This window comes from Haliotis rufescens, unplaced genomic scaffold (assembly GCF_023055435.1).
Source record: "Haliotis rufescens isolate VD_foot unplaced genomic scaffold, xgHalRufe1.0.p SCAF_18, whole genome shotgun sequence".
Taxonomy (NCBI): Eukaryota; Metazoa; Mollusca; class Gastropoda; order Lepetellida; family Haliotidae; genus Haliotis; species Haliotis rufescens.
In genome coordinates, this window is record NW_025963868.1 from 962,747 (window position 1) to 1,106,925 (window position 144,179).

The window sequence follows — 144,179 nt, forward strand, 5'->3', positions numbered from 1 at the left end:
ATTTCTGTAAAAAAAACATGGGGGGGGGGGAAGCTGGCTATGGCAAGTGGTATTAATACCTTCACAGAAAACAACCAGGTTCAATTTTGTCAAAACATTAGACTTTTCAACTTTGTACACTTCTATCCCATATGTCAAACAGACCCTTGAAGATTCCGGGGTAGAATAGGTCTTCAGCAACCCTAGCTTGCTGTAAAAGGTGACTGCTTGTCGTAAAAGGCGACTAACGGGATCGGGTGGTCAGGCTCGCTGACTTGGTTGATGCATGTCATCGATCCCAATTGCGTGGATCGATGCTCATGATATCAATCACTGGATTGTCTGGTCCAGACTCGATTATTTACAGACCGCCGTCATATAGCTGGAACATTGCTGAGTGCGGCGTTAAACAACAAACCAACCAAAATATGACAAACTTATGGAAACACTCTTTTCCTTGACCCATGGGGCTTTTGTTGCAAAACGTGGTGACCGTAGATATAGTTACATAACTATCTTCATGGGTAAAAATTGTCATGTGAAGTTCACTGCGAAAACAATTTGTGAAATGCTGAACTTCCTCATTGATAACATCTATGTAAAACTTTGGGGTAAGACATTTTGGCAAGAAGTAGGCATCGCAATGGGCACCAATTGTACACTCATTCTTGCAGATCTGTTTCTTTATGCATATGAATCGGGATTTCTGTTTGAATTGGGAAAGTCGAAACAAGGTAATTTGGCCAAGAAGTTTAGCTTAAGCTTCAGGTATATCGATGATCTGATATCGTTCAATAACAGTTCCCGGCCACTGATTTACCCACCTGAACTACAAATAAAGGAGACAAGTGAGACTGCGTCATCCGTTATGTATTTAGATCTATGCATAAAGATTCAGTGTGATGAAACACTTGCCGCAGACTATATGGCAGACTTGAGAGATGACCTCAATTTTCCAATTATGTTGAGCAATATTCCCCCATTCTGTCTACATTTCACAATTTCTGCGGTACAATCGAGCAAGTTTTTTCTCCCAAGATTTCAAAGAGCGTCCTACGGATCTTGCTCAGAAGCTTTATTATCAAGGTTAAAACATTCAGGGCCCGAGTAAAGCTTTCAAACAGTTTAATGGTGGACATGTGGACGACATTTCAAAATTTTACTCATCAATGACAATAATGAGGTCCCATATAAATCCCTATTGTTACTTGTACCATATGTCCCCGTGTTTTTTTCCGGTGAATAATTGACTTGCCTTTGCATGAGTTTGTGATGAGTGCCACCGATGGCGCACCTTTTATACACCCAGTATCGTAACTTTTTTATAGAGATTCAAAAACATATGCTCTTGATATAGTCGTGCAATCGACTATGCTGTTGGCAGAGACTGGTTATAAATATGGATAGGGGCTGGTCATTGGTGATAGGTTATTTTATTGGCAATGTGACCCGATGTTTAGAAAAATAATCTGTGTAAACAATAATATTTAAGGCCAGACTGGTTGACGGATTGTGACAATGGGTATGATTTATCATATGTCTTTATCAGCTTTCTTTACCATTTTCTTGCAGAGAAATTGCCAGTTTGGTTTAGATATCTGACCACGTGGATACATCCGCAACAAAGAGTTGATATAATTGAGAAAGATGTTGCCTACTGTTGCGCTGGAAACGGCACACAACCCAAGGGAATAATTTGTGATGTACGTCAAAATGGCCATAGTTCGATCGGATCCAAGATTCTCACTGATGATGTTTCTTAGTTTGTTTACAAATTCTACAAATGCTCGTGGTATTATATTCCGATTGTCGTATAAACCTTTTTTCTTTTCCATTGTAGAGAAGGAGGAGGATGGCATATGCAGGTATGATTGCGATCACTTTTCAGTTTATTTCCTCTCTTTAATATCATACATGTAGCGATTTTTGTCATATCCAAATAGTTTATAATGTGTGCAAACACGTTTAGGCAATTGTAGTAACGATGGGTCATCCATAATATTTGGTGCCCAGTAGCCTCTCAATAACACTCGTAGATCTTCCTCCGTGAGAGTGCCTTGTAAAAGCAGAATAAGAAACCAAACCTAGGCACCAGCATTTCGACTGAGACTTAAACATGGAGTCTCATAGTTAAGTGACAATTAGAGTGGGTTTACCGGCAACACAAAGTTGGAATAAAAGCTGTTAAACGAAGATCACTCTTTGTGCTTGTTGGAGGAACTACGGTAATAGGTCCAAGGCCCTCGCGTACTGACATTGTACCTCTCGCTCATCCCAGACTGTCAGCACCAAAGAACGAGGGAATTACCGTAGTTCAGGTGAAGAGGTACACCAATTGTCACCTTTAATTAACAACAATTACCGGCGATTAACGTCGTTAAAATTACCTTGGATATATGTTGCTGCTTGCACGCAGTTCCAGAGATGCGTAGTGCGATTCTGAAAAGGAATAGGGTGTAGTAGTAGAATGGGAGCCAATTATCATTAATTGATATCCGCAAACATCAAAGATGCCATGTGATAAATGTTTTCAAAATATGATATTATCCTTCACAACGTTTAAGTCAAGAAGATGTTGTTTTTTTTCTGTCACAGCTTTTGTTGGAAATATACGAAATTACCTTTACATCAAACCTTAGCAAAACAGTCCGCAGATTGAATGTTTACTCTCACCAGCAGTGTACTGAGCACGTCTCCGCCTCTCTGTCATCTCGTCCCTGTGTGGTAACAACAGTAGAACTGTGTTGTGGTATTTATAGCATTAAGACTTCGCCTCCAACTTGCTCCCATCCTGTGTTGTGGAGCATGTTATCTTGAGGTAACTATTCTGTTTTTACAAGGTCACTCTCATGGAGGAAGATCTACGAGTGTTATTGAGAGGCTACTGGGCACCAAATATTACGAATGACCCATCGTTACTACGATTTCATAAAGGTGTTTGCACACATTATAAAGTCTTAGGATATGACAAAAATCGCTACATGTAAGATATTAAAGAGAGGAAATAAATTGAAAAGCGATCGCAATCATACCTGCTTATGCCATCCTCCTCCTTCTCTACAATGGAAAAGAAAAAAGATTTATACGACAATCGGGATATAATACCACGAGCATTTGTAGAATTTGTAAACAAACTAAGAAACATCATCAGTGAGAATCTGGGATTCGTCACCCGATCAGAGGTTAAAAGCTTAAGAACCGCATCTGTGTATAACAAATACTGGCACGATCCGTAACCACAGTTGTTTGAAAATGGATGACTGGAGTGGCCTTTATTTTTTGGTGCTCACTGTGAACATGCCATGAATAAATTTGATTCTGGTTCCAAGGTAATATTCACTAATTTAACAAAATGTCTAAAAGCCCTGATTCCATGTGCCCTGAGTCTCCTGGCCACTGTCTGTCCACTAACCCTGTGACCTAAGGAATTTGTCGCCGATGACGTCACTGTCAGGAAGCGATTTCGGAGGTTCAATGTACGCAAGTACCGGTCATCATGGGGCTCGGTCACCCTGGGTCTGCCTGTTCTTGGCCTGTCAGCGGTCCGCCCTGTCTGTCTGTAACGTTGCATCAAGTTGGTAACGGCAACACGGGAGCAACCGAAGGTTCGTGCAATATGGGCGTGGGTGGCTCCCATCTGTACCATACCCAAGGCTCGTTCACGTTGTTCGACTGTGAGTCGTGACATTTCTTTTGTGTTTTTTTTATCACTGTGGATGTCTGACTTGCCGTTGCAATCGTTTTATACCCTTACCCGCACGTGCATTTGCAGTTGTCCGTGGTGCACGTGTTTTTTTCACTTTTTCGCGTGTTATCTCGCAAACATGTAACAGACGATTAACATTTTCTGCATACACTATTGTTGTATTTAGGTTATGTGGTTCATATAGACTTCATCGAAAAACAATTTATACTTTGTCTGAAATTTATATTTTCAGTTTGTAAAGTTTCTTTTGGACGTCAGTTTATGTACATGTACGTATTGTCATCTCTTGTTTGTAATGGTGTGTTAGTTGACACAATCTCGGTGCTTCTCTCACTTCCTGTGACCCCTGGAAAGACTTGTTTCTGATCAAAAGCGAAAAAGATAATTTAGTTTATATTTTTTTCTGTTGATATATAGATATAATTCAGAGAGGAAGTATTTGGAGTTTGCTAGTTTTCAAACAAATATATCATTTTTTAATAGTTTGTACCGTTCTTGAAAATCGCCTTGACACGCTCGAGTTTATTTTTTTGATAAATGATAATATGCCAAATGTATGGAAACTCTTCAATTTTACATTGACACAACATGTCAAGGGGTTGTTGAAACAAAATTCATCAAAATTAAGTGGTAGGTTTAACGGCTAGACTCGAAATTGGTTGTAAATGCACATAATACATGTATGTATGTATACCTGAAATACAGGAAACAATTGCAATATCTGTTTACTGTCAGTATACGATTCACTTCATAGTTTTGTTTAATGGTATCACCAGAAATGTTTGTTTAATATAAAACCTAGATGTTGTTTTAATATAAAATAATATAAAACGAGGGAAGTCCGGAATCAATTATACCAAGTTTAACAAACCTCCAATGGTGACCAGAACATCTCCAAATCCAAGTCCTGATTCCATTGCCCCGGTTGTACTTTCCATCTTGTTGATGGCTGTACACTTATACCGCCCGGTGGTGGCAGGTCCAACAGCTGTCAGTGTCAGGGTGGGTTGTGCCCCTTGCTGCACACTATGCCCTCGTGAGTTTGTCCAGATGTAAGACGTCGGGGGCAGCGTTGGAGTCGATGCTGCATGTGATGTACATACTCTCGAGGGCAGGACCTAGTGGGTTTATCTTAATACCAAAAATCAACAGATGAAATAAAATCAAACATCAACTGACACAACCTGTTCGTATAATGCAATCTATCGCAGAGCAAAGGTATGTAAGTACTTTGCAACAAAATGCTATCTGATTTGTGTAAATATTTTTTTTCAGAAATGAAGATTCCCTTGATTCGTGTCAACCAGAACAAATCAAACTTTACAGATTCCATAACCGCAATCTAGTGATTAACCAGTGTAATCGAATAATAAAAAGCTTTCCTCAACTTACAATGTTTTGAGTTTGTATTTGTCGATAGTATTCTCTCTTTCGAATGAAAATGTCAAGTTTAGTTTCCCATAAAACATTATTTCACGATGAGGTTATTGCACATCCTTGTGGAACTTCTGCTGTATTATTTGTTAATGTTGTTGATGTTGAATTCTCGACAAAAGATTAGTTTCACTTCAAAAGTGCCTATATATATTTAAATGTGAGGTCAAATCCACCAAGATTTCAAACAGCCCAGCTACTTTAGCAGCATCAAACAAACATTAAATTACGTTATCTCTAGCTTATTATATGAATACGAGTTGTTGATATATTGAACAATATGCTCAGGCATTAAGAACAATGACGAGACATGTTTTGCTGACTTACAGAGGACGTCACTGTTCAGCAGCTCCAGGCCCCAGGCTTCCCTGACTACCCCTCTTGACGAAACCATTCTGTTGGTGATGTTCACAAGGAATTCGCCACTGTCAAAACGACTGATGTTTCTGTAGTTCCGGTATGCCTCGGTTTGATTCCAGGTCAGCCTCGTTCCAGGTCTTACGCCATTTTGTTAAGTCCGGGAGAGGGTTTGGCAGGTTAAACAATGCTATGTTCACGGATGAATATTCTAGAATCTTGACGTCAGATGTCATGAACACAACAATGAGCTAAAGTAGTAGAGGAAGTTCGTAATGCGTAATGAGACTCAGTTGTTATGTTTGTCATTCTGTGCTTGGTACTGATGTATATTCTTATAACAAGTGGAACCGCCTCCGTGGTCTAGTGGTAGAGCGTCCGCCCGGAAAGCAGAAGGTCATGATGACATGTGACGTCCTGTAATTAGAATGCTGTAATTTATGCTTACCTGGTAGAAAGGACAGACAGCACAATCGGTGTAGTCTTCAACAACTTTAAAGCACTACTTACCTGCTCGGAGTGAAATATATATTCAGAAATACCCTCAGATGTACCACACGAATACAACAGGTCACGTGACGTCTACGTTCACCGTAACCCGGAAGATCCTATTCAATGTGTTTTACTGCTGACCTAGGTTGCAAAGAGACTATTCAAGTCTCGATGTTATTTGGGTTTTGTTATAGAGGTGTACGGCAACTAGGACAGTCATTTAAATCTAAATGTAATTGATTTTTTAATACCATCTCAACACATTGGAATACACAAGACACACACAAACCAGTCTTTTAAGTCAAACATTGGCTGCTTCTGCTCCAGTCTCGATTATCCGACGAGAACAGTTTCAAGCGAAATACCAGTTAATACAAATCTTAAACAAACTTGGGTCACGGGTGCCCCAGTCGTCTAAGGCGCCGAAATTCGTTGTGCAGAATTGCGTCCCTTGAGTACGCCAGAGACCTGTGAGTTCGAATACCGGTTCGCCCCGATTATGTTTCTAGGTTTGTCAGCACCATACCCGTGCTCGTGGGTTACACCAAAGTGGTAAACGTCTGAGACCTTCATCACTTGGGGCTTTCCTCCCACATTAAGCTGACACGCCGTGATATAATGTGGCCTTTGGAGCAATGAACACGTCTCACACCTAATTGAGCCATTCAAAGTTCCCAGGGATATGAGCATTCAGTAGGTTAACGTATTAAACTTTTTGCTTAATCTTACCATGACCAATATGTTATCATTTTGCTTGAAGGGCGATCTGGTAGCCTAGTGGTTAAAGCGTTCGCTCGTCACGCCGAAGACCCGGGTTCGATTCCCGACATGGGTACAATGTGTCTGTGGGTTCGAATTACGATTCACCTCGATCATGTTTCTAGTTTTGTCAGCACCATAATCGTGGTCGTTGGTTTCAACGAAGTGGTAAACGTCTTAGACCTGCATCACTTGGGGCTTTCCGACTCCGTGGTCTAGTGGTAGGGTGTCCGCTGGGAGAGCAGACGGTCTGGGTTTCGATCCCTAGCCGTGTCATACCTAAATACGTTTAAAGATGAAACTTGTTGTTGTCCCGCCTTGCGCTCGGCATTAAAAGAAGGAAAACAAGGAATATATACTGTGTCTGAGTGGCACATTCATGTTAAACTGCGGCATGGTATCTCAGGAGGCTAGCACTATAAATTCGGCATTAGTCCGGACTAGTACAAGCAGCCAAACACACACGTGCATCCACGTCGCTGCATAAGTGCAATGATCTTGAACGTAACGTTAAACTCAATGCTACCACTTCACCTTGCTCACAATATCAATCGTGAAGATCCGGGGTAGAATAGGTCTTCAGCAACCCATACTTGCCGTAAACGGCGACTACGCTTGTCGTAAAAGGCGACTACCGGGATCGGGTGGTCAGGCTCGCTGACTTGGTTGATACATGTCATCGGTACCAACTGCGTGGATCGATGCTCATGTTGTCAATCTCTGGATTGTCTGGTCCAGACTCGATTATTTACAGACCGCCGTCATATAGCTGGAATATTGCTGAGTGCGGATTTAAACAATAAACCAAACCAAACCAAAACCACAATACCAATCACTGGATTGTCTGGCCCAGGATTAGCAGGACGTTGTCCAATATCTGAGTGATGAAGCGATAGACAACAAACACTACGAGATTATGAAAGGGGATGAAATAAGTGCAACTAGTTTGTGAGTGAGTATGGTTTAATGCCGATTTTAGCAATATTCGAGCAATATCACGGCGGGGAACACCAGAAATGGGCTTCACACATTGTACCCATGTCGGGAATCGAACCCGGGTCTTCGGCGTGAGGAGGGAACGCTTTAACCACTAGGCTACCGACAGCCAAATATTGGAAACAAGTTGTGAACAGAACGCACATTGATATGTATGTTCCTGGTGATAAAAACGTAAGAGACTTTACCTTTTGTCAATGGTGGGTTTTTTTCGAAGATGGTGACCCTTGAAGATCCGGGGTAGAATTGATCTACAGCAACCCATGCTTGCCGTAAAAGGCGACTATGATATGCTTGTCGTAAAAGGCGACTATGATATGCTTGTCGTAAAAGGCGACTAACGGGATCGGGTGGTCAGGCTCGCTGACTTGGTTGATGCATGTCATCGATCCCAATTGCGTGGATCGATGCTCATGATATTTATCACTGGATTGTCTGGCCCAGACTCGATTATTTACAGACCGCCATCATCTAGCTGGAATATTGCTGAGTGCGGCGTTAAACAACAAACCAACCAACCAACTATAAAAGTACGCGTACTTAACCAAATAAGATGTCAAAGTAAGTTGCAGATCAATATAGAAACGTCAATATATATCTTTGTGCTGACACATCGTTATGTCTTCTTACAGTAATACAGAATCATACGCAATACCAAACTCAGTCAAACACTAATCTCCTCGATGCCTGCAAGAATGGAGACATGTGCCGAGTCAAATACATACTATCTGGGGGTCAAGCGGATATTAACACAAGAGGGCAGGACGGAATGACACCATTGATGCTTGCAGCACAAAATGCTCACAGACAGGTGTTTGACTTTCTCGTGGGACAAGGATCGAGTATGTCAATCTTGAATAGTGTTCGGATGAGCATCCTTCATGTGGCATGTGAAGGGGGAAATATTCCAATAGTCAAGTATGTCCTGGAACAGAACGTGACAGACATCAACAGTAGAAGTCGGGACGGGTCGACTGCAGTGATGTTAACAGCGTTAAGGGGACATGGAGACGTATTTAAATTGCTAGTGAGTAAAGTAGCTGATCTAACACTAGTGGATGATATGGGATCTACTGTTCTTGAAAATGCCATTCGGGGAGGAAATGCTGAGATAGTAAGGTCTGTATTCAATCAGACCAGGATGGAGATAAACAGGAAATACAGCGGACAGACACCTGTAATGCATGCAGCATATTACGGGAAACTGGACGTGTTTAATTTCTTAGTGCAAAAAGGCGCTGATCTGTCTTTAATGCATGATGGAATTGTAATTCATGACACAATCCTTCACAAGGCATGTGAGGGAGGAAATACTGACATAGTGGAATATGTTCTCGAACAGAACCTTGTTGCAATAAACACCGAAGGAGAGGATTTATTAACCCCAGTAATGGTAGCAGCAATGAACGGTCATAGAGATACGTTTGAGTTACTTGTGAAGAAAGGAGCTAATCTGTCCCCAGAGGATACAGGAGGCGAGTTTATCCTTCACTGGGCCTGTTATGGAGGAAATGCGGATAAAGTCAGGTATGTCCTCCAGCACAATGTTAAAGACATCAACAGCATAGGATGGAATGGACAGACGGCAGCAATGACGTCAGCAGACAAAGGATACAGAGTAATATTTGACTTACTTATCAGAAAAGGAGCAGATATAACTGTGGATGTGGATGACGACGACGACGACAACGACATCCTTCATTTGGCATGTAAAGGTGGAAATGTTAATATAGTGAAGTATGTCCTCAAACAAAACAACATAGACATCAACACCAAAGGAAACTATGCATTTACACCAGCAATGATGGCAGCAGATGGAGGACATAGAGAAATACTTGACTTACTTATGAGGAAAGGGGCTGATCTGACACTGGAGGCAGCTTCTCGTTGCAACGTCCTTCACATTGCCTGCAAAGGACGATTTACGCAAATAGTGGAGTATGTAATCTCAAAAGATATTGTGGACATTCAGTCAAGATTTTCAGGGCATGTCAGCTGTGATGCTGGCAGCAGAAAGGGGACTTGGAGAGGTGTTTGACTTGCTGGTTAGTAAATCTGCTGATCTAAGAAGCGTAAATGCAAACCAAGAGAACATTCTTCATCTGGCCTGTCGTGGATTTAACATGGACATAGTGAAGTATATTGTTACACAGAATATTGTGGATGACATCAACACGAGAACAAAAAATGAGGAGACTCCACTCATGATTGCAGCAATAAGTCAAAATAAAGAAGCATTTGATTTACTTCTGCAGAAAGGAGCGAGTCTGGCACTTGTGGATAAATATGACAACACCATTCTTCATTCTGCCTCGTTTGGTGGAAAGTTGGAGATAGCGGAGTTTATTCTCGCACAGAATATAGTAGACATTAACAGAAGAGGAGACGGCGGAATGAGCGCAGTCATGATGGCGGCTTTTTTTGGAAATAGAGAAGTGTTTGACATACTTGAGAAAAAAGGAGCAAATCTGTCATTTGTCGATAGAAACGGCCACGATATTCTTTATTTGGCATGTGAAAGTGGAAACATAAATATTGTGAAATACGTCCTTTCACACGTCAATTTAAATACTGCCACCAAGAAAACGACAACTTCAGAAGCTGAAGGAGTGGTGTTTAAGTTTTTCTATTTCGATGCTTTTGGAGTCGAGTACAATCTGGAATCTTCTAGAATGCTAATGACTATTCCAGCATGGTATTAAACTGGACCAAAGTGTCACATATCTCACTTCACATTACATCAAGATCATTTTTCACCCTTTAAATCCAGTCTTGGTCTATTTTGGAACCTCAACCACTGTTGCCTGCAAGGTGAATATTATTAGTATCACTGACATTTTTGCTATAACCCCTTCTGTTTTATTATATACAGCCATAGAATTGTGTACTGACTACCATTGTAATTATGTTGGAGTAAGTTGTATTAATTTGTTAAACAAGTTCATTATATAATACAATTGCTAATGTAGACCACGTGCTGGCTGTTTGTTGGTTTCACACTGAATTCTCTTGCCTGCAGTTTGGGTTTGGTTTGTTTGTTGTTTAACGTCGCACTCAGCAATATTCCAGCTATATGACAATAATCGAGTCTTGACCAGACAATCCAGTCATTGATACCATGAGCATCGACCCACGCAATTACGACAAGCATAATCGCCTTTTACAGGTCTTCAGCAACCCATTCTTGCCGTAAAAGGCGACTATGCTTGTCGTAAAAGGCGACTAACTGGATCGGGTGGTCAGGCTTGCTGACTTGGTTGATGCATGTCATCGATCCCAATTGCGTGGATCGATGCTGATGATATTAATCACTGGATTATCTGGTCCAGACTCGATTATTAACAGACCGCCGTCATATAGCTGGATTATTGCTGAGTTCGGCGTTAAACAACAAACCAACCAACTTCATGTTTAAGCAGACCGATGTTTAAGCAGACCGGTGTATTACACGTTTATGTGTACCTCCATATCATAATTTTGTTACATAATAGCTACGAAGGCATTTCCGATTATAAAAGACAACTAGTAATATATGATCGCACATACTTTTGGACAATAAAGGTTATTGCATAATAATGAGTTTGTTGCAAACAGAATTTGAGTAGTAGACAGTTACTACTGAATTAAAATTAACAAAAATACTCTTATTAACCTGTGTGATACATGATGCTATCCAGAGGCTTTCGTTGCATGTACTTTTCTTGTGGCCCTGTCTCCCACAGCAGGGCTTCTTGTTCCTCGGTAATGCTTTCTGCCACTTTTCTACGTGAAACAGCAAGTCCCGCGGCTGATCGTACCTTTATTTCTCGACCGATCAAGATCCGGGTTAGAATTGATCTTCAATAAGAGTCGACTAACGGTATCGGGTAGTCAGGCTTGGTGACTTGGTTCAAGCATGTCATCGTATCCCAATTGCATGGATCGATGCTCATGATGTCTATCACTGGATTGTCTTGTCCAGTCTCGATTATTTACAGACCGCCGTCACATAGCAGGGTGCAGAGTGTTGCGTTGAACAATACACAAACAAATAAGATAAAACATCTCTGCAAAAATCAGAGTCCATTGTACGATTCCGACTATGGTCATAAGCACGTGCCAATGAATCACTATTAAATAGTGATGATACCAGGTGTTCGCGAAAAGGTAAGCGTATCCTTCCTGTTATATAGAAGTGCGATTCGTAACTGTATTACATTGTTCTGTTTAGATTCAGTAGAAGTTCATTGCGTTGTGTTTGGACAATGATTACTTGTCAGGAATGTAGTACTACTTTATTGAAGCAATGGTGAGGAAGTTATTATTTTCAGATACTCGTATTATCGAAAAACTTCCGTTATAGCATAGATGGATGTAAAGGGTTCTTATGGGAATGTTATGTGATGTTCAAGTGAGACAGGACTGGTCTAGCCTTGGAAAGTTTTGTTTGTTGGTTTGTTGTTAAATGCAGTACTCAGCAATATTCCAGCTATATTGCAGCGGTCTGTGAATAATCGAGTATGGAACAGACAATCCAGTTAGCATCGATCCACGCAATTGGGATACGATGACATGCATCAAACCAAGTAATAAGGCTGACCACCTGATCCTGTTAGTCGCCAAGCAAAGTCGCCTTTTACGGTAAGCATTGGCTGCTGAAGACCTATTCTAACCCGGATCTTCACGGGTACAATTGTCCATGTGCAACAATGACATGACCAATGATGGTCGTGCTATTAGACAAAACAGAAGATACCAAAATAGGGACGTAATCATTGGAACTTATTTGGATGACTCATGTTTGAAATCTCCACTAGATTTACAATCAATGGAGGATCATCCGCTGGCGGTAAGCTGTGGTTTGATCCGCTGTGGAAACTACATCCACTTAACCTATGTTTATCAATGAAAACATTCAACCAACGAACCTGAGTTTGTTCCTCAATGGCATCATGAATAAAATCAACATTATACGATGCAACATGCGCATAGATGCCTTCGTTTCACACTCACGTAGCTCAATGCTCGTGATGTCAATCAATGGATTGTTTGTTTGTTTGTTTGTTTGTTTGTTGTTTAACGCCGCACTCAGTAATATTCCAGCTACTTGACGGCAGTCTGTAAATTAATCGAGTCTGGACCAGAGAATCTAGTTATTGACATCATGAGCATCGATCCACGCAATTGGGATCTATGACATGTATCAACCAAGTCAGCGAGCCTGACCACACGATCCGGTTGGTCGCCTTTTATGGAGTAAGTAAGTGAATGTGTGTGCGTTACCTCACGGGTATTTCATAAGAATGAGTGTGTAGGAGTTTTTTATCTGTTTGTTGTTTAACGCCGCACTCGCGCAATACTCCAGCCATATGACGGCGGTCTGTACATAATCGAGCCTGGACAAGACAATCCAGTGACTGACATCATGAACATACATACATTTATTTTATCCAAATAATCAGTGTCTTATCAATGTTTACTTTTATCCCAGAGAAAGTGCAAAAAACAATAAGTACTCGCAGTACTGCATGTTGACAGCGTTCAGTTCCATATAATACACAATTGACCCGTGAAGATCCGGGGAAGAATAGGTCTTCAGCAACTCATGCTTGCCATAAAAGGCGACTATGCTTGTCGTAAAAGGCGACTAACGGGATCGGGTGGTCAGGCTCGCTGACTTGGTTGATGCAGATCATCGATTGCGTGGATCGATGCTCATGATATCAATCACTGGATTGTCTGGTCCGGACTCGATTATTTTACAGAGCGCCTTCATATAGCTGTAATATTGCTGAGTGCGGCGTAAAACCACAAGCCAAACATCTAATACACATCAATGTATCGTATGCAAACTGTTGTATGAGGAATTCAACATTACTCAAATTTATACCTTTTATATCTACATTATTTCATATAATTATTCCTAGTATTAATAAAAGATTCCATTCATTGAAATAGCGACCATCCCTATTTGAGTAACCGAGGATTTATCTGAAAACATGACGCCTCGCGTAACTGACCATCAACTTTTCTTGATCCAAACAAGTGCATCCATATACTGTTTAAAATCTTCCAACAAAATCAGCTGCCTCAAAATCATGGTCCAAATACTTCGACAAGCACCACCTTCAAAACACAGTTACTTTTCCCTAACAAATTCAACATGAACATCTACTGCCTAATTGTTTGCCGATATGCCTCAGTGACTAACTGATAAGCCTTCTGAAGAACCTTTTTCACCTCATCATTATTTGAACTCACCCCAACTGACAGTTTGGACTTGGATCTGGGACCGCCTCCGTGGTCTAGTGGTAGAGCGTCCGCCCGGAGAGCGGAAGGTCCGGGGTTCGATCCCCGGCCGCGTCATACCTAAAGACGTTAAAAGATGGTACTTGTTGTTACCCTGTCTGGTGCTCGGCATTAAAGGGCTAAAACAAGGACTGGTCGGCTCGGAATCAGTATACTGTGTCTGAGTGGGATATTCATGTTAATCTGCGGCATGGTATATCAGTGAGCTAGCACTATAAATCGGCATCAGTCCGGACTAGTACAAGCAGCCACACACACACACACACACACGTACATGCACGTCGCTATATAAGTGCAATAATCTTGGACGCGACGTTAAACCCAATTTCACCTCACCTCACTTGGATCTTGAATAATGTTGGAAATTGGCATGATTTTGGTGTTTGGGCTAGGTTTCCCACTTGGCAAGTAGATAAGGCACAGGTCAGGCCTCGAATCATCCTCGTGTCACTCCAGAAGCCATGCCATCCCGAAACTTCTCGAAAGATCAAGACTGTGAAATTTTTCAACAACCTGGTAACTTTTAATTCCACTTTCTCGTTGCCGCCGAATGTACTCTTACCAGCGCTTCAATCAATCTATCCATCTCGCGACAGATTGACGTCAGCTTATAATTTGTCTTGACATTGAATTTAAGAAATAACGTTTGATCTACCCACATGTGTTGTGTAATAAAGTATTGTTTTGTCCTGAACAGTTACAGTTAAAGCACGAGGAAGCTTGAATCCGAGTGCCTTGACGTTTTTATAGTTCAGGGCAAAACTATATTTATTGCACTCAACACTGGAGTAGAGCAAGCGTTACTACTTTACTTATCATATCAGCCCCTTATGACATAACTCAAATAGTGTACGTTATCACAGGATATAGTACAATAGGCTTCCTTTATCTTTTCTTAAAGCGTTTTAGAATAATTGATAACCATGCGTGTTTGTCCCTGACCTTGAAAACGTAATTCTGTTGCTCTCATGGGGATGAAGAGACGCCCATGTACTCCAAGATCGCAAATCCATTACGAACAAGGAAACATCGTTGTCACTATCACCCGCCATGGGGCACATTAGATAGTTTGTGTTCACACAGAAGTGAATATGAACTATAAAACGAGTCCTATGAAGCCTTAAGTAGACAGGCACTTGGACCGCTTTATGCATCAGAAGGAAAATGCTTTATTGTGAAATTGAAACACACAAATGGCGCCTCCTCTGAAATAATAACTCGGTTTGATCACTTGGTATCTCTTAGATAGGCTTCGGTAATTGCACGGGGTATGCACCAAGTACATTAACATGGATCAAGGGTCATAACTCTGGAGACAAAACATGTTAATCATGTACAATGTCATTCATATAACTTCAGTACTGTCGGAGAACACTTGCCCCCATTGCACGGGGTATGCACCAAGTACATTAACATGGATCAAGGGTCATAACTCTGGAGACAAAACATTTTAATCATGTAAACTTTCATTCATATATATCTTCAGTACTATAAAAATGAATTTACGATACAATTTGTCAAACTCATTCGAGATCATGACCAGTGACGGTGTGTACAATTTCATTTCTCTGACTTTAATAGTGTTTGAGAAAAGTTGACCCACTTCAATAAACCACAGGACAGATGATAACAGGAAAGATGTAAAAAACATGAATACTTGATCATAGAGGAAAGAACATAAATATAAACAAAAACGAAATGCCAACACACAATATTAACACAATAATAAATAACTGATTCTCATTGGTCAAAATAAGATATCATTCGATGCTTCAAAAATAATCTTGCGCATGAATACATTAATCTATCAATGACCTATGAAATGAAGCATACTACAATGGCTGGGGATTACTGTTGTGTACGTCAATATCAGAGCAACAGCTTATCAAACATGAGGACATTTAGTAACGGTTATTTTCTTGCGTTGACGTAGTTCATGCCCATTCATATCCGTTGTTGACTCGTTGTTATGTGTTGAAGGGTTGTCACTCAAAACCTTGCGAAATCTCATTCAGTACTGAATGCAGAGGAACAGTGAGCAAGCAATTCCAACAATATATTTCTCCTGTTTACGTGGAATACGGCCACCTCTGCCTCATTGAAACACCACAGGCTTTCAAATATCGGGTGACGTTCTATTTATTTTAGTTCTTTTATTAACGGACATACCGTATTCGACGTGATAAGCGCCCAGGGCGCTCTCAAAATTTGAAATAGGGAGCTATTATTAGAATATTATTTTGGTGGAAAAAAACAGAACTGAAAGATCGTAAATTTCGTGGTTTAGGCTGACAGCCTGAAATGTTTATATACGACAGATATATTTTTCCAGAATTTAAAGGCCCATAATTAAGGCATATGACACACGAATACGTATTTCACACGAATAAATAAGTCTAGTGTACATTGATCAATCGGAAGGGGTGCTAATTGGGATTGTTCACTTGCCAATATATTTCCAAATATACCCGTGGGCGCTTATTACGTCGAATACGGTACATAACACGTATATAGACGAATACCCTGACTCACATACCCTTAAACTGGTGTCTCTACAAGACCATCTCCTGCATATTTACCTATTCCCGAACCAGCTTTGAAATGGGATTATTCTCAAGTGTTGGACAATGTGTGCTTATTTTACTGAATATCGTTTTCACGGTATGTATTAACAAAACTCATATATGTAACTTTGAATACTTTGGAATTCATATACAATTCTGTAATGATGTTATATCCCGTTGAATTAACGTATTCGTCAAATGAAATTAGCTTGATTCGATGTTTTTTTAAGATCATAATAATTATATCTCTTATCTTGGAAACTTTACTGGAACTAACATTGTTTTGTCATATGTTTCCCATGTAGGAATTATTTATCAGATATGAGTGAGTGAGTGTTGAGTGTCGTTTTGAAGAGTATATACAAATGTAAGTGACGTCCACCTAATCTGAGTTCGAGCGTTCACTAGTCTCTCCTTATGCCAGGGTTCGATTCCTCCCATGATTACAGTGTGTGAGACGAAGTCCTGTTGTCAATCCTGTGATATTGCTGGAATATATCAGCAGCGCAAGACTTAATCACTCACTGATCAATGGGTCGTGTATTCTTGACAGGTTAGTGACAACTAACCACCATTCGTTATTTTCCCCGAGTAACCCTCCATAACACCACCCCAGTATCAAGAAGTCTACGAAAGGAAGATAATTGTTTCACCGCATCGGCAATTCTCATCCAAATGGCGATGAGAACACGCTTTCAATTTTGTTTGTTTGTTTGTTTGCTGTCGTCATTAATAACAACATGACTGATAGGATTGGTTTTTGTTTTGTTTGTTTTTTAACGCCGTACACAGCAATATTCCAGCTATATGACGGCGGTCTGTAAATAATCAAGTCAGCGAGTCTGACCACCCGATTCCGCCTTATACGGCAAGTACACATACCGGTCGCCTAATGAAAGTAATACAGTACGCTGATATTACATATTTGAAATATGAGAAACATTTTGAGAAAGTTTATCGTCATATTTAATGAGTGCCTGGCTGTAACTGTAAATAAAATACTGGCTATAAACTACCCGGATCCCAAAACAGGTGGTGATCTATACTCTGATTCAGATCGGACAAACTTACCACTATTGGAGTAACATAAACTCAATGGCATTTAACCCTCTGAAAGAGGTATGAAGTATCGCCGAAAGCTGAAGGAATTTCTATTGAATGTTTTATGCGACAGTATAGCTAGATTCATGGGACCGTGACGAAAATAATTTTACTGGAACGACAGGGGTGTCAACAAATAACAACGACAGTCCACCACTGAGTTATTCAGCAATGTTGAAGCGTGACGGTATACCCTTACTAATGGACTATACGTGGGACATAGTGAATGCCACACTAACGCGTAAACATAGCGGTATTCATATTCGTGTATCACAAAAGAAATTGAACACATTCAAGAGTCTACGGTCTAGCCACGGACGCTTTGTTCACTATGTGTTGTATCCTAACAGTTAGGCCCGTGAAGATCCGGGGTAGAATAGGTCTTCAGTAACCCATGCTTGCCATAAAAGGCTACTATGCTTGTCGTAAGAGGCGCCTAACGGGATCGGGTGGTCAGGCTTGCTGACTTGGTTGATGCATGTCATCGATCCCAATTGCGTGGATCGATGCTCATGATGTCAATCACTGGATTGTCTGGTCCAGACTCGATTAATTACAGACCGCCGTCATATAGCCGAAATATTGCTCAGTGCGACTTTAAACAACAAACAAAACTAAAACAATCCTTTCAGTCGTGTTGTTATTAATGACGACATGACACAGGTAGCGCATGAAGGTGAACTTTTACTTGAGCGTAAGTGAGTGATTTTCGTTTAACGGCGCTTTGAACAGTATTTGTCTCATATCACGGTGTGTCATTCTATAACGAGGAGACGGCCAGAAATGTGATGAAGTTTGGTTTAGCTCCGCTTTTAACAATATCCCAGTTATATCACTGTCTGTCATATCACGGTGTGTCATTTTATATTGAGAAGACAGCCAGAAATGTGATGAAGTTTGGTTTATCTCCGCTTTTAACAATATCCCAGTTATAGCACTGTCTGTCAGCTTATTGTGGGAGGAAAGCCCGATTTGATGCAGATTTTATGCGCTTACACCTTCAATGAAACCCTTTAGCACGGGTATGGTGCTGACAAACCCAGAAACGTAATGGGGCGAACCGGGATTCGAATCAACGATCACAGGTTCCTGGCGTAGCCAGGGGCGTATCTCTGCACAGCAAATAGTGACGCCTTAAGACTACTGGGTCCCAAGTAGTAGTAGTAGTAGTAGTAGTAGTAGTAGTAGTAGTAGTAGTAGTAGTAGTAGTAATAATAGTAGTAGTAATAATATAACGCAGTGTTGCCTGTCATGGTTCTGAGATATTTAATTTAAGGACAATTGATACATATGTTACGAAACTGTACTATTTTAATGTGGTCGTTGCTGTTACAGATTGTTGCCTTGGCTTTGCTGGTTTTGGGGGCGATCCTCAAGTTTCAACCAGGGTTACTGTTGACCTACGCGTTGCCAGCTGTATCGGGTATAACCGCGTTCAATATCCCTTCAACCGTCTCCTCTGTACCAGTCGTCAGTAACATCGGTCTGGCTCTACTCGTCCTCGGCGTCGTGCTGTTTGTGATCTCCTTCTTCGGCTGCTATGGCGGATGCTGCAGCAACAGACTTTTCCTCATCATTGTAAGAGTGTTATGTTCATTATAAATGTCTCAGGAACCAACAATTGATAGTCCGGGGGTCAGGGTGGGGGGTGTCTTAGGATTTTATCGAAACAAAGTACTTGTCTCAGATAATTATTGATATGTATGCGTCTGAATTTTGCTACACACAATACAGTGTTTTAAGGTGTGTGTTTTCTTCTAACATTTAGGATAATAACTTTAACTTTAAAAAATAAATCTGCTTTTGCATCTAGCGCCAATCTAGCGCCCAAACATCTATATACAATGGACGGTCGTATACTAAATAGATATATGTTTGCTAATGTTTTGTTATATGATTTAATATGTCTTCAACAACCCATGCTTGCGGTAAAAGGCGGCTATGCTTGTCGTGGGAGGCAACTAACGGGATCGGGTGGTCAGGCTCGCTTACTTGGTTGATGCATGTCATAGTATCCGAATATTGATGAGTTCGGCGTTAAACAACAAACAAACAAACAATATATGATTTCAAGGTTATAAGAAAATTATATGTACTGTCACTTAAAAGCAGTACACAATACCGAAAAATGAGAAAATACTTCATAGGGTTTTTCATAATTTATACACCATTAGTGCAGACAATACAGTTTGGAAAATACGAACATTCTACTCTCGGTGATTTTAAATAGCAAAACACCAAATATACCGTCAAAACATTTCGATCATAACCAAATACTATGATGAAAGTATTGCTGGATAAGACAGCCTGTCCTTACTCAGAATACATTGCCTATGTCAGAGCAATTTTAAGATGCTGTTATTATCGATGTACTATACAGGTTAGAAGACACAATAATTAATGTCTTAACGTAAAACACGAAGCAGCTTTTGATTTTAACTTTTCATTATCCAAACACATAAAACCGAACTGTAAAATTCCAGTCCTTTAAAAATGAAACTCAACAAAAAATGATTTTTACCGTGATGTACATGATTTTAGCGCAGGTTTGCAAATCCATATACACAAAGAAAATATTAATGTTATTTGACTTATGTGCGAGTTTCATTTGCATGTTGTGTTTCTCTTTTGTTTGACAGTTCTGTATCCTAATGGGCATCTTGTGCATCGCTGTGGCCACAGTGGTAGGACTCCTCTTTGTCAGAGATTCGCCCGTAAGTACAATAGTACTGTACCCATTGTGGCAAGACAGGACTGTGTCATATAGGATTGTACCCATAGTGGCAAGATAGGACTGTGTAATATAGGATTGTACCCATAGTGGCAAGAAAGGACTGTGATATATAGGACTGTACCCATAGTGGCTAGATAGGACTGTGTAATATAGGATTGTACCCATAGTGGCAAGATAGGACTGTGTAATATAGGATTGTACCCATAGTGTCAAGATAGGACTGTGATATATAGGACTGTACCCATAGTGGCAAGATAGGACTGTGTAATATAGGATTGTACCCATAGTGGCAAGAGAGGACTGTGTAATATATGATTGTACCCATATCGGTAAGATAGGACTGTGTAATATAGGATTGTACCCATATCGGTAAGATAGGACTGTTTGTAATAAAGGACTGTACCCATTGTGGCAACACCCGTCTGTTAGTAAAATAGGGATTGCACAGTTGCAGGACCTGTCTGTTAGTAAAAAAAGGAATGTTCCTACAGCGGCAAGATTCGTCTGTTAGAATAGAACATAGCAACATAGAAGTGCACACATAGCAGAAAGGCAGCTCGTAAGTGCTATTTGAGTATACCAATTTGCCCGTAAGTGATATCGGAATTACCCGGCCGTAAGTTATTTCAAAATATACGCATAGTGACAGGATTCGATGGAAAGTGATATGGGAATAAACCCACAGTGACAGCTCACGCCCGTAAGTGATATCGGAATATTCCTATAGTGACAGCACTCGCCCGTAAGTGATATCGGAATATTTTCTTAGTGACAGCACTCGCCCGTAAGTGATATCGGAATATTCCCATAGTGACAGCACTCGCCCGTAAGTGATTTCAGAATATACCCCTAAAGACAGCACTCGCCCGTAAGTGATTTCAGAATAAACCCATAGTGACAGCACTCGCCCGTAAGTGATTTCAGAATAAACCCAGGGTGACAGCACTCGCCCGTAAGTGACATCGGCATATTCCCATAGTGAAAGCACTCGCCCGTACGTGATTTAAGAATATACCCATGGTGACAGCACTCGCCCGTAAGTGATATCGGAATATACCCATAGTGACAACACTCAGCAGTAACTGATTTCAGAATATACCCATAGTGACAGCACTCGCCCGTAAGTGATATCGGAATATTCCAATAGTGACAGCACTCGCCCGTAAGTGATATCGGAATATTCCCATAGTGACAGCACTCGCCCGTAAGTGATTTCAGAATATACCCATAGTGACAGCACTCGCCCGTAAGTAATTTCAGAATATACCCATGGTAACAGCACTCGCCCGTAAGTGATTTCAGAATATACCCAGGGTGACAGCACTCGCCCGTAAGTGACATCGGAATATTCCCATAGTGAAAGCACTCGCCCGTAAGGGATTTAAGAATATACCCATGGTGACAGCACTCGCCCGTAAGTGATATCGGAATATACCCGTAGTGACAACACTCAGCAGTAACTGATTTCAGAATATACCCATAGTGACATCACTCGCCCGTAAGTGATATCGGAATATTCCCATTGTGAAAGCACTCGCCCGTAACTGATATCGGAATATTCCCATAGTGACAGCACTCGCCCGTAAGTGATATCGGAATATTCCCATAGTGACAGCACTCGCCCGTAAGGGATATCGGAATATTCCCATAGTGACAGCACTCGCCCGTAAGTCATTTTGGAATATACCCATGGTGACAGCACTGGCACGTAAGTGATATTGGAATATTCCCATAGTGACAGCACTCACCCGTAAGTGATTTCAGAATAAACCCATAGTGACGACACTCCTCGTAATTGATATCGGAATATACCCAGAGTGATAGCACTCGCCCGTAAGTGATTTCAGAATATACCCATAGTGACAACACTCGCCCGTAAGTGATTTCAGAATATACCCATAGTGACAGCACTCGCCCGTAAGTGATATCGGAATATTCCCATAGTGACAGCACTCGCCCGTAAGTGATATCGCAATATTTTCATAGTGACAGCATTCGCCCGTAAGGCATTTCGGAATAAACCCATAGTGACAGCACTCGCCTTTAAGTGATTTCAGAATATACCCATGGTAACAGCACTCGCCTGTAAGTGATTTCAGAACATACCCATATTGACAAGACTCGCCTGTAAGTGACATCGGAATATTCCCATAGTGAAAGCACTCGCCCGTAAAGGATTTAAGAATATACCCATGGTGACAGCACTCGCCCGTAAGTGATATCGGAATAAACCCGTAGTGACAACACTCAGCAGTAACTGATTTCAGAATATACCCATAGTGACATCACTCGCCCGTAAGTGATATCGGAATATTCCCATTGTGAAAGCACTCGCCCGTAACTGATATCGGAATATTCCCATAGTGACAGCACTCGCCCGTAAGTGATATCGGAATATTCCCATAGTGACAGCACTCGCTCGTAAGGGATATCGGAATATTCCCATAGTGACAGCACTCGCCCGTAAGTCATTTTGGAATATACCCATGGTGACAGCACTGGCACGTAAGTGATATTGGAATATTCCCATAGTGACAGCACTCACCCGTAAGTGATTTCAGAATAAACCCATAGTGACGACACTCCTCGTAATTGATATCGGAATATACCCAGAGTGATAGCACTCGCCCGTAAGTGATTTCAGAATATACCCATAGTGACAGCACTCGCCCGTAAGTGATTTCAGAATATACCCATAGTGACAGCACTCGCCCGTAAGTGATATCGGAATATTCCCATAGTGACAGCACTCGCCCGTAAGTGATATCGCAATATTTTCATAGTGACAGCACTCGCCCGTAAGTGATATCGCAATATTTTCATAGTGACAGCATTCGCCCGTAAGGCATTTCGGAATAAACCCATAGTGACAGCACTCGCCTGTAAGTGATTTCAGAATATACCCATGGTAACAGCACTCGCCTGTAAGTGATTTCAGAACATACCCATATTGACAAGACTCGCCTGTAAGTGATATCGGAATATTCCCATAGTGACAGCACTCGCCCGTAAGTGATATCGGAATATTCCCATCGTTACAGCACTCGCCCGTAAGTCATTTCGGAATATACCCATAGTGACAGGACTCGCCCGTAAGTGATTTCAGAATATACCCATAGTGACAGCACTCGCTCGTTAATGATATTGGAATATAGCATTGCGACAGGACTTTCTTGTAAGTAACATATTAAGGAACCCATAGAATAATGACTCATCCGTAAACAATATAGGAGTGTAGCAATTGTTGGGCGAATATAGTTATTAAAACATTTCTGTTAGGTCATTGTATTGTTTAAACGCTGCATTTTTTATCAGGGTTGTACAGTTGTTTGTCAATTATACATTATCTTCAACCAACAGTTCAATTAATTTACATTTTTTTTATATATTATGTCAAGTGAATGATTTCAAGTTTTGTCGGGTAATATCTGCCGCAAGCGGGGTTGAGACCCACATCGTTTGATTTGGGGACGTCTAATTGTGGGTCGCAGTTTCGGCGACACATGACGACGGAAAGGTGTGAAAATAACTATTCAATATTTTCAAATATTGGCATAATCCTTAAAAAAAACCCTCCAAAAACATAAACCTTTGACGTGAGTGAGTGAGTGAGTGAGTGAGTGATGTGGGGAATCGAACCCGGGCCTTCGGCGTCACGAGCGAACGCTTTAACCACTAGGCTATATATATATATCCTTGTTCATGAATCAGGGGCGTGGCGGTCGAGTAGCCTAGTGGTTTCCCGACATGGGTACAATGTGTGAAGCCCATTTCTGGTGTTCCCCGTCGTGATATTGCTGGAATATTGCTAAAAGCGGCATAAAAACCATACTCACTCACTCACTCATGAATCAGGGCTCTATATTTCCTATAATTCCCGTCAGCATGTATATACGACATGCAAGCGATTGGTAAAATACCAGTTTAGGACTCCTCGAAACCTAAAAGAAACGTGTACACTTGGTGTGCGTGCAACAGCGCCAGAGAACGAATCCCTCGTACATCAAGCAAGGCGACTCGCCCAATTTAAATGCAGTCAACAAAGATTTCTGGTCTTTTTTTAAATATTTTCCACATGAGAATGTTTTATCAAAGTGTAAAAGTAGGCATAGATATTCTAGGTTGGGCAGTATCCTCGTAACTCTCCATTCCTTAAAATTAATCGGCCTCGGCCCCATTATTTTTAAGGAATGGAGAGTTAATCGGTCATTCCCCTCTACGTCATATAGGAATAACGGCAGGACTCCACTGTACAGTACATGTAAGGTACATGGCCCGTGGAAATACGGGATAGAAGGGGTCTTCGGCAACCCATGCTTGCCGTAAAAGGCGACTATGATTGTCGTAAGAGGCGACTAACGGTATCGGGTGGTCAGGCTCGCTGACTTGGTTGATGCATGTCATCATATCCCAATTTAGATCGATGCTCATGATGTCAATCACTGGATTGTCTGGTCGAGACTCGATAATTTACAGACCGCCGTCATATAGCTGGAATACTGCTGAGCGTGGCGTTAAACATCAATCAAACAAACAAATGTAATGTACATAGGAATGTACTCATAGAAAAAAAGATTGGGATAAAAGTGAACGAGTTTTATGGAACGCCGTTTGGGCAATATTCCAGTGGATATTACGGTCTTAGTGAGTGAGTGAGTTGGGTTTTACGCCGCTTTTAACAGTATTCCAGTTTTATCACGGCGTGCCAGCTTAATGTGGGAGGAAAGCCCGAAGTGATGCAGGTCTCAGACGTTTACCACTTCGGTGAAACCCACGAGCACAGGTATGGTGCTGACAAACCTAGAAACATAATCGGGGCGAACCGGAATTCGAACCCACAATCATAGGTTTCTGGCGTGCCCAAGGGACGCAACTCTGCACAGCGAATCGCGGCGCCTTGGACGACTGGGCCACCCGTGCTCCCATTTCGGTCTTAGATGTTTATCACTTTTATGAAACCCAGGAGCAAGGGTATGGTTTTGATGAACTTAGAAACATAATCAGAGCTAATCTGGAATTCGAGCCCATGATCCTAGATTTCCACCACGCCTAACTCGGCAATGCGGACATCAGAGAAAATTCTGTGGACAGATACAAGGTCCATAGAAAAACCCTCCGACGCCCATCACTGTACAGCTGTAATACTGAATGTACAAAAGAGAGCTAAATTGTCAATGCTGTTGTCAGTTGTAAATTCTGTTCACTAGACTATCATATGCAACGCAAAAGGTTTTAGGAACGATCATACATTTTCTGGTACGCCCCAAGGACGACACATACATAACGAATCGAGGCGCCTCGGGAGACTAGATCATCCGTGCCCGCTGTCTGGAAGTAATATAGGAATGTACCCATAGCAAATAAAATAGGAATGTACCCATAGCAAGTAATAAAGGAATGTACCCATAGCAAGTAATATAGGAATGTACCAATATCAAGTAATATAGGAATGTACCCATAGCAAGTAATATAGGAATGTGGCCATAGCAAGTAATATAGGAATGTATCCATAGCAAGTAATATAGGAATGTACCCATAGCAAGTAATATAGGAATGTGGCCATAGCAAGTAATATAGGAATGTACCCATTGCAAGTAATATAGGAATGTACCCATAGTAAGTCATATAGGAATGTACCCATAGCAATTAATATAGGAATGTGCCCATAGCAAGTAATAGAAGAATGTACCCACAGCAAGTAATATAGGAATGTACCCATAGCAAGTAATATAGGAATGTACCCATAGCAAGTAATACAGGAATGTATCCATAGCTAGTAAAATAGGAATGTATCCATGGCAAGTAAAATAGGAATGTACCCAAAGCAAGTAATATAGGAATGTACCCACAGCAAGTTATATAGGAATGTACCCATAGCAAGTAAAATAGGAATGTACCCATGGCAAGTAAAATAGGAATGTACCCATAGCAAGTAATATAGGAATGTACCCAGAGCAAGTAATATAGGAATGTACCAATTGCAAGTAATATAGGAATGTACCCATAGTAAGTCATATAGGAATGTACCCATAGCAATTAATATAGGAATGTGCCCATAGCAAGTAATAGAAGAATGTACCCACAGCAAGTAATATAGGAATGTACCCATAGCAAGTAATATAGATATGTACCCATAGCAAGTAATATAGGAATGTATCCATAGCTAGTAAAACAGGAATGTACCCATGGCAAGTAAAATAGGAATGTACCCATGGCAAGTAAAATAGGAATGTACCCACAGCAAGTTATATAGGAATGTACCCATAGCAAGTAAAATAGGAATGTACCCATGGCAAGTAAAATAGGAATGTACCCATAGCAAGTAATATAGGAATGTACCCATAGCAAGTAATATAGGAATGTGCCCATAGCAAGTAATATAGGAATGTACCCATAGCAAGTAATATGCGAATGCACCCATAGCAAGTAATATAGGAATGTACCCATAGCAAGTAATATAGGAATGTACCCACAGCAAGTAATATAGGAATATACCCACAGCAAGTAATATAGAAATGTACCCATAGCAAGTAAAATGGGAATGTACCCATAGCAAGTAATACAGGAATGTACCCATAGCAAGTAAAATAGGAATGTACCCATAGCAAGTAATATAGGAAAGTACCCATAGCAATTAATATATGAATGTACCCATAGCAAGTAAAATAGGAATGTACACATAGCAAGTAATATAGGAAAGTACCCATAGCAATTAATATATGAATGTACCCATAGCAAGTAATATAGGAATGTACCCATAGCAAGTAATATAGGAATGTACCCATAGCAGGGAAAATAGGAATGTACCCACAGCAAGTAATTTAGGAATGTACCCATAGCAAGTAATGTAGGAATGTACCCATAGCAGGTAAAATAGGAATGTACCCATACAAGGTTAAATAGGAATGTACCCACAGCAAGTAATATAGGAATGTACCCATAGCAAGTAATGTAGGAATGTACCCATAGCAGGGAAAATAGGAATGTACCCATACGCGGTAAAATAGGAATGTACCCACAGCAAGTAATATAGGAATGTACCCATAGCAGGTAAAATAGGAATGTACCCATAGCAGGTAAAATAGGAATGTATCCATAGCAGGGAAAATAGGAATGTACCCATAGCAGTTAAAATAGAAATGTACCCACAGCAAGTAAAATAGGAATGTACCCATAGCAGGTAAAATAGGAATGAACCCATAGCAGGGAAAATAGGAATGTACCCATAGCAGGGAAAATAGGAATGTACCCACAGCAGGGAAAATAGGAATGTACCCATAGCAGGGAAAATAGGGATGTACCCACAGCAAGTAATATAGGAATGTACCCATAGCAGGGAAAATAGGAATGTACCCATAGCAGGGAAAATAGGATTGTACCCATAGCAGGGAAAATAGGAATGTACCCATAGCAGGGAAAATAGGATTGTACCCATAGCAGGTAAAATAGGAATGTACCCATAGCAGGTAAAATAGGAATGTACCCATAGCAGGTAAAATAGGAATGTACCCACAGCAAGTAATATAGGAATGTACCCATAGCAGGTAAAATAGGAATGTACCCATAGCAGGGAAAATAGGAATGTACCCATAGCAGGGAAAATAGGAATGTACCCATAGCAGTTAAAATAGAAATGTACCCACAGCAAGTAAAATAGGAATGTACCCATAGCAAGTAAAATAGGAATGTACCCATAGCAGGGAAAATAGGAATGAACCCATAGTAGGGAAAATAGGAATGTACCCATAGCAGGGAAAATAGGAATGTACCCATAGCAGGTAAAATAGGGATGTACCCACAGCAAGTAATATAGGAATGTACCCATAGCAGGGAAAATAGGAATGTACCCATAGCAGGGAAAATAGGAATGTACCCATAGCAAGTAAAATAGGGACGGTCTTCATTCAAGCCTTTACATGAATCAGAGGTATTAACTTTTCAACCATATTGAATGTGCTGTGTGTGGCTACATGTCTGTCTAATATTGTCAACCATTCTAATGTTGTAGCTCAACACCAAAGGCAAGGAAACCTTTAAGACTCAAATCCGAAACGAGTACAAAGGACCACTCAGTGACGATACCTTTTCAGTCATGCTGGACTTGGCATCCTACTCCGTGAGTATAACAACATCACTGTGTACTGCAAGGTGCATCCTTGTCGTCAGCCGTTTCCTCATCCACTGTTAATGACACTGTTCTGGCTATTCTGATATTTCGGAGCAGAAGGAAGGAATGATCTCGTTGCCAGAGCATAAGCAGACACATATTCTCACCCGTGAGGGGACGGGGGTGACCCAGTCGTTTGAGGCGCCGCGATTCGCTGTGCAGAGTCGCATCCCTTAGGCACGCCAGAATCCTGTGATTGTGGGTTCGAATCCCGGTTCGCCCCGATTATGTTTCTAGGTTTGTCAGCACCATACCCGTGCTCTTGGGTTTCACCAAAGTGGTAAACGTCTTCGGGCTTTCCTCCCAAATTAAGCTGACACGCCGTGATATAACTGCAATACTGTTAAAAGTGGCGTAAAACCCAACTCACTCACACACTCACTATCACCCTAGAGGAGTCCGAGTCAGTGTATAGGTCCACGGCAACCCAGGCTTGTCGTAAAAGGCAACTAACGGGATCGGGTGGTCTGGCTCGCTGACTTGGTTGATGCATGTCATCGTATCCCAATCGCGTTGATCGATGCTTATGATGTCAATCACTGGATTGTCTGGTCCAGTCTCGATTACAGACCGCCGTCATACTCGTATATTGCTGAGTACGGCGTTAAACAACAAACAAACAAATAATCCTATGAGACGACTACATTGATCATGATCAGTGGTCAGAGTCGGTGATTGCTTATCATGATATCATCCAATGGCGTGGAAGAATGCAGATTATGTCAGTCATTGGATTGTCTGTTCCATACTTGACTATTGACAGACACCCGTGATACAGCTGGAATATTGAGAGTAAGGCGTTAAAATAGAACAAAGAAACATGAATAAAGCAATAAATGAGTCGTTGTCTCCTACAGTTTTACTGCTCGGAATAGCTGCAAAAAGAAAGGATTATGTTAAATTAGAGCCAACATCAACTAACAGACTCTTTTATGTTGGAACATTCACGTCCAGTGTGAAACGATGAATGAAAACCTTTTGAAGTAGCTTTAGCTGTTTCACCTTCACATTTCAAGGCAAATTCAAAGCTTCAATGGGCTTCACACGTAGTACCCATGTCGGCAATCGAACCCGGGTCTTCTAACCACGAGGCTACCCGACCGCCCCCTTACTTACAAGAAGCAGAAGCTCATCACCTCACACTTATTTCAAAATTAACATAGCATTTTTCGTTTCTAACAAAATGAGTAAATGTGCTTTTTTATTCTGGTCCATCACCTGGCTTTTCTGGTCCATTGCCTGGTTTGTTTGCGTGTCGCCGTGACATGGCAGGTGTACAGCTTTGCGGCGCCAGGGAACACATAGCATACCTTTTATGCAAATTGTGTACGTTTATAAGTGACGGGTGCGACCGGTAGATAAGGACATGCTGACCCATTTCACGAACACCTGGTGTCATTTATATAATTTTCCAGTGATCCATTCACATATTTGTCCCCGCTAAGTTGCCTTTTACTCCTGATGAAATATATTACAGCGGATAATCGAGACTGGTTATAATCCTGCTTTGATGTCTTATATTTACATAGGTATCTGATCTTGCCTTCCACTGAATGGCCTTTAGTTGAAGATGTGAATAAAGACCAATATTGAATGAAAATAATATTAATGTGTCCTGTTCTTGTTTTATCAGCTCCAATGCTGTGCTTCAACTGGGCCAACTGACTTTGATACAAGTGCCTCCTGGACAACCTACAACCACAATGGTATTACAGAAACGATAGAAGCTTCGCCTGCCTGCTGTAAGAAGGATGTTTTGGCTGGGGACACAACCCTCGAGTGTGCGAAGAAACAAGGAGGAGTTTTCGATCCGACCAAGACTAATACTCAGGTATCTGTTAAGAGTTGGACAAAGTGGTAACTTTGTTGTAATAGTGAGTGAGTGAGTTGGGTTTAACGCCGCTTTTAACAATATTCCAGTTATATCGCGGCGTGTCAGCTTAATGTGGGAGGAAAGTCCGAAGTGATGCAGGTCTCAGACGTTTACCACTCCGGTGAAACCCACGAGCACGGGTATGAAGCTGACAAACCTAGAAACATAATCGGCGCAAAACCGGGATTCGAACCCAGTCATAGGTTTCCGGCGTACCCAAGGGACGCAACTCTGCACAGCGAATCGCGGCGCCTTAGACGACTGTGCCTCCTTGTTTGAATATCTCACTAATGGTGTTAGCCGGGCTGTGTTAAGGGTATTTAACTTTCCGAAAATCAGAATTTCTGGAATATATCACAAGTTTGACACAAATATTTATTCTCGCTCCACATCGTTATATAGGTACGAGTTCAGGTGAATAATAAATAAAACATTTCAAAGGGAAGACAAATGACAGTTATGTGATACATATGTAATCAAAAACGAAACCCACTTTCGTTTCATTTGTCAATTGGGCATACATACCGAGGTCATACGTTACCTATGTCCCTATGAACAATTGTGTCTGTGTGTGTCTGTGTGTGTATTAGCTTCAAAGGTGAAGCGGCCGTCAAATCGGCTATTTCAATCAGAAAGGGTTTATTGAGATTTAACCACCTCTGATTGACCAATCAGAATCGAGTAATTTCCTAAATCATGTGGAATAATCTACATACTCTCATCTTATTCATGTTATGTAAATACGAAACTCAAAACCTCTTACGATAAGGTACCTGACTTTAGTGATATATGCAATACCCGATAAGCCGTTCAAGCAAATTTTGACACGTTGATGATGCACCAATACGTTTAACATTCCAGGGCTGCTATGATAGGATCCATGACCTTGTCGAGGAGAACAAGGTGTATGTCATTCTCGGCGCTGGCCTGTTGCTTCTTCTCATGGTGAGTGATAACTCCACAATGTGGTCAGCTAAAGTTATGACTACAAAACAAAGTCGTGAAATGTTGATAAAATTATTCTATTATGCATCTGGGGCGGTCGGGTAGCCTAGTGGTTAAAGCGTTCGCTCGTCACGCCGAAGACCCGGGTTCGATTCCCGACATGGGTACAATGTGTGAAGCCCATTTCTGGTGTCCCCCGCCGTGATATTGCTGGAATATTGCTTAAAGCGGCGTAAAACCAAACTCACTGACTATTATGCATCTAGAATTTGTTCTGCTACAAAGAAGTTGTTTTCAAAATAGACTACACCGTCCGTTTGCTACTGCTGATAGAAGGGGCGGTCGGGAGCCTAGTGGTTAAAGCGTTCGCTCGTCACGCTGAAGATCCGGGTTCGATCCCCGACATGGGTACAATGTGTGAAGCCCATTTCTGGTGTCCCCCGCCGTGTTATTGCTGGAATATTGCTAAAAGTGGCATAAAACCATACTCACTCACTACTGTCGCTAGAGTGAGTGAGTGAGTACGGTTTTACGCCGCTTTTAGCAATATTCCAGCAATATCACGGCGGACTGTCGCTAGAGATTTGCTTCAATAGCTGACACTGTGATTATAAACCAAGGTACATTTCTGAAAGAGCTAGATGGGTTGACTATGGAGGTGAGTTGAAATGGGGTTTAACGTCGCGTCCAAGATTATTGCACTTATATAGCGACGTGCATGCACGTGTATGTGTGTGTGGCTGCTTGTACTAGTCCGGACTGATGCCGATTTATAGTGCTAGCACACTGAGATACCATGCCGCAGTTTAACATGAATACCCCGCTCAGACACAGTATACTGACTCCGAGCCGACCAGTCCTTGTTTTAGCCCCTTAATGTCGAGCGCCAGACAGGGTAACAAAGAGTACCATCTTTTAACGTCGTTTGGTATGACGCGGCCGGGGATCGAACCCCAGACCTTCCGCTCTCCGGGCGGACGCTCTACCACTAGACCACGGTGCGGGCTGGGTTGACCATGGAACTATGTAGATATTGTTAGTGTTGCCGTTTGACTGATGGGCTCGTGGTCGGGCATCACCATTTGCGTGATCGCTTGTTTAATATTAAAACGATAACTATTCTATACTCTATCGAAAATCCAAATGATGTGTTGTACCAATCTCAAATGTGTTGTCTTCCGTTTCAGGTACTGGAAATTGTATTTGCAATCATTCTCATCAGAAAGGAAACAAAGGATTCTATCGTGTAGAATAACAAGCTTTGATTCCGTTTTTAGTGTGTCACTGCACAGATTTCCCCGTGTCTTTTGAATGGTTCACTATGCTATACATTCAAGTCTTAAGTATGAATATACTTAGGAGTGCAGACATCAGTTATCAGTTAATGTATTTATAGTAATTCTCATTGACCTTCTGAATGTTTGCCTCAATACTGATTGGTTAGTTCACGCCTTATGTCTTATTTTCTCTGATCGCGAAGGGACCCTTGGCAAATTGACGTCATATCAATTCATTGACGCAAACAATTGAAGATGACGTTATCCATTTTTCGCGATATCCCATAATGTTTTATGCGACGTCGTTCCAACAACATGGTGACTGAGCTATCTCCCCTTGTGGACGGATAACCCGTTTTTTTCTACATTTTCCCAGAAATAATAATAATAATAACGTAACAAAGCACTTCATCGAAGATCATTTGTTCTTGACTGAATATTATGTCTATACATCTTAACTGACGCACCCGAATATTCATACAAAATTACATATTTCAATCTAACAAAGATTTTTGCGTTTTGTAAAATGACAATGCAGAGGAATCTAAAGATGAGTGCCATTCTTTGGAGGAACAAGTATACAATCTCTCTTTAAATTGGTTTTAATATAATTCGGCATCTCCAACATTTTGAGAGATCCATACTATACCATAGCCATATCTAAATAACAGACCGCGTACATGTGTTGCCCAATTTGGACGTTTTCTATCGATAATAATGATAAATAACATTGATATGGATACCTATCTACATTCATGTGCAATAATCTTATCGAGTATTTGATACATTTAACTCTATAAACATTATAAAGAGGAACTCGACCACACTCTCCATATGCAACAGCATTAGGTTATCTATAACCAATATGTAGCATAAATTTACAAATTTTTCTATGAACAATCTCTATACATTCAACTCTACTATATCCCCAAATGTCTGCAGCATAAGATAAAATTGGTACAATTTTTTTATCAAACAAATAAAAAGATTCCTTCAGAGACAATTCAAAACGCCGAATAAAAGATTTTAAAGGCCACAAGGCCTTATTAGCTTGTTTAGGCAAAATTTTACATGCTGTCGCTCATACAAGTTTAGGCGTTATCATAATACCTACATATTTATACATTTATACAGTTTCCATTTGCATACCATTATGATACCATTTTTCAGATTTAGATAATCTTTCACCCATCTTAAATACAATTATTTTACTTTTTTCAACATTTATTCCCTTACCCCATTTCTGGGAGTTGGACTGTAGCGCATCCAGACGCCTCTGCAATGTTATAACACTATCGGCAATTAATAAAAGATCATCTGCAAACAGTAACGCTATTATGTTTAAAATACATTCTGACACAACAATACCATTCATAAACTTATTTTCTAAACTAACAACTAATTCATTGATAAATATAGAAAACAAAACTGGGTAAAGTGTGTAGCCTTGTCTATCACCACATATACTTTCAACATATGGACTTAATTTGGGACAATGATTAAATGTAACGGTTGCGTTAACGTTTTTGTACATAATTTTCAAAACATTAAAAAATTTGCCATGTATCCCATTTTTTTCATCAATTGAGCAACAATGTAAACGACCGTGTATCAACATGGTATCAATAAAACAGTCATTTGAAAAAACTGGCATCACTGTGTTTCTTCCTTAACTTAACACATAAACCATGTTATTCAACGTCTGAACAATTAGGAGATAAACCTACAGTGTTTTGAAAATCGAGGTCGTCCCACTGAGATTCAATACCTCTTATCTTAATTGGGAATCGAGCACTACTTCAAGACTTCACAAGTTGGACAATGTCCGTCTGCAGTCGGAAGCGCACGTAAAATCTCCAATATAAGTAAGTAAGTGGACAATGTTATCACAACCGTACTTTCCTCAACAAATAATAGCCAGTGCCACCTTGTTACTATTAAGTATTTCTATGACATGCAAAGTTGCTCGTACAAAGGACTGCGTGCTACATATTTCATGAGTAGAGGCAAAAGGCTGCGAGGATAGTAAGATTTCACTCATTATTTGTTTGATGACATGTATTACTCATACATGATTTCATTATCTCTGGCCCCATGAAGATTCCGGGGTAGGATAGGTCTTCAGCAACCCACACTTGCCGTAAATGGCGACTACGCTTGTCGTAAAAGGCGACTAACGTCATCGGGTGGTCAAGCTCGCTGACTTGGTTGATACATGTAATCGATCCCAATAGCGTGGATCGATGCTCATGATGTCAGTCACTGGATTGTCTGGGCCAGACTCGATTATGCACAGACCGCTGTCATGTAGCTGGAATATTGCTGAGTGCGGCGTTAAACAATAAACCAACCAACCAGATCATTATCTCTGAATATTGTTCATATTTAAGTAAGTTCAAGTACTGTCATTTGACTTCAATTTTTGTCATATTTAATGCGACTTAACAACTATACCAGTGATGAAAATGATGCTCACAGTTATAGTGAGACCACAGACCACGTGGGATAAGTGTCAAGGAGATGTGCTCCAATGATCAGGGTTGTCATAAAACAAATTATAAAGAAAGCGTCGTAATAGGTTCACAGTTTTATTAAATAACTACTTATTGTACTAAATTGTTTGATAGGCATTACATAGAAGTTGACGGATGCAAAGGCAGACACAATTTTATGGATAACAACCTCCATGATTTTACTAAAAGACAAGTAACAGAAGCAGTCAACATTCGCCGCCACAAGCCATCAATCAACAGAGATCAAGTCTATTTCATCCCATCCGCCTACTATGAACTCATCAAGCAATAATCACTTATCCTGTTCAATTGGCTTCAGGTCCCATTGGCTTCCACCTATGTGTTCTCTGTCCACCGTGTTGTGACAGTATTATCCGTCTGTTGTCATCACTAACTCATGTATTCTCACTCATGTATGCAGTTGTTGTTACTGTTAATCCTTCACCTACTATATATGTTCTGTACAATGTCCCTCTTTCAGTCTTGCTTGACAACGGTATAAGGATATATACTGAAACGTCGCTTTCTACAGTATTAACGACGTTGTCATCCATAAAATTGTGTCTGCCTTACTAATTGTACTGATTGTTGACAGTTAACAATAAATCCAGTCTGCGCTCACTCAGATCACACATTGATTCTATCAGCGCAAATTTACAACCACGTTTTAGTCAAACAAATGTAATACAGCTATAAAACGAATGTGACTAAAACAACACCCTGCAATGCGGACCCAGTTGGTCGACTGCCAATTAAGTTGGCCGCGACCAGTTAACACCTGAAGCAATTAACTCCACACTCAAGTGAGTGAATAACGTCGGCGCGGTAAATGAAGGGGAAATAAACACCGAGAGCTCATACTTTAAATGAGTCACTTGGTCTACAAAAATAGACGATTACGTCTGTAAATCAACTAGTCTTAATCGACCAAAGCTTCTGCCACTTTGACTGAAGTAAACACTAAAGTTCCCAAATAGTTAATTTTGATCACGGAACAGTTGCATGGTTATCCACGGATTGCTGGAAAAACAGATTATTGGAAACACTAGTTACTAAGAGCTTCGTCAGTCACGGGAAGGTTGGTTATCCACGGATTGCTAGAAAAAAAACCCCAGATTATTGGAAACACTAGTTACCAAAAGCCTAGTCAGTCACGGGTAGGTTGGTTATCCACGGATTGCTAGAAAAACATATTATTGGAAACACTATTTACTAAGAGTTTAGTCAGTCACGGGAAGGTTGGTTATCCACGGATTGCTAGAAAGAAAAACAGATTATTGGAAACACTAGTTACTAAGAGCCTAGTCAGTCACGGGAAGGTTGGTTATCCACGGATTGCTAGAAAAACATATTATTGGAAACACTAGTTACTAAGAGCTTAGTCAATCACTTGAAGGTTGGTCATCCATGGATTGCTAGAAAAAAACATATTATTGGAAACACTAGTTACAAAGAGCCTAGTCAATCACTGGAAGGTTGGTTATCCACGGATTGCCAGAAAAACATATTATTGGAAACACTAGTTACAAAGAGCCTATTCAGTCACGGGAAGGTTTGTTATCCACGTACTGCTAAAAAAAACCCAGATTATTGGAAACACTATTTACTAAGAGCCTATAGTCAGTCACGGGAAAGTTGGTTACCCACGGATTGCTAGAAAAAAACAGATTCCTGGAAACAAAAGTTACTAAGTGACTAGTCAATCACGGGAAGGTTGGTTATCCATGGATTGCTAGAAAAACATATTATTGGAAACACTAGTTACTAAGAGCTTAGTCAATCACGGGAAGGTTGGTTATCCACGGACTGCTAGAAAAACATGTTATTGGAAACACTAGTTACAAAAAGCTTAGTCAATCACTGGAAGGTTGGTTATCAACGGATTGCTAGAAAAACATATTATTGGAAACACTAGTTACTAAGAGCTTAGTCAGTCACGGGAAGGTTGGTTATCCACGGATTACTGAAAAAAACCAGATAATTGGAAACACTAGTTACCAAGTGACAAGTCAAGCACGGATTGCTAGAAAAGCTGAGTATTACAAACCCCAGTAACAACGTTTAGTTCAGTACAGTCAGGATATAGACCGCCACAGCCCCGAACCCACTTACTGACGAAACCTAAGTTTCGACCGTGGCCACTCCAGTAGCATGACAATCGTGAATGATCGATTTAACGAAGCTTGGCGGATGAAGAAACAAATCTGGAGAGATTTTACATATATTGCGAGCAGGTATATTTCTAAACACGGGGAAAACACGAACAGCAAACAAACTACTCCATCTTAAGCGAAATGATGTATTTCGATCATTTTGTTACCGTCTTCACCATGCTTCTGGTTTTGACACAGAGTTCCATCCATGGTACGACCCGGAATATATAGAGGGCGTTATTGAAAATGATCAATACAAAATTCTTTAGAATAGGCCCGTTTACAGACTCTGACGCATCAGGGCCAAAAAACCCGATCTTGACTTTTTTGATAAATCAAAAGAACTCATTTATATCATTGAATTTTCTGTCCCTCTTGACACTAATATGATTGACAAGTTTCAGAAAAAACATTGCTATTAAGCGGACATCGCTTTCGAAATGTCACGCTTGCATCCCAAGTACCAAGTTGTCCAATTCTACATTGTTCTCGGTGCCTTAGATTTGGTACCTCTGTTGACTGACATTCGGAGAGTACCCGGGTTTGCTACCAGGAATACAGCCCTTCTGACAATCTGGGTAATGCAGAAGGCTGCAGTGTTGGGGAGTCTTCACATTCTCCGAAAAGTTCTGGGTGGGTTTGACTGGGCAACGTCTCCTGGGAGAAGTCCCATTCCTTGTCTGGGTTGTGTGTCGAGGGGACAAGTGCCCCGAGCTGATGATGATCCTAACCAGCCGGACCGTGCCAGGATCATCCAAACCAAATATCGTCAAAGCAACACATACTGTGTACATGTCCTTTCATATTCTTTGTTTGCTTTTTGTTGTTTAATGCCGCAATATGACGGCGGTCTGTACATAATCGAATCTTGACCAGACAATGCAGTGATTGGTATCATGAGCATCGATCCACGCAATTGGGCTACGCTGACATGCATCAACCAAGTCACCGAGCCTTATTACCCGATCCCTTTACTCGCTTCTTAGTACAAGCATAGTCGCCATTAATGGCAAGCATGGGTTGCTGAAACCACAGGAACTCGATGATAGCGTGTATAACATAATATATTTGTAGACAAAAATCACACCCCTCTATATGCATAGAGACAAGGAGTGACAACCTCCATCTTGGTTCTAATTCAAGATTTCGCACTCGGTTCAAATCACAGCTCCATATTGCATGAAATATGAATGTCACTTATTTCAACCTATTGGCACCTGCTAAACAAACCATAGGCAATACAATCATCTTCATCTGTGGTCACCTTACCTCGTATTTATTTTAAAACAACCATCAAATGTCAGCTCTGTGCTGCAAAAGAATTGAAACAAATCTTAGGTAGATACAGCCCGTTTTAGCAAGGATGGAAGCTGTTTCAAAATTTCAAAAACTTTCCATATGCTTCTGTAACATACTATTACCGTTCGCGGTATACGGACCGGACGTTTCCAAACTAGCATCTGAATACAGTAACGTCCTGACGGCTGATCACTGCCCAAATACATTGTAACGGGCGTCTGCCGTGGAACTTGTTATCGTGAAACAGCCTCCAACCTTGCTAAAACGGGCTGTACCTAACCTCAACATGATATGACCTGCGAATTGAACTCATAAATAAGCGCAAATGCACTTTTCACTGAATTTACCGTCAGCTTGGCTTCAGTAAGTATCTCGAAGAAGGCACGGATCCTCTACATGTGTTCGTCCTACTCCATGGTTAGGCTTCGACACGCCCAAGATGAGACACTGAAAGGGGGCTGGAGCTATATGGGGCCCAAATGGCATCACTTTATATCAGTGAAGTCTATCTAGAGTCCCAAACGCTGCCGATGAGGTCATCGATTCTTGGGGCTGGAAAACAGTCAGTTTTGGAAACAGTGTTTAAACATTTCATGTCAGTACACCATCTGTAACTACCATCAGTCTTTAGCCTAAGAATACAAGGCGAACTCCATTCACTATGATTTGGTTCGATAATGTCATTGTCCAGCATGTATTGAATCTCCTTCTTCAGAGCTTCAAGCAGGATTGGATTCATCCGATAAGGATGTTGTTTCACAGGCACAGTGTCACCTAAATCTACACCATGACTCACTGAATCTGTACAGCCAGATACATCCGTGAACAAGTGAACAAACTCTTGAATTAACTCTGACACTTGAGCCTTTAGCGCAGATGACAAATGACGTAACTTAGCATCCAAGTAAGCTTATACTTCAGAACTGTTTTGCTTAGGTCTATCAGTCAGCAATGCCATCCTACTTGACAAAGTCACAATTCTCATAATCTGATGCAATATGCACAGGTGAAACAGTGACAACACACTGGGGAGGTACATTGTTATTTCTTTCATGATACTTTCTAATCATATTGACATGACAAAGCTGTGTCTTTCTACGACGGCCTGGTGTTTGTACAACATAGTAAGTCTCACTGTCAACATACGGACCGTAGTACCTGGCACGCAATGGTTGACCAGGGATTGGCAAAATCACCAAGGCTTTATCGGCAGGATTGAAATTTCTTTCTGGAGACTTTTTGTCATAATGTACTTTTATTTTATCCTCGGATTCAATCAAGTTATCACGAGCAACTTCACAACCTTTTGAGAGCCTAGCCCGAAATGATGAGAAATACTCAAACAAACTCCTTTCAGACCTGTCATTAATCCAATGCTTCTTCAAGTGCTTTAAAGCTTTACGAACAGTATGGCTAATAACAAGGTCAAAAGGATTAAAACATAGGGACTGCTTAACTGACTCCCTCACAGCAAACTGTATCAAATGAATGCCTTCATCCCAATCCTTCTGTATCTCAAAACAATAAGTCCTTATCATATTCTTAAGAGTCTGATGAAATCTCTCTAAAGCTCCTTATGATTGAGGATGATGTGCACTAGACTTAACCTGCATAGCACTGTTAGAAAACACTTGACATGATATTAGAGCCCTAGATCTGATTGAATTAAACCAACCATAGCAGACAGCTTTACCAAAGCCTTGGTTATAACTTGAGCTGTAATATTTCGTAAAGGAATAGCCTCTGGAAATCTAGTGGAAGCACACATGATAGTATGCATGCACTGATGTCCTGACCAACACATTCCTGTCGAGAGGTTCTTCAAAAGCACTAATGGGCATCAAAGGTTCGGCTGGGATTTTCTGATTAGGTGTGTCAACCATTTGACACACATTGCATGTTTTGCAAAATTCAGCCATATTATACCGCAAATTAGGCCAAAAGTCAATGGAACAAACTTTTGTCACAAATTTTGTTCACACCCAAATGATATACCAAAGGAGTTTCAAAACATGTTTTCGATATGAATTTGTAAGAACAAATTTATAGAGTACCTTTCATTCATTATCACCAAGTACATCTGGCGGCCTTAATTTCCTCATCAAAACTCTATCCTTAAAATAATAGCAAACTGGAACCTTGTCAGCTTCTTCTAAAGAGAGTGTCCTGTTGGTAAGACCTTGAGTCTGCCCCCTGTAACTTAACTTACTGCTTTCTAACCAGACCTGGTTCCTGGACAACCAAACAGTCAGAATCTTTGGTACTCTCCCTCGAAAGTTTAGACAGTTTAAGAGAATGATTCATAAAAATGCCAGCCATATCATAACTGGAATCATCCTCAGAAGACCTTTGATTTGCCACAGCACGAGTAACAACACTCGAAGGAAAAATACCTGGAATTTTTTTTTCAAGATTTTCAGTACTTTCCAAAGTGCTGGACTCAAGACAAACAACAGGATCAGCCAAATATCTTCCCCCTGTCAGATCATTCCTAACGAGCAAGTCTACAGCTTTAACAGGTAGCGTTTCTACAACCCCCACCTTGACCAACCCAGACACTAAATCAGCCTTCAAATTCCCAGGATTGAGAGATGCACTGGAACAACCACATAAACCCTCTGATGAAACCTCAGTGTTCGCTGATGACTCCTCAGAAAATGGTAAAATACCATCCAAAATCAGGGTTTGAAGAGCACCAAGATCCCTCAAACGTAATGGGCTTAACATTGAAACTGTCACCTTCAGCTGACACAAACCTTTACAAACAAACGGTATGTACTCCTCTCTCACAACAACAGATTTTGATGACTGGTCTGCAACAACTAACTGTTCATTAGCAGAACCACAAAAAGGCTGTGACATGACATTCGCAAAAGCATTCGGGGAAGAATGATATGTTCTGACATGCGGCAATAGCTACCAGTAGTTCCTGGAGAAAGTCAATTCAAGGAGTATATTTGGAATGAACTGTAATAGAACTTGTTTATTTTGTCAATAAACCCAGAACCAGACTTGTTAGAACTAAAAAACATTCATAACGTGTTGAGGTACGGTGAAAGGGATCATTCTGAAAACCAATTCGCTTCAGCTTAATTTCTTCATCAGCTTCAATTTCTAATTGCTTCATCCGATATTGCCTCTCTCCTTTTTGTCTCAGTTTCATTTCTCAATCTATCTGCTTCAGTTCTTATTTTTTTCCGATTCCATAGCCAATTCTTCGCTTCAGAGCCAAAATATCAGTTATTTTCTTTTAGCAGCTGCCTTATGACCCCCCCCCCCCCCACCCCCACCCCCCACCCACCCACCCTTCGGAAAAAGAAAGTTAGAACACAGTGAGAACTTTCGTTGCTAATAAACTGATAAAAGAACAAAAACTGATAAGTACAGTACATAATAATAAACATTATGCATGATAATTAAGAGAAATGCTAAAAAAATAATGCTAATCGTGTTTGTAGTCAGAACTGATCACATTCAACCAACTCGAGACAATGCATCCGCAATAACATTGTCTTTGCCTATGATATGCTTGATATCTGAATCAAATTCTTGCAAAGACAGGCTCCAGTTCTTCCACATGTCTACCATGGAATATTGTGGCAGCTTAACTAAGGCATTGCATTTTTCACACTGATCAAACAAATTTCACAACAAGCACTATCGTTTAACATATTTTGGTATGACGCGGCTAGGGGTTTGAACAACCAACCATCCACTCACCTGACAGACGCATATACATGTGCACGGGACCACGGGGACGGTCCTATTTTATATTAGGAGAGACAGATCTAGAGTATCCCTAATAGTGCGTTACGTTCAATAACGGCTGTGAACATAGCTGTTCAGTTTGCAATATGGAATGGAATCAAGGGTTGTTGTGTTTTAGTTGCCATATCCTTTCTTTTATTGCCGTGCACTAGTTATGTAGATAATAAATACATGTTATTCATTAATCAAAAGCGAATACATTGAAATGAAGCAGTTGCATGGAATATGAACATTTAAATGAATTTGACAATCACTTTTTATAAGAGTGAGTGAGTGAGTTGGGTTTAACACTGCTTTTAACATTATACCAGTTATATCACGACGTGTCAGCTTAATGTGGGAGGAAAGCCCGAAGTGATGCAGTTCTCAGACGTTTACCACTTCGGTGAAACCCACGAGCATTGGTATGGTGCTGACAAACCGAGACACGTAATCAGGGCGAACAGGGATTCGAACCCATAATCATATGTTTCTGGCGTGCCCAAGGCTCGCAACTCTGCACAATGAATCGCGGCGCCACCCGTACCCCCCTTTATATAAGACCTTGACCTTCACACAACGTATTCAATAGATTGAAGATCTATTCAAAGATGTCATCTAGTTTCGGATGATCGTGGCGTCTATGTCATTTCACTTCGCTCTGCAGTTTGTTTCTTTGTTTGATGTTTAACGTCGCACCCTACATTATTCAAGCTACATGATGGCGGTCTGTAAATTTTCCACCCCACCCAACAAACAAAGATTTAATATCCTTATATGAATCAAGCCTTTACTACATGTACTTATATTGGACGAGCGTTTCAGAATTAACTGACTGGACTTCGTGGAAGAGCAGGGACTGTTACCGTGACTGTTCCACCAAACAATGGGTTGTCAAAGACAGAAGAACAAGGACTTGTCTCCAAGACAGCTGCACTGGCGATACAAGACAGGAACGAACCCGGGTCTGCCCAACCAAGTGTTGTGACTGCCTGCTCGGATTATAGGTAAAGTTAGGAACATAACAGTTTTTTGTTCAAGAGCTTGAGAGCATATCATCATGAAACAAACACGGGAACACATGACACACAAACAGGGCGTTGTTGCCTACAACAAAACTCCCTGAAAACGCAACCAAGGCCTCGAAAAATGCAATCAAGATAAAAAAAATCCCGAGGAAGAGTGACATGTCACTCTTTGAAATCGTAGTAGAAAGGACATATTCAATTGCACCTCAAAGGCGAAATTACACCAATGGCTGGCCCTGCGCATGCTCGCCACAAAAGAAAAGCTGGCCTCTGGAGATTTGAAATCAACACTCTGGTAATGGTCTTCTGTATACATGGTTTTGAATACTGTATTGTCATTCTGAATCTTTATGCATACATTGTAGATCTAGAATGCACAAAACACATAATTTGTAAAAGAAACAACGTATTTTCTATCTTAAAGGTTGTTTTTTTCTAAATGTCCGTATAAAACTCCAGTGAAAGCATGCCTTTTATCTCCAACCGGGTTATACCTCTGAAAGATTGTCCTTACGTAAACTTCCGGAATGTCACGTCAGTTCAAAGAATTAACTTTGATATGTTTTGCGTTTATGGATGTATAAACGTGAAAGTCAGTATGCATACAGTTGACATTCGGCTTGCGGATTTACGCAAAGTGTGTTTGCCGGTTTATAGCTAAACAACAGCAAAAAAAGTCAATTCCTATAATCAAATACGTCAACAAAAATAACTTCACAGACTGCATATTTACACCCAAACTGTAAGCAGCAATCACTATTGGCATTCAGTGATCATGTAGCTGTTGTTGTTTTTCTAAATTATCAGACATTGGTATGTGCAGAAGCATCGTAACAAATTCTACGTTGCTGAGAGGAATGGACAAGAGGTGTTGGTGTAACCATATGAGATCAATCTTGCTTTTGTGGTACTAGTCGATCTCTGAATTTTTGGACGATTCTTTCGTATCTTGCGAAAAATATTCATTTCCTTTCATGTCTTGCAGGTTTGGTCAGACAGAATATAAAGAATAATATTCTGTTAACGGATTGAAGATATGGTTGTACATTCATCATTGACTAGAGAGGGATCGACAAAGCTAAAAATGCTTCCGTGCAAATGCTGATATTTGCAAATTAATTTCTGGGGGAAAATCAAAATGTTATCTGCAGCAGCTTATATACAGTATTCTTTAAATACGTTTCTATCTTGGAGGGCCAACGTCTATTTGCATTCTGTTTCTGTTCTGCAACCTGCTTTCTGAATTTACAAGGAATTAATAAAATATCATACGTCTCCTGACCTTCTTGGATTTTAAATTGTGGACACGTATACTAATAATACTTATTCTGTCGTGAATTTAAAGCATGTTTGGCGGATCATTGGGTATTCCATTTTATACCTCAAAATGAAGCCTTTTCACACACAACCGCCTCCATGGTCCAGTGGTACAGCGTCTGCACCTAAAGCGAAAGTCGTGGGTTCCATCCCCGGCTGCGTCATACATAAAAAGTGGTACTTGATGCTACCCTGTCTGGGGCTAAAACATGGACCGGTCGACTTGGAGTCAGTATACTCAGTGGGATAGCACTACAAACTCGGCATTATTCCGCACAAGAACGAGCTGCCACATTCACATACAGGTGCAATAATCTTGAACGAGATGGTAAATCCCATTTCACCTCACCTCACCCAATGGATACATTCATAGCCTACATGATACATACACCAATGACTACCGATCTACAGCACAACTATATACGAACATTGTCTGATGGTTTTGGCGAGGATTTTGATGTCCAGGATACTGTTGTACAAAACAACACTATCGTTCCGACTGTCGTAGATCTATTTTAAGGTATGGGCTACGATCACCTTAGCGCTAAGATCGCTTTGTAGAACGGCACCCTGGTTCTTAAACCTGACATCATTAAAGTGTCCGCAAACTGGGAACAAAATATCAGTAAGTGAGTAAATATTGCTGGAAGCAGCTATTCGCGGCTACACTGTCAAAGATCTGATATATTTACAGGCCAATGAGTTATCCATGAGGTAATATTTTTAAACGGCTAGAAAAATCTTTAAAACAAAATTCTAAGGACCAATTTGTTGCATACAGGCTAAACTGAGATTGTCCGGGTTTTTTACACGGCACCATATTCGCTACTTTAGGCAATACAAAATTAATTAATAGACTTTCATCCACAGCCGCCTGACTACAAAACATCCCAGCTTACATTATTCTACTGCCTCCAAGTATCTTGAAATAGAAAAATCGCTAATATGTGTGTTCCTACTTTCTTTAGTTCTTGAAACACTCAACACACTTAACACGCATGATGCACGTGAATCGCCCCTACGACAGCAATTGTACACACATGCCTTAAATAGATCGATAAGAAAGAAAATCAAATGTTCATAATAATATGCCTCTCGTCTCCTATGTCTTTTTTAAAAAGTCAATCAAACTCTTAATACCAATTTATTGGGGCCTCCACATGTTAGGCATGTTTATATTGCTAATGTACCCCAATCCAAGCCTCCGGGACCGCCATGGCTATGAATAAGTGAGTGAGTTTGGCTTAACACCGCTTTGAACAGTATTTATATTTCACTTTTAGTGGTGGACATAATGGCGAGAAACTAATTCATTGGCTCTATTGAAAGTATCATTTTATTTCAATAAAAGCGTGAAAGAGAAGTAGCTAACAACACTACTAATTGTTATGTGTTCATCCATGCGATTTCAAACCTATGGACGGCTATAGTCAGTTAACACACTTGTCTCGGGAAGAAGAAGAAGAAGGTCAGCCAACAGGTGACTTGTTCGATTCTGTAAGCGGGTGGACTCTAATTCCGCTCGCTTTTGATGGCTTGTTCTCCAACTCAAGACATAAATTGTCGATCGGTAAGTAAGGGACATTAAACAATGTGTTGTCTATCGATCTACGGTCAGATGTGTGTTTGACGATGGTGTTGGTCGCAGATTATTTGAATTCATTTTGCACGCCTTCTTTCCAAAAAGCTGTATCAGTGCTTTCTTGGCACATGTAACTGTGTGCACCAATTTATCGAAACGTTCGAAGTACCTTTTTTAAATGTTATAGTGAGTGAGTGAGTGAGTATGTCAAAGTTTTGTTTGGTTTGAAAGTAGCGATTGCTGATATATATCAACTTGATGTGGAAGGAAAGTTCATCGTGATGCACGTTTCAGACGTTTATCCGTCGTGTAGCTGGAATATTGCTCAGCGAGGCGTTAAACAACAAACAAACAAACAAATAAATTTCGATGTTTACCAATTTTGCTAAAACACACAATCACGACATTATGATTCGGAAACTAGTTTGTAATTCTTAGTTCTGTATCACCCGTCAGATACAATCGAATGACAAATACTAGATGAAGATACTCTATTTTGAGATTATGCCATGACGACAAGAATGCTTTCAAACGGTTGTCTTTTGGAATGTACACTTACACATGGTACATAGGTAAGCGAAAATGGGTCACAGATCTTGATAGGTGTAACAAATATTACTCAGGTTCCAGATTAATTACTTATATTCCTGACCATTTCAAATTAATGGTTCAGAATACATACTGTTATAAAACATGTAAAATATCCCTCAAAACATGATTTCATTAAATCGCAACCTGTTACATATTGTGCAAAATAAACGTAGGCAAGTAAGGCAGATCAATCGCATTTAGATGACTAATACATATGTATAAATCAGTTGTCTATCGATTTGGCACCAGTTGTGTGTTTGAAAATTAACGTGCCGGTTTCATACGTAATTGTAATTGAAAGCGTCAACATGCTTAATATAATTTAACACAAGAAATTCTCTGCATGAATGTCCAATGATAGTGAGAACATTAAAGTGTCCGCAAGCTGGAAACAAAATATCAGTAAGTGAGTAATTATTATTTGAAGGAGCATCAGCAGTATTGCAGCTATTCCCGGCGACACTGTCAGTTAAAGATCTGAAATATTCACAGGCCAGTGAGTTTCTCCATGAGGCAATATTTTTACACCGCTAGAAAATTCTTTAAAACAAAACTCTCAAAGACCAATTTGATACATAGGGGCTAAACTGAGATTGTACTGTTTTTTTACACGGCACCATATTCGCTACTTTAGGCAATACAAAATTAATTAATAGATTTTCATCCACTCCCGCCTGACTACAAAACATCCCACCTTACATTATTCTACTGCCTCCAAGTTACATGAAATAGAAAAATCGCTAATATGTGTGTTCCTACTTTCTTTATTTCCTGAAACACTCCACACACGGAACACGCATGATACACGTGAATCGCCCCCTACGACAGCAATTGTACACACATGCCTTAAATAGTTCGATAAGAAAGAAAATCAAATGATCAAAATAAAATGCCTCTCGTCTCCCATGTCTTTTTAAAAAGTCAATCAAGCTCTAAATACCAACCTGACGGCAGGTGGATCTTAAAGATGGTGTTGTTCGCAGATTATTTGAATTCATTTTGCACCCCTTCGTTCCAAAATGCTGTATGAGTGCTTTCTTGGCGCATGTAACTTAGTGCACCAATTCATCGAAACGTTCGAAGTTCTTTTTTTAGATATTATAGTGAGAGAGTTCGTCATAGTTTTGTTTGGTTTGAAAAATATTTATCAACTTGATGTGGAAGGAAAGTTCATCGTGATGCACTTTTCAGACGTTTATCCGTCATGTAACTGGAATATTGCACAAAGGTACATAGGTAAGAGCAAATGGGTCACAGATCTTGATAGGGGTAACAAATATTACTCAGGTTGAAGATTTATTACTTAGATTCCTTATCATTTCAAATTAATTGTTCAGAATACATACTGTCAAATGTGCAGCCTCCGGGACCGCCATGGCTCTGAATAAGTGAATGAGTTTGGCTTCAAACCGCTTTGAACAGTATTTATATTTCAGTTTTTGTGGTGGACATAACGGCGAGGTATGTTACTCCTCGTGAGGTTGCTGTGGGCACACAGGCGAGGCATGTTACACCTCGTGGGGTTCTGCTGAACGCACACACTAAGTATGTTATTGCCCGTGGTGTTGTTGCAGACAAACACTCGAAGTATACTCTCTCAAAAAAGAAACGCATAACGAAAATGGTAATTTGATGCAGCAATGTATTGGTACAGGGTGGGTTTTTCAAAAATATTTGTTTTGTTTATGATTTCTCTGGTGTTTGTGTCTTCAAACGTCATATCCAAACGCATCCCGCATGAAAAACCCGTATGTTAAAGCATGATTTTCGATAGACGCATTTAATGTCACAGAACACGTACTGCACGTGCAATGCGCGGGAAACTCGGGGATCACGTCGTATCGTGGATGGGTTTAAAAGATCGATCTCCGTCTTTTTTCATTCACTTTATTTTGAAGTTTGTGAAGACTGCAAAATGCCAAGGCTGAGCCGCGCCAATCGCCACATCGCCATAGGTCTCCTGGAAGCAGAACAATCTGAACTTACAGTTGCCCGTCGAATGAATGTTCATCAAAGCACGATTTCTCATCTCTGGGAGAGATATCGGCAGCAGAACTCGGTGGAAGATGGACCTAGAAGTGGACGTCCTATAGTCACCACTGCGGCGCAAGATAGGTACATCCGGGTACATCACCTGCGTCAGCGAACAGCTACAGCGACCACTACCGCTAGGCAAATACCCGGATTGAGAAAGATAATTTGGTGAATTGGCGTCGAATCTGGTGCAGCGATGAATCGAGATTTCAGTTGGAACGTCGCGATGGAAGAATGCTGGTGTACAGACGACGTCATGAACGTTTTGCCGACGCCTGTGTCCCCCAGGTGGACAGATTCGGCAGGGGCAGCGTGATGATGTGGGGACCCATATCTACACTGGAAGAAGTGAGTTGGTGTTGTTGGTTTGTGCTGGACACAGAGGTGAGGTATGTTATTCCTCGTTATATTGTGGTGTACACATAAGCGACGTATGTTACTTCTAGTGTCTTTCTGAAGGACAAAAAGGCGAGGTATATAAAACTCTAACTTGGGTTGCAGTGAACACACAGGCGAGGTATGTTTCTCTACCTGGGGTTGCGATGAACACACTGGCGAGATATGTTACTCTACCTGGTGTTGTGGTAAACAAACAGGCGAGTAATGTTACTATAACTTGGGTTTTAGTGAACACACAGGCGAGGTAGGTTTCTTTACCTGGGGTTGTGGTGAACACACAGGGAGGTATGTTACTCTACTTTGTTTGTGGTGAACAAACTGGCGAGGTATATTACTCTACCTGTGGTTGTGGTGACCACACAGGCGAGGTATGTTACTTTACCTGGGGTTGTGGTGAAAACACAGAGAAGTATGTTACGCTACCTGGTCTTATGGTAAAAAACACTGGCGATGTAAGTAGCTATACCTGAGGTTGTGGTGAACGAACAGGCGAGGTAGGTAAGTCTACCTGCTGTTGTGGTGAACACACAGGGAGGTATGTTGTTCTTCCTGGGGTTGTGGTGAACAGATTGGCGAGGTATGTTACTCAACCTGGGGTCTTGCTGAACAGACAGGTAGGGTATGTTACACTACCTTGGGTTTTAGTGAACACACAGGCGAGGTATGTTACTCTACCTGGGGTTGTGGTCTACACACAGGCGAGGTATGTTACTCTACCTGGGGTTTTAGTGAACACACAGGCGAGGTATGTAAGTGTAACTGACTGGGGTTGTGGTGAACACACTGGCGAGGTATGTTACTCTACCTGGGGTTGTGATGAACACACAGGCGAGGTATGTTAATCTTCCTGGGGTTGTGGTGAACACACTGGCGAGGTATGTTAATCGTCCTTGGGCTGTGGTGAACACACTGTTGAGGTATGTTACTCTACCTGGTTTGTGAAGACACTGGCCAGGTATGTAACTCTTTTTGGGGTTGTGTTGAACACACAGGCGACGTATGTTACTTTTCCTCGGGCTTTGGTGAACACACAGGCTAGGTATGTTACTCTTCCTGGTTTATGGTGAACATACAGGCGAGGTATGTTACTCTACCTGGGGTTTTAGTGAACACACAGGCGAGGTATGTAAGTGTAACTGACTGGGGTTGTGGTGAACACACAGGCGAGGTATGTTAATCTTCCTGGGGTTGTGGTGAACACACAGGCGATGTATGTTACTCTACCTGGAGCTGTGGTGAACATACAGGCGAGATATGTTTCTCTACCTGGGGTTGTGGAGAACACACTGGCGAGGTATGTTAATCTTCCTGGGGTTTCGGTGAACACACAGGCGAGGTATTTTAATCTTCCTGGGGTTGTGGTGAACACACAGGCGAGGTATGATACTCAACCTCGGGCTTTGGTGAACACACTGCTGAGGTTTCTTAATCTACCTGGGGTTGTGGTGAACACACATACGAGGTATGTTACTCAACCTCGGGCTTTGGTGAACACACTGCCGAGGTTTCTTAATCTACCTGGGGCTGTGGTGAACACACATACGAGGTATGTTACTCTACCTGGGGTTGTGGTGAACACACTGTCAAGGTATGTTACTCTAACTTGGGTTGTGGTGAACACACAGGCGAGGTATGTTACTCTACCTGGTTTGTGGAGACACTGGCCAGGTACGTAACTCTATTTGGGGTTGTGTTGAACACACAGGCGACGTATGTTACTTTTCCTCGGGCTTTGGTGAACACACAGCCTAGGTATGTTACTCTACCTGGTTTAGGGTGAACACACTGGCGAGGTATGTTACTCTAACTGGGGTTGTGGTGAACACACAGGCAAGGTATGTTACTCTACCTGTGGTTGTGGTGAACACACAGGGGAGGTATGTTACTCTACCTGGGGTTGTTGTGAACACACTGGCGAGGTATGTTACTCTACATGGGGTTGTGGTGAAGACACAGGCGAGGTATGTTACTCTACCTGGGATTGTTGTGAACACACAGGCGAGGTATGTTACTCAACCTGGGGTTGTGGTGAACACACTGGCGAGGTATTCTGCTTCTTGTTTTGATATGTTTAAGTGAATACACAGACGAGATATTTAATCACCGTTGCGTTGTCGGTGTCACCCTGGTCTTTGATTGATTGAGTTTAAAAATGTTACATCGCATCTGCAATATTGCAGCCATATCGCGTTGAGAACAAGTAAGTTATTATCATTAGACCCCTGTTGACGAAGGAAAGTAAAACAGTGAGGTTAATATCACAGTTTATATATAAATGAAACCTAAGCAATATTGAAACAAAGAATATTTCAGTAAATTAATTCATATATATTAAAACCAGGCTAAAGACCACTAGCAACCAAAGCTAGACCACCTAACTGGGAATCACAGGGACTTACAGTGCTTTTGCTTCCTGCATGATTCCCGGCAGGATTTATGCCATCACTTTTGTCACCAGTGGTTGTATGTTATGATGTCCAATGTTAAAAAAAATAGTAGCACAATCAATACATTAAAATACAAATTGACATTATACACTTAAATATAGATGGACTAATATGCCACTGTCAGGGGGACAATAATTTTACACTACTTTAACCCCCTTCAATAATCAATACCATCACACAAAATTTAAAACAATGCAAAATTTAAAATTCATCAAATATTTATATTTCTATTAAAAAATTATCGAGAATTATACGAGCATTGACATTGGTAAAAAGATCCTTTGAAGACTTGAATGATAATATGTATCCCTTGTGAGAGAAAAGTATACGGTCTGTAAATTATCGAGTCTGGACAAGAAAATCCAGTAAATGACATCATGAGCATCGACTTACGCAATTGGGATACAATGATCATGAAGTAATAATCATATGACGCTCTTTGCAGAAAGAGCATGCCCAGTTGTACCTAACACGTTGTGAAGTTTAGACACCAAAGGCTGGATCTGCTGTCATATTGCTTGACATAAAAGGAAGATTAATTGACAATTTGAAAATTGAGGTCACCACCATTACCTTGTGGAGAATAGTTTCTCAATCTGAATCTTCAGACTAAGATCTAAATATGAAACACATAAAGCGGTTTGACTGGTCTGATATTTGTTATATATGATGTGAGTAATCAGGTGGGTATTCATTGGAAGGCAATTGGCTATTTGACCATTATTTAACTATATCAGATCATCGACATACCTGAGACTTGAAACTAGTTACATGTAGGTACAGGATGTCTGGTTTGAGTGAGACACATCTTGGGTGATGGAATGGGGGACTTGAATGGAAGATACCTGTGCCTAATGTTATATAGCAGTGCAATTTATTGTTACACATTTGCTGTATCCATATTACATTGTTTCTGTTGCGATTCCTTAGGTCATTGTATTGTATTTGGACAATGACTAGTCGTATGGAATGTAGTACTATTTAATGTAAGCAGTGGTGAGGTAGTTATTATATTTATATGCTAATGTGAAGTGTAAACTTCCAGAACAGTTTGGGAAGATGTTGAGCGTTAGAGAATATTCTAGAAGGTGTTTGCGGTATTGAAGTGGACATCATCTGACATTACTTCAAGACCAGCATTTGTGTGGAGATCACTTATCACCCTGGATTCTCAGGCTTGACCTGGCTCGGGATCTCGACAACTTGCACTGTTGGGTGAATATATCAATATCACTGATCTTTTACTGTCAACACTGTTTTTGTATTTGACACTGACCACTGCTGTCAACTTTATATAGTGGCATTAAATATTGTACTGTCTATTTCTATTTTGTACTACCAATTTGGTAAAACAATTGTTCATTATATACCATTTGTTGGTTGTTTGTTGGTTTCACACTAAATTCTTTTACCTACAGATTTCTGGGTTAACATGCTTATGTAACGAGGTCAACTTAATGTATTAATATCTAATGTTAGCAGTGTTTGTGGAAATTACTATTTTTAGATCATTTTTGAATCAAAAGTAATCTGGAATCTTACACTACATTACAACAGCTATATACTAATCTAGCATGGTATGAAACTTTCCAGAATGTTACTTGACTCAATACGTGGGTATCTCACATGACATCAAGATCAGTGATTGTGTCAAGATCCTGTTTTCACCCTGGATATCCAGCCAAAGACCATTTTTGGTAGCTTGACTATTGGTGCTAATCGGTGAATATCATTATTACTTTTACATTATTACTCCCCACCAAAAAGTGGAGCGGGGGATAAAGGAGCGGAGTTCGTAGGTTCTTCTGTCAGTCCCATTCTCAAAGGGGACAAATGTTCTCCAGAGCTGTTTAAGTCTGAGAAATGAATTGTTATACACTCATGTTAATGGTGAGGATCTCAACTGAGTTCGAAACTTGGTGTCTTAAATTCATATTTGACAGAGTTCTGGCCCTTTTTCCGTGCTTTTCAACTTCGTGCATACTGCATAAAATGGGGACAAGTCTTTTTTAAACGACTGAAGGTGCATGAATGAAAGTTTGATCCATGTTATTTTACTTCGTTCAAAGTGTCTGCAATATGGATAAGTGTTCTAAGAAACTACTGAAGTTAGCTTATCTAAGAAAAAGGTTATCAAGAAGTATTTCTACCAGAGTATGGGCCATTTGTGTGTTAATTTCACATTTGATAATTTTGTTTCTGAGGTCATAAAGCGGCCCAAGTGCCTATCTCTTAATAAGTCTTTCTAGGACTCTTTTTGTATTGTCTATATTCACTTCGAAATGAAGAAACAAAATTCTAATGAGACCCCACGGCAAAGGAAAGTGATAACGCTATTTTCTTGTTGCTATGACCATTGCTTTCTGCCATTGAAATCAAACTGCCACTGTATTTGTACTGCCACTCTTTTAAGTACTGTCAATGAAATTACTTTGTAATAATTTGTATTGTTTTGTAAACCTTTTAATTTTATAATACACTTGTTCATTGTATACGTATCTTTGTTATTTGTTGTTTTCATATTGAATGTTTTGGCGCATACATGGCTTGATTTTCTTAATGTTTCAATTTGGAAGTCGGGAGGTAACACAATAATGGTCACCACATTCTGTACGTTACATGATGATAATATTTCTTGAATATCAAGGGAAAGATATATGTCATTCAGTAAATAATTATCAACATTCTGTTAGTACTTATCATTTGACTGATGTGTTATGTGACACTTCATTGCTATTTACAAGGCGAGAGATAAATAATTTAAAGGTTTAGTCTATATTGAATCATTACATGTCGTAAACAGTGTCGTCCTGCACGACTTGAAACGTGATATAGACAACACGTGGGACGTCACATGGTGATATATTATATTGGCTATATCCATCGACAGATTGGTGGTACATGTATATGTCATAGGAAGCGTCTGGACATTTGTGTCCGGAGTGGTGCATCCTGTGCTTCTCTAAGATTTCTTCAGGATGAAGTGTCTCGGTGACAGTGGGGTCATGCTTCTGATATTAGCAGCTTATTCTGTTATAACATTGTCAACGTGCTTGAAGGTTCAATGCCTCTTTTTTGTAAGGGACACAACGATTCTAAATTATGTCACTATTGGGAACATTGGCTTTAAGTTGTGCCAAGTCAGATGTATTGAACAAGGTGGCTGTTTGAGTTTTGAATACGATTTGGAACTTTTAACCTGCCACCTACTGAGTGCTGAATCAAAGAATGTTGAGAAGAATGCAAGACACATATTTCGTCTGAGGAATCAAACCGAAGTACGTTTAACACATGTTGTAATGATTTACCTGTTGAGACCCATAATAATCTGCATCATACAAAATTCTGAAAAAATCAATTACATGAATGTTTATGACAGAAACAGAATTTATCGGGAAAGCTACGTTTTGGCCATTTGTTGTTTCAACAAAAAACAACATTGTGATGAATGTTCACGATCTGTCACAAGTATTTTTAGATATGTCTCCTTTGATACTTAAATGCAATAAAATATTTATAAACAATTCACAAAACACATTTAGTGAATACCTGCATATCATATACAGAGGTTAATGCATATATGAACAATTCCTACAGTTATTATATGGAAACATATCCCTAAATGAACAAAACGCTTACTCTTTTTTTGTGCTTAATGTTTGCGCCAACCTTAAAACAAACCAGCTTAGTCCTCCATATCTTCTATTCAGTCAGGATATATATATATATATATATATATATATATATATATATATATATATATATATACTGAACAACAACAGTTCCTGTGACATTCAATAAGATTTAATGCAAAGTTAATTTTTTTACCAAATCTGAAACAATTTCGGTTTGCAACAGATAAAAAGACCACTCTAAGTGTTCACATGGTTTAATTTGCCATACTGACTTAAGAAAATACGTGATTTCATAAAAAAAATCAACATGCAGAAATGTCAATTTAAAAATCAATAGCATGTGTGTCCACATCTGGTTGCGATGCATGGAACACATCCTCATCTCGGGGAATTGACCAGGCGTCGCAAAAGTCCTGTGGGAAACCTGTCCATATCTGCTGGAGCATGTTTCGAAGTTCCTGGAGTGGAACACGTGGTTGACGTCAAAGGCGCCGATCCATCTCATCCCACATGTGCTCGATTGGTGAGAGATGAGGGGAGCGAGCCGGCCACGGGATGACATTCACGTTGTTTTGTTAAAGAGATTTCCTGAACAAGTCGAGCAATATAATGCCGGGCGTTGTCATGTTGAAAGATGAGCTCGTCGCGGTAGGGCTGTCCAGTGAGATTTCCCTCCACCACTATCAAACGGGTCCTCTGTCTTGCTGTAATCCCATCCCATACCATAACACTGCCACCCCCGAACCGATCTTCTTCCATGACACAATGATTGACGTAACGTTCACCTCGACGTCGGTACACTCGAATCCCTCAATCGCTATGGCTGAGGTGAAAACGAAACTCGTCAGTGAATAGAATTTGTCCCTACTGCATGGCCGTCCAGCGTAGTCGCTGTCTGCACCACTGTAGACGTGCTTGACGGTGGTTTCCTGTCAAAATGGGACGTCTGACGGGTCTTCTGGCGACAATCCCTGCACACCTGAGGTGTCAACGTACGGTTTGTGAAGATATTCGTCGAAGGCCAAGGATGCTTGTTGCAGTCACTGTTGTTGGCTGAAATCGATTTCGTAGGTTTTTTGTTCGAATCAAGTTGTCATATCGATTATTGGTTACGCGTGGCCTGCCACTCCGAGGATGGTCTTTGACTGCATTCGTCTGTATTGAAAACCAAACCTTACTTGTTGGGAAAATACACTAAAATATTGGTGTCTCAGGAACTTTTGTTGTTGAGTATATATTATATATTTTGTATAATTCCCTGATTATTCATATATACTTTTGTAGAATGATACCCACTGTCTGTTTACGCTGGTGTACCAAAAATTAACGATAAAAGTTTTCTGTTTTTGTTTGTTTGTTGTTTAACGCCACACAGCAATATTTCAGCGATATTGCGACGGTCTGTAAATAAACCACTGAATGTTCTGGTCCAGACTCGATTATTTACAGACTGTCGTCACATAGCTGAAATATGGCTGAGTGCGGCGTTAAACAACAAACAAACAAACAAACAGTGATTGAGATCATGAGCATCGATCTACTGAATTGGGATACAATGACATGTATGAACCAAGTCAGCGAGCTTGACCACCTGATCCCGTTAGTCGCCTCTTACGACAAGTATAGTCGCCTGTTACGGCAATCATGGGTTGCTGAAGACCTATTCTCTACCTGGGTCTAAAGATAAATGTGTATGTACACAAACATAGATGCATATAAAGGTATACATCCAAACATACACATGAGCATCATCCGCATAATGTATGCAGACATGTAAGAACTAACACAACAATATATTGACTGACACTCAAAAAGGAACTGTAACCACAATAAATATACAGATGTTTGTTTGGGGCAACTTTTTCCATACTATCCATTAACAGCCATGAATGCCATGCCCACGGTAACTATACAGATATGTTGGTATATCAACAAAAGCCCGTTGCATATAGAACATGATCATATAGTTTTTCTTACTTCTGACCAAAGGTTCCGACAAGCCCTTGTGTAGCCAAGTCTTGCAGTGTCACGACCCGATGTTTGAAGGCTCGATCTGGAAAATCGGTTTGTGTTACAGGTAACTGCATTATTATGTTTGAGACAAATGTTCCTCAAAATTAAGAATGCATTAACTTCTCTCATACATGCCACAACAATTTCTACATTTAATGTTAAATTTCCAGAAAGAAAACTATCATCCACAGAAACAGTACACTCGCTGCTATTATCTGCTCAAACAGATAAAAAGCAAATAGTGATAAAATTTATATGAATGGATCACTGAAAATCAGTGATGACGCCTGGTGTTTGCCAAAAAGGGAAATGCGGTACCAACCACCACTCACAATTTTCGGATAAAAGTTATTGTTTGTTGGTTTCCTTTACACCGCATCCATCAATACTCCTGTCATAAAAGGCGGCCTGTAAACAATCGGTTCTGTACACGACAATCCAGTGATCAGTGTCATGAGAAATTATCCATGTCGTCAGGGTACGAATCCACACTGTCAACCAAACTGTATTTAAAGACTACAATCAAACTCTGGTAATTTATGTAAAAATATTTGTATACAATTTGCAATATATTCAGGTGGAAAGCAGTTCTCTCCTGAAAGATACATACCAGATAAACCATGTGACCAGGAGGGCAGGTCAATGGACAACCAACTTCACGATGCATGCTGGGAGGGGAACCTGAACATGGTGTGACAAATCTTGTCTGAGGGGCAGCATGATATCAACAGCAGAGACAGACGGGCGAGGACACCAGTCATGGCAGCTGCATCCGCAGGACATGGGGGCGTGGTAAACCTCCTCATAAATGAAGGAGGCAATGTATCCCTTGTTGATGATCACGGTTACAACATTCTACATATAGCCTCTTGTATGGGACATGTGACGATGGTAATTAATATAAAGTATATCTTATCACAGAAAATCTTTGAAATCAACAGTAGAACGAAGTGCAACAGGACAACTGTGATGATGGCAGCAAACAAGGGTTATAGGGATGTGTTTGCCGTTCTTGTAAGTGAAGGAGCTAATGTGTCATTGACAGATCGACAAGGTAACAACATCCTACATTACACCTGTGTTTGGGGACATGTGGAGATGGTAAAATGTGTCCTCTCGCTAAACTAGGTAGGCATCAACAGTAGAGGACAATATGGATGGACATCAGTGATGGTGGCAGCAATACTGGGAAACAGAGAAATGTTTGACTTTCTTATAAGTAAAGGGTGTAATGTGTTACGGACGACACTTGGAGGTACCAACATCCTTCATGCGGCGTGTATTGGGGGACATTTGGAGATGGTTAAATACGTTGTCTCTCAGGAATTTGTAGATATCAACAGCGGAAAACGGTATTGGAAGACACCACTGATGTTGTCAGCAATGATGGGACACAGAGATGTGTTTGATTTCGTTCTTAGCAGAGGGGGTAATATGTCAATGGTGACAAAAGAAGGCAAGAACATCCTTCACTTGGTCTGTCAGAAGGGAAATCTAGACATGGTGAAGTTTATTCTTTTCAAAGAACCTTCTGGACATTAACGCCAGGACTAACAAAGGTGATACAGCAACGTTGATAGCAAGACAAAAAAAGAACATTGAACTGTATAATTTTCTCGCATCGCATGGAGGCAAATAGGTTACTTTTCTACGACATCTACGTTTAGTATGACGTCAGGATATGTGTTTGAAATGTGTTCTTGTTTTGGCTGAAAATATGTGCCGGTTAAAACTTTTCTGTGCGTCTATATTGCCTAATTGTAAACATTTCAATCGTCTTTATGTGTAATAGTACCTGGTAGAAACACGTTCCTTTTAAATGCGTTTCGTACATCGATAACAACAACCGCAAACTAGTCAAGTCAAAGAGATACAATGAATTCACCTGTCCACATATTTCAAATTCAGTGTAGGTATATCATTACAGTCAGATAAATACTAAGTCTTATTTTCAGCTGACTTTGGATCGGTTTTCCATATCTTACCAAGAGATAAATGTTTTATGTGTGTTGTCAATGACGAACCAGTCCCTGTTATATATAGCCACATTCTTCATCATTCACCGATTTGACACAAATCATATATTCATCATAACCTGTTTCATGCCAAGTTCGACATAAACCATAAAAGTGGGTGTTGATTTCCTCAGACCAGTTACTCTTCTTTTAATTTCAGGTACATTTTCTCTATTATTTCTAAATTTTCAAAACCCCATATTTCGGAATAGTAGAGAAGTAGTGGTACTACCGTAACATCAAAAGCCTTCAATAGAGAATCTTATGGTCGGTAAGCGTTTCGTGCACTAGGCAGTACGTTGATTCTGGTGCGTCTGCTGTTGGTGATTTCTGTGAAGATTTATACCAAAGTCTACTACTCAGATCATCAGATGATTGGTGCTGTACTTCTCAGTACACCTTATGGTGACCCCTGCTCTCATTGATCTCTAAGTAAAGAAAGAACTTCCTTACTTCTCTGATTATTCTTTAAGTAATAACACAACCCATTACAAATACAACAGTGTAACTGATCTTAAACCTACTCAACTGTATAAACACTGTCTCCTGTCCGGTATATATTCTTGTCAACCATACTATGTACTTCACTTGCTTGATAACGGTGTTAGAACCTACACCAAAACGTCGCTCCTAATTGTAATAAAGAAGTTGTTCGTCCATATGTCTCATCTTTACTCATTACAAATACAGTTACGTATTCTATCATAAACTCTAGATGGCAAAATATTACCAGTAATAACGTTTTTTAGTGCTGCGGTTAGGCCATTTACAAAAAGGTCCAGTGAACATAGTTCGCAGGAGCTAATGATTTGCACACAACCGGACATGTCATATTTGCGGGGGATATGAGTATTTCATGCTTGTTTAAATTGTCTTTATATTCACTTATATTCTCATCCATACATTCTTGGTTCTCTGGTTTTTTTTTGTTTTTAATTTTTAAGACACATTTTTGCTCTATTATATTGCTTTTGAAATCGTCTGCATTCTATTCCGAACAAAGGTTTATCTTTTTGCCTGTTTTTAACACTGGTGTCACGGTAGTTTTGGGGTCGGTCCTGTTTCTCTTTTTTTATGTCCAGGTATGAGTATTCGAGGCTTTTGGAAAATGTCCACATTTCTTCTGAAAGAGTGGACCTGTGTAGATCTGGGGTACAAATAGGTCTTTAGCAACCAAAGTTTGCCGTACAAGGCGACTATGCTTGTCGTAAGAGGTGACTGACGTGATCGGATTGTCAGGTTCGCTGACTTAGTTGATGCATGTCATCGTATCCTAATTAGGTGAATCAATGATTATGATGTCAATCACTGGATTGGCTGGTCGATACTCGATTATTTACAAAACGCCTTTATATAGCGGTAACATTGCAACAAACAAACACATCTTAATAAGAGACTAGAATCGTATCTGCAAATGGATGCGTTAATTGAAGAATAATCCGCCAGCTTTAGAAAGGGTCTTCCAGAAATTCTTCAGCATGCAGTTCATTTATATATTTAATATTTGACTTCCTTGTTCATTATTGAACTTGCTACTTATTTTAACAGTTCATTTCAAGACGGAGTATTTATATCGGAGGAAATGCTTAACATGACTAGCTGCTTTTAGCGAGAGATCTGGTTTTGGTGGCTGATAATGTTGTTTGTTTATTTGTTGTTTAACGCCGCACTCAGCAATTTTCTGGAAAAGAAATTGTATGGATCGATGTTTGTGATGTCAATCACTGGATTGTCTGGTCCTGACTCGATTATTTACAGACCGTCGTCATATAGCTGGAATATTGCTGAGTGCGACGTTAAACAACAAACAAACAAACAGTGATTGAGATCATGATCATCGATCCTCAAAATTGGGATACGGAAATTGTATGAACCAAGTCAGCGGGCCTGACCACCCGATCCCGTTAGTCGCCTCTTACAAAAAGCATGGGTTGCTGAAGGCCAACTCTTACCCGGTATCTTCATGGGGTAGCTGATAATGTTGCCAAGTTACAACGAAGATTAAATAAACTTCAAGACTATTCTATGATGTGAGGTGTGGATATCAATTTAGAGAAAGTAAAGTCGTCGTGTTTAGAAAGGGCGGAACACTGTAAGCACTTCAAAGTAAACAGCCTGACCAGGTACTGGCTTCGTCTCTTGAGAATGTCACTTCAGAAGCATCCTCATCAATGCCAAAAATGTTAGAAAGTATAAATTGATGGAAAACACAAAAATCGGGTTACATGCGTGAGTAAGATACTATTCCCACATGGTTTTGGGTATGTATGGATTGCACAATGTTACGTGTCAATTCCCAAATTGAAACAATAAGTTAATTCAGAAATATGTTAGTAAAAGAACCCAGTGTGAACAACCAGCAAGTGGTATACAATCAACAAGGGTATTACAAAAATTAACTAGGTACACATCAATACAATCTACTGCACAGCAATGACAGTGGCAGTACACAATATTGTGGGAGTACAATATATATTCAATGGCAATATAATATGATGGCAGTGGTCAGTATCAAATACAAAAATAAAGTGGTGATAGGATAAGTCAGTGACAAAAAGATATATTCACTCAGCGTCGACAACAGCCAAGCTTCCGGTAGGGGCTAGGCAGTAAATCAGGGATGATGACCGATGTTCTCGAGAAACCTGGTACCTAAGCGAAGAAAAACGTAAGACACGAAATGTGTGAGAGATAAGTAAACACGTTCTTGTTCCACTATAAATATACAACCAAACCAGCCACTGGACAGTTCAAGACAGTACTAATTGTATACGTTTCCTTGATATGTGTTGTTTTCTTATTGAATGTTTTGGCGCATACATTTCTAGATTTTCTTATTGTTTCAATTTGGAAGTCGAGAGGTAACACAATTATGGTCACCACATTCTTCACGTTACCTGATGATAATCATTCTCGAATATCATTGGAAAGATATATGTCATTCAGTAAATAATTATTATAATTCTGTTGAATACTTATTTGTTCTTATCATTTGATTGATGTTTTATTGACATTTCATTGCTATTTTCAAGACGAGAGATAAATATTTTATAGGTTTAGTCTATACTGAATCATTACATGTCGTATACAGTGTCGTTCTACACGACTTGAAACGTGTCAAGACAACACGGGGGACGTCACATGGTGATATATTATATTGGCTATATCCATCGTCAGGTTGGTGGTATATGTCAGAGGAAGCGTCTGGACATTTGTGTCCGGAGTGGTACATCCTGTGCTTCTCTAAGATTTCTTCAGGATGAAGTGTCTCGGTGACAGTGGGAACATGCTTCTGATAGTAGCAGCTTATTCTGTTATAACATTGTCAACGTGCAGGAGGAGTCCATGCACCCTTTTCGTAAGAGACACATCAATTCAAAACTGTGTCACGATCGAGAACATTGGCTTTAAGTTGTGCCAGGTCAGATGTATTGAACAAGGTGGCTGTTTGAGTTTTGAATACTACTTGGAACTTCTAACCTGCCACCTACTGAGTGCTGAATCAAAGAATGTTGAGAAGAATGCAGGACACATATTTCGTCTGAGGAATCAAACCGAAGTACGTTTAACACATGTTGTAATGATTTACCTGTTGAGACCCATAATAATCTGCATCATACAAAATTCTGAAAAAATCAATTACATGAATGTTTATGACAGAAACAGAATTTATCGGGAAAGCTACGTTTTAGCCATTTGTTGTTTCAACAAAAACAACATTGTGATGAATTTTCACGATCTGTCACAATTAATGCATATATGAACAATTCCTTCAGTTATTCTTTGGAAACATATCCCTAAATGAACAATACGCTTACTCCTTTTTTGTGCTTAATGTTTGCGCCAACCTTAAAATAAACCAGCTTAGTCCTCCATATCTTCTATTCAGTCAGGATATAGTATATATATATATATATATATATATATATATATATATATATATATATATATATACTGAACAACAATAGTTCCTGTGACATTCAATAAGATTTAATGCAAAGTTAATTTTTTTACCAAATCTGAAACAATTTCGGTTTGCAACAGATAAAAGACTACTCTAAGTGTTCAAATGGTTTAATTTGCCGTACTGACTTCAGAAAATACGTGATTTCATAAAAAAACATCAACATGCCAAAATGTCAATTTACAAATCAATAGCATGTGTGTCCACATCTGGTTGCGATGCATGGAACACATCCTCATCTCGGGGAATTGACCAGGCGTCGCAAAAGTCCTGTGGGATACCTTTCCATATCTGCTGGAGCATGTTTCGAAGTTCCTGGAGTGGAACACGTGGTTGACGTCAAAGGCGCCGATCCATCTCATCCCAGATGTGCTCGATTGGTGAGAGATGAGGGGAGCGAGCCGGCCACGGGATGACATTCACGTTGTTTTGTTGAAGAGATTTCCTGAACAAGTCGAGCAATATAATGCCGGGCGTTGTCATGTTGAAAGATGATCTCGTCGCGGTAGCGCTGTCCAATGAGATTTCCCTCCACCACTATCAAACGGGTCCTCTGTCTTGCTGTAATCCCATCCCATACCTTACACTGCCGCCCCCGAACCGATCTTCCTCCATGACACAATGATTGACGTAACGTTCACCTCGACGTCGGTACACTCGAATCCCTCAATCGCTATGGCTGAGGTGAAAACGAAACTCGTCAGTGAATAGAACTTGTCCCTACTGCATGGCCGTCCAGCGTAGACGCTGTCTGCGAACACTGTAGACGTGCTTGACGGTGGTTTCCTGTCAAAATGGGACGTCTGACGGGTCTTCTGGCGACAATCCCTGCACACCTGAGGTGTCAACGTATGGTTTGTGAAGATATTCGTCGAAGGCCAGGGATGCTTGTTGCAGTCACTGTTGTTGGCTGAAATCGATTTCGTAGGTTTTTTGTTCGAATCAAGTTGTCATATCGATTATTGGTTACGTTGGGCCTGCCACTCCGAGGATGGTCTTTGACTGCATTCGTCTGTATTGAAAACCAAACCTTACTTGTTGGAAATATACACTAAAATATTGGTGTCACAGGAACATTTGTTGTTGAATATATATTGTATATTTTGTATAATTCCCTGATTATTCATATATACTTTTGTAGAATGATACCCACTGTCTACGCTGGTGTACCAAATATTAACGATAAAAGTTTTCTGTTTTTGTTTGTTTGTTGTTTAACGCCACACAGCAATATTTCAGTAATATTGCGACGGTCTGTAAATAAACCACTGGATGTTCTGGTCCAGACTCGATTATTTACAGACTGTCGTCATATAACTGAAATATGTCTGAGTGCGGCGTTAAACAACAAACAAACAAATATACAGTGATTGAGATCATGAGCATCGATCTACTCAATTTGGATACGATGACATGTATGAACCAAGTCAGCAAGTTTGACCACCTGATCCCGTTAGTCGCCTCTTACGACAAGTATAGTCGCCTGTTACGGCAATCATGGGTTGCTGAAGACCTATTCTCTACCTGGGTCTAAAGATAAATGTGTATGTACACAAACATAGATGCATATAAAGGTATACATCCAAACATACACATGAGCATCATCCGCATTATGTATGCAGACATGTAAGAACTAACACAACAATATATAGACTGACACTCAAAAAGGAACTGTAACCACAATCAATATACAGATGTTTGTTTGGGGCAACTATTTCCATACTATCCATTAACAGACATGAATGCCATGCCCACGGTAACTATACAGACATGTTTGTATATCAACAAAAACCCGTTGCATATAGAACACACACATCATGATCATATAGTTTTTCTTACTTCTGACCAAAGGTTCCGACAAGCCCTTGTGTAGCCAAGTCTTGCAGTGTCACGACCCGATGTTTGAAGGCTCGATCTGGAAAATCGGTTTGTGTTACAGGTAACTGCATCATTATGTTTAAGACAAATGTTCCTCAAAATTAAGAATGTATTAAACATGAAATCTCTTATACATGCCACAACAATTTCTACATTTAATGTTAAATTTCCAGAAAGAAAACTATCATCCACAGAAACAGTACACTCGCTGCTATTCTGTGCTCAAACAGATAAAAAGCAAATAGTGATAAAATTTATATGAATGGATCACTGAAAATCAGTAATGACACCTGGTGTTTGCCAATAGGGCATTGCGGTACCAACTGCCACTCACAATTTTCAGATAAAAGGTATTGTTTGTTGGTTGCCTTTATACCGCATCCATCAATACTTCTGTAAACAATCGGTTCTGTTCACGACAATCCAGTGATCAGTATCATGAGAAATTGTCCATGTCGTCGGGGTACGAATCCACACTGTCAACCAAGTCATCTCATCACCAACCACACAAACAAAATGAATTGAAAGACTACAATCAAACTCTGGTAATTTATTTAAAATATTTGTATACAATTTGCAATATATTCATTTAGGTGGAAAGCAGTTCTCTCCTGAAAGATACATACCAGATAAACCATGTGACCACAATGGCAGGTCAATGGACAACCAAGTTCACGATGCATGCTGGGAGGGGAACCTGAACATGGTGAAACGTATCTTGTCTGAGGGGCAGCTGGATGTCAACAGCAGGGACAGACGGGCAAGGACACCAGTGATGGCGGCAGCATGCGCAGGACATGGGGGCGTGGTAAACCTTCTCATAAATAAAGGAAGTAATGTGTCACTTGTTGATGATCACGGTAACAACATTCTACATATAGCCTCTTGTATGGGACATGTGGCAATGGTAAAATATATCTTATCACAGAATATTGTTGACATCAACAGTAGAACGAAGTGCAAAAGGACACCTGTGATGATGGCAGCAAACAAGGGTTATAGAGATGTGTTTGCCGTTCTTGTAAGTGAAGGAGCTAATGTGTCATTGACAGATCGACAAGGTAACAACATCCTACATTACACCTGTGCTGGGGGTCATGTTGAGATGGTAAAATATGTCCTCTCGCTGAACAAGGTAGACATCAACAGTAGAGGACATCACAGATGGACATCAGTGATGGTGGCAGCAAGACTGGGAAACAGAGAAATGTTTGACTTACTTATAAGTAAAGGGTGTGATGTGTCAAATGGCTATGGATGTACCAACATCCTTCATGCGGCTTGTATTGGGGGACATTTGGAGATAGTTAAATATGTTATCTCTCTTGACCTTGTGGACATCAACAGCAGAAAAGGGTTTGGGAAGACACCACTGATGGTGTCAGCCCTGAGGGGAGACAAAGATGTGTTTGATTTCGTTCTGAGCAAAGGGGGTAATATGTCAATGGTGACAAAACGAGGCATGAACATCCTTCACTTGGTCTGTCAGAAGGGAAATCTAGACATGGTGAAATTCATTCTTTCAAAGGACCTTCTGGAAATTAACGTCAGGACCAACGAAGGCGTCACAGCCACGTTGATAGCAAAACGAAAAAAGAACATTGAACTGTATGACTTTCTCGTATCGAATGGAGGCCAATAGGTTTTATTCTTTTCTAGGACATCTACGTTTAGTATGACGTCAGGATATGTGAATATATGTACCAGACTAGTCCTTGTTTCCGGAGCAGATCTTGAAAACGGTATGATATTTCTTCACCAAACGTGGCACATGGATAGGTCTAGTGATGAACTGGTGCTGATTGATAGTTTGAGATTTATAAAGAAAAATCGAGTTTCAAGGGCAACGACTTTGACTTAGACTGAAAATGGCAGTAGTCCTCTTTTCTGGAGCAGATCTTGAAAACCGTATGATATTCCGTCACCAAACGTGGCATATATATAGGTCTAATGATGAACTGGTGCCGTTTGATAGTTTGGGATTTATAAAGAAAAATCGAGTTTCCATGGCAACCACTTTGACTTAGCCTGAAAATGGCTGTAGTCCTCGTTTCCGGAGCTGATCTTGAAAACCGTACGATATTTCTTCACCACCCTTGCATATAATATCATCTCACAGTATTGAATACATTTCCTTTCTTGTTGGCAAGTTCTGCATTGCTTGTGTGTATGTTCCTCCAAATGTGTCATAGACACGGTTGACGTATTCTCTTACTAACTTCATGCAGAAACTTCAGGATATCCCAAAGCAACATGAATGTGAACATGTCATGTTACTGGGGATTTCAACTGTCATCTGAGTAAAAAACTGAAACTTGAAGATTTCTTTAATGTGCTCAATGACTCAACTCATTCACTCTCCAACTCACTGTCTTGCAGCTAGACTGGACTTGTTGTTTACTGATAATGCCAATGCTGTAGCATTCCAGACTCCAGTCTACTACCCAGATCATCAGATGATTGGTGCTGTACTTCTCAGTACACCTCATGGTGACTCCTGCTCTCATTTAAGTAATAACACAACTCATTACAAATACAACAGTGTAACTGATCTTAAACCTACTTAACTGTATGAACTCTGCCTCCTATCCTGTATATATTCTTGTCAACTATACTCTGTACTTCACTTGCTTGATAACAGTGTTAGAACCTACACTGAAATGTCGCTCCTAACTGTAATAAAGAAATTGTTCGTCCATATGTCTCATCCTTACTCATTACAAATACAGTTTCATATTCTATCACAAACTGCAGACGGCAAAACATTACCACTTATAACGTTTTATTAGGCCATTTACAAAAAGGTCCAGTGAACATTTCACAGGAGCTAATGCATTGCACACAACTGGACATGTCATATTGACGGGGGATATTTCATGCTTGTTTAAATTGTCTTTATATTCACGTATATACTCATACATTCCTGTAAGACTTTGATTCTTGGTGCTCTGGTATATTTTCTATTTTTTATGACACATTTTTGCTTTATTATATTTCTTTCAAAATCGCCTGCATTCTATTCCGAACAAAGGTTTATCTTTTTTTGCGTTTTTAACACTGGTTTCTCGGAATTTTCATTGGTTGTAATATTTACGTTTCTAAGAGGAATATATAATGCTGAATAGTAGGCCCTTGACTGGATTACTTAATAAGAATATAGTGAGTGAGTGAGTGAAGATTTATAGTCACGTCGGCAATATTTCAGCCATATCGCGACTAAATGAAGTTGTACATTAATAATATATAAATATAGACATTAAAATCTTTCGACAAAGGAGAGTAAAAACACAAGATTATCACAGATGTAGATTTAAAACTAGCATATCATCATAAAATTTGAAAATTCATAACAGTACACAATACTTATGGGCTAAAGATCACCAATAACCAAAGGTAGGTCACCATACTAGGTACCATGGGGACTTACGATACTTCTGCTACCTACATAGTAACCCAGCAGGATTTACACCATCGCTCTGGCTACTGGTGATTGTCACTAAGTTTAAGCCAAATCATTAAAAAAAAAAAAGAATTCTACGATTAAAAACATGGAAAATGAAAAATACTTTGAATGAAATGGGACAATTATTTTACGTTTCTTCAACCCCCTTTGAAGGTACAGCCACCAACAATCTATGTTATTAATTCATTCTACCAAATTAAAATCATGCACTTTTTACAATACATATCAAAATGTATCAATCAATTCTATTTCTTTTAAAACCCCAAGAAATAGACGAGAACTTACAGTAAAAAGATCCTTTATGGATGAAACTTTCAAATAATTATCCCCTGTGATGAAAAAATAGCTACAGTCAAGCAAGACATGCTTGACTGTGATTCTTTCATTACAAGGGACACAAAATAGAGGATCTTCACCTTTCAACCAATACTCATGTGTATAACGCGAATGGCAAATACGACATCGTCGCATAATGACCTCTTAAAATCTGGACTGACAACCCAAGTAAGTGTAACCGATATTTGCTTTTATTGCATGTAATTTATGTACCCACTGGAGTGTCCCACTTTTGCATTAGGTCTTTGATATAACATCTAATTACTGGCTTATAGTCACTGTATGGTATAAACAGTGGTGTCACAGATTTGTTCAGTGCTGCTTTTGCTGCAGCATCAGCCATAGCGTTACGCGTGATTCCAAAATGACTTGGTAACCAACAGAAAACGATGTCGTATTGGCCAGTAGCAAGCTCATCATATGGTTCATAAATATCTAGAATTAATAGATGACTTGAAGAGCTCGATGTTCATACCTGTAAACAAGATAGAGAATCTGAGAAGATTCCTGCTAGATTGATTTTGAATATTTTCCAAAGCCGTTAATATGGCTTTGGCTTCAGCTGTGAAAATGGAGCTATGGTCTGGTAATCGGGATGATACGGTTTTTGATCCAATGACAGCAGCACTGGAGACTGTGCTACGATCCTTTGATCCATCTGTAAAAATGGAACGGTGGGATTCATATTAAGTTCTAACTTCTATATATTCTTGTTGGTATATTAATTGATTCGTGTCTGATTTTTTAAATTGTGTCAGAATTAAGTCTACCTCCCGTCTGATAAGTTGCCAGGGGGGAGAAGACAGAAGCCTGAAAGGCGAAATGTTATCTAAATCAATATTTGCAGCTGTAATATGGGGTTTAATCCGAATGCCTAGTGGTGGGACCAGCTTAGGCTTACTATGAAAAAAGTTATTCGTAAGGGGGTTGAAATATACAGTTATATGCAGGGTTTAACGGGATAGAATGTAATTTTGTAATGTAAACAGAGTTACAGACAAAATAGTGCCTTGTGGGACATCCTGATCCTAATAATAATGGTCACACAGGGTGGAACCCACATGAACCTGAAATTGTCGGTCTGTTAAAAATTTTGATATGGATTGAGGCAAACGGCCTCTTAACCCCAAATCATGTAGGTCTTTTAAGATTGATACTGCATGCTGATTATTGACAAATGCATTTTTGACAAAGGATACAAACGTACCAGATAATCAATGGTACTTCTATTTTGACAGAAACCACATTGAATGTTACTTATGAGATTGTTAGTTTCCAAGTACCACACCCGTCGATTATTTACCATTCGTTCCATGGTTTTGCACACACCGGTTGTTAGTGATATTGGTAAATAATTAGATGCATCACTATGGTCCCTACCAGGTTTAGGTATGGGGACAACTATTGCATTACGCCACTAAGGAGGAAAATTCCCTGATGTCAAAACGTGATCAAATATATCAAGAAGTGTCTCTAAACATGAATCAGGCAAATGCTTCAGGAGTTGATAGTGAATGTTTTCCATGTTAACAGCTCATGTTGCATTATCGTGCACTTGACCTAAGGCAGTATTTAGCTCGTGGAGCGAAAATACTTCATTGTAATCATTTCCATTTAGAGAAGTAAAATCAACCTCTTCTTTGTGAGTGTTTTGCCAGCGTCTCGCCCAATTTATTAGCAATGTCCACTTTATCTGTTAATAAATGGTCACCTGCCTTGAGATGTGGACAGTCGATTTTGAGCCTTTGCCTTTAATTCTTGCAATCATGTTCCAAACCTTGGATATTGGCTTGCGAGAATTAATTTTTGAGACATAATTCCTCCCAAGACTAATGCTTATTCTGTTGGAATGTACGGCGTGCCTTGGCATTTGTGATTTTAACACAATTCAAATTATGTACAGTTGGATGTCGGCGGACATATTTCTCTGCTTTTTTCCTGCACATCCTCGCCTGTTTGCACTCATTGTCAAACTATAGTTTTCGTATGTGTGGTTAGCAGAGGACTTTGGAATGGTTATGTCGGCAATTTCCACCTTGATGTGGGTGATCAGATGGATTATTTGATGTTAGGATTGAAGGGAAATGATCGCTTCCACACAACTCATTGCGAAACGACCACGTAAATTCGTTTAAGAGATTGAAATCTGTAAGTGGCAAATCTAAAGTAGAATAGGTACCAGAAGCAGCATGTAAATATGTACTTGCTCCATCAGTGAAAATGCACAAGTTGCTATCGGAAATAAAATCTTCAAGGACATTACCTTTAGGATTAACGGCAACACTTCCCCATAAAGATCTGATTGCTCAAGCGCAGAAGAAGGGGAAATATATAGAGAGCTCAGAGTAAACGTTATGTGCAAAGTCAGTCTTACTGCAACAGCTTGAAGATTGGTTTGAAGCGCCAAACCAATCACCACGGGGAGGTTGCTCTTCACGAGTGCCTAATAAGAATATAAGTAAATGTATTACATATATGTTCCATAATGTAATTCCTCTGTAATTATTTGGGTAGGTCCTGTTTCTCTGTTTTTATGTCCAGGTATAAGTATTCGAGTTGACCAGGGTTTGGGAAAATGTCCACATTTCTTCGAAAAGAAAGGACCTGTATATATCTGGGGTAGAATAGGTCTTCATCAACCCATGCTTGCCGTAAAAGGCGACTATGCTTGTCGTAAAAGGCGACTAACAGGATCGGGGGGTCAGACTCGCTGACTTGGTTGACACATGTCATCAGTCCCAATACCGTGGATCGATGTTCATGATATTAATCACTGGATTGTCTGGTCCAGACTCGATTATTTACAGACCGCCGTTATATAGCTGGAATCTTGCTGAGTGCGGCGTTAAACAACAAACCAACCACTTAGGTGAATCAATGATTATGATGTCAATCACTGGATTGTCTGGTCGAGACTCGTTTATTTACACAAAAAAACTTATATAGCGGTGACATTGAAACAAACAAACAAACACATCTTAATAAGAGACTAGAACTTTGTCTGCAAATAGATGCGTTATTGAAGAATATTACGCCAGATTTAGAAAGGGTCTTCCAGAAGTTCTTCAGCATGCAGTTAATGTATATATTTAATATTTGAACTCGCTATATATTTAAACAGTTCATTTTAAGACGGCGTATTTGTATCCGAATGAATAGTTAACATGACCAGCTACTTTTAGTGGATGATCTGGTTTTGGTGGCTGATAATGTTGTTTAACGCCGCACTCAGCAATTCTCTGGAAAAGAAATTGTGTGGATCGATGCTCATGTTGTCCGTCACTGGATTATCTGGTCCAGACTCGATTATTTACAGACCGTCGAGTGCGGCGTTAAACAACAAACAAACAGTGATTGAGATCATGAGCATCGATCTACAAAATTCGAATACGATGACATGTATTAACCAAGTCAGCGAGCCTGACCACCCGATCCCGTTAGTCGCCTCTTACAACAAGCATGGGTTCCTGAAGACCAATTCTTACCCGGAATCTTCACGGGGTAGCTGATAATGTTGTCAAGTTACAACGAAGATTAAATAAACTTCATGACTATTCTATGATGTGAGGTCTGGATATCAATTGAGAACAAAGTAAAGTCGCCGTGTTTAGAAAGGGCGGAACACTGTTAGCACTTCAAAGTAAACAGCCTCACCAGGTACTGGCTTCGTCTCTTGAGAATGTCACTTCAGAAGCACCCTCATCGATGCAAAAAATGTTAGAAAGTATAAATTGATGGAAAACACCAAAATCGGGCTACATGCGTGAGTAAGATATGTTAATCCAGAAATATGTAAGTAAAAGAACCCAGTGTGAACAACCAGCAAGTGGTATAAAATCAACAAGGGTATTACAAAAATTAACTAGGTACACATCAATACAAATTACTGCACAGCAATGACAGTGGCAGTACACAATATTGTGGGAGTACAATATATATTCAATGGCAATATAATATGATGGCAGTGGTCAGTATCAAATACAAAAATAAAGTGGTGATAGGATAAGTCAGTGACAAAAAGATATATTCACTCAGCGTCGACAACAGCCAAGCTTCCGGTAGGGGCTAGGCAGGGAATCAGGGATGATGACCGATGTTCTCGAGAAACCTGGTACCTAAGCGAAGAAAAACGTAAGAGACGAAATATGTGAGAGATACGTAAACACGTTCTTGTTCCACTATAAATATACAACCAAACCAGCCACTGGAAAGTTCCAGACAGTACTAATTGTATACGTTTCCTTGATATGTGTTGTTTTCTTACTGAATGTTTTGGCGCATACATTTTTAGATTTTCTTATTGTTTCAATTTGGAAGTCGAGAGGTAACACAATTATGGTCACCACATTCATCATGTTACCTGATGATAATCATTCTCGAATATCATTGGAAAGATATATGTCATTCAGTAAATAATTATTATAATTCTGTTGAATACTTATTTGTTCTTATCATTTGATTGATGTTTTATTGACATTCCATTGCTATTTTCAAGACGAGAGATAAATATGTTATAGGTTTAGTCTATACTGAATCATTACATGTCGTATACAGTGTCGTTCTACACGACTTGAAACGTGATATAGACAACACGGGGGACGTCACATGGTGATATATTATATTGGCTATATCCATCGTCAGGTTGGTGGTATATGTCAGAGGAAGCGTCTGGACATTTGTGTCCGGAGTGGTACATCCTGTGCTTCTCTAAGATTTCTTAAGGATGAAGTGTCTCGGTGACAGTGGGAACATGCTTCTGATGGTAGCAGCTTATTCTGTTATAACATTGTCAACGTGCAGGAGGAGTCCATGCACCCTTTTCGTAAGAGACACATCAATTCAAAACTGTGTCACGATCGAGAACATTGGCTTTAAGTTGTGCCAAGTCAGATGTATTGAACAAGGTGGCTGTTTGAGTTTTGAATACGATTTGGAACTTCTAACCTGCCACCTACTGAGTGCTGAATCAAAGAATGTTGAGAAGAATGCAGGACACATATTTCGTCTGAGGAATCAAACCGAAGTACGTTTAACACATGTTGTAATGATTTACCTGTTGAGACCCATAATAATCTGCATCATACAAAATTCTGAAAAAATCAATTACATGAATGTTTATGACAGAAACAGAATTTATCGGGAAAGCTACGTTTTGGCCATTTGTTGTTTCAACAAAAACAACATTGTGATGAATTTTCACGATCTGTCACAATGCATATATGAACAATTCCTTCAGTTATTCTTTGGAAACATATCCCTAAATGAACAATATGCTTACTCCTTTTTTGTGCTTAATGTTTGTGCCAACCTTAAAATAAACCAGCTTAGTCCTCCATATCTTCTATTCAGTCAGGATATAGTATATATATATATATATATATATATATATATATATATATATATACTGAACAATAACAGTTCCTGTGAAATTCAATAAGATTTAATGCAAAGTTAATTTTTTTACCAAATCTGAAACAATTTCGGTTTGCAACAGATAAAAGTGTTCAAATGGTTTAATTTGCCGTACTGATTTCAGAAAATACGTGATTTCATAAAAAAACATCAACATGCCAAAATGTCAATTTACAAATCAATAGCATGTGTGTCCACATCTGGTTGCGTTGCATGGAACACATCCTCATCTCGGGGAATTGACCAGGCGTCGCAAAAGTCCTGTGGGATACCTGTCCATATCTGCTTGAGCATGTTTCGAAGTTCCTGGAGTGGAACACGTGGTTGACGTCAAAGGCGCCGATCCATCTCATCCCACATGTGCTCGATTGGTGAGAGATGAGGGGAGCGAGCCGGCCACGGGATGACATTCACGTTGTTTTGTTGAAGAGATTTCCTGAACAAGTCGAGCAATATAAGGCCGGGCGTTGTCATGTTGAAAGATGAGCTCGTCGCGGTAGCGCTGTCCAATGAGATTTCCCTCCACCACTATCAAACGGGTCCTCTGTCTTGCTGTAATCCCATCCCATACCATAACACTGCCGCCCCCGAACCGATCTTCTTCCATGACACAATGATTGACGTAACGTTCACCTCGACGTCGGTACACTCGAATCCCTCAATCGCTATGGCTGAGGGGAAAACGAAACTCGTCAGTGAATAGAACTTGTCCCTACTGCATGGCCGTCCAGCGTAGACGCTGTCTGCGAACACTGTAGACGTGCTTGACGGTGGTTTTCTGTCAAAATGGGACGTCTTGCGGGTCTTCTGGCGACAATCCCTGCACACCTGAGGTGTCAACGTATGGTTTGTGAAGATATTCGTCGAAGGCCAGGGATGCTTGTTGCAGTCACTGTTGCTGGCTGAAATCGATTTCGTAGGTTTTTTGTTCGAATCAAGTTGTCATATCGATTATTGGTTACGCATGGCCTGCCACTCCGAGGATGGTCTTTGACTGCATTCGTCTGTATTGAAAACCAAACCTTACTTGTTGGAAATATACACTAAAATATTGGTGTCACAGGAACATTTGTTGTTGAGTACATATTGTATATTTTGTATAATTCCCTGATTATTCATATATACTTTTGTAGAATGATACCCACTGTCTGTTTACGCTGGTGTACCAAATATTAACGATAAAAGTTTTCTGTTTTTGTTTGTTTGTTGTTTAACGCCACACAGCAATATTTCAGTAATATTGCGACGGTCTGTAAATAAACCACTGGATGTTCTGGTCCAGACTCGATTATTTACAGACAGTCGTCACATAGCTGAAATATGTCTGAGTGCGGCGTTAAACAACAAACAAACAAATATACAGTGATTGAGATCATGAGCATCGATCTACTCAATTGGGATACAATGACATGTATGAACCAAGTCAGCGAGCTTGACCACCTGATCCCGTTAGTCGCCTCTTACGACAAGTATAGTCGCCTGTTACGGCAATCATGGGTTGCTGAAGACCTATTCTCTACCCGGGTCTAACGATAAATGTGTATGTACACAAACATAGATGCATATAAAGGTATACATCCAAACATACACATGAGCATCATCCGCATAATGTATGCAGACATGTAAGAACTAACACAACAATATATAGACTGAAACTCAAAAAGGAACTGTAACCACAATCAATATACAGATGTTTGTTTGGGGCAACTATTTCCATACTATCCATTAACAGACATGAATGCCATGCCCACGGTAACTATACAGACATGTTTGTATATCAACAAAAACCCGTAGCATATAGAACACACACATCATGATCATATAGTTTTTCTTACTTCTGACCAAAGGTTCCGACAAGCCCTTGTGTAGCCAAGTCTTGCAGTGTCACGACCCGATGTTTGAAGGCTCGATCTGGAAAATCGGTTTGTGTTACAGGTAACTGCATCATTATGTTTGAGACAAATGTTCCTCAAAATTAAGAATGTATTAAACATGAAATCTCTTATACATGCCCCAACTTATTTCTACATTTAATGTTAAATTTCCAGAAAGAAAACTATCATCCACAGAAACAGTACACTCGCTGCTATTCTGTGCTCAAACAGATAAAAAGCAAATAGTGATAAAATTTATATGAATGGATCACTGAAAATCAGTAATGACACCTGGTGTTTGCCAATAGGGCATTGCGGTACCAACTGCCACTCACAATTTTCAGATAAAAGGTATTGTTTGTTGGTTGCCTAATACCGCATCCATCAATACTTCTGTAAACAATCGGTTCTGTTCACGACAATCCAGTGATCAGTATCATGAGAAATTGTCCATGTCGTCGGGGTACGAATCCACACTGTCAACCAAGTCATCTTATCACCAACCACACAAACAAAATGAATTGAAAGACTACAATCAAACTCTGGTAATTTATTTAAAATATTTGTATACAATTTGCAATATATTCATTCAGGTGGAAAGCAGTTCTCTCCTGAAAGATACATACCAGATAAACCATGTGACCAGGAGGGCAGGTCAATGGACAACCAAGTTCACGATGCATGCTGGGAGGGGAACCTGAACATGGTGAAACGTATCTTGTCTGAGGGGCAGCTGGATGTCAACAGCAGGGACAGACGGGCAAGGACACCAGTGATGGCGGCAGCATGCGCAGGACATGGGGGCGTGGTAAACCTTCTCATAAATAAAGGAAGTAATGTGTCACTTGTTGATGATCACGGTAACAATATTCTACATATAGCCTCTTGTATGGGACATGTGGCAATGGTAAAATATATCTTATCACAGAATATTGTTGACATCAACAGTAGAACGAAGTGCAAAAGGACACCTGTGATGATGGCAGCAAACAAGGGTTATAGAGATGTGTTTGCCGTTCTTGTAAGTGAAGGAGCTAATGTGTCATTGACAGATCGACAAGGTAACAACATCCTACATTACACCTGTGCTGGGGGTCATGTTGAGATGGTACAATATGTCCTCTCGCTGAACAAGGTAGACATCAACAGTAGAGGACATCACAGATGGACATCAGTGATGGTGGCAGCAAGACTGGGAAACAGAGAAATGTTTGACTTACTTATAAGTAAAGGGTGTGATGTGTCAAATGGCTATGGATGTACCAACATCCTTCATGCGGCTTGTATTGGGGGACATTTGGAGATAGTTAAATATGTTATCTCTCTTGACCTTGTGGACATCAACAGCAGAAAAGGGTTTGGGAAGACACCACTGATGGTGTCAGCCCTGAGGGGAGACAAAGATGTGTTTGATTTCGTTCTGAGCAAAGGGGGTAATATGTCAATGGTGACAAAACGAGGCATGAACATCCTTCACTTGGTCTGTCAGAAGGGAAATCTAGACATGGTGAAATTCATTCTTTCAAAGGACCTTCTGGAAATTAACGTCAGGACCAACGAAGGCGTCACAGCCACGTTGATAGCAAAACGAAAAAAGAACATTGAACTGTATGACTTTCTCGTATCGAATGGAGGCCAATAGGTTTTATTCTTTTCTAGGACATCTACGTTTAGTATGACGTCAGGATATGTGAATATATGTACCAGACTAGTCCTTGTTTCCGGAGCAGATCTTGAAAACGGTATGATATTTCTTCACCAAACGTGGCACATGGATAGGTCTAGTGATGAACTGGTGCTGATTGATAGTTTGAGATTTATAAAGAAAAATCGAGTTTCAAGGGCAACGACTTTGACTTAGACTGAAAATGGCAGTAGTCCTCTTTTCTGGAGCAGATCTTGAAAACCGTATGATATTTCGTCACCAAACGTGGCATATATATAGGTCTAATGATGAACTGGTGCCGTTTGATAGTTTGGAATTTATAAAGAAAAATCGAGTTTCCATGGCAACCACTTTGACTTAGCCTGAAAATGGCTGTAGTCCTCGTTTCAGGAGCTGATCTTGAAAACCGTACGATATTTCTTCACCACCCTTGCATATAATATCATCTCACAGTATTGAATACATTTCCTTTCTTGTTGGCAAGTTCTGCATTGCTTGTGTGTATGTTCCTCCAAATGTGTCATAGACACGGTTGACGTATTCTCTTACTAACTTCATGCAGAAACTTCAGGATATCTCAAAGCAACATGAATGTGAACATGTCATGTTACTGGGGATTTCAACTGTCATCTGAGTAAAAAACTGAAACTTGAAGATTTCTTTAATGTGCGGAAAATGACTCAACTCATTCACTCTCCAACTCACTGTCTTGCAGCTAGACTGGACTTGTTGTTTACTGATAATGCCAATGCTGTAGCATTCCAGACTCCAGTCTACTACCCAGATCATCAGATGATTGGTGCTGTACTTCTCAGTACACCTCATGGTGACTCCTGCTCTCATTGATCTCATTTAAGTAATAACACAACTCATTACAAATACAACAGTGTAACTGATCTTAAACCTACTTAACTGTATGAACTCTGCCTCCTATCCTGTATATATTCTTGTCAACTATACTCTGTACTTCACTTGCTTGATAACAGTGTTAGAACCTACACTGAAATGTCGCTCCTAACTGTAATAAAGAAATTGTTCGTCCATATGTCTCATCCTTACTCATTACAAATACAGTTTCATATTCTATCACAAACTGCAGACAGCAAAACATTACCACTAATAACGTTTTATAGTGCTGAAATTAGGCCATTTACAAAAAGGTCCAGTGAACATTTCACAGGAGCTAATGCATTGCACACAACTGGACATGTCATATTGACGGGGGATATTTCATGCTTGTTTAAATTGTCTTTATATTCACGTATATACTCATACATTCCTGTAAGACTTTGATTCTTTGTGCTCTGGTATGTTTTCTATTTTTTATGACACATTTTTGCTTTATTATATTTCTTTCAAAATCGCCTGCATTCTATTCCGAACAAAGGTTTATCTTTTTTTGCGTTTTTAACACTGGTTTCTCGGAATTTTCATTGGTTGTAATATTTACGTTTCTAAGAGGAATATATAATGCTGAATGGAAAATGAAAAATACTTTGAATGAAATGGGACAATTATTTTACGTTTCTTCAACCCCCTTTGAAGGTACAGCCACCAACAATCTCAGTTATTAATTCATTCTACCAAATTAAAATCATGCACTTTTTACAATACATATCAAAATGTATCAATCAATTCTATTTCTTTTAAAACCCCAAGAAATAGACGAGAACTTACAGTAAAAAGATCCTTTATGGATGAAACTTTCAAATAATTATCCCCTGTGATGAAAAAATAGCTACAGTCAAGCAAGACATGCTTGACTGTGATTCTTTCATTACAAGGGACACAAAATAGAGGATCTTCACCTTTCAACCAATACTCATGTGTATAACGCGAATGGCAAATACGACATCGTCGCATAATGACCTCTTAAAATCTGGACTGACAACCCAAGTAAGTGTAACCGATATTTGCTTTTATTGCATGTAATTTATGTACCCACTGGAGTGTCCCACTTCTTTTGCATTAGGTCTTTGATATAACATCTAATTACTGGCTTATAGTCACTGTATGGTATAAAAAGTGGTGTCACAGATTTGTTCAGTGCTGCTTTTGCTGCAGCATCAGCCATAGCGTTACGCGTGATTCCAAAATGACTTGGTAACCAACAGAAAACGATGTCGTATTGGCCAGTAGCAAGCTCATCATATGGTTCATAAATATCTAGAATTAATAGATGACTTGAAGAGCTCGATGTTCATACCTGTAAACAAGATAGAGAATCTGAGAAGATTCCTGCTAGATTGATTTTGAATATTTTCCAAAGCCGCTAATATGGCTTTGGCTTCAGCTGTGAAAATGGAGCTATGGTCTGGTAATCGGGATGATACGGTTTTTGATCCAATGACAGCAGCACTGGAGACTGTGCTACGATCCTTTGATCCATCTGTAAAAATGGAACGGTGGGATTCATATTAAGTTCTAACTTCTATATATTCTTGTTGGTATATTAATTGATTCGTGTCTGATTTTTTAAATTGTGTAAGAATTAAGTCTACCTCCCGTCTGATAAGTTGCCAGGGGGGAGAAGACAGAAGCCTGAAAGGCGAAATGTTATCTAAATCAATATTTGCAGCTGTAATATGGGGTTTAATCCGAATGCCTAGCGGTGGGACCAGCTTAGGCTTACTATGAAAAAAGTTATTCGTAAGGGGGTTGAAATATACAGTTATATGCAGGGTTTAACGGGATAGAATGTAATTTTGTAATGTAAACAGAGTTACAGACAAAATAGTGCCTTGTGGGACATCCTGATCCTAATAATAATGGTCACACAGGGTGGAACCCACATGAACCTGAAATTGTCGGTCTGTTAAAAATTTTGATATGAATTGAGGCAAACGGCCTCTTAACCCCAAATCATGTAGGTCTTTTAACATTGATACTGCATGCTGATTATTGACAAATGCATTTTTGACAAAGGATACAAACGTACCAGATAATCAATGGTACTTCTATTTTGACAGAAACCACATTGAATGTTACTTATGAGATTGTTAGTTTCCAAGTACCACTACCGTCGATTATTTACCATTCGTTCCATGGTTTTGCACACACCGGTTGTTAGTGATATTGGTAAATAATTAGATGCATCACTATGGTCCCTACCAGGTTTAGGTATGGGGACAACTATTGCATTACGCCACTAAGGAGGAAAATTCCCTGATGTCAAAACGTGATCAAATATATCAAGAAGTGTCTCTAAACATGAATCAGGCAAATGCTTCAGGAGTTGATAGTGAATGTTTTCCATGATATCAGCTCACGTTGCATTATCGTGCACTTGACCTAAGGCAGTATTTAGCTCGTGGAGCGAAAATACTTCATTGTAATCATTTCCATTTAGAGAAGTAAAATCAACCTCTTCTTTGTGAGTGTTTTGCCAGCGTCTCGCCCAATTTATTAGCAATGTCCACTTTATCTGTTAATAAATGGTCACCTGCCTTGAGATGTGGACAGTCGATTTGGAGCCTTTGCCTTTAATTTTTGCAATCATGTTCCAAACCTTGGATATTGGCTTGCGCGAATTAATTTTTGAGACATAATTCCTCCCAAGACTAATGCTTATTCTGTTGGAATGTACGGCGTGCCTTGGCATTTGTGATTTTAACACAATTCAAATTATGTACAGTTGGATGTCGGCGGACATATTTCTCTGCTTTTTTCCTGCACATCCTCGCCTGTTTGCACTCATTGTCAAACTATAGTTTTCGTATGTGTGGTTAGCAGAGGACTTTGGAATGGTTATGTCGGCAATTTCCACCTTGATGTGGGTGATCAGATGGATTATTTGATGTTAGGATTGAAGGGAAATGATCGCTTCCACACAACTCATTGCGAAACGACCACGTAAATTCGTTTAAGAGATTGGAATCTGTAAGTGGCAAATATAAAGTAGAATAGGTACCAGAAGCAGCATGTAAATATGTACTTGCTCCATCAGTGAAAATGCACAAGTTGCTATCGGAAATAAAATCTTCAAGGACATTACCTTTAGGATTAACGGCAACACTTCCCTATAAAGGTCTGATTGCTCAAGCGCAGAAGAAGGGGAAATATATAGAGAGCTCAGAGTAAACGTTATGTGCAAAGTCAGTCTTACTGCAACAGCTTGAAGATTGGTTTGAAGCGCCAAACCAATCACCACGGGGAGGTTGCTCTTCACGAGTGCCTAGTAAGAATATAAGTAAATGTATTACATATATGTTCCATAATGTAATTCCTCTGTAATTATTTGGGTAGGTCCCGTTTCTCTGTTTTTATGTCCAGGTATAAGTATTCGAGTTGACCAGGGTTTGGGAAAATGTCCACATTTCTTCGAAAAGAGAGGACCTGTATATATCTGGGGTAGAATAGGTCTTCATCAACCCATGCTTGCCGTAAAAGGCGACTATGCTTGTCGTAAAAGGCGACTAACAGGATCGGGTGGTCAGACTCGCTGACTTGGTTGACACATGTCATCAGTCCCAATACCGTGGATCGATGTTCATGATATTAATCACTGGATTGTCTGGTCCAGACTCGATTATTTACAGACCGCCGTCATATAGCTGGAATCTTGCTGAGTGCGGCGTTAAACAACAAACCAACCAACCAACCACTTAGGTGAATCAATGATTATGATGTCAATCACTGGATTGTCTGGTCGAGACTCGTTTATTTACACAAAAAAACTTATATAGCGGTGACATTGAAACAAACAAACAAACACATCTTAATAAGAGACTAGAACTTTGTCTGCAAATAGATGCGTTATTGAAGAATATTACGCCAGATTTAGAAAGGGTCTTCCAGAAGTTCTTCAGCATGCAGTTCATGTATATATTTAATATTTGAACTCGCTATATATTTAAACAGTTCATTTTAAGACGGCGTATTTGTATCAGAATGAATAGTTAACATGACCAGCTACTTTTAGTGGATGATATGGTTTTGGTGGCTGATAATGTTGTTTAACGCCGCACTCAGCAATTCTCTGGAAAAGAAATTGTGTGGATCGATGCTCATGTTGTCCGTCACTGGATTATCTGGTCCAGACTCGATTATTTACAGACCGTCGAGTGCGGCGTTAAACAACAAACAAACAGTGATTGAGATCATGAGCATCGATCTACAAAATTCGAATACGATGACATGTATTAACCAAGTCAGCGAGCCTGACCACCCGATCCCGTTAGTCGCCTCTTACAACAAGCATGGGTTCCTGAAGACCAATTCTTACCCAGAATCTTCACGGGGTAGCTGGTAATGTTGTAAAGTTACAACGAAGATTAAATAAACTTCATGACTATTCTATGATGTGAGGTCTGGTTATCAATTGAGAACAAAGTAAAGTCGCCGTGTTTAGAAAGGGCGGAACACTGTTAGCACTTCAAAGTAAACAGCCTGACCAGGCACTGGCTTTGTCTCTTGAGAATGTCACTTCAGAGGGAGGGTGACCCTCATCAATGCAAAAGAATGTGAGAAAGTATAATTTGACGGAAAACACCAAGATTGGGCTACATGCGTCAACCAACCTTAAAATAAACCAGCTTAGTCCTTCTTATCCTCTATTCCGTCAGAATTTATATATGTATGTAAGATACTATTCCAACATGGTTTTCGGAATGTGTGGATTGCACAATGTTACGTGTCAATTCCAAAATTGAAACAATATGTTAATCCAGAAATATGTAAATAAAGGAACCCAGTGTGAACAACCAGCAAGCAATATAAAATCAACAAGTGTATTACAAAAATTAACTAGGTACACATCAATACAAATTACTGCACAGCAATGACAGTGGCAGTACACAATATTGTGGGAGTACAATATATATTCAATGGCAATATAATATGATGGCAGTGGTCAGTATCAAATACAAAAATAAAGTGGTGATAGGATAAGTCAGTGACAAAAAGATATATATTCACTCAGCGTCGACAACGGCCAAGCTTCCGGTAGGCAGGGAATCAGGGATGATGACCGATGTTCTCGAGAAACCTGGTACCTAAGCGAAGAAAAACGTAAGAGACGAAATGTGTGAGAGATACGTAAACACGTTCTTGTTCCACTATAAATATACAACCAAACCAGCCACTGGACAGTTCAAGACAGTACTAATTGTATACGTTTCCTTGATATGTGTTGTTTTCTTATTGAATGTTTTGGCGCATACATTTCTAGATTTTCCTATTGTTTCAATTTGGAAGTCTTACACAATAAGGGTCACCACATTCTTCACGTTACCTGATGATCAGCATTCTCGAATATCAAGCTAAAGATATATGTCATTCAGTAAATAATTATTATAACTCTGTTCAATAGTTAATTGTTCTTATCATTTGATTGATGTTTTATGTGACATTTCTTTGCTATTTTCAAGACGAGAGATAAATATTTTATAGGTTTAGTCTATACTAAATCATTACATGTCGTAAACAGTGTCGTCCTGGATGACTTGAAACGTGATATTGACAACACGTACGACGTCATATGGTGATATATTATATTGGCTTTATCCATCGTCAGGTTGGTGGCATATGTCAGAGGAAGCGTCTGGACATTTGTGTCCCGAGTGGTGCATCCTGTGCTTCTCTAAGATTTCTTCTGGATTTAAACTTAATGTTTGTGCCAACCCTAAAATAAACCAGCTTAGTCCTCCTTATCCTCTATTCTGTCAGAATTTATATATGTATGTATGTATGTATGTATGTATGTATGTATGTATGTATGTATGTATGTATGTATGTATGTATATACTGAACAACAAAAGTTCCTTTGACATTCAATAATATTTAATGCAAAGTTAAGTTTTTTACCAAATCTGAAACAATTTCGGTTTGCAACAGATAAAAGACTCCTCTATGTGTTCAAATGGTTTAATTTGCCATACTCACTTCAGAAAATGCGTGATTTTAAAAAAAACATCAACATGCCAAAATGTCAATTTACAAATCAATAGCATGTGTGTACACCATCTGGTTGCGATGCAAGCAGCACATCTTCGTCTCGGGGAATGGACCAGGCGTCGCACAAAGTCATGTGAGATACGTGTCCATATCTGCTGGATCAGGGGCGCGAGCCGGCCAGGGAATGACAGTAACGTTGTTTTGTTGAAGAGAATCCTAAACAATCCAGGGATGCTTGTTGCAGTCACCTGTTGCTGGCTGGAATCGATTTCATGGGTTTGTTGTTCGAATCCAGATGTCATGTCGATTATTTTGGTTACGCATGGCCTTCCACTCCGAGGATGGTCTCTGACTGCATTGGACTGTATTGAAAACCAAAATACACAAAATATTGGTGTCTCAGGAACTTTTGTTGTTGAGTTTATATTGTATATTTTGTATAATTCCCTGATTATTCATATGTACTTTTGTAGAATGATACCCACTGTCTGTTTACGCTGGTCAACAATACATGTTTTCTGTTTTTGTTTGTTTGTTGTTTAACGCCACACAGCAATATTTCAGCGATATTGCGACGGTCTGTAAATAAACCACTGGATGTTCTGGTCCAGACTCGATTATTTACAGACAGTCGTCACATAGCTGAAATATGTCTGAGTGCGGCGTTAAACAACAAACAAACAAATAAACAGTGATTGAGATCATGAGCATCGATCTACTCAATTGGGATACGATGACATGTATGAACCAAGTCAGCAAGTTTGACCACCTGATCCCGTTAGTCGCCTCTTACGACAAGTATAGTCGCCTGTTACAGCAATCATGGGTTGTTGAAGACCTATTCTCTACCCGGGTCTAACGATAAATGTGTATGTACACAAACATAGATGCATATAAAGGTATACATCCAAACATACACATGAGCATCATCCGCATAATGTATGCAGACATGTAAGAACTAACACAACAATATATAGACTGAAACACAAAAAGGAACTGTAACCACAATCAATATACAGATGTTTGTTTGGGGCAACTATTTCCATACTATCCATTAACAGACATGAATGCCATGCCCACGGTAACTATACAGACATGTTTGTATATCAACAAAAACCCGTAGCATATAGAACACACACATCATGATCATATAGTTTTTCTTACTTCTGACCAAAGGTTCCGACAAGCCCTTGTGTAGCCAAGTCTTGCAGTGTCACGCCCCGTGTTGGTGCCGCAGAGCACCAAGTCTATACAGTTAGGTTAAGGGTGAGACCTGATTATAATATATGCATTTGTATAGCGCAGCATTCACTGTGCATAAGTGCTCTGTGCGTTCTTCATCTGTTTCGCCTCTGAAACAAGACTGATATATCCAAGGTCATCTGACATGGTTTGTTAGTCATCAGGGCCGTTCTGTCACGTGTCCGTTCATCTTTCAAAGCAATTCACAATAAATAACATGATCCTGTTGTCGTTTGCTGCGGTCTTGGATTTAATTCGTTGTCGCCAGACCCAATCAGATGAGGGAAGCCTCTCATGGCCTACACGTAGCATATAAACCTACCGGGATACTAAATTACTCAAGTGTTGCTCTGTTAAACTGCGTTTGTGCAGTACTAGTCAAGACATGGTTCAAGGTAAGTTGTAGATACCTCTGTGTGCATATCCCATTTAACATAACATTACAGATGAAATTGATTTCCACGTGAGACGTTCACCATGTCTGTGCACCAATAGATGTTATGTTATGTTACGTTGGGGGGCAGTTGTGTTTTTCAGTTGGTCAATGGTTACTTGTATTCTGCAGAACATATGAAGTTTATGCCTAATACTAGCTTTTCAGACAAAAATAGTTTCATGCTACCAAGAATTTAGCTCTGATATGGATGCATAATAGTTATTTTCCTTATTCTTAATTTAGGAAGCGCATGTGCATACAGTTAACTACGTTTATAACGAACACGCTTATAACGAATTGACCGATATAAAGAACTATTTCTAGTCCCGACCATTTGTTGTATAAATGCTGTATATATGCTTATTACGAATTAAAATTAGTGGTCCCTTCGAGTTCGTTATAACCGTAGCTTACTGTAAGTGCATTCCTTCGGAATGTTAGTAAATGACACGGTGTGTATGTGACTTGTGTGTGCTTGAACTTGTCCGGACTAGTACCGATTTTATAGTGCTAGCCCACTGACATACCATGTCGCTAATACGAATAACCCTCTCAGACACAGTATAGTGACTCCGAGCCGACCAGTCCGTGTATTAGCCCCCTTATTGCCGAACTAGTGCCATCTTTCAATGTCCTTTCGTATGACGGGGATTGAACCCTCGGTCTTCATCTCTCCGGGCAGACGCTCTGCCACTAGAACAGATAATATCTCTCTCTCTCTCTCTCTCTCTCTCTCTCTCTCTCTCTCTCTCTCTCTCTCTCTCTCTCTCTCTCTCTCTCTCTCTCTCTCTCTCTCTCTCTTTTTTTACATAACGTAACTGTCTTCATCAGCTAACACACTGGCCGTATATATGACACTATTTTTACTTGCGAATTGTACCACGTTCTTTGATCAAACAGGTAGTGGGGCCAAATACAAACCTTCCAAGTAGGCCAGCTAGACTTTGGATGACAGCTGTCAGGGACAGAATGGGTTCATTCCAATTTTGTTTCCTCTTTTTCACCAAGCACTGATTTAAAGCACTCTGAAAGACATTCAACAGGTTAATCCTTTCTCCTGGGCCATACTTGGTAAGCTTCAACAGCACCCCCAGGGATATTTAAGTTGTCATCGCAATTGATGTTCACGATATTCACGATAGTTCTCTTATCAATAGGAATATTTATGCATTGTGAGGGAGTGATTGGGTTTTACGTTGCTTTTAGCAATATTCCAGCAATAACACAGTGAAGGGTGTCAAACATTGTACTCCTTGGGGGAATCGAACCCGGGCCATCGCATGACGAGCGAACTCTTTGATCACGAGGCTATCCCAGTGTCCCAATAATGCATAGATCTAAATATGAAACAGATCAGGCTGTTTCACTGGTGTCGTTTATCTCTAGTTCAGGTGGGTAAATCAGTGACAAGGAATTGGCTGTTTCTACCATTTTTGAACGATTTCAATAATGTCATCGATCAATCTATAAAAAGGGTACAATACAGTATACAGTCAATTTAAAAACGTAATAATTCTTCACTAAGAGTCCCAACAAATTGTTCACCAATTTCTTATAAAATATTGTATATTAAGAGTTTTGTCTCCTGTTAGTGTCCAGATATTATGATCTGAGTTATAATGAGTTACAAGCCATCAAAACATGTCCTGTTTCACACGCCACACACCACTTCACTCTCCTTCTATATCAAGGTGACACGCCATGCATCACTTCACCCCCCTTCCCCCATCAAGCTGACATGCCACGCATCACTTCACTCTCCTTCTATATCAAGCTGACACGCCATGCATCACTTCACTCTCCTTCTATATCAAGCTGACGCGCTACGCATTACTTCACTCTCCTTCTATATCAAGCTGACGCACAATAAATCACATCACTCCTCTTCCCTAATCAAGCTGACACGCCACGCATCACTTCACTCTCCTTCTATATCAAGCTGACATGCTACGCATTACTTCACTCTTCTTCTATATCAAGCTGACGCACAATAAATCACATCACTCCTCTTCCCTAATCAAGCTGACACGCCACGCATCACTTCACTCTCCTTCTATATCAAGCTGACGCGCTACGCATTACTTCACTCTCCTTCCCCTATCAAGCTGACGCACAATACATCACATCACTCCTCTTCCTAATCAAGCTGACACGCCACGCATCACTTCACTCTCCTTCTATATCAAGCTGACATGCTACGCATTACTTCACTCTCCTTCTATATCAAGCTGACGCACAATAAATCACACACTCCTCTTCCCTAATCAAGCTGACACGCCACGCATCACTTCACTCTCCTTCTATATCAAGCTGACATGCTACGCATTACTTCACTCTCCTTCTATATCAAGCTGACGCACAATAAATCACATCACTCCTCTTCCCTAATCAAGCTGACACGCCACGCATCACTTCACTCTCCTTCTATATCAAGCTGACGCGCTACGCATTACTTCACTCTCCTTCCCCTATCAAGCTGACGCACAATACATCACATCACTCCTCTTCCCTAATCAAGCTGACACGCCACGCATCACTTCACTCTCCTTCTATATCAAGCTGACGCGCTACGCATTACTTCACTCTCCTTCCCCTATCAAGCTGACGCACAATACATCACATCACTCCTCTTCCTAATCAAGCTGACACGCCACGCATCACTTCACTCTCCTTCTATATCAAGCTGACATGCTACGCATTACTTCACTCTCCTTCTATATCAAGCTGACGCACAATAAATCACACACTCCTCTTCCCTAATCAAGCTGACACGCCACGCATCACTTCACTCTCCTTCTATATCAAGCTGACATGCTACGCATTACTTCACTCTCCTTCTATATCAAGCTGACGCACAATAAATCACATCACTCCTCTTCCCTAATCAAGCTGACACGCCACGCATCACTTCACTCTCCTTCTATATCAAGCTGACGCGCTACGCATTACTTCACTCTCCTTCTATATCAAGCTGACGCACAATACATCACATCACTCCTCTTCCCTAATCAAGCTGACACGCCACGCATCACTTCACTCTCCTTCTATATCAAGCTGACGCGCTACGCATTACTTCACTCTCCTTCCCCTATCAAGCTGACGCACAATACATCACATCACTCCTCTTCCTAATCAAGCTGACACGCCACGCATCACTTCACTCTCCTTCTATATCAAGCTGACATGCTACGCATTACTTCACTCTCCTTCTATATCAAGCTGACGCACAATAAATCACACACTCCTCTTCCCTAATCAAGCTGACACGCCACGCATCACTTCACTCTCCTTCTATATCAAGCTGACGCACAATAAATCACATCACTCCTCTTCCCTAATCAAGCTGACACGCCACGCATCACTTCACTCTCCTTCTATATCAAGCTGACGCACAATAAATCACATCACTCCTCTTCCCCAATCAAGCTGACACGTCACGCATCACTTCACTCTCCTTCTCCCATCAAACTGACGCATCATGCATCACTTCAGTCCCCTTCCCACATCAAGCTGACACGCCACGCATCATTTGCTCTCCTTCCCCTATGAAGCTGACGCACAATAAGTCATATCACTCCTCTTCCCTAAACAAGCTGACACGCCACGCATCACTTCACTCTCCTTTTATATCAAGCTGACGCACAATAAATCACATCACTCCTCTTCCCTAATTAAGCTGACACGCCACGCATCACATCACTCTCCTTCTATATCAAGCTGACACGCCACGCATCACTTCACTCTCCTTCTATATCAAGCTGACGCATCATGCATCATTCACTCCCCTTCTACATCAAGCTTACGCATCACACATCACTTCACTCCTCTTCCCCAATCAAGCTGACACGTCACGCATCACTTCACTCTCCTTCTATATCAAGCTGACGCATCATGCATCACTTCAGTCCCCTTCCCACATCAAGCTTACGCATCACACATCACTTCACTCCTCTTCCCCAATCAAGCTGAAACGCCACGCATCACTTCACTCCCCTTCCCACATCCAGGTGACACGCCAAGCATCACTTCACTCTCCTTCCCCTATCAAGCTGACACGCTACGCATCACTTTGCTTTCCTTCCCACATCAAGCTGACACGCCACGCATCACTTCATTCTCCTTCCCCCATCAAGCTGACACGCCACGCACCACTTCACTCCCCTTCTACACTGAGCTGACACGCCAACCATCACTTCACTCCCCTTCTCCCATCATCACTGGTGAAGACGGGAATAAGAACTAATTTCTGAAAGCCATAGGTTTTCTTTGTTCTATTGTAGGCTAACTGTTGTGGGGCAATATGTTGATGCCAACGTTGTTGCTGCTGGTGGGTGCTGGTGAGTAAAGAGCGTAATATTATCATACAGTATTTCAGACATTCAGGTTATTTATAACTCCACAAAGAGTTGAGTGATCACCAACAGATATTTTTTTTCTATTTAACGATTTCCATTATCCAACCTTGCTGTTTTGATTATGTATCTACAGAACATTTCCATACTACCATCAGAAACTTCGACCATTATCTGAGACGACAGACATTGTTTCTGATCTTCATGATGCATGAGTGAGTGAGTGAGTATGGTGTTACGCCGCATTTAGCAATATTCCGGCAATATCACGGCGGGGGACACCAGAAATGGGCTTCACACATTGTACCCATGTCGGGAATCGAACCCGGGTCTTCGCCGCGAACGCTTTAACCACTGGGCTACCCGGCCGCCCCTCGTGATGCATGAACCATATAACCTGAAACTTCTATCTCACAAACATGGCACACATCTTTTGATATCAACTCCAACCAAACCTAGTTAAGATTAACGTATGTGCAAATGTTTAATGATGTTCCTCTTTTGCAGCTTACGTAGTATCACACAATGTAAAACTGGTTCCTGGACCAAGCGAAGGTCGTCTTGAAGTCAATTATAATGGCACATGGGGAACAGTTTGTTCATTCCAACATGCATACCAAGCAGCGACAGTTGTGTGTAGATCTCTCAACCAGCCCTCGTAAGATATATATTCAACATTAATTATTCAGATCACTTCAAATTGTATTTTATCGAACTTTATTTCTAATCATTTGCCGTTTAGAGTGTTGTGAATCTTGTTGAAGCGTATCCAGTATGATGCAACTTTGCATTGATATTTATTAATGTCCTAATTAATGTTTTTATGCGTTCCTTACGTATTGCCTACAATTGCCTAATTTGGTGATCGGTAGTCTACGCCCAAGCAAAATTGCAGAATTGTGTATTGGATGTGCTCCCTAATGTGGCCAAATCATCATCCCCAAAGTTCCCAGCCACAAAAAGGTAATGGCTGCAGTTTTTACTCAAATATGTACAGATATTAATTCAACACAAATATTACAGTTCACATCACATTGTAACCAGGACATGCAATGTACCGACATTTTTTTGGCCTTCAGAAATTATTCCTACGCTATCTACACTCCGCTTTATGGACCACCTTTAGTAAATTCCGGTCTGTTTGATGTCTCTTGCGTTGGTACTGAGAACTCAATATTTGACTGCAGTTTGACCCCAGTAGCTCCGGACAGGACATGCGCTCGACATGCAATGCATATTATGTCAATCAAGTGCACAAATAGTGAGCATCATTTGACCGCATATTTGACATTAGCATATCATATTACATGAAGTTTTGAAATGTGATTTATATTAAGTTTTACCTTAATTCGAGTACTATAACATACATGTGAACCAATTGTGGACTGATTCAGTAAAAATAATGGTATGATTGTGGGTTTTCTTCCATTCATATACACAGTTCTGTCTAACCCAAACTAACAAAAAGGTTGTGTATATTTAGTTTTACTTCAAGTTGAAATACCATTTGAGAACTTATCATCAGAAGGACCAACGTTAATGATATCATTGTCGTGAATTTCTGCAAACGAATTGAATAATTGAATTACCTATTCGTAAACAACAGAGAGCTTTGTCTTAACAGCCCGTTTCAATAAAGAAATCTGTGAAAACATTGATAGTTGAGGCCAGGATTGTTGACTGATTGTCACTAGGGGCATGATGTATTATATGCCTTTATCAGCTATCTTTACCCTTTCTTGCCAGCTTTGATTATACATTGGAATATTGAGATACAACCTCATCAAACAATTGATATGTTTGAGAAAGATAGGGCCGTTTGTTGCGCTATAAGGGGACCACAACCCAGATTTTCACTCTGTCGTTTACGGCGAACCGGATTCAGCCAAGTTGTAAGCTGTTGTGCACTTATCTACAGTCATAATAGGTCGTCCAGAGGACAAGCAAACTGCACAGCCTATCACTGGAAGTACAATTCATTTGTGTCAAGATTCGTCAATGTATTGTGTAAGACATCTAATTGTTGTTGCTACTAGTTATTAATTTGCATCCTCACACATTCGACTTGTTATATGTAAATACTTCGACAGAAATGTAACTACTAGTGACTAATTTGCACCCTCAAACATGCCACCTGTTATAAGTATATACTGCGACAGAAATGTAACTACAAGTGACTAATTTGCACCCTCACACATTCGACTTGTTATATGTATATACTGCGACAGAAATGAAAACTACTAGTGACTAATTTGCACCCTCAAACATTCCACCTGTTATAAGTATATACTGCGACAGAAATGTAACTACTAGTGACTAATTTGTACCCTCAAACATGCGACTTGTTATATGTATATACTGCGACAGGAATGTAACTGCAAGTGACTAATTTGTACCCTCAAACATGCGACTTGTTATATGTATATACTGCGACAGAAATGTAGCTGCTAGTGACTAATTTGCACCCTCAAACATGCGACTTGTTATATGTATATACTGCGACAGAAATGTAACTACAAGTGACTAATGTGCACCCTCACACATTCGACTTGTTATATGTATATACAGCGACAGAAATGTAACTACTAGTGACTAATTTGTACCCTCAAACATGCGACTTGTTATAAGTATATACTGCGACAGAAATGTAACTACAAGTGACTAATTTGTACCCTCAAACATGCGACTTGTTATATGTATATACTGCGACAGAAATGTAACTACTAGTGACTAATTTGCACCCTCAAACAAGCGACTTGTTATATATATATACTGCGACAGAAATGTAACTACTAGTGACTAATTTGCACCCTCACACATTCGACTTGTTATATGTATATACTGCGACAGAAATGTAACTACTAGTGACTAATTTGCACCCTCAAACATGCGACTTGTTATATGTATATACTGCGACAGAAATGTAACAACTAGTGACTAATTTGTACACTCAAACATGCGACTTGTTATATGTATATACTGCGACAGAAGTGTAGCTGCTAGTGACTCATTTGTACCCTCAAACATGCGACTTGTTATATGTATATACTGCGACAGAAATGTAACTACTAGTGACTAATTTGCACCCTCACACATTCGACTTGTTATATGTATATACTGCGACAGAAATGTAACTACTAGTGACTAATTTGCACCCTCACACATTCGACTTGTTATATGTATATACTGCGACAGAAATGTAACTACTAGTGACTAATTTGCACCCTTAAACATGTGACTTGTTATATGTATATACTGCGACAGAAATGTAACTACAAGTGATTAATTTGCACCCTCACACATTCGACTTGTTATAAGTATATACTGCGACAGAAATGTAACTACTAGTGACTAATTTGCACCCTGAAACATGCGACTTGTTATAAGTATATACTGCGACAGAAATGTAACTACAAGTGACTAATTTGCACCCTCACACATTCGACTTGTTATATGTATATACTGCGACAGAAATGTAACTACAAGTGACTAATTTGCACCCTCAAACATGCGACTTGTTATAAGTATATACTGCGACAGAAGCGTAACTACTAGTGACTAATTTGCACCCTCAAATATGCGACTTGTTATATGTATATACTGCGACAGAAATGTAACTACTAGTGACTAATTTGCACCCTCAAACATGCGACTTGTTATAAGTATATACTGCGACAGAAATGTAACTACAAGTGACTAATTTGCACCCTCAAACATTCCACCTGTTATATGTATATACTGCGACAGAAATGTAACTACAAGTGACTAATTTGTACCCTCAAACATGCGACTTGTTATATGTATATACTGTGACAGAAGTGTAGCTGCTAGTGACTAATGTGCACCCTCAAACATGCGACTTGTTATATGTATATACTGCGACAGAAATGTAACTACAAGTGACTAATTTGTACCCTCAAACATTCCACCTGTTTTAAGTATATACTGCGACAGAAATGTAACTACTAGTGACTTATTTGCACCCTAAAACATACGAGTTGTTATAAGTATATACTGCGACAGAAATGTAACTACTAGTGACTAATTTGCACCCTCAAACATGCCTCCTGTTATAAGTATATACTGCGACAGAAATGTAGCTGCTAGTGACTAATTTGCACCCTCAAACATTCCACCTGTTATAAGTATATACTGCGACAGAAATGTAACTACAAGTGACTAATTTGTACCCTCAAATATGCGACTTGTTATATGTATATACTGCGACAGAAATGTAACTACTAGTGACTTATTTGTACCCTCAAACATGCGACTTCTTATATGTATATACTGCGACAGAAATGTAGCTGCTAGTGACTAATTTGCACCCTCAAACATTCGACTTGTTATATGTATATACTGCGACAGAAATGTAACTACAAGTGACTAATTTGTACCCTCAAACATGCGGCTGTTTATATGTATATACTGCGACAGAAATGTAACTACAAGTGACTAATTTGCACCCTCAAACATGCGATTTGTTATATGTATATACTGCGACAGAAATGTAACTACTAGTGACTTATTTGCACCCTCAAACATGCCTCCTGTTATAAGTATATACTGCGACAGAAATGTAGCTGCTAGTGACTAATTTGCACCCTCAAACATGCGACTTGTTATATGTATATACTGCGACAGAAATGTGACTACTAGTGACTTATTTGCACCCTCAAACATGCGACTTGTTATATGTATATACTGCGACAGAAATGTAGCTGCTAGTGACTAATTTGCACCCTCAAACATGCCACCTGTTATAAGTATATACTGCGACAGAAATGTAGCTGCTAGTGACTAATTTATACCCTCACACATTCCACCTGTTTTAAGTATATACTGCGACAGATATGTAACTACAAGTGACTAATTTGTACCCTCAAACATGCCACCTGTTATAAGTATATACTGCGACAGAAATGTAGCTGCTAGTGACTAATTTATACCCTCACACATTCCACCTGTTATAAGTATATGCTGATACGGAAATGTAACTACTCGTGACTAATATGTACCCTAACACACGCGACTGGTTATAAGTATATACTGCGACAGAAATGTAACTACTATTAATTAATTTGTAACCCGACAGATGCCACTTGTTATAAGTATATACTGCGACAGAAATGTAACTACTATTGGTTAATTTGTACCCTCACACATGCCACTTGTTTTAAGTATATACTGTGACAGAAATGTAACTACTGTAATTAAATTTGTACCCTAACACATGCCACAGAATGACAAACATAACAACTGATTCTCCTTATCATTACGAACTTCCTTCACCTATTTTCTTTGCTTTTGTTGCAGACCCGCCTAAATCATTCATGACATCTGACGTCAAGATTGTAGAATATTCATCCGTGAACATAACGTTGGTTAACCTGCCAAACCCTCTCCCGTACCTAACAACATGGCGTAAGACCGGAACGAGGCTGACTTGGCATCAAACCGAGGCATACCGGAACTACAGAAACATCAGTCGTTTGGACGGTGGCGAATTCCTTGTGAACATCACCAATAGGATGGTTGTGTCAAATGGGACAATCAGGGAGGCCTGGGGCCAGGAACTGCTGCACATTGACGTCCTCTGTAAGCCACGAATATTTGTCACGCGTTTTCTTTCTTACATGGTGAGCCCATTTTGAAACATATCAGCAAATAGCATTGAGAAAACGCACAGTGTGCCACCAGATACCTATCAGTGCTTTTTGATGTTGCCTTTATAGTGTAGCTCTTTGAAATCTGGGTGGTAATGGTCAAATTGCATCCGTATGGTTTGACACTATTTAACTTCATGATTGTATATTAAGGCAAGGGGGCACGGGCGGCCCAGTCGTCTAAGGCGTCGCTGTGAAGAGTTGCGTCCATTGGGCACTGCAGAAACCTATGACTGTGGGTTCGAATCCCGGTTCCCGGAATTATTGATTCACTCGGTTATTTCTTTATGCTGACACGAATCACATGTTTTTTTATTTCTGAAGACTCTTATCACAAGTCGGATAATATTATGTTCCAAAGTATATTTATACTTTTACTCGGTGGTAAATACAAACAGGTTGCAAGTGTCAGTTCATCATTGATTTTACTTGTTTGTATTCAGATAAACCAACTGTGTCCTGTCCTCGAGAATATGTGGTGGTCAAGGGGGGAAACATCAACATCACATGCAGCATCGACTCCAACCCTGCCCCCGACATCTATATCTGGACAAACTCAAGAGCGGAAACTGTGCAGCAAGGGACACAACCCACCCTGACACTGACAGCTGTTGGACCTGCCACCACCGGGCGGTATAAGTGTAAATCCATTAACAGGATGGAAAGTACAACCGGGGCAATGGAGTCAGGACTTGGATTTGGAGATGTTCTTGTCACCATTGGAGGTTTGTTAAACTTGGTATATTTAATCACTGACTTCCCTTTTAATGAACCTATTTTTCATATGAAAGGTTGTACTGATAATGTAGATACATCTTTAAACAAATCTATGTGAATTTATACGACAAAAAGTAAATATTGTATATTGTATTAGCGATCCGAGATACATATATTATGTGCATATAAACTCAAGCCTGTCGGGCCTTGCCATGATACTTCCAACTTAATTGTGATGAACTGCGTTTCAACAACCCATTTTAAGGTTAAATGAATTATTTATTGTCGCTTTAGATCAGACACGTATCTTTTCAGGTGGCACATGTTTGTGTCTCTGACACTCTACAAATTTAGAGATTTCCATGCATTTTGCATTTTACTATCAGATCAATTTTCAAGAAAGGCACAAACTATTCATTACATGATATTGTTTTCTTAAACCTAGTAAACACCACTTCCTGAATGTTAATGTCGCTTTAGGTGAGACACAAGTATTTCCAAGGGTCACAGGATCTGATGCAAGCAATGTGGTTATGTCAACTATCACACCATCATCAAGCGATGACAACACGTATATGTACTTGCTTATAGCAGTTGGAGTTGTCGCCCTTGTTGTCACAGTCATCCTGGTTATCGTCGTCATCAGACAGAGAAACGCTTTGAAAGGTTTTCACCGCTACTTTACCTTTTAGACGAGATCATGTTTTGGAGTTGACGTTTTAAAATGGTTACATTGAAACCAGAATCAAATTTATTGATGCCATGGTTATTCTTTGGAGTTTTATACTGGTAAAATTGGAACCAGAATCAAAAAAATTTATGGAATTTTCACAGTGAGCCCAAAATACAAACATCATTCCAAATATTTCCAAACAACTGGGGGCACGGATCGTGCCAGTATTTGTTATGCACAGAAGCGGCCCTTAAGCATATCAGAAACCTATAATCGGGGGTCGAATCCGAGATTCTTATTGATTAGGTTCCTTTGTTTGTTAGCATTCTTTTCCTGCTTGCGGTAGCATATTCCGGTTACTGTATAAACCTTTCTTTCTTTTCCATTGCAGAGAAGAAGGGGGATGTCAAAAACAGGTATGATTGCAAGCAATATTGCTTTTTGAAATTGTTTTCTCTCATTAATTTCATAAGTGTATCTATTTGTTGTAATATCAAAAGAATATGAAATGCATGCAAAGATGTTGCTGCAATTGTAGTAAGGATATGGGTTATCCATACTCTTTCGTGCTCAGTTACATTTTCAGCCTCAGAATAACACTGGTAGATCTTATTGCGTGAGTGAGCTCAAGACAACATGCTCCACAACACAGAATTGGAGCTAGTTGGAGGCGAAGTCTTAATGCTATTAACACCATCACATAGTTCTATTGTTGTTACCATACAGGGACGAGGTGACAGAGAGGGACGAACGTGTTGAGTACAGTACTGGTAAGACTCAACTAACATTCTGTCTTCTTGACCAACCGACTGTTATTCAAATGCATGATGTATATATCATTTCTGTTCCAAATATTTCAATCAAACACTTTGATAGAAAATATCCAACATCTGGACTTTATGGTTGTGAAGGATAACATCATATATTGCAGTGAAATAAAGAAGTTTTTATCCATAAATTGTGTCTATTTTGTCATCCGTCAACTTCTAAGAAATGCCCAACAATTCATATAATTCAAACTATCAACCCGTTTCACACTTGCCATCTTGGATGTTTGTATCATAATATTCGACCTTATTCCTCTTCAGAATCGGACTACACATCTCTGGATCCGCCTGAAGCAGAAAAGAATTGAACATGCACTCACGCCAGAGTATATCAGTGACATGGGTCGTTTTGTCCCGGTCGTCTTCTTGTAATGTTTATACATGCTTCTGTTTGACTACCGTTAATTACTTTCTAAGTAGTAGGTCACCTTAATAGCTCTTCCACCTAGTTTGCGCACTGTTGTTGCTCTTGAATTTTTGAAATACAAACATTATTTGTAATAATTGTTCCAACTTTTCCCTGCCTTCGTCCTTTGTTTTGGTGGGCATTTCAATGACAAGGGATTTGTGGTTGTAGCATTGATGTTGTTCTTGTTGTTTGAAACTGGTATTGTTTTGTGTCATGCACCATTTTACAGCATTGTGTAACACATAGAAACATTTATACCATGTTACTCATATCTACATTCCATAGTATTGCGTATTTACATCTGATATTCAACAAAGGTCTGTCTCGTTAATCACTGATAACCATTCCAACATTCAATAATTATTCATCTGTTTAAACTAATGAATTCAATACCCAGTTGCGTCCACGAAATAGCATGTACAATGTCACTGAATTTCATTCCATTTCGACGTAATTCTATTCTGATCGTACATATTTTATTCAAAGTTGAGTTGAGTTGAGTTTGGTTTAACGCCGCTTTTAACATTATTCCAGTTATATCACGGCGTGTCAGCTTAATGTGGGAGGAAAGCCCTAAGTGATGCAGGTCTCAGACGTTTAACACTTCGGTGAAACCCACGAGCTCGGGTATGGTGCGGACAAACCTAGAAACATAATCGGAGTGAACCGGGATTCGAACCCACAATGATAGGTTTCTGGCGTGACCAAGGGACGCAACTCTACACAGCGAATCGCGGCGCCTTAGACGACTGGGCCACCCGTGCCCCCCCCCCCTTTACTCAAAGAAGGGGCACGGGTTGTCAAGGCGTCTAATAGGTTATGCAGAGTTGCGTCCCTTAGGCAAGCCAGAATCCTAGATCGTGGTTTATAATCCGAGATTCACCCCGATAGTGTCTCTTGGTTTGCCAGACCATTCCTGTGCTGGTAAGCATCCGGAATGACCCGAAGCACTTTGAACTTTTCCTCAAACATGTACACCATGCAGACACGCCGTGATTTAACTGAGATAGTGTTCAATGCGTTCTGAAACCGAACACCTGAAACCAAATATTTTGTCATGATGAAGAGGATACCACAGTTTATAGTCATCACATACTGCACAATAGTGATTCGTGAACATTTAGTTGCAACAACTTTGCGCAACTTTTGTAGCTATCTATTTTTAACTATCTTTCGTACGGCATTATTTATATGCCCTCAACCTGCTTTGTTTTTGTAGCGTCATCATATTTTGAATTGCGATAACACTGGCACTTGAATAAAGACATTTACCTTTGAATTATATTGATGTACCACGGCACACGGAGTACATATACTTTCCTCGCTAAATATCCACGTGATGTGGAGTTTCAACTTTTTGTGGAAAGTTTGTAACTCGTGATCAAGAACCGAAGTCAGAGTTGTCGTTAAATGGAAGCATGCTGCCTACTTCTGCAATATGTCAAGATGGACGCATGTGACTTGACTCTGCAATATGTCAAGATGGACGCATGTGACTTGACACTGCAATATGTCAAGATGGACGCATGTGACTTGACTCTGCAATATGTCAAGATGGACGCATGTGACTTGACTCTGCAATATGTAAAGATGGACGTATGTGACTTGACTCTGCAATATGTCAAGATGGACGCATGTGACTTGACTCTGCAATATGTCAAGATGGACGCATGTGACTTGACTCTGCAATATGTCAAGATGGACGCATGTGACCTAACACTGACAAGTAAGATGGAAGCATGTGACTTGACTCTGCAATATGTCAAGATGGACGCATGTGACTTGACACTGCAATATGTCAAGATGGACGCATGTGCCTTGACTCTGCAATATGTCAAGATGGACGCATATGACTTGACTCTGCAATATGTCAACATGGACGTATGTGACCTGACACTGCAATATGTCAAGATGGACGCATGTGACTTGACTCTGCAATATGTCAAGATGGACACATGTGACTTGACTCTGCAATATGTCAAGATGGACGTATGTGACCTGACACTGCAATATGTCAAGATGGACGTATGTGAGTTGACTCTGCAATATGTCAAGATGGACACATGTGACTTGACTCTGCAATATGTCAAGATGGACGCATGTGACTTGACTCTGCAATATGTCAAGATGGACGCATGTGGCATGACACTGTAATATGTCAAGATGGACGCATGTGACCTGACACTGCAATATGTCAAGATGGACGTATGTGACTTGACTCTGCAATATGTCAAGATGGACGCATGTGACTTGACTCTGCAATATGTCAAGATGGACGCATGTGACTTGACTCTGCAATATGTCAAGATGGACGCATGTGACTTGACTCTGCAATATGTCAAGATTGACGTATGTGACCTGACACTGTAATATGTCAAGATGGACGTATGTGACCTAACACTGACAAGTAAGATGGAAGCATGTGACTTGACTCTGCAATATGTCAAGATGGACGCATGTGACTTGACACTGCAATATGTCAAGATGGACGCATGTGACATGATTCTGCAATGTGTCAAGATGGACGTATGTGACTTGACTCTGCAGTATGTCAACATGGACGCATGTGACTTGACTCTGCAATATGTCAAGATGGACGTATGTGACTTCACTCTGCAATATGTCAAGATGGACGCATGTGACTTGACTCTGCAATATGTCAAGATGGACGCATGTGACTTGACTCTGCAATGTGTCAAGATGGACGTATGTGACTTGACACTGCAATATGTCAAGATGGACGTATGTGACCTGACTCTGCAATATGTCAAGATGGACACATGTGACCTGACTCTGCAATATGTCAAGATGGAAGCATGTGACTTGACTCTGCAATATGTCAAGATGGACGTATGTGACCTGACACTGTAATATGTCAAGATGGACGTATGTGACCTGACACTGCAATATGTCAAGATGGACGCATGTGACTTGACTCTGCAATATGTCAAGATTGAAGCATGTGACTTGACTCTGCAATATGTCAAGATGGACGTATGTGGCATGACACTGTAATATGTCAAGATGGACGTATGTGACTTGACTCTGCAATATGTCAAGATGGACGTATGTGACCTGACACTGCAATATGTCAAGATGGAAGCATGTGACTTGACTCTGTAATATGTCAAGATGGAAGCATGTGGCATGACACTGCAATATGTCAAGTTGGAAGCATGTGACCTGACTCTGCAATATGTCATGATGGACGTATGTGACCTGACACTGCAATATGTCAAGATGGCCGCATGCGACCTTACACTGCAATATGTCAAGATGGAAGCATGTGACCTGACACTGCAATATGTCAAGATGGACGCATGTGACCTGACACTGCAATACGTCAAAATGGACGCATGTGACTTGACTCTGCAATATGTCAAGATGGACGTATGTGACCTGACACTGCAATATGTCAAGATGGACACTGTTTTGGAAGCATTTTCACGCGTTTGCTAAGCAAATTGGCATATTTGAAAGGAGGGTCCCTGACATGCGCACATATATGAGCCCACGCGCAAACACGTGCATCAAGAGCTATTCGTCTATGTTGTAATATTTCAGTGTGATAGGAGATCGGGTCATAATGTTTAACACCTAATTTACAATGGCCCAGATATCAGTTACGCCCATAGTACATAGTTTCCTCATATACATCTTACAGGATGTCTGCTCAAAGCCTGTGATGCAATCATCTGTTTTTGACATGTGGTCATACCGATATAAGGCATGTATTCATTGTCCCAGTAGATCTGTTTCCGCTTTGCTAGATGTGAGACGAAATCGTACGTATAACAATGACACGTACCGGATGCCCTACACTGCTATGTGGTTCATGCGACGCTCCTTCACAACAAAATCCCTAGTATGGACAGGATTGTTAGGAGAATCAACCTTCCTACATTACAATGCAACCTTCTATATTTGTTCAGGTTGTATTTTCCTTCTTTCTGTAAAGATAACAAAAATAGTATAATTTAAAACTCAACAATTAAATAGTTAATGCCCGCATGCAATAGTCCTTACCATATTTCACTTTTATACGTATTAATAAGGTATCTGTGCTTCATATAAAGTTTCAAATAAATATTTATTCTGAAAATAAATAATGTAAGTTTCTTTCAGTTCATATTCATGAATGCATTTCCTCGACTTTAAGGTCATGATTCACAATTTGCACGTGCATGTTCATGTAGCGCCGTGGATATGCTGCAAACAGGAATTGAGCAAAAAGATGTTACTATTTGCCTCAGCTGAGACAGCTTTGCGTTATGTGCACTGCATACGTACACTGACACAGAGACCAGACCTTGTACTATGTGCACTGCTTACACTGACACAGAAATCAGACCTTGTACTATGTGCACTGCATACGTACACTGACACAGAGATCAGACCTTGTACTATGTGCACTGCATACGTACACTGACACAGAGACCAGACCTTGCATTATGACAACTGTATAAACTGACACAGAGACCAGACCTTGCATTATGTGCACTGCATACGTACACTGACACAGAGATCAGACCTTGCTTTATGTGCACTGCATACGTACACTGACACAGAGATCAGACCTTGCTTTATGTGCACTGCATACATACACTGACACAGAGATCAGACCTTGCACTATGTGCAGTGCATACGTACACTGACACAGAGATCAGACCATGTACTATGTGCAGTGCATACGTACACTGACACAGAGATCAGACCTTGTACTATGTACAATGCATACGTACACTGACACAGAGATCAGACCTTGTACTATGTGCACTGCATACGTACACTGACACAGAGATCAGACCTTGTACTATGTGCAGTGCATACGTACACTGACACAGAGATCAGACCTTGTACTATGTACAATGCATACGTACACTGACACAGAGATCAGACCTTGTACTATGTGCACTGCATACGTACACTGACACAGAGATCAGACCTTGTACTATGTGCAGTGCATACGTACACTGACACAGAGATCAGACCTTGCTTTATGTGCAGTGCATACGTACACTGACACAGAGATCAGACCTTGCTTTATGTGCACCGCATACGTACACTGACACAGAGATCAGACCTTGCATTATGTGCACTGCATACGTACACTGACACAGAGATCAGACCTTGTTCTATGTGCACTGCATACATACACTGACACAGAGATCAGACCTTGCATTATGTGCACTGCATACGTACACTGACACAGAGACCAGACCTTGCATTATGTGCACTGCATACGTACACTGACACAGAGACCAGACCTTGCATTATGTGCACTGCATACGTACACTGACACAGAGATCAGACCTTGCTTTATGTGCACTGCATACGTACACTGACACAGAGATCAGACCTTGCATTATGTGCACTGCATACGTACACTGACACAGAGATCAGACCTTGTTCTATGTGCACTGCATACATACACTGACACAGAGATCAGACCTTGCATTATGTGCACTGCATACGTACACCGACACAGAGATCAGACCTTGTACTATGTGCACTGCATACACTGACACAGAGACCAGACCTTGCATTATGTGCACTGCATACGTAGACTGACACAGAGATCAGACCTTGTACTATGTGCACTACATACACTGACACAGAGATAAGACCTTGCATTATGTGCACTGCATACGTACACTGACACAGAGATAAGACCTTGCATTATGTGCACTGCATACGTACACTGACACAGAGATAAGACCTTGCATTATGTGCACTGCATACGTACACTGACACAGAGATCAGACGATGCATTATAAGAACGGTATACACTGACACCAAGATTAGATCATGCATTATGAGAACTGTATAAATTGACAGAGATCAGAACATGCATTATGACAACTGTATACACTGACACAAAGATCAGACCATGCATTATGAAAACGTTATAAACTGACACAGAGATCAGACCACGCATTATGTACACTGTAGATACTGACACAGAGATCAGACCTTGTACTATGTGCACTACAGACACTGACACAGAGATCAGACTATGCATTACGCAACTGCATTTACTAACACTGAGACTAGATCATGCATTATGAGAACTGAAGGCACTGAAACTGAGATCAGACCATGCATTATGATAACTTATAAACTGACACAGAGATGAGACCATGCATTATGAGAACTGTAGGCACTGACACTGAGATCAAAGCATGCATTATGAGAACTTGTAAACTGACACAGAGGTCAGACCATGCATTATGTACACTGTATACACTGACACAGAGATCAGACCATGCATTATGTACACTGTAGACACTGACACAGAGATCACACCATGCATTAAGAGAAATGTATAAACTGACACAGAGATTAGACCATGCATTATGAGAACTGTATAAACTGACAATTACATCAGACCATACATTATGAGAACTGAAGGCACTGACACTGAGATCAGACCATGCGTTATGAGAACTGTATGAACTGACACAGAGATCAGACCATTCATTTTGAGAACTGTATAAACTGACACAGAGATTAGACCATGCATTATGAGAACTGTATAAACTGACAATTACATCAGACCATACATTATGAGAACTGAAGGCACTGACATTGAGATCAGACTATGCGTTATGAGAACTGTATGAACTGACACAGAGATCAGACCATTCATTTTGAGAACTGTATAAACTGACACAGAGATCAGACCATGCATTATGAGGACCGTAGACACTGACACAGAGATCAGACCTTTTTCGGATACAGATATGCGATGTATCCTGTTACATGCACTTTGTATGTCAAGATTAAATATCGAATTATCGATAATATGCTGGTGATATATCCCCAATCTGTAGTTTAATTTATGTAATGGAGAAATCATAAAAATATGTGGATAACGGAAGTAGAATCAACGAGCACGAAGGGACGAGTTGACTCTATATCCGGAATCAACAAATTCGCTTGATTTCTCTGACTTAAGCAATGTTATGGGTAATAAATAATTTCTCTATTATTTTTCATTAAGCCCTATAGCTGCGTCAGTGTCTGCTTGTTTAAAATGCACGTTCAGAATTACTAGTGAATTGCCGGCCCAGAAACCAAGAGTAAGAACAACAGTGTTATGTCAAATTAAAAATATATGCCTTATATCATACACGTTATCTGCAAATATGCAACACACTTCTACAATCTACACTTTAGTCTAGACAATGATAAAATGTTAATACTTCAAAGGAGCATTTAACAGAATAATTCACCCGCTCTGAAACGCATGGTTCATGTTACAAACGGCTTAGCAAAAAGGTGCTGATGAAAATGAGATAGCAATACTTGTTTGTTTATACAAGAAAATGATGAAAATTTCATAAGAGTTATAAAAGTTGACGATATTCACTCACAAGCGATAAACTAACACTGTCCTCAATAAGAGGCTGTTTCCGGACACAACGCCCGTTGCTCATCATAAGTCTGACATTGTCCAACCCGGATATTATATGTATAAATAAATATCAATAAACATACGTTGAGTTGAAGTGAATGTATGGACACAGTTGTGCAGTATTTCAACACAAAATTAATAATGAATTACAGCCATGAAAGTTTGGGTACATCTCTGACTGAGACAAACATTCCGTGAATGACCTCACAAGCTTGGCCTGAATAGCCACTTAGCGAACACTTGACTTTGGAGTACTCTGGTACAGATACATGTCATTGTCCAACACGACGTCCGTAATGATCAACAACAATACTTCTTGAGGTGCAATTTATACATGGACAACAAGATGGGGTCTGCTTGGACATGGATCCTATCTGTCAATGTTGTGTTGTGTGCTCTGATCGGCATTCCCCACGGTACTGAAGGTGAGACATTAAAGTCATCATTGTTAGTGTTTAACGTCCACTCAGCAATATTCCAGCTATATGACGGCGGTCAGTCAGTAATCGAATCTGGACCAGACAATCCACTGATTGATATAATGAACATCGGTTCATGGAATTGGGATACGATGACATACATAAACCGAGAGTCTAACCACCCGATCCAGTTAGTCGCCTCTTACGACAGGCATGGGTTGCTGAAGACCAATTCCAACTCGGATCGTCACGGGTCTCATCATCATGGTGTTTTTGTGACGCTGGAACAAACCTTTAATTTTGTATTAAACCATGACAATCACTATCATGAATGCGGTGAATGGTAAACTAGAGCTTAGCATTGCCATTAAGAGGTATATCTAAGGCATGTAATGAATAACATGTCAGAATTTTAAGATCGGATTGGTTCATGTGATCTTAATAAAATACTTTGTATCCCGGCTGGAAGGGAAATAAATTACTGAGCAGGAGAGAAAATACCCTATACTGAGGGATGTGATGTATGATAACACAGGCAGGAGACACCCAAACCAAAGTTGCGTGTGTGTCAATGTAAGTGATTGAATATGTTTTTACGCCGCTTTTTTCAACAATATTCCAGCAATATCAGGTAGGTTGGCACGAGAAACGGACTCCACACAGTGTTCCCATTCGGGGAATCGAAAACGGGTCTTCGGCGTGATGAACAAACGCTTTAACCCCTAGGCTACCCACAGCCCTGGAAAGCCTGGGAATAGATCTGGTGAAGCAGGCAAAAACAGCAATGTTATTCCAGCAGACAAAGTTGTCACTAACTTCAAATACATTAAAAATATAATGAAACAGTGTGCTTTATATAACATCAGTAACGCTTGTCAGTTACACAATCACTGGCACTGATATATTTAGTTCACATATTTCGTTTTGAAGAGAATGAAAACATTCTCATATCGTCATCTTTACATAAGAAGTGTTTCCTGCTTTTAATTGAACGAAAAGAATAAAACATAGATGGCATTTTAAATTATAGATCTAATCCACTTTTGCTCTGTGAACGAGATATTATAAGCTGTAGTAGTAACGCGAGGGGTATAAGTGGTTTTGTGTGTCCCGCGTTAGGTTTATGATACTGCTACAACTTATTTATCTTGCTGTCATGTTTCTATCTGCCATTGTAAAAAATAATATAAAAAATAGAAAACAGTTGTTCTGTTGAGCTGAGGTGAACTTGTGCTGTGTTCCGTAAAGTTAATTTGCACATAAACAATGAGCAGGTTTTTGCTTCGCGGCGGGGTATAAGGGATTTATTCTTCCTCTCAGAATTATTTTTCCTCCTAGGCGGAATACATAGTAGTTTATCAAGATAACATGAACCAATTTAGATTTCAATGTTCTGACATAGAGGTAAGATATGTTCCTTTAGTGATTAATAACAAGCAAGGAAACGAAGACCAGTGTGGCATTTTCGAAATAAACATTAAGAGATGCCATATGCGCTGTTTGTTTTGAAATATTCCTATGTGTAAATTCAATGTATTCAATATGTTGAGCAATGAACCATTTAATGTCCTACAAAATATCATATGTTTTTGATCTTCGATACTCCAGTCGCGTCAAACCAAACTACGTTCAAAGATGGTACTTGTTGCTGTGTTTCATTAAGAGGGAAAAACAAAGACTCTTCAGCTCGATGTCAGTATACTATTTTTAAGTGCGGCACCCATTATAGACTGCGGCATGATAATTCAGAGGGTAAGCACAACAAAATCATCATACCCGAGGCAAGGGCGTTAACTGACTGTAAAAGGCCAGTTTCCACGTGGACACTGGACTTTTATAGTCCGTTAACTCCCTTACCTCCGGAAGATGTATGATACCGGCATCAGTCTGGACGAGTAAACGTACACACACGAGACACGACGGGACGCTAAGCCTCATTTTAATCACCTAAACCTACATAAAACAGTTTGATATCACCTCAATATGTTCTTCTCTTCAGCATGTGGAGGCAGATACACAAGCACGTCTGGTTCCTTCACCTCTCCCCACTATCCCAGCAATTACGGACAGGATATAAGTTGCACGTACACTGTTGACATCGGTTCTGCATTTGTCATCCTGTCTTTCCAAGACTTCAGCACAGAGAGTGGACATGACTTTGTGAAGGTAATTGGATTTTTCTTTTCTATATGAGTGACACAGTTTGAGTCATTCGAGATCATGGTGGCGTTCATATGGGGGATGTGTGGGGGATATTCCCGATTTGGCATTGGTGACAGAATTGGTGTCTGATGTGGTTCCCAGTTTTGGTTTGTGTCGTGTCTCCTCGTGTTTAATCGGGTTTGCGGTTGACCTGCCGTTGCGTGTGTTTGTGGCGGGTGTTTTTGGCTTAATACGCTCACCCTTTTGCGACACCCTGGTTTCATCTCTGTTTGATTGTGATTGAAAGGTTTTATCATTGTTTGGTTGTGATTGGATGGCTTCATCACTGTTTGATTGTGATTGGATGGTTTCATCGCTGTTTAATTGTGATTGGATGGTTTCATCACTATTTGATTCTGATTGGATGGTTTCATCACTGATTGATTGTGATTGGGTGGTTTCATCACTGTTTGATTATAATGCTTATGATATAGTCGGAATCGTACAATGGACTGCTTTTCACAGGGATTTCTTATGAGTATGGAAATGGTTTTGTCTTGTTCAATCTATAATGATAATATAAGCATCAGAACTTTTCACAGACTTTCCTATTTCCATGATTTATTTGTAACTTACAATGACACACAGATAACTAAAATAACAATTGACCAGATACGAATGTATCACAGACAGCGAAGGAAAGTTATCTATCTTCCAGCGTAACCGTATTTGACGTACGCATCACATAGAACAATACTTGAGTGAGAGAATTAGGTGTGTGAGCAAGAGAGCCTCTCCGAACATATCATATCACGAAGTGTTAGCAGGTGATAGGAAAGCTTACGAAATACCATCAGAATAGAATATGAGTAGAATACGAGTGTCAACTGATAAGTTCTAAGCCTCACAAAAACGGATTCATGTAATCGTGAATTTTGTTATTGTTGACACTATGTCTTGTACATAGGTATATATTGTACCCTTGTACACACCTGCAGGTCATGTAGTCGTTTACCCCATCGTTTCTTGAAGGTGTACAGTGACAGCAAGGGCCTTCTGGCATCACTGGAGGAAGTATGTCTGTACCCTTGTACACACCTGCAGGTCATTTAGTCGTTTACCTCATCGTTTCTTGAAGGTGTACAGTGACAGCAAGGGCCTTCTGACATCACTTGAGGAAGTATGTCTGTACCCTTGAAATACCTGCAGGTCATTTGGTCTTTTATTACCGACGTGGGATGAATATACAGGTGGTAAGATACTAAATCCGTACGTCCTTGTGGCGTTCAAGGTTGATTTCGTTGTAATCGCGAAACGTCATTCATTACGAGGCAGAACTGAAGCAATCTCATGAGACGAGAGATATTTACATACACTTTATCAAACCAAACAATATAGTCAAACGCATCAAATTCGGTTTGCATTCTATTGGTCTGTAAACGAACGAAAGTTGTGATGTATTTACACTTAAATATATATGTAGTTGGGTAAAAGATGAAATACCACACTCATTCTCGTTAGATACCATTTTTACGAAACTCGTGAAGTTTCATTGGTATTTGACCATGCTTTCGCTCTGTCCGATTCTGTAGAAAGTCCACTTTTTCGTAAAAATAGTATCTGACGAGAATGAGTGCAATATTCTCTGTCAATCTCAAACTTGAAGGTGTACAGTGCAAGCAAGGACCTCCTGGCATCACTGTCTGGTGACAACGCTGGATACGTTGTCCAGCCTGCGACATTCTTACGTGTTGTGTTTACTACTGATACATCTGGGAGCGGCAGGGGATTTAAAGCTGTATGGAAGCAGAGTAAGTATATGTACGGTTTGAAGGAACCTTTTTCCACGTCAGGTTGGAAGGACCATATATAGGGTACGTACTCGTTATTTTATATTATGAGATGCCCATCACCTCACAATTACGTATTGTTTTGAATAGGCTCAATCAATAATGTTTACTTAATAGAGAAATGATATTTATCTATCTGTCTGTCAGTCTGTCTGTCTGTCTGTCTGTCTGTCTGTCTGTCTGTCTGTCTCTCTCTCTCTATATATATATGTATTCATCAAATATTTTTTTATATTATGTATTATTATTTTATATATATATATAATGATACATAATAAAAACAAATATTTTATGAATAATTTGTGCGTATGGGAGAGTGCGTGATTGCGTGATTGCGTGTGTGTAGGTCTGTTCTCGTAACTGCTGTAATACCGTGTAGTGTTTTGTTGTTGTATATTGTTGTTTAACTGATATCTCGGACGTTGTAAACCAAATGCCCCCTCTCCGTGGTTAATAAAGCATTACCCTACCTTATCGTGTCTCATCTACTGCCATATAAATGTACATAGCCAAAGTCAGTATCGACCCATCCTAACTGCATGCATACACGTCATGCTTACATTTGCAGTAGCGGATGCCCCTTCAGTAACTGGCCTCCCAGCCATCATACACATGAACGAGTCTTCCAGTCTCATGATAGACTGTAGCACTTACACCAAGTACGACAACTCTTCAACTCCTACCTACAAGTGGACGCACGGTGCGGCTACTGTCAACACTGAGTCAGTGCTGCAGAGAAGGCACATCACCAGGAGGCAGGGGGGAGAGTACACATGCACTGTCAGCAATACAGTGGGCTCTGTGTCTGCCACAGTTACTGTGGATGTCCAGTGTGAGTTACATGTAATGTGATGCTACCTTTTACCAGAATACTTTTATTCGGAGGCATTCAAGTTCACACATAGTATTACTTCACCAGAACACTTCCGGCAAGTACACATCCTTGTTTAGAAATGAAATCCTGCTTAAGATTGTAACTGTTGTACTTTTGTCGACTGACTAATGTATTTTTAGGAACAATATACCACCATAAATATCCATTTATGCAGTTAGTGGAGATCTAACAAAATATTGCCATGTAGGAAATTGAATACCAGTACACTTGGGTGATAACGTTGTACTGATTCACCATATTTGCTTCTGAAACTGATTATTACTTTTTTCTCTCATCAGTTCTGCCATGACGTGTTGTATGAATGAATTTATGCTTGTGACTTGTATTTACCCATAAGAGACACCCGTACACGTATACCGACACACGCACTCACGAACACACAAACACGCACACACGAACACACATACGCGCACGCACACGCATGTTCATATAATGGAACACACACATGCACGTACAAACACATTACACGGACGCGTACACACACCCACGCACGCAAACACACACGCATGTGTACACCCATGCATAGCTGTATACTATGATTGTTTGTTACAATGCCTGTTGTCCGACTAACGGGATTGGGTGGTCAGGCTCGCTGACTTGGTTGATGCATGTCATCGATCCCAATTGCGTGGATCGATGCTCATGATATCAATCACTGGATTGTCTGGTCCAGACTCGATTATTTACAGACCGCCGTCATATAGCTGGAATATTGCTGAGTGCGGCGTTAAACAACAAACCAACCAACCAACCAACCAACCTTTCTAATATATAAGTGTATACTATGACTGTTTGTTACCATGCACAGATGCTCCTCTGATATCCGGGTTTCCGACTATCTTCTCAACGACTGAATACTCCCGTCTGGAGATAGACTGTAGCGACTACACAGTAGTAGGCAACCCTACATTGACCACCTACAAATGGACGACGAGGGGGTCTACCTTTACCAGCGAGTCGGCACTAGACAGAGGAAACATCAGCCGGAACGAGGGGGGACAGTATACCTGCACTGCCAGCAACGCAGTGGGATCAGTATCCAGCTCTATCAGCATTGATGTCCACTGTAAGGGCAACAGTCATTCAAAGTTCTTCCAACAGTATTGTTTTATGATAGCTTCTAGTGCAGGTAAATCATGTGGCATCACCAGTAACAAATAATATCTTTGAATGAACATTATGTCTAAAGTAAGATCACACTATTTAGGAAACATATTGTGTTAATACCGTCAATGTACTGATAATATCACACTATTTAGGAAATATCTTGTGTTAATACCGTAAATGTATTGATAATATCACACTATTGAGGAAGCATCCTGTATTAATATCGTAAATGTAATAATAATATCACACCATTTAGGAAACATCTTGTGTTAATACCTTAAATGTATTGATAAGATAGATCAATTTAGGAAACATCTAGTATTTACATAGTAAATGTAATAATAATATCACACTATTTACGAAACATCTTGTGTTAATACCGTAAATGTAATGATAATATCACACCATTTAGGAAACATCTTGTGTTAATACCGTAAATGTATTGATAATATCACACTGTTTAGGAAACATCTTGTGTTAATACCGTAAATGTATTGATAATATCTCACTATTGAGGAAAAATAATGTGTTAATACCGTAAATGTAATGATAATATCTCACTATTTAGGAAGCATCCTGTATTAATATCGTAAATGTAATAATAATATCACACCATTTAGGACACATCTTGTGTTAATACCGTAAATGTATTGATAATATAGATCAATTTAGGAAACATCTTGTGTTCATACCGTAAATGTATTGATAATATTGATCAATTTAGGAAACATCTTGTGTTCATACCGTAAATGTATTGATAATAACACACTATTGAGGACATATATTGTGTTAATACCGTAAATGTAATGATAATATCTCACTATTTAGGAAGCATCCTGTATTAATATCGTAAATGTAATAATAATATCACACTATTTTCGAAACATCTTGTGTTAATACCGTAAATTAATGGATAATATAGATCAATTTAGGAAACATCTTGTGTTAATACCGTAAATATAATGATGATATCTCACTGTTTAGGAAACATCCTGTATTAATATTTTAAATGTAATAATAATATTACACTATTTACGAAACATCTTGTGTTAATACTGTAAATGTAATGATACTATCACAGTATTAAGGAAACATTGTGTGTTAGTTCCGTAAATTCAGAGATTTGTTTAAAATTAAGTATTGATGTTGATTTTCTTTTCCTGACAATGATCCTCACCACATACCATTACCTATAATAGCATGTCAACGTGCCCCTTCTCCCGCACAGATGCTCCTTCAATATCGGACCTACCGTCCACATACCCAGTGAGGGAATCATCCCGTCTGAGCATATACTGTAGGCGTTACATCATACAAGGCAACCCTTCAAGCACAACATACAAATGGACCCATGACGGCTCTACAGTCAGCACCCGAGTTAGACTGAGCAGGCCAAGCATCACAAGACACGAGGCAGGAGAATACACCTGCACTGCCACAAACCCCGTGGGGTCTGCCTCTGTCCGTGTCAGGGTGGATGTACACTGTGAGTATACTGAAGGTCTTCCCCCAGCACCTCGATGCAGCACTCATTCACTTGGACCCTAAAAACAAACGTGTGTTCGACTCAAGCTTAGGCAAGAAAACTCTGAAACGTTACAATCTTCATGTTTTACACATGCATACTTCCTTTAATGTGTCCTGTGTACATTCCCGTCATATCGGGTGTGAAATAGATCAATACTATGGCCATGATCCTATGTCATATTCATATGTATGGGTTATTATATTACCATTTAAAAATAACTGTCGTAGAAGTTGTCTCGAGGCATATTTGGGTTACGAGGTAAACATTATGTGTGATGTGAGGTTGTAATTGATTATGCAGTGCCGGATTTGTTTTATATTTGTAGCCAACGCATTAAAATCAACATATAAGTAATGAGGTTGGGTTTGAGGAAGGTAGGATACTTATCTAACTATTCTACTACAACTACAACAATTACTACTACTACTATTACTGACTACTACTACTACTACTACTACTGACTACTACTACTACTACTACTACTACTACTACTACTACTACTGACCTGTGAAGATCCGGGGAGAATAGGTCTTTAGTAACCCATGCTTGCCGTAAAAGGCGACTATGCTTGTCGTAAGAGGCGACTAACGGGATCGGGTGGTCAGGCTCGCTGACTTGATTGATGCATGTCATCGTATCCCAATTGTGTAGATCGATGCTCATGATATCAATCACTGGATTGTTTGCTCCAGATTCGATTATTTACAGACCGCCGTCATATAGCTGGAATATTGCTGAGTGCAGCGTTAAACAACAAACCAACCAACCATGTAGAAAGTGTGACCAAATCACCCAAGGCTAACCAATTGGCTGTACAGAATGGCGTCCCTTTGGCGCGCAAGAAACCTTTCATAATGGATTCGCATCCCAGATTAGTGCTGATTAGTTTTTTTTGTGTGTCAGCCCCATACCCGTGGTCGTGGGTTTCACCAAAGTGGTAAACGTCGAAAGCCTTTCGGGCTTTCCTCCAACATCAAACTGAGGCTTAACTGCATTTCTTGTGACAAAAGGCGTTAAATCAAATACTCTAACATTTTATTCTAGCACCGCCCTTGGCACCTACAGACTTCCAGGTGGTTGCTGTAACTGATACAGCCGTATTACTGCAGTGGATCTCAAGCTACAACGGAGGTGCAAACCAGACATTTATTCTCATGTACAAATCAGACCTGCACTTGCACTGGACAACATGGAACGATGGCATAAGAGATCCAGGAAGAAACATTCAAGTCAGAGAAGACATCCCTGTGTTGACGCCGACCCAGGGATATCAGTTCAAGTTGCACGGCACCAATATCTATGGTGATGGGGAAACAGTCATACTTACTTCAAGAACGTTCTGTGAGTACTATTGCTTAATGCAAGAAACATATGTCGAATATGCATTTACAGCGATGTTCTCATCTGTAGCTAAAGCATAATTTGTTTTGTACACAACACTTTTGCATGTGAGCAGTTACAAGGTATCTTTGTCAGAGATTGAGATCATTCATAAGGATACATTTTGTGTGTTGAATTAGCGAACTGTTTCTGTGGCATTTAGTCTGGTGTAGTGTATAGTTTTAGGAATAACCGATTCTAGAATTATAATCCTGTCTATCGTTTGGTTCAATTCACGTATTAAATTCAACCTGCTTAGTGTTATTTTCTATATTGCTATCTTTTATGTCCTCAGCATCTGGGAATCATGAAAAAATAATTGGCCTTGGAACAGCACTTGGAGCTTGTGTTATTGTCATCGCAATTATTGTCATCAAAACTTTCCTACGCAGACAAACACAAGGTGTGAGAAGGGTATAATAATAATAACAGGCCAACAAACCTGATCTTGTCCTTTTTGATAAATCAATGAAATCATTTATATCATTGAATTTTCTATCCCCTTTGACACTAATGTGATTGACAAGATTGAGGAAAAATATGGCAAATAAGCGGACCTCGCTTTCGAAATGTCACGCTTGCATCCCAATTTCAAAGTTGTCCGACTCCCCATTGTTCTCGGTGCCTTAGGTTTGGTACCCCCCAATCTGTTGACTGACATTGGTAGACTACCTGGGTTTGCTACCAGGAATACAGCCCTTCTTAAAATCTGGGTAATGCAGGAGTCTTCACATTCTCTGAAAAATTATGGGTGGGTTCGACTAGGCAGCGCTTCCTGGGAGATGATGATGATGATGATGAGCCGAACCATCCTGACTGTGCCAGGATCACCAAAACCCTCTTTGCTTCATTTTCAATTTTAATGTGTAAATAATAATAATAATGATGATGATGACGATGATGATATAACAGTAAAATAAGTAACAGTATTTAAACATAACTCAGTAAACGAGTATGTAAATACTTTAATTTTGTAGTCAGTGCCATTGTGGATTTGTATAGCTGAGTGTGGATACACTCCATGTTGGTGTAAATCATTCCACGGTATAGGTCAGGACTCACTTGCAGCACAGACTAGTCATGACTCAATGTATTGACCACTCGTTGCTGTTATTAGATACAATGGATTGATAATAAGTTTACCTTTCAGATAAAAAGCAAACTGGCAAGATACAAATGTAAGTACATTTCAGACATAATACATCCAGTATTCTATAAACCTTTTTTCGACATTAACCATAATACAAAATCAATGTTTCGTCATTCTCCCAGCAGACACTTTTTCTGTCACTCAAGCAAGAAAAGCAGCAAAGTCCCAGTTTGCTGTACGACCTCCTCATTTAGAATCTACCACATTTAACAAGTTCATCTTGTTCAAGTTTCCAAGGAAATCACATACTTCATCATCCCTCTTCGTAGAAAATACCTAAATCATATTCCGAAGACTGTTACTCCAGTCCCCTATACCCCAAATACGCCTTTTCATAATGTCGGGGACCGTCTCCGTGGTCTTGTAGTAGAGCGTCCACAGGAGAGGTCCGGGGTTCGTCCCCGGCCGCGTCATACAAAAAGACTTTAAAGATGGTACTTGTTTTTACCCTGTCTGGCGCTCGGCATTAAGGGGCTAAAACAAGGACTGGTCGGCTCGGATTCAGTGTACTGTGTCTGAGTGGGGTAGTCATGTTAATCTGCGGCATGGTATCTCAGTGAACTAGCACTATAAATCGGCATCAGTCCGGACTAGTACACCATGGCACAGCAACGTGCATGGACGTGGCTATATACGTGCAATAATCTTGGACGCGATGTTAAACCCCATTTCACCTCACCTCATAATGCCAGGCTTCCTTTTGTTGATATAATGTATAACGTTTTCCCCCTATATCCTAAACACTCCATTTTATACTAATTCAAGGCTGTCCCGTGTTGCTATAATATCTTCGAGGAATACTTTTGCCATTCTTGATATAGTTCAGATTCATTTCAGTTCTTTTCGCCCAAAGCATATACACCTGCACCTTCACGGAACAGAAGCGTATCTCTTGACAAAGCATTATTTCATCTATTTTCTATTTATCAAGGGACACACAGATGCATTCTCGACCACTGGAACAGAGTAAGACAACCATATTCTTATTCATATAAGTACTAAACAACAATAATCATGCATAATAAAGCACACACAACATTTCTTATTTTGCATGAGTCTTTTCTGTTAATGAATACAAAAAATATATCACAGTTTGAAGTAATTGTTTGCTTTAAGACCATGATTATTTGTTTCTTATATGATACTTTTTCTATCCTAGGTGAAGGTACCAACACGTCCACTGCAGAACCATTGCGTCAAAATGAATACATAGACGTAAAGACACAAGTAGATTACCAGAGTTCTACAACTAAAGGTACGATTGCGATGATGTTGTTGTGAATATGTTCAACATTTTCATTTTGTGTTCTTCATCAATACTAACTGAAACCTTATTAAATTGTTATCTGAACTCTATAATCTCGAATTAATCGGACTTATTAAAATATACCTTGTACACGTGCATTACACCCGACACATATTTAATTGAGTCACTTGATGTTTCCTTATGCGCGAGCAAACCTATGCAATAAGGATCTTAGGATCACTTCCGCTTTAGTATAACTAATCTATGAATATTATAATTTACAAAATACGTATGCAACGAGCATATTTAGTCTGATAACTACGATTTGTTTGTGAGAGTTTGGGATGATTCTGTGTTAGCGAACGATGACTCATGTTTATGATTCATTGGACTCAATGGAGTAATTTTGGGGATGGTAAAATCCATGCCAAGATAAAATACTAAAGCAGTTTTTATGATTTTTTTTGCGATGCTGTCGCATAATGATAATGTATCGGTGCACAGATCTAGTTAGAAACATATTTGTCGTCGAAAACTAATCTAAGCGCTAAAGCGGCAAAACATACATGGCGGTGGAAGTCAAGGGCCCACTTGCACAAAGCGATCTTAGCGCTAAGATGATCTTAACTCCCATATTTTAACATAGGCTTACACAAGTCTTGGCGCTAAGATCGTATAGAGCTTTCAGTATAGTGCATTCTTGAATAATAATAATAATAATAATAATAATAATAATAAAAAGAAGAAGGATGACGACGACGACGACGTATCTGCCCCATGGAAGTTATATGCTTCATGTGTTTTGAAATAAGATTTAAATGTCACATTTGCATACGAAGTGTATTCGACAGATGAGGGACGGTTGTGCTAAAAGATCTGTATCCATAACCTTTGAGTTTGTATTGAGAAACAGACAGTCATGGAATACATGACACTTTTTTATGGATAGCAACTTCTTCGAATTCGTTCGTACACTGAAGGTGTCGTGGTGACAAGGATCTTGCTATTGTGACACAGGCAACAAGGTGATCCAGGTCCCCATTGTGGTAGATGATGTCATTATAGCACAGTTGGGTACACACTGGGTAGGAAGATATCTTGCTTTCTGTTAATGGTTGGCTTTTTTTAATTTCGGGACTTCCTTAAAGTTTCATTTTTTACCAATGATTGATGTTGGTATGGAGTGTCTTAGTTTGTGGCCAGGAAATATTGTGTTCACGATTTTTAAGATGTTCCGAACGGGCAGATGACATGTCCGACTTTACAACAGATTATTTTATTCTGTTGACTATGGGGCGTGAAGTGTCTCCATGGAGTTTTGTATCGACAGTTGCTATCCCTAAAAAGTGTTATATATGAATGTTCTCCCAATTTCTAAATGCCTATCAAAGACTTCAGACAATTATTGTAAGTCTTCTGACCGAAGTTATCTTTGTGGCTTGTATGGATTAAGATATTAAGTGTTTAGAGGTATGCTGGTGCTAGATATTTTTGACATTCGTAGGTAAGACAGATGACTTTAAACTGATCCTCAAGTCAAAAAGCGCTGTGCTTGTTTGTTATGGGAGTACTTTGGTATGGCACACCTTTCACCTGGGTAATTAATCAGGTATTGCGTCATGGATTCAGAAAGAAAATCTGATCAGATTGAAAATGTATTTTATACTGGCCCAGACGACTTTTTGTCACCGTGGAGTTACTGTGTTTGTTTTAATACCCCCAGTAGATGGATTTCATATGTGATTTTAATGCCATAGGAAGATGTTCTTAATATGTATATTTTAATAGCCACAATATGGATTTAATACCAACAGAAGAGGATGTAATATGTTTTTTTAAATACCAACAGGAAACGGACCAAATATGTTTTTTTTAAATTCCCACAGAAGATGGACTTCATATGTATCTTTCAATATCTACTGTAGATGGACGTGAAATGTTTTTGTAATACCAACCGAAGAGGGACTAAATATGTCCATTTTAATATCCACGGACGATGGACTTGATAAGTTTATTTAATACCCACAGTAGAATGACTAAATATGTTTAATTTAATACTCACAGACATGGAAAACGAATATGAGCAACTCGAACTGAAACCACCGCCAGCAATAGAGGCTTCAGACACAGACCTGTGTTGCCACACAGCTGACCTGAATAATGATAGTGTCACACGTACATGTAAGTGTTTTAACACTCACTCAAACGTAACAAAATGCTTTGACTTCAGTTTTGTTCACTGTGCAACAATGGTTGGTAGGTGTGTTGTTTAACGCCGCATTCCACAATATTGCAGCTATATGACGGCGGTCTGTAAATAATCGAGTCAATCCAGTGATTGATATCATGAGCACCCATCCACGAAATTGGGATCGATGACATGCATCAACCAAGTCAGCGAGCCTGACCACCCGAACCCGTTAGTCGCCTCTTACGACAAACATAGTCGCCTTTTATGGCAAGCATGGTTTCTGAAGACCTATTCTATCCCGTTTAAAACAGTCTGATAATAATATAGTGATGATGATGATGATGATGATGGTGATGAAACAACCCAAGCTACATGTGAGGTGCTGAAAGTCACATTACTATCTAACCCTACCGGGTACCCATATTCTACTAAATATGTGTATACTAGGATAGTATTACTGATTTCTTGTTGTTAAAGTGAGTCCATGGTGTTTGGTTGCAGATCCTATGTACGTGACCACCCTGTGACAAGTCATCATCCTCAGTCTGGATCGCATTCGACAGGAACTAACACAGCACTCACACTAAAACCGACAGGAACAATCTGTGGTCGAAGATGTGTTGGCCACATGTCGGGGACATGTGTTTACCATCAGTACTTTCCATTGAAAACGTGCGGACATCAACGCACATCCTTCATCTTTGAACCAAGGACTTCTATTGATACACACTTTTTTTTGTAAGGTGGAAAGCTGTACATTGGCTATTCACCAGAACCCGTACTGCACCTGTGGAGTGAAATATCAGAGTGAAGTGTTTGTTTGTTTGTTTGTAATCTAACGCCGCAGTCAGCAATATTCCAGCTGTATGACGGCGGTCTGTAAGTAATCAAGTCTGGACCACACAATCCAGTGATTGACATCATGACCAACGATATTCGTAATTGGGATACGATGACATACGTCAACCAAGTCAGCGAACCTGACCACCCGATCCCGTTAATCGCCTCTTTCGACAAGCAGGGACGCCTTTTACGGCAAGCATGGGTTGCTGAAGACCTATTCTACCCCGAATCGTCACGGGTACAGATTGAATTGAAACTAGAACTTGACGAATATAAATGTAACCAGCTGCAAACTAGGACGGTTTGTTACATTATTGAACTTTCTAATAAGCTTGAAGATTTAAACGCCTATTGTCATCTCTCCCCTCATAATTAGAATGGTATCCAACTATATTGAGAATGTATCTCAAACATTGTTTTTGTGTATAAAGCACGGCAGCCTAGCACGATAAATACCCCTTGTTCCAGTTGATGTACAACAGGCTATAGTCAAATTCGCCTTTGGGGATGAGTGAAATGTGCGATAGGCCTACTGTTTTCAATGTAGATATAGTTACCTACATATTTAACAACGAAAAATTGAAATGCGTCGGTTTCAAATTTAAATTCAGCGATGTATGCTTACCTCCATTTTACTAAACTGCCGTAAGCATATATCCATGTTTGATGGTAGCCAAAATAAAACAAACAAGATATGGTTGTTCGATGTGATTTATTTGATACGGGTACCTGATTGTGTTTGGACATTATGTTCATAATATTTCGGCGACAGTGTTCAACCAGGTAGCTTTTTGATAACATTTGTCATTTTTGGTCAAAACCCAGTTTTCCGATGTTTACTTTCTTTTGTCCTGTAGTTTATAACAAATTAAAGATACGCTGAAGGGGTCGTTGTCGGCACATGTACTACAGAAATGTACCCTAGCAAAAATCAAAATACAGAAACGTACCCTAGGATGAGTCTATTCTGTTGCAGGGCCGCAGGGCGCAATGCGCGTAGCCGGTTCTTTACTTTTTCGTCACTTCCTGTGTGCCAAACTGCGGTTAAATTCGTCATGGCAGTGCGCGTTTGTCAGGGGGAACTTTTGAATTATCATCTTAAGCTGTATTCCAGCGTCTCATATTGGAAACGATCATACATAGCGATGTACGTACATTAATCTGATATCCCGCGATGCACGCGTGCACTCGTAGTCAGGCGAACCGGAACTACAACATGAACCGGTTTCGGTTTCGGGTTGGGGAATATGGACTCTTCCGCCGTTAAGGGTACCAGGTACGTTTCTGTATTTTTATTTTTGCTAGGGTACATTTCTGTTCCGACAACGACCCCTTCAGCCAAAGTTACATGTATAGTTATAGTATATAGTATAGTTTGTTGTTTAACGCCGCTCTCAGCAATATTCCTGCTATATGACGGCGATCTGTAAAATAATCGGACAATCCAGTGATTGACATCATGGGTATCGATCCACGCAATTAAGATCGATGACATGTATCAACAAAGTCAGCGAGCCTGACCACCCGATCCCGTTAGTCGCCTCTTACAACAAGCGTGGTCGCCCAAAGTTACATGTGGTGGTAGCGGATATATCAAATGAAGCGGCGTGAGTTGAGTGGGTTGTGAATCTCTAATAAGGAAATACCCTTACAGGAAGTATGTTAATGTCTTAACTCAAACATTTTTCATAACACGTTATACTGTGGGCATTGTAACTGTAAAGCAGAGCCATATCGTAAGCAAACATTAAATAGGCATCATTAAAGAAATATTTGACGCCACAGTGGGATATAGGAAACTGACAAAATTCACGCTCTGTGGAAAACTTAAAGGAAATAGCATCCTCTCAGTCATTTTCTATCGCGTTTTCTGCCCAAAATGTATTGCCACACATGCATGCTTGATAAATCAGAATTAAGTCTTTCACAGAGTCATGACAATTAGTTATGTTAGTATATTAAATATTCGTATTTTGCCAGTTATTTCAATTGTACGCATGGTTATCATTATTGATCGAGAATAAGAGTGAGTGAGTGAGTTGGGTTTAACGCCGCTTTTAACAGTATTACAGTTATATCGCGGCGTGTCAGCTTAATGTGGGAGGAAAGCCCGAAGTGATGCTGCAGGTCTTAGACGTTTACCACTTCGATGAAAACCACGAGCACGGGTATGGTGCAGACAAACCTAGAAACATAATCGGGGCGAACCGGGATTCGAACCCACAATCATAGGTTTCTGGCGTGCCCAAGGGACGCAACTCTGCACAGCGAATCACGGCGCCTTAGACGACTGGGCCGTCCGTGCCCGCCCCAGCACGATAAGAAGTGAGCGGAAATAAACACGTGGATATGTGTTTGTGTTTATGTGCGGGTGGTTGTGGTTGTAGAGTCTAGTTTTTATTCACCTTATCTAGGATTGCTCCTTGCCAACAATGCGACTATCTGGGTAAGCCCATTCTTTATCTTTAGAAGTGATTTCAGTATTCAGGAAAGGGTCGTATGCGACACCATCTTGTTCAAGGTTATCGTGCCTAACATATAGCGTGTATTGTGATAGGAAAAAAACAACAACCAATGTTTACGAACTTGTCATGTAGAAAAGTGACTCCCCACTATATATAGCAGGTTGACACTGGTGAACCTTCGACTCAATAGTAATATTTGTTGATGTGTTAAGCTTGTAAGCGTCTGCGTCATACGACCGGTTGGCCAGTCGCCAAAGGCGACACAAGTCACTCTCCACTGTAGCGTCCCTTAGGTCTTGTTTGTTTGTTGCTAACGCCGCACTCAGTAATATTCCAGCTATATGACGGCGGGCTGTAAATAGTCGAGTCTGTGTTTGTTTGTTGTTTAACGCCGCACTCAACAATATTCCAGCTACATGACAGCGGTCTGTAACTTATCGAGTCTGGACCAGACAATCCTGTGATTCACATCATGAACATCGATCCACACAATTGGGATACGATGACATGCATCTACCATGTCAACGAGCCTGACCACCCTATCCCGTTAGTCGCCTCTTACGACAAGCATAGTCGCCTTTTACGGCAAGCATGGGTTGCTGATCGAAGACCTATTCTAACCCGGATCTTCACGGATCCGTCCCTTAGGTAAATGACCATGGGTCTAAATCCCGGTTCGCCCTGACTTTAAGTCTAGGTTTGTCTGTACCTCTTGCTGGTAGATGTCACCTAACTGGAGAACGCATAAGGCCCCCAACACTTTCTTCCCACACCCAGCTGACACACCATGAGACAACTGAAGTGCTGTATAAGGCTCACTCCTTATTGCGTAAGTTTTGACAAAAGCATTTGGTCCAACAAACGTGGTTCGTCAATACGAAGCATTTTAAATATCATGAATTTGAAACATCCTCACCAGCAGCGTCCGAACCTTCAACTGAATCTAAACAGTCCAACATAGGATAATGTGATGTTACTTTATTCTGCTTCAATACACATGGCATAGCAAAAGTGTAAAATGTACATCAAATGTAAGTAATTAAAAAAATAGGATTCAAATTTTTCACATGGATGTACACGACATAAACAAATGAGAATTGTCTGTCATTACCTTACACATATGGAAATACGTGATAAACGTATACACGTACACATACATAGACACACACACACACACACACACACACACACACACACACACACACACACACACACACACACACACACACACACACACTGACGTTTACCACTTCGGTGAAACCCACGAGCACGGGTATGATGATGACACACCTAGAAACATAATCGGGGCGAATCGGGACTCGAACCCACAATCATAGGTTTCTGGCGTGCCCAAGGGACGCACCTCTGCACAGTGAATCGCGGCACCTTAGACGACTGGGCCACCCGTGTCGCCGAGCTACCCACAGGGAGATTGTCCTTGTCACCACAGGTACTCCACACAATTGTAATTTGCTCGTCTGGGCGAAGAAGGCGAACACTCTAATGAGAAAAGGTGGCAGAAGTTTTCTTCATAATGTCCGTATTTCAAAAGACGTAGTTTATAAATTATCATTTTGAGTAAGGGAGTAAATGAAGTTTTACGCCGCCTACAGCTACATTCCAGCAATATCCTGGCCCAGGACACAGAGAATGGTCTCTAGCATTCTAAACACAGTCCTGTTCAGGAAAGGTATTACAGATTGAATTCTGTGATTATCCTTCGCAGAGTGACTTCCCTCACTCATATTTGTCTCCATTTTGAACCCACACGTGCTTCACATAGAAGTGGATTTTTAATGTTATTTATTTAGCACTGATACTAAATGTTCACGGTTGAATACGCTGGTTGGACAGTAGGAATCCCATTCTTTGAGTGATCACCCAGAGCAATATAGGTTTCGTCCCTTACATCGTTACATGCTCCCGTCCTCAACCAGTCTCTCTCCGTGAACAATTCTGTGACTTGCCCAGGTCAACTAAGAATTGTGTCACACCATTCGGTGTTTCAGGGTAGTTCTTGTTACTGTTGAAAAGCGTCTCCATGGTGTTGACGTAACACTTTACAAGGCTGGACATACAGCTGTAATGTCTGACTGGAGGTGCATGTCTGACTGGAGGTGCATGTCTGACTGGAGGTGCATGTCTGACTGGAGGTGCATGTCTGACTGGAAGTGCAGCCTTGCAGATGTTGTTCATAATCTGGCATCTGGCATCTGTACAGGTAGCTCCTGGAAGTGTTGTCTGGCACTGGCGGATTGCAGTGTAGACTTGGCAGCCTGCTGTTGGCAGCTCTCCTGTCCTATGACTTCGGTGATGTATGACGTGGTCAACTACAAAATATAAACCAAACAATGTATGAATTCCTTCTGCTCAGTGCATACATTATATATATTTTAAGCGTGGTGTTATGTGTGTCAATGATACGGTGAAACATGCGAATGCCTACGCTCTCTCCCTCTCTCTCTCTCTCTCTCTCTCACTCCCTCTCTCTGTCACACACACACACACACACACACACATATATATATATACAGATACGTGTATATATATGTATGTATGTTAATATGCTAATTATGTATTTTCCTGAATTTCTAATGTGCCACGTCATTCCAATGCTAACGTCAAACAGTGGAAGACGTCACAAACGGGGTTACAGTACAGTGAGGCCATCTGATTGGGAATGCTGTAGCACTTCTCTCATGTGGCAGTGATCATCTTTCTGAATCAATCCATTGCTAAAACATTATAGGATATGTATTTGTAGGTAATTATGTTAAGTGAACCACATATATTGACATACACTATTCCAATCATATATTTGAAGGGAACACCATTATTTCGCCATAAGTAGATTGAGCCGAAGGTCCGGCTATTTGCTACAAACTACAAATACAAGATCAAGCATATCGTGTGGTCCTTTGTAAATTCAAAATGTGACCGTAGCGCATCGACAGCATATTTCAACAGTAATAGTGACTTACGTTTCGGAGGTCTATTCCGCATTAATGCTGGAAGTCCAAAAGCAAAGGAGACGTTCATTAGGACAGTGAACACCAATACATATGCTGATTTTGCCATCTTTCCTGCTGAGATCTGTGGGGAAGACTAGAAAAGCGAACAGCGCTGTAAAACAACAACTGGTATGAGGACATTGATACTCTTTCGATTTATATAGCCCTTGTATGTGGGGAATATTATCAGGGAAATCCCCTGTGTCGCATGGTATATAGAATCAGAATGGGCTATCCCACTCTATCGAAACATATGTGTGACTATTAATAGAAACAATTCATTGCTGAGGTCGTAATAACCGAGGAGCCGAAGTGTGTTACGATGGGTCAAACTAGGCTATCACTATAGTGATATGCATTGATAACAGCGTTTGTGGCACATTCAACACCTTCTTCCAAACTGTAAGGTTTACGTATGTTTAAAGTTCCCATGTATAGGCTTGTTGTATGAGCGCAGGTGAGTAGTTACGCGTACTCTGTCGGTTTATTTAGGTCACCCGGACTTTAACATTACAAGCGACTTTCGAGTGTCGCGTGAAAGTACTGGGTTTCCCCATGATTTATTTATATCTATGCTGGCCTCTTTATTTCTCTTGCTGCATGTGTAAGCTTTATGTTAGGGCTGCGGTTAACCGACACATGTATTCTATGCCCCTGTATTGCTTGCCAATGAAACATTGGACTACAGGTTAGAGCTATGGGGACCCTCATTGCCTAGTGGCCTCACTCACTCACTCACTCACTCACTCACTCACTCACTCACTCACTCACTCACTCACTCACTCACTCACTCACTCACTCACTCACTCATTCACTCACTCACTCACTCACTCACTCACTCACTCACTCACTCGTTCCATTAGATTGTTAGTTTTTGGTACTCAGTGATTATTATTTAACTATCATTGCTGACATTTTAAACTGTTGACGATAGGGCTGGGACGGGTAAATCGGGTACTCGGTTCGAATGGGTCTCTAGATATCTACAGCGGGAATCCGGGTAGGGTCGGGTAATAGGGTGATGGGTACCCGGGTAGTATACTTGGACTCGTCCCAGCCCTAGTTGACGACATATCCATGTGCTCTATGTTGCACTATTTGCTAGTATTAATGTGGGTCAGGACCAATGACCTAGAAACTCTAAAAAAAAATCAAGCTTGCCGAACATGGTCACCAACCTAGCTACTCCACTCGACAAGGGAGCTCGGTTGGCCCAGTCGTCTAAGACGCAGCAATTCGCTGTTCAGAGTTGCATCCCTTGGGCACGCCAGAAACCTATGATTGTGAGTTCGAATCCCGGTTCCCACTGATAACGTTTCGTGGTGTGTCAACACCATGCCCTTGCTCGTGTGTTTCACCGAAGTGGTAAACATCTGAGACCTGCATCACTGCGTGTGTTGCCAATGTGTTTCACCGAAGTGGTAAACGTCTGAGACCTGCAACACTGCGTGTGTTGCTCGTGTTTTACCGAAGTGGTAAACGTCTGAGACCTGCATCACTACGTGTGTTGCCAAATGTGTTTCACCGAAGTGGTAAACGTCTGAGACCTGCATCACTACGCGTGTTGCCAATGTGTTTCACCGAAGTGGTAAACGTCTGAGACCTGCATCACTACGTGTGTTGCCAATGTGTTTCACCGAAGTGGTAAACGTCTGAGACCTGCATCACTACGTGTGTTGCTCGTGTGTTTCGACGAAGTGGTAAACGTCTGAGACCTGCATCACTACGTGTGTTGCTCGTGTGTTTCACCGAAGTGGTAAACGCCTGAGACCTGCATCACTACGTGTGTTGCCAATGTGTTTCACCGAAGTGGTAAACGTCTGAGACCTGCATCACTATGTGTGTTGCCAATGTGTTTCACCGAAGTGGTAAACGTCTGAGACCTGCATCACTACGTGTGTTGCCAATGTGTTTCACCGAAGTGGTAAACGTCTGAGACCTGCATCACTATGTGTGTTGCTCGTGTGTTTCACCGAAGTGGTAAACGTCTGAGACCTGCATCACTACGTGTGTTGCCAATGTGTTTCACCGAAGTGGTAAACGTCTGAGACCTGCATCACTACGTGTGTTGGCAATGTGTTTCACCGAAGTGGCTGGTTGGTTGGTTTGTTGTTTAACGCCGCACTCAGCAATATTCCATCTATATGACGGCGGTCTGTAAATAATCGAGTCTGGATCAGACGATCCAGTGATTAATATCATGAGCATCGATCCACGCAATTGGGACCGATGACATGTACCCCACCGCCCCAATAGTATAGTAAATCAGTCATACATACATATTCCTTCAAACAAGAAGCGCAATACCCAATATTTGGTATGGTAACACATTTACTGAACACTTGATGAGTGATGACATCTTTCCTGCATCACTTCAAGATCAATCATAAAGGTAAAGGTCACGAAATATCTCGTTTGCTCACCATAACATTGGAATACTGCCAGGCACCCCCTGTTGTTGCTATATCTGGTTCAGGTTCAGGATATATAACAACAGCACGATTCGTTTAACAAGCCGCGATTCGCTGTGCAGAGTTGCGTCCCTTGGGCATGCCAGAAACCTATGATTGTGGGTTCGAATCCCGGTTCGCCCCAGTTATGTTTCTAGGTTTGTCAGCACCATATCCGTGCTCGTGGGTTTCACCGAAGTGGTAAACGTCTTCGACCTGCATTACTTCGGGCTTTCCTCCCACATTAAGCTGACACGCCGTGATATAACTGGAATAATGTTAAAAGCGGCGTTAAACCCAACTCACTCACTCGTTTAACAAGCTGTGTGCGTGCTTGCGTGCGTGCGTGCGTGCGTGCGTGCGTGCGTTCGTGCGTTTGACGATATTAACATCTGATAGTGATTGACTATGTCAGATTAGTTCGAGCTTGTCGTTAATGATTGGAAATTGACTCTGATGTAATAATCCGGATCTAGACACAACTGTAATGTGTTACGATATGAAGACCGGGTGATCAAGATCGAGTCTATCGTCGTTGGAGAATAATGTTTGTTTTTGTTTGTCTGTTGTTTAACGCCGCACTCAGCAAAATTCCAGCTATATGACGGCGGTCTGTAAATAATCGAGTCTGGACCAGACAATCCAGTGATTGACATCATGAGCATCGATCCACGCAATTTGGATCGATGACATGTATCAACCAAGTCAGCGAGCCTGACCACCCGATCCCGTTAGTCGACTTTTACGACAAGCATAGTCGCCTTTTACGGCAAGAATGGGTTTGCTGAAGACCTATTCTACCCCGGATTCTTCACGGGTCCGGAGAATGATGCAAGGCGTCACATATCATTTATTAGACAGAAATTGGATGTATCGTTCTGCACCTTGTCGCCATCTCCTTCGAAAAGGTTGTGTCCGGGCTACCGAGGGTTTGATGCGGATCGGTATCAAAATATTTATACGGAATGACATCCGACACTAGCAACAGAAACCATTCAGTATAGTCCCATCCAAATAACCCTATACCTGGAGTAAAAACAATTGTGAAAAAAAAATTCCCCGACACCAACCCCAGCCACAAACAAATCAAATGGATGCTCCTCAATACTGCTGTGATATTTCTGAAATATTGCTTAAAGCGGCGTAAAACCACACTCACTCACCTTAAGAAATCTCATTTGAAATGACCATTATACTATTTCGACCACATCATATGCATGTGTATATGAATCACTGTCAAATATGATACCAGGTCTTCGCGAAAGGGTGAGCGAGTGTCCTACCCTATCCTACCCTCATTGTTCATCTGAAAAAATACAGAAATCAACAAAAGTTCACTGATTTGGAGTGGTCAATGACGCCTAGTTTGACACGAGTGGGTAGAACTCTTGACCCCAGCAGTGATAACTCACCAGATGTCTATTTGTAATTCCTATCCTTTAATTGACATTGTCATGTACTTGTTACAACTGCTGCTCAATAAACCATGTTTGTGCATATATTCAAGTTGGTATTTCCGCTATCCAAAGTGTGCAGTGAGGCCGTCTTACTGTTAATAGTAATTTTGGAGGTGTAAATGCGAAATTTCATTAATGCGAACAAAGGCCACTGGCATGTTTCACATTTATTCACGCTCGCGTTAATTTCAAGATTTACGGTGACTCAAATAAGGGACAATAAAAGGATGACCCACTTACAGCCATGATACTTTAATCATGATATTTTCAATAAAAACATTATTCTAAAAGTGAGCCTAAAGGCATTTTATAATACATTTTTATTCAACCAGTCTGCGAATTTAACCACTTGTCCAAAGAACGAGTAACATTCTGTCAAAAAATATTACGTATAATCAAACTAAAATCTACTGAATATGATGCTAATTTAAGAGCCAAGGTTGGGCTAGTTGTAAAAGTTTTTGGCACAGACTGCTCACCAACCTTCATCCATGGAAAAGCCACGTTGCATATTGCAAACAACGTCAGTGATGATGAATACCTTCAAATAGTTGTTATTGGTTTGTTTGTTGTTTTACCGCGCACTCAGCAATATTCCAGCTATATGACGGCGGTCTGTAAATAAATCGAGTCTGGACCAGACAATCCAGTGATTGATATCATGAGCATCGATCCACAAAATTGGGATTGATGACACGCATGAACCAGGTCAGGGAGCCTGACCACTCGATCCCGTTAGTCATCTCTTACGACAGACATTGCCTAGTTATTATTGAATCAAGCGAGGCAGGTTATTTGAAATGACACAAACAATGTGTAAAGGTCATAGCTAATGTATTATATGGTGCATGTCTAAATAAGGAATCCTTAGGGAAATTTTCCTGGTTTTAATGCCACCCTGGTTATAAGGCAATGCTTTTCTCAGAAAAGATTTCCGCAGTGCAAATTTCCCTGGTTTTAATGCAATGTTTTTTTCTCAGAAAGGATTTCCGCAGTGCAAATTTCCCTGGTTATAATGCAATGTTATTTTCTCAGAAAGGATTCCCGCAGTGCAAATTTTCTGGCCATGATGTCATCCTGGTTATAATGCTAACGAGATCGGGCGCTGTCATGTAGCTGGAATATTGTTGAGTGCGGTGTTAAACAACAAACAAACAAACAAACACTGGCTTTACTAGAAGAAATAGAGAACATTCAATGGTTATCATCTCCAGTCTATCTACCCGATGTAGATTATGTATATCATGTACACCCCGCACCAAAATCTACCCCTTTCGGTCCATTTAAGTTGTCTCATAATAACACTACACCCCCTAAAACTATCCCTCTTTCTAAAGTATGTATATATCCGCAATAGATATATACATCCACTATTTCCTTGACAAACCCTCACCTTTCTATCCTTCTTAATAATGTATTATAACGTTGTTATCAACGTGTATAATATTTCAAATATAAATTCTCCTCTAACTACCTTTCCTGATAATGTATATACTATTTATGATATTCATCTTCCCTTATCTAACCTTTAAATGAAGTTTATAATAATCTTTTCTATAAAAAGGTCTCTCCCCTATCTAGCCTCATCAACTGTAAAATATTTTGGGAGCTAACAGCATAGGGTGAGGTGAGCTGAAATGAGGTTTAACGTCGCGTCCAAAAATATTGCACTGATCCAACGACGTGCATGCACGTGTGTGTGTGTGTGTGTGTGTGTGTGTGTGTGTGTGTGTGTGGCTGCTTGTACTATTCCGGACTGATGCCGATTTATAGTGCTAGCTCACTGAGATACCATGCCGCAGTTTAACATGAATACCCCACTCAGACACAGTATACTGACTCCGAGCCGACCAGTTCTTGTTTTAGCCCCTTAATGTCGAGCGCCAGACAGGGTAACAACAAGTACCATCTTTAAACGTCTTTTGGTATGACGCAGCCGAGGATCGAACCCCGGACCTTCCGCTCTTCGGGCGGACGCTCTACCACTAGACCACGGAGTCGGTCCAGCTGCATAGGAAAGGGAGGAATGCATTTCAAGGAATTTTCGATATAAACATATTTATTTCCATAAAATGGAGGGATTGACAAACAAGCAAATTTTGCTTATCTGAATGCCTCTCGCAAACATGATACATATACAAATAGCAATGTATTGATAGTGACATGAGAAATAGCATACATTGTATAATTGGAATTAATTATAAGTATTGTACTGTAAGTGTTTAATTACTGGATTATCTTCAATAACTACAGTTACATTATTATTTACATTCAGCACAACAACATCGCGGTATCATATAGCAAAGCCAACATCTCAGACACAATCTCTAAATCGGCAAGAAGATACAATAAAACTGGGAACATATGCTATACGAGGGGTGAATCTATTTTAGTATGTTACAATAACAAAACGAACATAAACACAATACGTTACATTTGTCATGTATACTGTTGGGACGCGGATGAAGGTGAATTTGAAAAAAGTTACACAATTGGTTAAACCAAACAAATAAACGATGATCTCTACACATGTCCGCCCACATTAAACGAAGGCACACTGATTTAATAAATATAGCTAGATTCTCATCAATTGTTAGTCCAAGTTTAACCCTTGATCTACCAATCAATAGTTGCCGTCTTTACGTAGAAACAGACCCGTGAAGATTCCGGGGTAGAATAGGTCTTCAGCAACCCATTCTTGCCGTAAAAGGTGACTATGCTTGTCGTAAAAGGCGACTAACGGGATGGGGTGGTCAGGCTCGCTGACTTGGTTGATTCATGTCATCAATCCCAATTGCATGGATCGATGCTCATGATATCAATCACTGGATTGGCTGGTCCAGACTCGGTTATTTACAGACCGCCGTCATATAGCTAGAATATTGCTGAGTGCGGCGTTAAACAACCAACCAACCAACCAACGTAGAAACAATGTCTCAATTTCACACAAGAAAAGTATATCAAAGCCAGTGGAACGGAGAAGTATGTTAATTCAATCGCACAAAGTTACATGATGTGGTCGGGACTCAGACATCGACCTAACTCGTCCTGGCGCGTCCATTGATGGAGTTCGTGAAGGGGCTGCTAATCTTCCTTGATCTGCCAATGATCCCTCACCTCAGCCTCTCTGGCCCTCCCCACTGCCCATTCTGCCTTTGACTGACAACTTTTGTTTGACAACAGCAGAGGATCCCTCAGTTTGAAGGGTCACCTTGTCCGACCCATCAACATAAAAATGTACCTATTATTAGCCTGTCCATTGTCCGGTTCAAAATAATTACAAACATAGGCAGTCGACTGTTTCCAATATACAAAATAACCATTCATTGAAGCAACTTATCAGTGAAATGTATGCACTTCAGGATGTTTGATAATATTTAATACTTTTATGTCATCTACACAACCCTCCCTTGACTATATAGCTACATTGTCTGCACGCCGCCACCTCCAATACATGTCCTTCCAAATGGTTAAGTTATCTCCTGAGTGTTTGAAATGTAAGAACTTCAGGATATTTTGATAATATTTTATACTTTTTCCCACTGCCGATTCTGCCTTTGACTGACAACTTTTGTTTGACAACAGCAGAGGACCCCTCAGTTTGAAGGGTCACCTTGTCCGACCCATCAACATAAAAATGCACCTATCATTAGCCTGTCCATTGTCAGGTTCAAAATAATTACAAACATAGGCAGTCGACTGTTTACAATATACAAAATAACCATTCATTGAAGCAACTTATCAGTTCAAAATTTCGTCTGTACAACAACATTTTGTTATTCAATGTTGAAACATTATAAAAGACATAAACTTGGATTGGAACGATTTGTCAAGTAATCTCCCGAATGTTTAAAATGTAAGCACTTAGGATGTTTGATAATATTTTATACTTTTATGTCATCTACACAACCCTCCTCGACTATATAGCTACATTGTCTGCACGCCACCACCTCAAATACATGTCCTTCCAATACAAATAATACCAGAAAGGATATATTATTACTACGCCTCTGCGGCGCCTCAATGTAAACGCAATATCAAGTCGATTGTCTCCCTTCGTGAAGTTATCTCTGCGATACATAGGGAATCTCACCCGAGTGTCTTTTGATATCAAATATATCAACACGAGTTGATGAAATTGGAAAAATTCCGAGGCTTGCCAAGCATTTTTTTCCACTTTTATCAACGAGTGTTGATATATTTGATATAAAAAGACACGAGGGTGAGATTTTATTTATCATCCAACATCATTCTTCCAACTTTTTCAATTTGTAGACAGTAATTAGCAGTGTCTTCAGTGTAGAAAATACTGCTAACAGCTTCAGTAGCAGAGCCATTAGTGATGTCATTTGATTGTGACGTCATGGTAACCAGTGACGTCACAATGGTCTGCAGAGCATTGTGATGTAATTTCATTGCAGCGATCCAAGCGATGGAGGGCCAATATGGATTTACTACCGGAATTAATTATTTAATTAATTTATTATCACATGGTTTTAATTACACATGGGACTATTTACTTTAGATATCCCAACTGAAGGCAGCAATCTTCTATGTAAGTGAGTGAGTGAGCGAGTTGGGTTTAACGCCGCTTTTAACAGTATTCCAGTTATATCGTGGCGTGTCAGCTTAATGTGGGTGGAAAGCCCGAAGTGATGCAGGTCTCAGACTTTAACCACTTCGGTGAAACCCAGGAGCGCGGGTATGGTGCTTACAAACCTAGAAACATAATCGGGGCGAACCGGGACTCGAACCCACAATCATAGGTTTCTGGCGTGCCCAAGGGACGCAACTCTGCACAGCGAATTGCGGCGCCTTAGACGACTGGGCCAACCGCACCCTCCAATCTTCTATAAAGATCGACATGTGCATTGCATTTCCCATCACACAACTAGTAGAGAGTGTGGTCACATGTTAGTAAAGTGTGCAGTCATTTTTACCCACGTGTTATAAGTTGGGTATGGCATGTCTTCAGGTTTAAGGGGTTGATGTGAGATTAAATTATTGTTCTTACATGGGAATTAAACAGCGTTCATGTGCATGTGTGTGTGTGTGTGTGTGTGTGTGTGTGTGTGTGTGTGTGTGTGTGTGTATGTGTGTGTCTAATAGTGCTAGTCCACTGATATACCGTGTCAAAGTTTAACATGTTTTAACAGTTTTACGCCACTCAAACATACTATACTGACCCCAAGTCTTTGTTTTATCCCCTTAATACAGAGCGCTAGACAAGGAAAAAAAACAAGTACGAAATTCTCAACGTCTTTTGGTATGACACGGCCGTGGCTCGAACACCGACCTTATGCTCTATCTGCGTAGATTCTCCACCCACTAGACTACGGAGGCGGTCTCCAGGTTTTTCCGTCGTCAAAAGTTGATAACACTGATGAGGATGGTAGATATCTTGGAGGAAAAGCTTATGGTCGAATCAACAGCTAATAACTTCATACATCACTCTTATACGTGTTATGTCTTATGTAAACATTGAGTGAGATAACGTGCAAAACTTGAGTAATTAATACATCATTACGTTCGTCTCCACTAGAAGTGAGTGAGTGAGTGAGTGAGTTGGGTTTTACGCCGCTTTAAACCGTATTCCAGTTATATCGCAGCGTGTCAGATTAATGTGGGAGGAAAGCCCGAAGTGATGCAGGTCGAAGACGTTTACCACTTTGGTGAAACCCACGAGCATGGGTATGGTGCTGACAAACCTAGAAACATAATCGGGGCGAACCGGGATTCGAAACCACAATAATAGGTTTCTGGCATGCCCAAGGGACGCAACTCTGCACAGCGAATCGCGGCGCCTTAGACGACTGGGCCACCCGTGCCCCTTGTCTCCACTAGAAACCGTTTTCATTACCATCTAATTTTGAAACATCAGCTCCTTCGCTCAAAAGCAGGTTAAACACGTCTTGTTTCTCATTTGTTGCTGCCAGCATTACTGGTGTCTTCCCATCCCTCCCTTCAATGTTAATGTCCACAATTTTTTGTCTGAGGACATATTTCACTATATCCACATTTCCTCCTCGACAGGAAAGATGAAGGATGTTGTCACCATGATCATCTACTCTGGACGTATCAGCTCCTCTCCCTATCAGAAAGTCAAACGCATCTCTTTCCCCCCAAAACGCTGCTAGCAACACTGGTGTCATCCCTTCGTTATCTCTACTTTCAATGTCCACAATGTCTTGTTTGAGGACATATTTCACTATCTCTAAATTTCCTCCTTTACAGGACAGATGAAGGATGTTGTCACCGTTTTCATTCACTACTGTTGTATCGGCTCCTCTCCCTATCAGTAAGTCAAACGCATCTCTTTCCCCCCAAAACGCTGCTAGCAATACTGGTGTCATCCCTTCGTTATCTCTACTGTTAATGTCTACAACGTTTTGCTTGAGCACATATTTCACTATATCCACATTTTCTCCTCGACAGGAAAAATGAAGGATGTTCTCACCAAAATCATTTACACTGGATATATCAGCTCCTCTTCCAATTAGTAAGTCAAACACATCTCTTTCCCCCAAATATGCTGAGAGTAACAATGGCGTCATCCCGTCGGTCCTGTCACTGTTTATGTCCACAATGTCTTGTTTGAGGATATATTTCACTATCTCTAAATTTCCTCCTTTACAGGACAGATGAAGGATGTTTTCACCGTCTTCATCCACTCCTGTTGTATCGGCTCCTCTCCCTATCAGTAAGTCAAACACATCTCTTTTCGCGAAAACCGCTGCCATCAACACTGGTGTCATGCCTCCATTGCCTCTACTGTTTATGTCTACAACGTTTTGTTTGAGGACAGATTTCACTATGTCGACATTTCCCCCTCGACAGGAATGATGAAGGATGTTGTCACCGTTTTCATCCACAACTGTTGGATCAGCTCCTCTCCCTATCAATAAGTCAAACGCATCTCTTTTCCCCCAAAACGCTGCTAGCAACACTGGTGTCATCCCTACGTTATCTCTACTTTCAATGTCTACAACGTTTTGCTTGAGCACATACTTCACTATATCCACATTTCCTCCTCGACAGGAAAAATGAAGGATGTTCTCACCAAAATCATTTACACTGGATGTATCAGCTCCTCTTCCTATTAGTAAGTCAAACACATCTCTTTCCCCAAAATATGCTGAGAGTAACAATGGTGTCATCCCTTTCTTTTCTCTACTGTTTAAGTCTATAACATTTTGTTTGAGGACATAATCCACTATCTCTACATTTCCTCCTTTACAGGACAGATGAAGGATGTTTTCACTGTCCCTATCCACTTTATATATATTAGCTCCTACTTCCATAAGATATGAAAACACTTCTCCCTTTCCAAACTCTGCTGCAAACATCAAAGGCGTTTCCTCGAAGGCTCCTCTACTTTCAATGTCAATGATTTTCTGTGAGTGGATGTACTTTACTATCTCCACGTTTCCCTCTCTACAGGCCAAATGTAGGATATTGTTATCATCATCATCCAACAGAGACAGATCTGAACCTTTCTTCACAAGTAATTCAAACATTTCTCTATGTCCTTTCACTGCTGCTATCATCACCGGGGTCGTGCCATTCTGCCCTCGTGTATTGATGTTCGCACGACCTTGAGACAATATGTACTTGACTTGACGCAGGTCTCCATGCAAGCAAGCATCAATGAGAGTAATGTTGACAATGGTCTGATTTTGTGCTTGATCATGAGCATCTGGAAGACGACATACAGACGCTCACTAATATCGAAAACGGATTATTGCAAGAAGACATGTAAATCACTTTCCACATGTTTAGACATGTACTAACAGGTAACAAAACAAAATTGTATTAAAAATATTAATATGTATCTACTACACTTGCACTTGTTTATGTGTTCATGAGCACTTTTCTTTAATTGCCTGCCCTGCAAAAAACTGCTTTCTCCGTCAAGGTTATAATAGATGAAACAAAATTTGACAAAAAACGTGTATGAATAGGGGATGCCTTTTAAAAATGTTCAAATGTAGAATATGTCATATTCCAGTACATTTTTGGGTTGAGTCCTATCCAATATTCAAACCCACACTCTCAGAGTTAGGCACCTAATCGTCAGCACACACAATCAGCGACCTAACCCTTTCTGACACCGAGGCTTCAAGAAAATGGCATTGAGATAGCTGATAGTCTATATCATGTACATTGTGTGCCCCTTGTATACCAGATAGGTTTAAATTGGCACTGCCCCACTGCCGAAAACCATGAATAGACAATGCCTTTTAGAGTGAGTGAGTGAGTATTTTGTTTAACGCCGCACTCAACAATATTCCAGCTATATGACGGCGGCCTGTAAAAAACATCGAGTCTAGTCCAGACAATCCAGTGATTGACATCATGAGCATCGATCCACGCAATTCGGATCGATGACATGCATTAACCAAGTCAGCGGGCCTGACCACCCGATCCCGTTAGTCGCCCCTTACGACAAGCATAGTCGCCTTTACGGATAGCTTTTAGAAAGTGGTCAAATTAAACATATGTTTCATTAAGGATTATAGTTTCTTCGTATGCTGGCGATTTAGTGATTTACGCTGAGAGTGTAGTTTCAAATCTTCGACGGGAATCCACCCAAAGAGTTCTAGTATTTGAGATGAAACAATATATGTGTGGCCACGCTTGTTCATGATCTTCATCAATCGTCTTTGTTGACAGGCATGGTTCTCCATATTTTGCATACAAAGTATTCTTACAATTTGTATATCTTCGAAGTAAACATAGGAATAGATGATACGATATTAAATATAATCCACCAGTGATGATGAAATGAAGTGGGTCATAACAGGAATATTTGAATTATAGAGTGAGTGAGTGAGTGAGTATGGTTTTACGCCACTTTTAGAAATATTCCAGCAATATCACGGCGGGGGACACCAGCAATGGGCTTCACACATTGTACCCATGTTGGGAATCGAACGCGGGTCTTCGGTGTGAGACCGCCTCTGTGGTCTAGTGGTAGAGCATCCGCCCGGAGAGCAGAAGGTCCTGGGTTCGATCCCCGACCGCGTCATACCAAAAGACGTCAAAGAAAGGTACTTGTTGTGACCCCGTCTGGCGCTCGGCATTAAGGGGCAAAAAAAAGGACTGGTCGGCTCGGAATCAGTATACTGTGTCTGAGTGGGGTATGCATGTTAAACTGCGGCATGGTATCTCAGTGAGCTAGCACTATAAATCGGCATCAGTCCAGACTTGTACAAGCAGCCACACACACACACACGCGCGTGCATGCACGTCGCTATGTAAGTCCAATAATCTTGGACGCGACGTTAAACCCCATTTCAGCTCACCTCACCTTCGGTGTGACGAGCGAACGCTTTAGCCACTAGGCTACCCCACCGCCCCATTTGAATTATAGAGCGACGTGCATGGACGTGTTTGCCGCTGAGCTTTTACTAAACCATACGTATGGCAGTCTGTTTCAGTGAGATAACATGCCCAAGTTGAACCCCGGCACCCACTCAGACACAGTGTGCTGACTTCTAGCCGGCCAGTCATTGTTTCATCCCCTAAACTCCGATCGTCAGGTAGGGGGACAAAACGTACCATCTTTTAGCGAATGTTGATATGACGTAGCTACGAGATCGAACCACCGACCTTCCACTTTTAAGGCAGATTGCCACTAACGTGTATTGTTCAACTGACATAACATTCATGATGACAGTTACCTTTAACACAGGCAGCTTTTCCAGGACCAGTCTGCAGGCATCTGCTACCTTGGCAAGTCCTGAATGCGCAGGACCCAGCTCGGACCTGAAGGAAGAAGTGAATGTACCCCTTACAAGAGAGCTTTGTGCAGATTAACTCGTTTTGATTTTAAGTCTGATTCTCTTACACTTACATTCTCAGCTAAATGGTAAATTACAGAATTGTGCTGTCCCCTGCGTAAAACTTGGTTAATATGGTTAAAATCTTAGCTGAAAATATATTTTCTGTTTCTATAAAATAGTACATCTTCTTTGCAGCTATGTGTTATTAGGAAACTAATAAATCAGTTTTAGTATGAACAAGATGATTTATCGTTTACATTCATGATATTCCTTACTGAATGTTTTACTTTTTATTTTATGCAGAAGCACTAACACAGTACAAAGTAAAATACAATTAGTATAATCTCTAAACGTCTTCTACACATGACAGTTTGAGCACTGGAACTAGACAACATTGCATCCTGTTTGATGATTCTGTCCAGTAATCGCCTGAATTATTATTGTATATAATCTGTTGGATACAAGTCCTATTACGTCATATATTGCATCTTAACCAATTGACCTGTTGGATCATTGCACCATGGTCACATGGCCTATTTCTCTGTCATATCTCGGCGATAAAACTATTGGATCGTAACTTTGTTCTCAAGTTACTAATACCTGTCACAAGAGGTGTCTGAAACGAAATTTGGTGGTATGACTTGCTTGATTTCGTGTCATCATGCACTGACAACGAGGGATGGTCCTGGGTTTGCCTGGCTGGTTCAGATGCCTTTATAGCCTTTCTTGATAGTGCTGACTTTTGTTCTGATTGTGGCTGAAAGCAACATTAACTGACATACTTACATTTGTGTTGCGCTTTGGTATCAAAGTGAATCGTCCACATTCTGCTGTCTCGTCCAGCTGCTTCTTCAACGTGTAACACACAAGGGAAAGACTTTGGTAGCCAACGTTTACACATGAGGATCTGGCTACACATTTCAGTTTGCACATATTGACAACGAAGTCAAGAAACCCGTCTTCTGCCCGTTTGTCTGTTGTTTCATTCATTATGTCAGAATGTTTCATTAGTTCAACCGTGACCATCGAGTCAAACATTAAACACAGCCATATCAGATACATTTTCTCTGAAGTCTAAGGTTGCTTATAATAACTGCAGAAGATCATGACACTTCCCTCACAAGCGAGTGAATTTAATCTGAATGTCTTCGCCTGAAATGAACATCTAAACTTTAAAATCAATAACCCAAACACTGTTATCATATGTCAAACCTCTCAGTGTTCCGTTATTCTGTTTAATGTTTAATATATACATTTACATGGAACAAAAATAGGTATTCAGTGTATATCACCGTAATAAATAATTAACATTTCACTATCGGAACCTTTCGAACATGTATTCTTCTTTTTTTGTAATGATAAAACCATGCCCTTCCACATTCCTGTTTTAATCAGTTGCTAAACACTCACAGCCATCACTTCACGTGAGTGACCCGTGAAGATCCGGGGTAGAATAGGTCTTCAGCAACCAATGCTTGCCGTAAAAGGCGAATATGCTTGTCGTAAAAGGCGACTAACGGGATCGGGTGGTCAGGCTCGCTGACTTGGTTGATGCACGTTCATCGATCCAAATTTCGCGGATCGATGCTCATGATATCAATCACTGGATTGTCTGGTCCAGACTCGATTATTTACAGACCCCCGTCATATAGCTGGAGTATTGCCGAGTGCGGCGTTAAAAAACCAACCAACCAACCAACCAACCAACCAACTTCACCTGAGTAGAATATAAATGTTTTATGATCATCGAGTTGCTGATGCCATCAGATAGATCATTCTCATAGCTAGATGAAATCTAGAACACGAAGTTTGCTTTCCTCTGCTGATCATTAGCTTTCTAGAGTTCAATAGAATCAGGATAATGCTCACTTCTGTTTGTCGGGGTTCACAGCTTTTCAAGGGCTAACTAACGCCTTGAAAACGTTTTGTGTCAGACATGCAGGTGTCATTTCCAAATGATCACAGATGTGCCTCATGCCGGTTCCCCAATGTACGTCGCACTATTGTTCCTCATATTGTTCCCACATTGACTTGGCTTGCCTGTGTTTGTGATTTGTGACACAGGTGGGCCAATACACGCCAAACATTTGGCACTAGGATGAAGTCAGAATTGTACAATGGAGACATATTTGAATGATTTTGGTAATAGGTATTGTCACTTTTACTTACATTTCTGTTTGATATTTCACACGGTTCAACATACAACCGATGGACGATTTGCGAACTGCTGTTGAACAAAGCGATATGGTTGCAGTGTCGTTTGGGTGAGGGTTATGGTTAGGAATAAGATTAGGGTTAGGGTGATATGTTTGTTAAGCTGGTGCCAGATATTGCAAGGACATTCTTCACCCGAATGGTTGACCTAACTCCAGTGCCATGGTGTTTTGTGACGAGCAATAACAGATCACACGACTCTTGGATTCTTTACATGTGGCAGTACTTGTAGTCAATGTTCAGTGGCAAGTGTTTGGATCGATATAGCCGTGTACATTCCTGACATAAAAGATGCAACACGTATATAACCAAGATGTGTTCCTGTCTTGTTGTTTGGGCACGGAATATGTTGTTCTGCTCTTGTTCAGGGGCAACACACACAACAGGGATATTTTTTATTATTTATCCTGTAACTGAAGCATTTATCCATGAAAAAAAACATTTGGCGTAAACAAATGCGTGTCATACCTTAACGACATAAGGATGCAAATGAGGTAACCGAAACCCGTGCGCGTGACTTGGATTCCTTGAGCATGTTGATGTTGGAGAAAAAAAAGTACACTGTCACGGATGTATACGAAAAGCCCATGACCATTTTCTTGATGAATGATGACGAGTAGAACAGAGCGTTACAACGTTTCAGGTTGCATATAACTGCATATGAAATACAACATGATTGAATAATTAATAGAACATGAGGGAACGTACACACGCACACACACACAAACACACACACATACACACACACACACATACACATACACACACACACACACACACACACACACACACACACACACACACACACACACATGCACGGCACATGAGATACAACATGATTGAAAAAGTTAATAGAACATGACGGAACGCACACACACACACACACACACACACACACACACACACACGCATGCACGCACGCACGCACGCACATACACACACGGCACATGAAATACAACATGATTGAATAAGTTAATAGAACATGACGGAACGTACACGCACGCACGCACGCACGCACGCACGCCCGCAAATACACGCACACACAGCACATGAAATACAACATGATTGAATTAGTTAATAGAACATGACGAACGTACACAAACACACACACACACATACACGGCACATGAGATACAACATGATGGAATAAGTTAATAGAACATGACGGAACGTACACACACACACACATACACACACACACACACACACACACACACACACACACACACATACATACACATACACGGCACATGAAATACAACATGACAGAACGTACACACACGCACGCCCGCACGCCCGCACGCACGCACGCACGCAAGCACGCACGCACATACACACACACGGCACATGAAATACAACATGATTAAATAAGTTA

General features: G+C 40.3%; 8 protein-coding genes across 8 annotated transcripts; 6 read left to right on the plus strand and 2 right to left on the minus strand.

Moving 5' to 3' along the window:
- The first annotated feature begins 9,113 nt into the window (after positions 1-9,113).
- LOC125381571 (serine/threonine-protein phosphatase 6 regulatory ankyrin repeat subunit A-like) lies at positions 9,114-9,761 on the plus strand. Its single transcript, XM_048398624.1, has one exon. The coding sequence runs from the start codon at positions 9,114-9,116 to the stop codon at positions 9,759-9,761; it is 648 nt and encodes a 215-aa protein (XP_048254581.1).
- Positions 9,762-16,530: 6,769 nt separating this feature from the next.
- LOC124148357 (CD63 antigen-like) lies at positions 16,531-34,334 on the plus strand. The gene is made up of 7 exons (XM_046519402.2): positions 16,531-16,672; positions 19,012-19,254; positions 20,316-20,390; positions 28,419-28,526; positions 30,211-30,408; positions 31,312-31,395; positions 32,583-34,334. Exons 1-7 carry the CDS (start codon positions 16,613-16,615, stop codon positions 32,643-32,645), a joined length of 831 nt encoding a protein of 276 aa, XP_046375358.2. The 5' UTR covers positions 16,531-16,612; the 3' UTR covers positions 32,646-34,334.
- Positions 34,335-48,817: 14,483 nt separating this feature from the next.
- LOC124148401 (alpha-latrocrustotoxin-Lt1a-like) lies at positions 48,818-66,929 on the plus strand. Its single transcript, XM_048398625.1, has 3 exons — positions 48,818-49,017; positions 65,942-66,147; positions 66,340-66,929. Exons 1-3 carry the CDS (start codon positions 48,818-48,820, stop codon positions 66,927-66,929), a joined length of 996 nt encoding a protein of 331 aa, XP_048254582.1.
- A 10,146-nt stretch (positions 66,930-77,075) lies between these two features.
- LOC124121824 (transient receptor potential cation channel subfamily A member 1-like) lies at positions 77,076-78,014 on the plus strand. Its single transcript, XM_048398626.1, has 2 exons — positions 77,076-77,232; positions 77,425-78,014. Exons 1-2 carry the CDS (start codon positions 77,076-77,078, stop codon positions 78,012-78,014), a joined length of 747 nt encoding a protein of 248 aa, XP_048254583.1.
- Positions 78,015-86,559: 8,545 nt separating this feature from the next.
- Positions 86,560-99,153, plus strand: LOC124148402 (limbic system-associated membrane protein-like). The gene is made up of 6 exons (XM_046519482.2): positions 86,560-86,569; positions 96,279-96,560; positions 97,072-97,353; positions 98,410-98,434; positions 98,745-98,788; positions 99,107-99,153. The coding sequence occupies exons 1-6, from the start codon at positions 86,560-86,562 to the stop codon at positions 99,151-99,153; spliced, it is 690 nt and encodes a 229-aa protein (XP_046375438.2).
- A 7,603-nt stretch (positions 99,154-106,756) lies between these two features.
- On the plus strand, positions 106,757-121,396 carry LOC124121833 (hemicentin-1-like). The gene is made up of 13 exons (XM_046484911.2): positions 106,757-107,096; positions 109,090-109,256; positions 110,899-111,043; positions 111,651-111,914; positions 112,786-113,043; positions 114,313-114,570; positions 115,657-115,953; positions 116,288-116,395; positions 117,143-117,170; positions 118,074-118,108; positions 118,302-118,397; positions 120,453-120,569; positions 121,081-121,396. The coding sequence occupies exons 1-13, from the start codon at positions 107,006-107,008 to the stop codon at positions 121,104-121,106; spliced, it is 1,890 nt and encodes a 629-aa protein (XP_046340867.2). The 5' UTR covers positions 106,757-107,005; the 3' UTR covers positions 121,107-121,396.
- A 3,779-nt stretch (positions 121,397-125,175) lies between these two features.
- LOC124121832 lies at positions 125,176-127,130 on the minus strand. The gene is made up of 2 exons (XM_046484910.2): positions 126,869-127,130; positions 125,176-126,217 (listed from the first exon to the last, which is right to left on the minus strand). Exons 1-2 carry the CDS (start codon positions 126,963-126,965, stop codon positions 125,817-125,819), a joined length of 498 nt encoding a protein of 165 aa, XP_046340866.2. The 5' UTR covers positions 126,966-127,130; the 3' UTR covers positions 125,176-125,816.
- Positions 127,131-136,645: 9,515 nt separating this feature from the next.
- Positions 136,646-141,580, minus strand: LOC124121826 (putative ankyrin repeat protein RF_0381). The gene is made up of 3 exons (XM_046484903.2): positions 141,377-141,580; positions 140,489-140,573; positions 136,646-138,501 (listed from the first exon to the last, which is right to left on the minus strand). The coding sequence occupies exons 1-3, from the start codon at positions 141,578-141,580 to the stop codon at positions 136,646-136,648; spliced, it is 2,145 nt and encodes a 714-aa protein (XP_046340859.2).
- Positions 141,581-144,179: the final 2,599 nt, after the last annotated feature.

Coding starts and splice junctions, on each gene's coding strand:
- LOC124121833 (XM_046484911.2), top strand. CDS start 107,006: ATGGACAACAAGATGGGGTCTGCTTGGACATGGATCCTATCTGTCAAT. Junction 111,044..111,650: donor TAAAGCTGTATGGAAGCAGA/GTAAGTATATGT, acceptor TTACATTTGCAG/TAGCGGATGCCCCTTCAGTA. Junction 118,109..118,301: donor TTCTCGACCACTGGAACAGA/GTAAGACAACCA, acceptor TTTCTATCCTAG/GTGAAGGTACCAACACGTCC.
- LOC124121824 (XM_048398626.1), top strand. CDS start 77,076: ATGGTGAAACGTATCTTGTCTGAGGGGCAGCTGGATGTCAACAGCAGG. Junction 77,233..77,424: donor GTCACTTGTTGATGATCACG/GTAACAATATTC, acceptor TGTCATTGACAG/ATCGACAAGGTAACAACATC.
- LOC124121832 (XM_046484910.2), bottom strand. CDS start 126,965: ATGGCAAAATCAGCATATGTATTGGTGTTCACTGTCCTAATGAACGTC. Junction 126,218..126,868: donor GCGGAATAGACCTCCGAAAC/GTAAGTCACTAT, acceptor TATATTTTGTAG/TTGACCACGTCATACATCAC.
- LOC124148402 (XM_046519482.2), top strand. Junction 97,354..98,409: donor TGTTCTTGTCACCATTGGAG/GTTTGTTAAACT, acceptor TTTCCATTGCAG/AGAAGAAGGGGGATGTCAAA. Junction 98,789..99,106: donor ACGTGTTGAGTACAGTACTG/GTAAGACTCAAC, acceptor ATTCCTCTTCAG/AATCGGACTACACATCTCTG.
- LOC124121826 (XM_046484903.2), bottom strand. CDS start 141,580: ATGAATGAAACAACAGACAAACGGGCAGAAGACGGGTTTCTTGACTTC. Junction 140,574..141,376: donor TACCAAAGCGCAACACAAAT/GTAAGTATGTCA, acceptor TTCTTCCTTCAG/GTCCGAGCTGGGTCCTGCGC. Junction 138,502..140,488: donor AAAAGCTGCCTGTGTTAAAG/GTAACTGTCATC, acceptor GTCGTCTTCCAG/ATGCTCATGATCAAGCACAA.
- LOC124148357 (XM_046519402.2), top strand. CDS start 16,613: ATGGGATTATTCTCAAGTGTTGGACAATGTGTGCTTATTTTACTGAAT. Junction 16,673..19,011: donor TACTGAATATCGTTTTCACG/GTATGTATTAAC, acceptor TTGCTGTTACAG/ATTGTTGCCTTGGCTTTGCT. Junction 19,255..20,315: donor ACAGACTTTTCCTCATCATT/GTAAGAGTGTTA, acceptor TTTGTTTGACAG/TTCTGTATCCTAATGGGCAT.
- LOC125381571 (XM_048398624.1), top strand. CDS start 9,114: ATGGTAGCAGCAATGAACGGTCATAGAGATACGTTTGAGTTACTTGTG.
- LOC124148401 (XM_048398625.1), top strand. CDS start 48,818: ATGCCAAGGCTGAGCCGCGCCAATCGCCACATCGCCATAGGTCTCCTG. Junction 49,018..65,941: donor ACCACTGCGGCGCAAGATAG/GTACATCCGGGT, acceptor CCACAATGGCAG/GTCAATGGACAACCAAGTTC. Junction 66,148..66,339: donor GTCACTTGTTGATGATCACG/GTAACAACATTC, acceptor TGTCATTGACAG/ATCGACAAGGTAACAACATC.